Source organism: Platalea leucorodia (genome assembly GCF_965183815.1).
Source record: "Platalea leucorodia genome assembly, chromosome: 4".
NCBI classification, from domain to species: Eukaryota; Metazoa; Chordata; class Aves; order Pelecaniformes; family Threskiornithidae; genus Platalea; species Platalea leucorodia.
The window spans coordinates 22387092-22528075 of NC_138826.1; the positions used below are offsets into that span (position 1 = coordinate 22387092).

Below are 140984 nucleotides of genomic sequence, written 5' to 3' on the forward strand. Positions count from 1 at the left end.
CACTCAAGTCAGTTGAAATCTGCTTACTGCACTGGGAAGCCACACCTTCCTGAGACTTTTTCAGGTCTTTCAGGGTTGAATTCTGTGTGCTCCCTAGGCAAGATTAATTTCTTTTTATTTTGATCTCATACCTTTTCAATATCTTTTAAAATAAGAGACTTTGCATTCCTTCTTGACCTTTTAAATGGCTATTTTGTTTTAAAAAATCTGTCCTTCAGGCACTTTGCATTGACACCAAGAAACTTTTGAGATATCTGTGAGCCAGAGTTGGAATTTTTACCCCCCCTTCTTAACCTCATTTTTCATATCCATCAGTTGCATTGGTACCAGGGTAGAAGGCAGCAAGAGCATTAGAGACTTTATTTTTTACTCTTTCTGTGGTTACTTGTACAAGCTCTTTAAGGACAGTTCAGATCTTCTTTGTACTCTGGAAATTAAACCTAGTCATCTTATATTAATGTTTGGGTTTGTTTTTTTAACAAACTGGAACAAATTACCACAGATGGTGGTAGGTTCTCTATCTCCTGTTGTCCTCAAACCCTGTCTGCCATTCTGGGAGATGAGCAAATAGTCAAATACATATTACAGCACTCAATGCAAAGGTCAGTAGAGATCTGTATTGGCCAGCGGGTCAGATGGGATAATATACCAGTCCTTCTGGCCATAAAATATATTTTAATCCTCTCTGGTCCCATTTTATAAAATTTACAGAGCTTTTGTCAGTAACAATAACAACATTTGAGGAAAATTATAAAACAAGTTTGCATCCCATTTCTTTAGCCGGTACCTCCTAGAGTCTATTAAACAGCCTTTGAGAGTTGTAATTAAATGCTTTGAAACATGTTTGGGATAGTTTTGTTTCAGGCTTTGCCTCCAGCCTCTTTGGCTTGAAAAACATGCTTGTTTCCGGGAAAGTGACTATTACATTTAAGTTAAATTAGAAGTTGACTGGGGAGGCTGCTGGCTCCAAAGTGTGCTGGTGCTGCTGATGCTTCTGTGAGCTTGGAGGAAGGCCTGGCTGCCTCTTGTAACAGCTAATAAAAGAATAAATTCCTCCCCTTTATTTTGGATCCACCTACAATTATTTTTTTCTTCATTTTTGCAATCATCTCCTTACTTAATTTGTCTTGGAGTAAACAGAAATAGCTCACCCCGGGGAACCCAATGGTGTCCTTCCTTTCCAGTTGGTCAAGACCTGTGTGAAGTGTTGCATGATTTCAAAATGCTGTCACTGCTAGACCTGAGGAATGAGAAAACTCCAGTTCAAGAGTCCTGAAACAGACATTTGGAGAGTTACAAGAAACAACTGGAAATTATTCTTCTTCCTGCCATTGGAAATAAATGCCAAGTGCAGGGTGGCAGCATCCCCTGCATGCCACCAGCACTGGCCCGGTGGGGCTGAGCCCTTGCAGGGCAGGCAGCCTCTCAGCAGCCCCTCAGCTGCCCTGGGGCAGCATCAGCCTCTGCAGCTGCTCCCTACACTGGGTCTGGGACAGCCTCTTCTGGCAGGGAGAGCACAGCCACCCCCAGTACTTGAATTAGGCCACCAAAACCGTTAAACTGTGCTAAACATCACAGCATTGAAATTCTATTTCAATATAATAAATAATTATAAAAAAAGGGGCTTATTTCCCTCACCTTTCAGTTTCTTGCGTTTTATCTTCTACTAGATAAATTTTCAAGCTTTTTCTGAGTCTGCATAACACCTTGGTTTTTAAAATGCTCATGGCTCCAGGAGATGGGGCTTTAATTAGTACAAATACCATCAGCCTTGCTGTAATAGGATGCAGCTGGGAGGCACAGCTGGCCCTGGGTTCAGTTGCTGGTGGCTGCATTTTCTCCTTACCTAGGTGCTTGCAAACTGCCCAGCCACCCCCCAGGGGCCCCGCTGGCTGGGTGGGCAGGGCTCGGGGCAAAGGTAGCATTTTGCCAGCAGCGCCCTGTGCCCCACACGCGCCTGGCCGGAGCTCCCTGGCCTGGGCAGAGCCAGGCTTGGCATGGCCAAAGTCTGGCTGAGAGCAAATCTCTGCCCGGCAGGTTTCCCTCCTCAAGACGGCACAACCTAGGAGGGACATTTCGTCTGCCTGAGGTGGCCCTGAGCAAAGTTCAGCCTCCAGCTAGCCCTGCCTGATGGCCCAGCCAGGGGGTCTCTCTCCCCTTCAAATCTTTCCCTGGTCCAGCCCTTCTGCCCAGGAGAAATGAGTTAGACTGGTCTCAGCCCACATTTTAGCTGATTATGTCCACAGCATGAAAATCAGCTGTGCAGTGCTCCTACAGCTCTGGGACAGGGCAGCATGGCTGGTCCTGTTGACTCAGAGTGGCTGTGATGGGCAGCGTGACAGTAACTGGGATGTCCCATGTGGCCAGGAGGCACAGGCTGGATGCACTTGACCTGGGATAAGCCCTCACTGAGAGACCACTGACCCTCCCAAACCGAAGACCCTCTCCTGTGGACTTTATAGGAAACCCCAAAAGCAAAAAATTAAGGGGGAAAGGGAAGGTTTAGTCAGAGGCCTTTCTCCTGGGGTGAGGGTGGTGTGTGGCAAGGAGGAGGTAGGAACAAAGAGCAGGTCACCATGATGAAGGAGGAGCAGATGGAGGTAGGAACTGGCCCTGATTCCTCTTAAATTCCTGGGGGAGTCCAAGGCAGAGATGATGTTCACATATCTGTTTCCCAGTCTTCTCCCTGAAGCACGCTGCATGGCCTCCAAGCAGCGGTCACAGGCAGCCTGAACCCAAGCCCCCCATCCCGGAGCACCCAGCACACCCCGGCCCCAGCGATGTCTCCAAGGCAGGAGGAGGTGAGGGCACGCTGAAAGCAGCCCTTCCAGTTGCCTTTGCGGGGGATGGAGAGGCAGGGCAGTGCTGGTGGAGACTGAATATAGTGATTACTTTAAGGGATTTGCTGTCTCTTTCTTTATCCCTCTCTCTCTCTCTCTTTTTCTTTCTTTTTTTTTGTTTTCCCCTTTTCCCTCCCTCTTATCCCTTTCGTGGTGCATTTGTCTTCGAGGAACCTGGGGTGTTCTTTTCATCAGTTCAGTCTCTCTCTGGCACTTAAGTCCTGATTGGCTGAAGGACTTAGGGAAAAAAAAATCTTTAATTAAGTAGATAATCTCTTCTTAGGAAGTTCTGCGGCTCCATTTCACCAACCCCCTTTAGCTCTTACTTTAGGATTGGTTACCCTTCGCAGAAGTTGGGATTCAGGGGGCATACGCCTCTTCATCACACCAGGAGCGCCGGGTGGAAAATAACTCCATCCCTTCCCTAATTTTGTTGTGTTTCTTTTTTTTTCTTTTCTCTGGTGGTGGTGGTACTCAAGGTTTTTTTTAGGATCTCCTTTCTCCCTCTTTATTTGGATTTTATATTTCACATGGACCCTTATCTGGGCATCTTCTTCCTCACTCCCTTCTTCCAATCCTGCTGTGCCTGGTGAGTATCGAGAGCACCTCAGTCTGTATCACAGGCAGGTGCTCTTCCCGGACACCCTAAGGAAATTCCTCTTCACCTTCCTAAATGTCCCCTGTTTTCCACTTAGCTCAGTTCTGGTCTTTAGTGGGACCAGATATTTAACTAAGTCCCAACACATTCATTGGGGGAGAGGTTAGATCTGAGCAGAGAAAGTTCCCTTCTTCCCCCTCATCTTCCAGCAGTAATGCGATGGGCCAAATACTGACCTGGGGCATAACAGAGTAGAGGAGAGTGGAAGATCTAGCCCTTCACTTTCAACTGGGAAGATAACCCAATGGCAGAGCCAGGGATTTCTGTTTTTCCAAAGGCTCACAGTCTGCTTGTTTCTTGTCTTAATCAAATCAATTGGGGCTTCTCCCACGCTCCCCAAAGAGGACAGTCCCTGATTAAGAGCTCAGAGCCAGCAGGGGTGAGTTAGATCCACAGGAGCATCACTCCGGATGAGCAGCCTGAGACCTGGACTCCTTGGCAGCCACAGGGTCAGGGTTACACATGTCTGAAATTCATGTATTAGGATTTCCTGGGGAGAAGCTTTCGGTATGGCGATTGCTACGGCTTGGTTCCCAACCACCTGGGTCCCATCAGACCAGTCCCCCCATGCACAAACCTGCGGTCATCTCCTGTGGGCCTCTTTCTCTGTCCTAAGGGTGGTTTTATATTTATTTCCAGAAATGTTTTATAAGGGCGAGCAGAAGGAAATTACAAATCTCGTATCATTCCTTGCGGAGTTTATCTATCCTATGCTCAAATGAAGATGGGACTCAAATGACCTGGCTCTGTAGGTATTTTTTCCTATGTGATTTTTACTGAGTACCCAGACTTTATTCTCCATTTCTGTGATGACCTGGGGAATCTGCTCAGTGGGTTACAGACTAATCTCTAACAGCAAAGAAAGTCTGTTCCTGTTTAATTACTAAAATCCCCTGCCTTCCCCACAGCAGATCTCTAGGGTTATTACCATGGATGGAGAAACCAAAATTACAGAAAGATAAACTCAAGAGTAAATAGGAACCCATTCCTGTTAGGCTGGGAGTGAAATTTATGTTCTTTCAGAGATTTTTTACTCCCTTCATTAAAAGAATGTGCAACAATTTTTATATGTCTAAATATTATACAGTAGCAAACTCCAGATAAATGTCCCTTCTGGAACAAGGGGAATATGTATGTTATGAAGTGAAGCTAGGCAAGAACTCATGCTGATTTTATTTTTATTTTTCCACTCTTCCTGTGTATGTCTCTTGCTTTCCTTAATATAAACACACTTAGAATACGTTAAAAGATTAAAAAAAATCAACGTTTTAAATAAACAGTTCAAAGGGGAGAAATTTCGGAGCACAAAGTAGAGTTAAATACAGAAATCCCAGGCATTTTCAATGGAAGTTGGATGTCTAAATTCCCTGTCTGCCTTTCAGAAGTTTTTACCTAAGAGAAAAGTTTATAGATCAAGATAGCCCTGCTTCTCTCCGCGTGTTGCTCATAGGTCATGATTTCCTGAGAGAAAGGAAAATTGCAAACTTTATTCGAAACGATAGCATTACAGACCCTGTCCCTTAACTCTTGAGGAGAAAAAAGCAAGGTTCGTGGGAATCATACAATAATCCTGCTTGCAATTTTTGCTGGTCTTCTTTATCTGATCCAACAGCTTAAAACGCAACAAGATTCTTTATTCCTGTGGTTTAATCACGAGAATTGGGAGCAGGGGGCAATAGATCAACAATAATTTCTTTTATATATATGTGGCCACTTCCCTTCTCTGAGTGTGGATTAGATTCTGCCGTGTCAGCTAGGTTGAATGGTCAGCGTGTTTCTAGATGAGAAAAATGACAAGGCTGCATTAAAGAACTAAAAAACCAAATAAATATAACAAAATAGAAGGAAATGAAGAAAAAAAACCTGTAAAGCTCCAAATGTTAATGAGTTGCCTCCCAGTCTCCTATCCTGTGGGAATAATGTAACAATCTCTAATGCAGCAGCTTGTTTCTAAATGTTTTTTTACACTTCAGCTGTGGGGTTGCCTTTAGCTTCCAGTATCACTGGTTTTCTAAAAACTTGGGAGAGTTTGTAGTTGAGAACAAAACTCATATCCAAAGTGAAATTGTATACATTTTCTGTATTTACAATAATGACAGTAAAGATCTAAATAATACAGCTTTATAATTTTCTAAAGAGCTGAACCAGCAGCACAGTAGCATGAGTGGGTGATAAGGTATCAAACAAATACTTTAATGAAAGATTTGATAAGGCTCTTGGGGCGTATTAAACAGAGGAGGAGGGTGCTGTTACTGGTTAAAGTTATAACTGAGCAGAAATTACCAGAGGTTTATTAGTATTTGATGTATAAAATATAATGGGACAGCTCTTGGCAGGGTTATTTGCTTTCCGGTTCAATAAAACTATGATAGAGAACTATGCTATGGATATTCATTAGCTTTGAGATAATTCCCTAATATCGGATGCAATGAAAATCACTTGCCGTAGATGTGCTTTTTACCTGGATGCATAGGGTTGCAGTGAGGGAAGCAGCATGCCCTGCCCAGGACCCTGGGAAAGGGGATGAAGGACTTGGTGGGCCTCCTCTCTCTACCTTCTGAGGTCTGTCTCTGCTCCGCTTCAGTCCTTGTAATGCTGTCCTGGAGTTTGAAGGTGGCAGGAAAGGGGTTTAGATAGCTAGAAACCCTGTAAGCTTTGTCAGAGGAGAGAAATAACGCCAAGTGTTTCCTTTCATGTGTGTGATTTCAAAACGTTTTAAATCAGTGTGGTGACACCGAAGTCATGGGAATTGGGCTGGTTTACACCCATTGTGGATGCAGCTAGCTAGTTAGTTTAGGATTGCATTCTGCTTTCCTTTACAGTGGTATGGAAAATTAGTAGAAATAAGTAAATGAATAAAAATCACACTACAGAGACAAAAATGAAGTGAGATTCATTTTCATAGTGATTCCTATTTGCAGCACAGAGATGACTCTAGTGGCATTGTCACTACATCTGTGGAACCAGTGGCTGAATTACTCTCTATCCTTGCTGGAGCCTATATGCAGAATAGAGATGCATTTTTTCTTAGCTAGATCATATGGGCAAAGACAAAAAGTGCACAGAGTTTGTCTCAATTATTCTCTTTCCTTCCCTCTCAGCATAAATAAGAAAAACTCCAGCTACCCTCCAGCCATATGGCAGCCCATTCTGCAGCACACAGCACCCTGATATTCAAACTGTCCCATGTCCCCTTCTCCTGAATCCACTTGCAGCTGCAAGAGTTAAATGTGGGGGGTCAAGTGTACCAGTCTAAATGAATCCTTTACTTGTCTAAGTCCTACAAACCCGCCCAGGAGCGTGCCTGCCTGTCGATCAGAGAGCTCAGCGAAAATGCCTTCTGTCTCTCCGACTTAATAAAAATGTTTAGAATATCCTGCTGGGAAATTGCTACTGTACCATTTGCTCAGCTGCAGATGGTGAATTCGCATATCCTGAACTTGGCCTTTTTGTGAACCTTGGGGTTTATCCCGGGAGGAACAGATCCTCTGCTTCAATGCAGTTATGTCAATTCACACCTGCTAACAGGCTGGTTTGCTGTAAACCCTGAAATGGTGGATTACTGTCCTCCTGAGCAAATCCTTCTTGCACACTGTGAGTTTGGCTTTTCCTACCCAGGTGGAAAGCAATGCAGATGGGATGTATCTCTTCTTTTGGCCACAAAAGCAACATAAGAGAGGACTGGCAGTTCTCTACATCTTCCCTGCACAGGGGCATTTTACCAGAGTTTTCTCACAGCTGCTACCAGGGGCTCAGGTTCGCGCTGACACCATCCTGAGTGTGGTCCCCATAGCAAAGCACTTAAGGTCAAGGCAAAGGACAGGAGGGAAACCAGATGGAAAAATGACTTGTTCATGCTGCTACCCAGTTGCGTTAGGATGGGGACCCATGGAGCTTACACAGTCTGAATAGCCCCAGGTTCATGGCCCTGTGTGATTCAGGTCACCCGATGCTCTAATCACCCGGCTGCAGATGCAGTCTCTCCAAGTCCCAGGAAATATTTAATTAGCTGTACAATGCAGAAGCAGCTCCCAAAGGAAAGTTCCTCTGCAAAACAGCCATCGACTTCGTGCTAAAGTGCCCACGGGGGCTGGAGCGCCGCCGGGTCTGAATCCCAGGCCTGGAACAAAGGGAAAGGATCTCCTGCTCTTGCAGGGCCCTGGCAGAGCCCTCTCCCTCCCATTTTGACCCAGGAGAATCTTTCCCAAAGCAAGCTTCATCAATACAGACACATTTTCACAAAAAAAAAAAAAAAAGTTAGGCTTGCCAGAGTGAAACTTTGCAACCTAGTTCTCTCAACTCTTTCTAAACTGTGAGTAATAGCAAAGATCAAGTTTCTTGTGATTTTGACCAAGCTAAAATAACAAGACGTCCTTTTTGTGGTGTACCTCAGAGAGGATCTCCATGAGGGAAGTTCTAGCAGAGGTGAAACAGGCTCGCTGACCACAGGAGCGATTTTCCAGGGTAGGGAAACATCCTCTCTAAATCTCTCATGTGTCTGATGTCTGGGCACCAGTCCTGCCACTCTGTCTGCCCCTGTGTCTACAGCAGGGCTGCAGCACAGCTACGCTTTGTCCCCCGGCTTGGGATGGCAGTGCCTGCCTCCGCCTGCGCTCAAGCCCACCCTGGGATGCCCCCGCACTCTCCATGCTGGATTTGTAGCACAACAGGACAGTGCATTTCTCTCCCTTACCAGGGATACCTGTGGCTCCAGACAGCATCACTTGAAAACATGCAGGGAGGAAAAACCATACCCTAACCCATGCCTTTCTCCCCTGCGTCCAGCCACGGTCTGCCCAGCTACTGGGATTTTCAGGGAATGGAGAGGAGCTAGAAAAGCAGCAAGCATCACTGCAAGCCAGGTAGCCCAACTGCAGTGGAGTATCCTGCTCTGCTGAAGGGACAGTGTGGGTTAAGGCTCTGCGAGGGCTAGCTGAAAAGGAGAGGCACCCTCCACAGCATTTGAAGCAGAACATCATCTCAAGAAGAAGCTGAAGAGCCCAGTTTCTCTGAGTGCATGCTCTAGCTTTTTCCTCACTCACTCACTACAAGGTCTCAGTCCACTCATGCCACCTCTCTGGTCTCAGTGTCCTCCCCAGGGGATAACAGCACTCACTCATCTCTCTGGAGGGCCGAGATGATCCCTTCACAGCTTCAGTGGGAACTCCAGAAAGTTTAATTTTGGCTAGGACCACCCCTCCTCCCCATACCCCCATTCCCCCGCTGTGCTATGCCCACCAGGATGGGGAGGACAAGCATGTTTGTGCTCAGCCATCACCATAACATGACCAAGAGGAGAGTGTGGGCAGCCAGAACTGGCACCACAGGAAGACAAGGGACTGCGATCTGGGGGGATGCTGCCGGGACACACAGTGTGAAGGAGCAGCAGTGTGACCTCCTCCTTCCCTCGGCATGGCCCCACAGGGAGAGAGGTGCTGGCACATGGTCCAGCTCCTGAGGCTGGGGGCAACACTACCCTGAGTTAAGCTCAGCAGCAGTTTGGTAAGGTAAAAAGCAAGGCTGGGGGAACAGGAAAGCACTAAAAAAACCCGGGGGGATTGGTATGAAAGGCAGCTGTGCGGAAGAGAGCGAAAGGAGGGAGCAGCGAGGGGGTTGCAGCCCAGTACAGCCTGGCTGGGGGAGCAGGGTGGGGGGAAGGAGAAGGCACCATCCTGGCATGCAGGGAACAGCAAGGGGGGACAGGGGGAGAGACCAAAGTTGCCTGCAGCCAGGAGACAGGCAGGCTGCAGGGGCGAGAGGAGAACCCTGGGATGCCAGGCATTCCCTAGGCCCCTCTGCCGTCACCCCCTCCCTGCTGACACTGTCTCTGTCTTCCAGGTCAGTGAATAATTTCCTGATGACAGGCCCCAAGGTAAGAGAAATCCCTTTGATCTCTGTCCCTGATTCCACTAAACCCAGGGAGGGAGGGGTTCCTCCTTCCCACTCCTCTCCATCTAGCCCTGGCCAGAGCTCCCCTCACACCAAGGATTCCAGCAACAAGACAGAGGAGGGTCAGGAATAACCTGCTATAAGCTGCAACTCCTTGGGCTATGCCAGCCATAGGCAAAGTTAGCCTGGGTCCTTTTAAGCTGGCTGGGACCAGATTTTTGAGATTTGGCTATTGGCACCAGCTGAGGCTCTCATCTGTTGCTTCCTGATGATCAGGTTAGCATCAGGACCCACACTGATCAAGCTGGAAAGGTACTTTCTGTAGGCTCTGCAAAACATACTTCCCCAAGGAGCACAACTGGAATTGCCAGAACCTTGTTCAGTGTTTTTGACCCCCTGCCTCCTTGCACACCTCTTTCAGAGGCTTTTTTTTCCTAGCCAGATCCAGTTGTAAAATTCACCCGATTTTTGTTCTGGCTATTCCCTGGGAACACTTCCAAGCCCATCTAGCTCCTTCTACAGCTCTCAATGTGATGGTGGAGCGACGTTGCCCCAAAGCACTGGCTGTCCCCCTGGGGCTGCGGTGAAGGAGGAGGCAGGCTGACGAACCTGCTGGCCTGCAGCTCCCTGGTCTCTGAGGAGAAGGCTCTGCCTCCTCTCACACTGGAGAGATGAGGGGTTCCCCATTGCAGGGGCTGGCTGGCACATCTCCTAACATGGCTAACAGCCAACACCTCGGCCTTCTCCCCCTGGGAGGCTCAGGCTCTGACCCAGCACAGCAGAAAATGCATTTGCTGCTGCTGTTGGCAAGCTCCACTCCCCAGGGGAGCCAAGCCTGAGAGACCTCCTCAGCTCTGTACATCTTGTCTCTGTGAGATGGCATGCAAGTTATTTTCAGTTGAATGCGAGCCTGCTGGGGAGCCTGGGGCCATGTTCTTCCTGGTGTTTTGCAGTGTGCTTCTCCATCCGTCTAGACCCCAAAGCAGCAGGACCCACAATATGCAGTGCCGGGTAGGAAAGCTACACCTGCATCAGCCCCACCGCTGTGTGGGAAGCAGCTGGGGCTACACCAGCTTTGCACTGCCTGCAATGGAAACTAGACCTGCTGAGTGGACCCTGGGAGTAGCCTGGGGATGTTCCCAGCCTGTCGCCCATGGGAGTGTCCCTGCATGCTGGCCAACGCATCCTGACTCAGTTTTGCAAGTTAATGCTGGGGGGGCTGAAGTGGGGCACACACCTTCCCTCCTCCTGACCTGCTGCTCTGCTCCTAGGCCTATCTCATCTACTCCAGCAGCGTGGCAGCCGGGGCACAGAGCGGCATTGAGGAGTGCAAGTTCCAGTTCGCCTGGGACCGCTGGAACTGCCCTGAAAGGGCACTGCAGCTCTCCAGCCATGGCGGGCTGCGCAGCGGTAAGAAAAGCATTGGATACCACTACTGGGACCCCCTCGCTACAGGTTAGAGCCCGTAGGCCCCTCCTCTCTTCCCAGGTGCCTCCTTTTCTTCCCCGTCCCCACCTGGGATGTGCATCTCCCAGGAATGCCCCAGAGGGATCTTTCCAGGAGGCTCCTTCACCCATCAGCTCCCAGACACATGCTGGGATCTAGCTTCAAGACAAGGCAGCCTTGCAATGCCAGCATCGCCTCCAGACCCACCAAGTCCCAGCTTGTGCAGGACAGGAGTGTCCCACCAACTCTCACACAACCGGCTCCCCACAAGGATGCACGACCACGACTGCAGCATGGGCTGCTGGACACGCCATGCCTAGGTGGTGTCTCTGGCCAGGGTGTCCCAGGGAGGCTGAGAACCAGCACGGGGTGGTGGGGTGGCAAGCAGAGGGATATGGCTAAAGGGAGCAGGAAAGAGTTCATCAGTGGCTGTGCTCTGGCCAAGAGGCAGGAGAAAAGTCTTCCCACATCTTCCAGATGTCAGAGTCACCTTGGGCAGAAATCCAGCAGGGCACGGGGCTGTGGTCATTGCCACTGTATCCCATTCCTTACCCTTTTGCAGGTGCCAGGAAATGTTTCAGTGTATACCTGGTCCTCTAGACCCAAGTATGATGCTAGGCTGAGCTCATATCTGCCCTGTACAGGCAGGACCTGGGTGTGGAGGAGAGCTTCAGGCCTCTGGTGGGACTGGCAGCAGACAAGGGACCAGGGCCCCAGACAGAGGTGGACAGAGGTTTCAAAGTGGGGCCTTGAGGAGGCAATTGCAGCACAAAGTAACACCCTGGGACGGGGACCGGGTCCCTGAACCATTCCCATCAAGGTTATTTGCTCAGATCCAGAGCTTGCTGGTATTAAATGAAAGCCGAAGGCTCAGTGAAGTCAGCTGATGGTCACCACACCGATCCTGGTGGGTAGGTATGGTCACTGCTCTGAGCCTGGACAGTGTCCAGCAGAAGCTAAGGCTCGAGGGGACTGTGGAGAAGGAGCTCTTTGATCCTTGGAGAGGGCCCCTTCCCCTCTCGGGTGTATTAGTGAAACGTGGGGGACATTTGGCTATCTGTGCTGTATCCCCACTGCTGAGCTCCCCCAAGGACAGCCAAGTGCTAAACTCATCCATACCCTTGGAAATGGCACGAGTCAGTCTGGATGGAATTTGGGAGCTTCTGTCTTTGTGCAGTTCAAGCCAAAACTAAGCTAATCTGACATGTAGGGACTCCTGTCCACCTACAAAGCCCTGCCCATTGCAAATCTGTTCCTACGCAGTCTCCTGCATGGCAGGAGTCCTTTCTAACACTGGTCTCACCATGAAATCTTCAGCATATCTGTTCTCCTTGTATTCCCACTTGACAGCAAACCGAGAAACCGCTTTTGTCCACGCCATCAGCTCTGCAGGTGTCATGTACACGCTGACCCGGAACTGCAGCCTGGGGGATTTTGACAACTGTGGCTGTGACGACTCCCGCAACGGACAGCTGGGTAAGGAGAGACGAGCTGCTGTCCCTCTCCCACGTTCCAAGTGGAGGAGACAGATCTTCTCCTCTCCCCTACTGAGGCCTGCAGAAACAACTCCTCCTCCTGGTCCCCACACCTGGAAATAATGCCCAGAGCAGAGCTTTGCCTGGCTCAAACCAAAGTATCTCTGTGGAAGATAATGGAGCCACCTCCAATTTTCACCAGCTCAGACCAAGCCCTTGATGCTTTCCATTACTTTCTAAATGAGCAGGAAAGAAGAAGGGAGTTGCAGTTTCCCTGGTTCAAATCAAGAACAACTCTGTTTACCCTGCTGGAGGGAATGACTGTATGGTACAGGTAGAGGAGAGGATCTGATGCCGTGCATCTAAATGGCAGGTCTGGTTAGAACAGCGCTGGTCAGGGACCTCGGGGCTCCCAGGGTCTGCAGGACCAGGGTGGCCCCAGAGCAGAATTACCAGGAGGGAAAGCAGGGTGGCATTCATAGACCCCTCCAGTGTTTGTCAGCGTGGCAGGCACGTGAGAGCACAACCAGGACCTGCAGCCGCTGAGCACCCCTGAGTGGAGAACCCCAGGCTGCACCGCTCCAGCTGTCCACTCACCTTTCACAGAAAACATTGACATTTTGGTCTTTTGTTTTGAATGGAAAGAGGTCAAATTCGAACGTATCAAATATCTTTTAAAAGCCATTCCCTGCCCAGCCACACTGGGCAGTCAGTAATGTCAGTTTATGACAAACTCCTCTGCAGTGTCCAGTATTTAGTAATTTGCTTTATTAGCTAATAGTTTTTAAAACAGCCACTGTTTCTTAGGTGTCTGAGGCATGGGATAGTCCATCTCTAGCAGAGCAAGACTTTTGGGCAATGACGCACCAAATTTTATCTTCTCTGGAAGACTGAGTTAGACATGCTACACTTCTTTTCCCCAAAACATATCTGTTTTTCATGAAAATTTTCCATTGTGAACTTAAAACGTTGGAAGGCAAAGGAAACTTTGGGGCTTGTCCAAAGCAGTGAGATTCAATTCTAAATGCCATTGCACTGAATCCAAGTTGGTGAAAGGTTTCCATTCTCCCTTCAGTCCCAGCTCTTGATTTGGACTTCATCATCCGCTGCAATTACCCACCTCCCATAAGACACCCCTGCCTTTCCCTGGGAGAGGGGACCGTGATGCTCTGGGGAAGTCTGGGCAAGGGCTGGGCCTTTCAAAAGAGGTACAAAGGCCATTAAACCACAACTCCCAAGATGTACCACCAAAGCACGTTAGGATCAGAATGTTCCAGATTTCAAATCAAATAATTTGGCATTTTTCTCTAGGAGGAAAAGAAGCAAATCACATGATGTGTTTCCAGTCAGCCGAGCTAAGTTATCAAGTTCCCACGCAGTTAGGAAAAGTACTCTCCACATCTTGCTGTGCCATTTCCCAGTTCTGTGCTGACTCCTTTTTTCTTTATGATAATTGGAAAATCAGACCCTTCTGAGATGCCAAACATCATCCCAGGATTCTGGGTGTACCAAAAAGAGGCCTCCTCAATACATGTGTGCCAGGCTTTGTTTGTTTCCCAGCAGAGGGGAATCTGTTCCCTCTGACCAGGATGCCTCCACCAGTTCGCTAATCCATGTTAGCAAGATGCTATCCCTGCGAGTCAGACTGAAGCGGTTCAAGTCAGGGTTTGAGGAACGGTGATTAAAGACCCAAAGCCTTATCTATGTGGCTGCTAATGCATGATAATTAACAGCTTCTGAATCCTGCTCTATAGAAAGCCTGGAAAGCCCTGGGTTTCTCACACAGGACGTACCCCTTCGCTGCCTGCATGAGCCACTTACTCTCCAGGCCTCACAAGAAATGGCATGAGCCCAACGGGAGGGAATCAGGGAGTATTGCAAGGCGAAAGGCTGGATTTGCCCCACAGCCTCCGTTCCCTCCCATCACTTCTGAGACCCTTTCTTGTCCCCAGAGCCACAAACCAGGCAGGCGAGGGACTGGTTCCCTGACAGCACACATCTCATCTCCTTTCCTAGGGGGGCAAGGCTGGCTGTGGGGAGGCTGCAGCGACAACGTGGGCTTTGGAGAAGCCATTTCCAAGCAGTTTGTGGATGCCTTGGAGACTGGACAAGATGCCAGAGCTGCTATGAACCTGCACAACAACGAGGCGGGTAGAAAGGTGAGTCCCTCTCTCCCTCCAGACCTGACAGCCCATACCAGATTGGCTCTGGCCATTCACCGTGGAGAGTCACAACTTGCTGTGGCTAAAAGCACACGTCCAGAAGAAACAACTACCTTGCTGAGGGGAAGGGGATGGCAGCAGTATTGACGTGATAGGTGGTGTTTGTTCTAAGGTAGCAAACCTTCTGTGATTACACTGTTAATGGCTTCCTGCTGTCCTCTTTCTCCCAGTTCAAGTAGGCGAGTACCGTGGAGAAGCAAGTCTGTGAGCTTTAAGCCAGCCACCCCTGGGCAGGAGTACTGCGCAGGGAGGGTCAATGGCAAACCCCTCCACAGGCCTGGAGCCATGCTTGTCCATGCACTGCAGCACAGAAATGACCCCTCTGGGCTTTTTCCTGAATCCCCTCTCTCTCCTCACCCTGTAGGCCGTGAAAGGGACCATGAAGCGGACTTGCAAATGCCACGGCGTGTCGGGGAGCTGCACCACCCAGACCTGCTGGCTGCAGCTGCCCGAGTTTCGGGAGGTGGGCACTTACCTCAAGGAGAGGTACCACAAAGCCCTGAAGGTGGACTTGCTGCAGGGCGCAGGGAACAGTGCTGCCAGTCGAGGTGCCATTGCCGAGACCTTCAGCTCCATCTCCAAGAAGGAGCTGGTCCATTTAGAAGACTCTCCTGACTACTGCCTGGAGAACAAGACGCTGGGGCTGCTGGGCACGGAGGGCAGGGAATGCCTGAAGAGGGGCAAGGCGCTCAGCAAGTGGGAGAAGCGGAGCTGCCGGCGGCTGTGCGGGGACTGTGGGCTGGCAGTGGAGGAGAGGCGAGCTGAGATGGTGTCCAGCTGCAACTGCAAGTTCCACTGGTGCTGCGCTGTGCGGTGCGAGCAGTGCCGCAAACGGGTCACCAAGTACTTCTGCGTCCGCAAGGAGAAGCGGGAGCGGAGCGGGGGTGGCGGGGCCAGCCGCAAGCTCAAAAGAAAGCTCTAACTTGCTTCTGCTCCTCCATGGTCCTGTCTGCCCTTCTCCTCTCCTGTCCTCCCCATCTCCCCAGCAGCCCCCTGGCACCATTTCCCATTGGCTTAGTTTTGTCTCATTCCGGTACCACCTCACTGGGGGTTGGGCAGGGCAAAAGAGCGCTCATGAGCCCCTGGGCCTTGGCCATACAGGGCATTTCCCATTAGTGCAGTGGCTGATGACTTCTGGGAAGACCCTCAAGTGTTGACAAAACAAGGTGAGATTTGGTCCCTTCAACCCAGAGTCACTCTATCCAGTGACTATGGTTTTATCACTGAAAACACAGGTGGTCTTGGTGGCTCCTGCTCTTTTGAGCTTGTCTGTTCCCCAAACAAGCACCAGCTCTGGGCTTTTGAGCAAGCGAGATCAACACTAAGAAAAGTACAAGGAAGCTGAGATGGCACCACCAGAGTTGGGCAACTCAGAGTGGTAATCCCTAAAACAGAAGAGGCTTCTAGTACACTAAAAAAATAGAGGCACTAAAATAAAATTGTTATTGCCTTTTATTAAGTTCTACACTACAAGGGAGTAGAAAAGGTGTGCAACTCCTCCCTGCAGCAAGCCAGCCTCTAGGAGGCCCAAGCATCACTTCCCACCCTTTGACAGCTTTGCTAAGCTCTCCAGTGCTTTACTTTGCATTTGAGATGGCAGCAGCAAGATTGGAGATGCTGCTTGACCTGCCCATTAAACAGCTGTCCAAAAGAGGAGTCCCATCACTAGCTTTTTACACGCTTTCTCTGTGTCTTCTAAGCCTCCAGGTTTGGTCTCCCTTTTCACACCAGCATCCCTGCCAAAGCCCTTGATTGATGCCATAAAGATGCCCTCACACTGCTCCAGTCCCTCTACCCTCCCAAATCTCTTCCAGAGAGGAGCTGCCAGCTGAGCCCATTCCCCACCTCCTGGTGTACTTGCCAAGCACTCTTACCCTGTCAGCTAACTAACTAAATACTTCCTCCTAGTCTGAGAAAATAATGTCAGTTACTATTTAATGGTGTTGTAAATAGGAAAGTGAAGCACTTTGAAGTTTAATTTATTGCACAGTTACTGTGATGTATACATAACAGTTTTTCCTCTACTGCTTATTGTATATATTCTATAGGCTAAGCAAGCAGCAGGAAGATTTGGTTGATGCATCTCTGTTCCCTTGCCATGGCTGGGGTAGGGAGGGAAGAAGCTGTCATCTGCAGGACCTGGGGAAGCTCACTGCACCATCACAGTGACCCCCCTCGGGCTGTAAGGTTATCGTCTACTTTGCTGTTTGAAGTGTCCTTTAGACAGATGAGAAGCCAGCAGAGCTAAGTTACTGGCCATTAGACCTGTCTTGTAGCCAATATTTGTAAACCAATAGACAATGCAATAAATCAGTAGCCAAGTGCTTGCAAAACACTGTTGTGTCTAAGTTGGGTGGTTTTTTTCATCCAATTGCATGTAGTTACAGTTCTGGAGACTAAAACCCAGCTGCTTACCCATCTGTTGAGCACAAGAGCTGACCAGTTCTCTCCACGCAGCACCACCTCAGCTCCTACCAGGAGGGGAACGAGCCTGCTCTCTCCTTGAGCTTGCTTGAGGTTGCTTCCAGCTGCAATGCAGCTGACAGGGAGAAAGGGGATGGGAGGGGGGCAGACAGGGGCCCAGTTGCCCATTTCAGAGAGGATACGTTAATACAGACTCAGCAGTCTGTGTGTGTCTCTTAGTTATCAAATACCCCCTCAGTCCCAGGGCTACTTCATTGGGGGTGGGAATTTAGACCTACAGCAAGCTTGGGGTCTCACCAGAGCAAGAGCATTCACATCAAGCAAGAATCTAGCCCTTCAAAAATTGCAGGAAACAATCTTGGCCCATTGTCAGGGAAAGCTGAAACACTTCCACTTCACACATGAACTGCCAGCTGTTTGCACAAAGGTGCAAATATTATTAATACAGTGACCCTGCCCTTGGTCTCCCTTGCATCTCTGCCAGCAGTTCCTCCATCTCCCTGCAGCAGGGATGCATCCTTGGGCAGGAGGGCAAAGAGGGGGCAAGAGCCTCTCACCCAGCAGGGAAAGCTCCATGGGCTGGCTTGGGGACCACTGCACGGCAGAGGGGACAGCTTCTACCCCTTTGTCCCTCTGTGTCCCCCATTCCACAGCCAGCTGGAAGCGTAAGAAAAGGAGGGGATGTGGAAGCCGTTTCCCACTTCCTCCCCAGCACATGGCAGGCTGCGCTACCCCGTCCCTCACCTGCTGACAGTATTGCCCCGCACAACTGCCCCATGAAGGCCATGGCACAGCCCAGGACGTGCCCGCTGGGCGCATGACGCTTGCTGGTGAAGGGGACATGCGGGGAGCATTACAAGCGGGAGCCCCACCACCGCAGGCTTCTTTCTCTGGGAGAAAATGGCGAGACCGCAGCTGCAAAATGTGCTGACCTCAGCAGCGGGTCGGGGTCCCCCCTCCCAGGCACAAGGAGCCCTTAGCGGTAAAGGCACTGCTGCCATTGTGCGGCAGGATTGGATGCTTCCATGTATTCATTTCGGTTTAATGAAGGCGCATTCCTCAGAGGAGAAATATTTACATTCAGCTTCCCAGGTGGTCACCTTCGCCCAGATGACACACAAACAGGCAGCCCCCCCGCTCCCTTTTCCAATCCAAACCTCTTTAGAGGGCTCTGGGAGGAGGGGAGCGAGGGGAGGGGGGCTGCTGGGGGAGCAGAATAGAGAAGGGAACAAAATGCTAATGAATCAGCCAGCCAGCCCTTTTCCCCTCCCCTCTGTGGAGTCAATGGAAAGTGTCATTTCACATGCTAATCCCCCTCCGCTCTCTTCACAACACCTTTTCCGAAAAGTGTTTGGGAAAAGTCCTTGTGGCCCGTTTACAGCTCCCTGCCGCTTCGGATTCCTTCTTGTCTAAGGCCGCGGCCCCCGTGTGGGTCTCTCCCTCCAGCAGGGCTCCTTACAAAAAAAATCTCAACAAAGACTTTGGAGTTCATCAGCCTCCCACTGAAATTCACAGCTGCTGAACAAACTAATCCCCTCTCTTGGCCTTTCTTCCTTTCAATGGGTTCTTGGCTTCAAAGACACTTTGGGAAAGGACTTTGTGGGGACTCACACTGCTCCCTCAATAGAAGTTAGTGCAAGCATTATCTTCAGAGCAAGTGGCTTTACAAACAAATACTGCCTAACAATCTCTGCCCCTCCAGCTCCCCCAAACACACACAAGCCTAGCCTGCAGACATGATGTTATCTGCAACAGGATTAGAGCTCTGTTCTCTGTGCCCAGGGATCCTTTCCTACCGCCCCCCAATTCTTTGTGGACCCAAAGGCCTTCTCACCCAACAGAAAACGCTTTCTCTGCCCAGCAGCGCAGGGATGCTGTGGTAGCATGTGCCCACATGGGAGGAGGCAACGCCGAGGAGCTGCTGCCCGTAGGCCAGAAGCTGTTACCAGCCAGCAGAGATAGTGCTCTACATGGAGAAGCGCTTTCCAGTGGGGCTTGTGAGGCCATGTATCACACCAGGGCCACAGAGACGGGGCTTCTGCCACGAGCCTCTCCAAGACCCTCGCGTGGGTCACCTCACTTCCCCCTGCCTGGTTTCCCTACCAAGAGTTTCAGGGATGTTGCTCGCCGGGGTAAACCTGAAGCAAAACTGAGCAACGGTGGGACAAAGGGGCGAGCAGGAAGGACGCGCAGCACAGGCAGGATAAATGGCCAGTCTCTGCATGAGTCCATGGGTAGCGGGAGCTGTGCATGCTGGGGGGAACTAAAGTCAAATGCATCTGAGAAATACATGGAAAACCCATGCTTATTTCTCAGTGGTACAAGCGGCCTGAATTAAAGAAAGAGAGGGGCTGGACTGCACGGGGTACTATAACTGGATCCAGAAAGGCAGAATCTAAGAAATACCAGGCTTGTTAAATGATCTCAGAAAGCTAGGACTTTACTTATATACTCGTTAAACAAATGTATGCCTCCAGGGCTACCTGCTCACTTGTACAGCATCAGAAGGGGTCATAACACAAAAGTGCTGCCTTTGAAAATCAGCTTGCCTCTCCCTGATGGGGGACAGCTGGGAGGCCGGACTGGTTGCTAACTGCTCCCAGACCAGGCTGCAAAAGCTCTGCAAGACTCCCTTGCACTTGGTGTTTGCCTCTGCCAGCAGCAGAACTAACAAAGGCTGTGTCCATAACACCCCAAAACTCTCCTAAACCCTGCTCCCTTCCCAGCAATAGCCCCTCAAATCTTCCCCATCCAAACAATTTGTCTCAACCTTTACTTCCTCCCAAGTCCTTCAACCACAAGCCAGGTAATACAGTCCGGTGTATTTCAGAGTTTCATGTGTGCTGACTGGCTGGCCTGTACATATATACTAGCTAGCCAGCTGACAGCAAAAAGAAAACAAAAATTTTTTGAGATTACATCAGTCTTTCGGCAGAAGCTAGTTTGACTCCCACCGACTTTATCCCAGTACCGATGTTTCACTTCAGCCTTCTTACCTCCTTAAAAGCTAAATGAAATCGGCCAACAGATTCAGAAGTTATTAACTAATGGTACAAACTGACAATTCAATGGTATAAATCTGATTTCCACACAGGTCAGATCCTCATCCTATTTTAAGTGGCATGGCTTCAGTGGTGTAACGCTGATTTCCAACAGGAAAGGATCTCATCAAGGGCTCTCTGTTTACTTACTAACATGCTTCCAACTCCCAATGCCAAGTGTAGAATCCCCAACGCTGCTGTGATTTCCCAAGAGAACCTCAGCCATCCCAGGGACCTTCTTGTGTCTGATGCAGATGAACAGTCACAACTGAGGCGGGTGATCTGGAGAAGATCAGTTCTCTGACCCTGCAGCCTTAGGGAATGGGTAAGGCCTGAGGTCTCACCAGACCAGGACAGTTGCTGCCCACACCAGCAGAGCCCAGAATCTGGTTTGCCCCACATCGTTCTCAATTTCCCGCCTCACCAAAGCCAAGAACTCAGCTCTCAGTGGGTGGCCCTGCAGACTGAGGGAAGTCCCCTGTAGCCAGAGGTGACAAGCCTATGAAAAAAAGCTAGCAGCATCACAAAACACAGCTTTTATTTCACTGTTCTGTAATCTCTCAGTGCATCAAACCGCAGCAATAGAAACAACACAGCAGCAACAAGGAGGCACTTTGACCTGGAAAGGAGAGAATGAGACATGTCCTCTCCCTCCCTTCTCCGATTCTCCTCGCTCCTAAGTCTCATGGTAGAGCAGGCTGATTCGTGTAAGTCACTGAACCACAGGCCCACGATGGCATTATCACTCAAGCAGCAAGCAGAGGAAGCAGGGGCTGGCTGCAGCCAAACGTTGGGAAGAAGCCTTGCTCCCAGCTAGGGCCCAACAATTACACTGCCTGGTTAGCATGAAAGAGGGTAAGAGAGAGGAAAGCAAGGAGGGAGGAAGAAAGGGAAAGACACATATACACAGATGTGCCCTAAAATCCCATCTGCCTTCCCAGACTTCTTCCCCAAGACAGATATGCTTCATTCATTTTACCCCAGAGGAAGTGCCACAGTGATGAAAAGCCTCAGCACAGACATATCCTTGAGACCTGACAGCATCACCTCCTGCAGCATATTCCTACCACCATAGTGCCAAGGGGCCTTCGAGAACCACCTTTGCACGTATCTGTTACTGTAGGCAGAATGAATGTGCCACACTTAGAGCAATGAGCTGTCTCTCCCTGCTCAATCTGGGCTCAAGAGTAGCTTGAGGAGATTCTTTATGGGACCTGAACAACCCCTGCTGCTCTTAAAGGCCCTAGACTGTCTGAAAAGCCCAACGTAGGAAGCCTTTAGATAACACCAGTGGGCAAAAGGTCAACTGTGCTAACATAAAGGAAGTGAAAAAGCCCAGGAGTCAGAGAAGGCAGCTTTTAGCCCAAAACCAGGATGCGACCAGCTCTGGGGAGGAGCGCACAGAGCAGTCTAACCTGCTAGCATTCCTGAATGGGAGAGTCCCAGGAGCTGGAAGGGGGAATCAGCCCTGGGCCTGAAACATAAAGGGCTCAAGCCTGCAGCTTATGGGGGAAAAGATATAATGGAGGGGGGACAGAGAGTAAACAGGAGACTCAACTGTGAAAAGAGAGGTCTGGGTGAAGAAGGGAGAGAGAACCAAAGCTAGCCCAGAGCAGGCTGGTAGTTAGCCCTAGTTGTAGCAGGGTATGGGTGCAGAGGGGTGAGAGGGTGAGTCAAAGATGAAAATGAAGAGAAAGGAAGAACCAGAGGAGAAATCCTCACTGCAGCCCAACAGAGCAGGGACACCCCAGCTTAGGTCCCAAGGGAGCCCAGCTATCACTCAGGCAGTTTACACTGCAGTAGGGAATAGAGCCTGAAGCTCTTCTGTCTGGTGGTGCTGCAGGTGCCAGCCCTGTTTGTCTCCTTAAAAAAAAAAAAAGCAACGTCAGCCTGGGAGGGAAGGAGTTTCCCCTTTGTGTCAGGGATACAGGGAAGAGGGAAGATAACTGTGCAACCTGGACAGCCTGAAATTGAGATCCCTTGGCTGGGAAGCAGCCTCAGACTAGTAAGAAAGAAGAGAGAGAAAGAACAGTCTCCAGGAGCCCCAGGCACCAGTGGGCTGCCTGGAGAGTGGATGGGGCCAGGCGTGCTGGCCCAGCACACTTCCAGGCACTGGCACAGACTTATTTCCCCAGAGTCAGAAGGAGAGTCCACAACCTGCAGCACATCAACAGGTGAGGGAGTCCACCAGCTCTCAGTGTGCACTGTTCCAGCTGCTCCACACTCTACACGTTCAGCTTGCCAGCAACGGTCATGAGAACTTTCAGGATGGGCATGAAACCAGACACCTCACTGAAACTGCTGCTGCTCACCACTTGGGTGTGAACCAGGAGACCCTGTTGGTAGTTCCTAGCCTCAATGCAGCGGGCAATTTCATGGAGACCCATGAGGATGGTTGGAGAGAGCTGTAGGGAGAAAGCAGAAATGAGTCAGCATGCTCAGCACTGTAACACAGGCCCCCCCCTCCCTCCACACCCTTCCCTCCTGTTCTCCACCTCATCCTCACCAAACAGCATCTACACACAGTCAAGCACTGGCAGGAAGGACAGCCTGCTTCCTCCCTCGGTTTCCCAGCCTACAACAAACATTAATCTAATACCCAGGCTGGGTTACAGTGAGTGCAGGTCCTAAGGAATGACATGTCAGCATTAATGGAATATCTGATGTATCTGAGGAGGTCAAAGGTCCATCTAGCACAGAATCCTGTCTCTGTTCAGGCCTAATATGGACACTCAGGGAAAGGGTGTATGTTAAAAGGATTCTTCCCTTGATAGCTATCCCTCCAGCAATTGGCGTCAGCAGCTTCAGAGTTTTCTAAGCCAGAGGTTACACTAGGTTCACACTTAACAACTACCTCCAATTGCCCCTTCCCATCTGGAACCTATCTATATGCCAGTATACTTCCTGGGGATAAAAGCATTCTGCAAATACCTCCCCAGCTTTTTCTTACACTATGTCTGGGCCAAGGTTAAGGAAGAAGAGATAAGGCTGGCTGGATTCAAGGTGCGTTATAAGGTTTGGCACTCCCCTGGCTTTCTCAAGAGGATACGTGCTGGTAACACTGGGACATACACCAAGGCCCGCAACCCAGTGCAAAGGTGGGATCAGGAACTTGGCTGGACCACAGGGAATAGTGGCATCTACTTACCGCCTGCTCGCGGAGCTTCTCATACAAACACTCCAGCCGCTGCAACGCATCCTCCAGCTTCCTTCGGGTTTTCTAAAGTGAAACAGGTATTGCTAGCTCTGTCAGAGCTTCAAAGCCACCTCTCCTAGAACCAAGTTGTTCTCGCTCAGTACCTCCCCTACTCTGTTCTTCCCATAGCACCTTACAATTCAGCTGCATCTCAGCCTCTGCCAGCCACGGACTGTGATACAAGACAGCCAGGCCCTCACTGTGCACATATACACGCACATGTTCTTTCCCCAAGACAGGACACTGTATTTGCCCCTTTTCCCGTCTCCCAGCCTAGGCGTTCCTCCCCTCTGCCAGTGCTTGCAGTCCACAGGACAGAGTGACTACTTCCAAAGTTTGAGAAACATCCACTAGTTGACACATGGGGCATTCAGACAGCCTCACCCTGGCTGACCCAAGCAACAGCTTCTTCCTGGTCTCCTTGAGGAAAAGAGGGAATATCCTTGCCTCTCTAGTGTATTGGGTTTGCATGGCAAGGTTTTGGTAGCAGGGGTCTACAGGGGTGGCTTCTGTGAGAAGCTGCTAGAAGCTTCCCCTATGTCCAATAAAGCCAATGCCAGCCAGCTCCAAGATGGACCTGCCACTGGCCAAGGCCGAGCCCATCAGCAACAGTGGTAGCGCCTCTGGGATAACATATTTAAGGGGGGGGGGATTGCACAACTGCAGCTGGAGAGAGGAGTGAGAATATGTGAGAGGAACAACTCTGCAGACAGCAAGGTCAGTGAAGGACGAGGGGGAGGAGGTGCTCCAGGCGCCGGAGCAGATTCCCTTACAGCCCATGGTGAAGACCATGGTGAGGCAGGCTGTCCTCCCCTGAGGAGGAAGGAGTGGCAGAAACAATGTGTGATGAACTGACTGCAACCCCCATTCCCCATCCGCCTGCACCACCTGGGGGGAGGAGGTAGAGAATTTGGGAGTAAAGTTAAGCCCGGGAAGAAGGGAGGGGTCGGGGGAAGGTGTTTTAAGCTTTAGTTTTTATTTTCTCATTATTCTACTCTGATTTTTGATTGGTAATAAATTAAATTAATTTCCCCAAGTTGAGTCTGTTTTGCCCATGATGATAATTGGTAAATGACCTCTCCCTGTCCTTATCTCGACCTACGAGCCTTTCATTATATTTTCTCTCCCCTGTCCAGCTGAGGAGGAGAGTGACAGAGAAGCTTTGGTAGGCACCTGGCATCCAGCCAGGGTCAACCCACCACATCTAGGTAACCAGCAAGGAAAAGGCCTGAGTACCGAAGCTCTGGTGGGACCAAACCCATTAACCCCACCTTGGATAATCCATTCACAGGTAAATTATACCGTGGATAGAAATGCCTGCCTCTGGGCAACGCTGGGACAGGCCTGGCAGCCTTAGGAGCTCAGGTGCATTGCATTGCTGTACCAACCCAGCTATTCAACCTCCATGTAAGCCAAGTGCTTAAGCCTAAATCAACAGGCCTTTCTGTCCCTAGAGGGAACCTTTAGGTTATCTCCCAGAAATTGCTACACTGCACTCCCAGAAAAGCACAGAGCAAACATGCCAAAGCTGCTGCTACACACAAATTGTCTGACTCTGGGATAGCAGTTTGGGCTCAGTGCTCATCCCGACACGCACTAAGCAGAGGTATTCTGGAAGGCTTCACGGTGCCCCCAAGCTCTGGGAAGACTTAGCAACCTAACACAGTGCTGCAAACACTGTTTTTCTGCTTCCAGACAGTCTGGCCTGATACATTCATGCAGTGTGACATGTATGCCAACAGCCTTCTAGGAACCTGGGTGGAGAAATTACAGTGACTCGGACACAAAGATTGTCTGGCTTTCTCTTCCAGCCAGGATATCTCAGCCTTTCCTTCTAAGCTCTGAGGATAGCTGGTAATACTAGCTCTGCAGGAACTACCTACAGATCAAGCCAGTGAAAAAGGAAGCTGAATTAGCTGGGTTGTTTCTTCTACTTTCCTCAGAGAAAAGAGCCGGGAGGACAGAACCATTGCTCCAGAGAGGCAATGAGCAGCAGTGGATAAATGCTAGACAATTCATCTCAGTTCCCAAGAGATGGACAAGCCTACAGCATGGAGATTAACTTGGTTATAGGGACAAGACTCTTCCTCTTTTTTCCCAACCAAAAGACGGAAGCGCCAGTCAAACATCTAGGAGGGCAAACAAACCAAAGATCAGAGAAGGGAGGACTTACTGGATCAGTGGCGACAGCAGAGCAGCGTTGCACCAACCCTTCAAATGTGGTCTTCAGAGCCTGGTGCTCAGGGGGCACCTCCTTCCTCTCAACCCTCTCCACAGGTAGCTGGTGATACTGACAGAGAAAGAAGCAGCTGAATGAATGCAACAGCAGCATGAGGTAGATTCCCCTCCTGCAACTATGAACAGAAAGAATTTCACCCCTTAGCAAATCCAGAGAATACCTGGAAGCACAGAGTTAGATTATCATCTTCAGACGGTATAGCTTCTGTGGTATAGCTTCAGGCCTCTGCGGATTCCCAATTCCCAGCAGGCTGACAGCCTGCCTGGCCTCTCTCCCAGCCGTACCTGGGTGTCATTTTGCACCCTGGCAATTCCGCTAACATTCAGGCAGATATGTCTTATAAGGGCTAGGGAGCAACATAAGCCCTGCAGCTGCCAAGTAATAAGAATCTCAAAAGCTGAGTTGTTTTTCTACTTGACAAAGAGCTGGTGGCTGGGGAATGCCCCATCTTCCCTGGGTACCTGCAGGCTGCCTTCCTTGGGTGCTCCTGGGGGTGACTGGCCAGATTCTTGCAACCTGGACAGCTGAGGATGGATCCCTTGGGGCTCAGCGGGCAAGCTCATTACTGGAGCTGTGATGGGGGCTGGAGGAGTAAATTTCTCAGGCAACTGTCAGCAAAAGAAAGAAAAGAAAAAAAAAAATCAAGAAAACCAAGTCCAAGGAAGGAGGGTTGGTTACACTTTCTGCAATCAAATTCAACTTCCTTTCTAACTGGCAGAGTGCCCAGTTCTCAAGATGATGTGTAACACATCCCTGTTCTTTCAGCCCCCTCACTCAGAGCGTGGGGCCCTTCCTCTTGCATCCTAGATGAACAGTCAAAGCAACAGCAAGAAAACTCCTCTGGAATTGTTCAATCAAACAGATCCATTGCCCCTGAAAGCACTGGTCCTCAGAAAGCCGCCTTGGCTCTGCGACGGCACGAGTCCTGAATGTAGAGATTAGCAGCAGTAAAGTGTCCAACAGAGCAAGTGTTGGGGAAAATCCCACGACATGGGGGGAGAATCCTCTTGCAAACACTTCATCGTGCCCCTGCTAAGCCAGAGAGTCAGGACAGATTCGCTCCAACGGGGCTAGATCAAAAGGAGATGGCTTTAACAAGAGGCTAATCCTGTTGTAGTGAGCACAGCCTGAAGCAGGTTCCCAGCTATGCTGCCAGAAAAAGGGCGAGAAGTCTGTTCCAAGCTAAAGAAGAGGAGTGGGGGGTGGGAATGGTGCCAAAGAAGCTTCTCATCACACCTGCCAGCAGGCAGCAGTGATAAAAATGGGGTACTGAGAGCATTTGCTGCAAAAGAGCTCAGCTCACAGGTCCTCCAATGCAATCACTACAAGGCAGAGAGCAGCAGGGCCAACACGGCAGGCAGCTCACAGCTACACCTGTCCCAACTTCTTTCAGCAGAAGTGCCTTATCAGTTGGTATCAGCATCTGAGGAAAATCACTGTGGGTCTCACTGTGCTGGGTGAAATGCTGCCCCCAACTGTCAGGTGCGAAGGGAGCATGATCTCCCCAGCCACTATCAAAAAAGGTGTGTGGGCAAGGGGATAAGATTAAATCCATATTTCTAGGAACAAGTGACTGTAGTCAGCCTGGGAAGTACTGACAGAGAATGCAGCATCACAGATGATAATGATATTACAAAACAGCCACCCTGGAGAATGGCATGTGAGTTTGGATGGCAAAGGGTCAAGATGACAGGCTCCAGTCTTAGCTATGCATGTAATGCAGAAGCAGACAGACCAACATGGAATGAGACCTGCTAACTGTAACAGGGAGCATTTATAGGAATGTATCTGTTGCATGGAGCTTCCTGGTGAAAAGACAACCAACACATATTGCAGCTGAAAGCCTACCTTTTTCTTTTGAAGGCCTCCTCTTACAGCAGAGGGATCAGTCCAAGATTCCTGAGCTGCCAGGAGAGAGAACAAGACACAAATGTCAGACTTTGCAAAGGTGGCCACAGCAACAATTCATGGTTGCCTGCAAGGTTTGGAACTTCCCTCAGCATGGTTCCAATTCCCCCATCATTGCACCTTCACACCATTTCAACTGAGGAATTTCAGGCTCAGCTCACGGGCCCAAGAACTGCTCTTGCTTCCCTTTCTCTTTCTTAATTACATTCTTAGCATCTGAGTATGTGCGCAGGCTTCACGAGGTGATATCTGACCAGGCTGAACTGGCATACACCCACTCCCACACAGAAAGCTTTTTCGCAACTACCTGAAGCTTTCCACATTCTGCACAGGCTGCAGAAGTCAGCCTCAGAGTCAGTCCTGAACCTTGGTCGGGACCTGCATGTGTGTGCACGTCAGGGTACAGGGAGTTCCTGGGGTTCCCCAAACAGAGACTCTAGCACTGTGGTACCACAGCAAGGGCTGTGTTATCGGTGAGAGAGGGCTTCTCACCAACACTGGCAGGAGTGCCTCATGGTGGCAGTCCACAGCAATGCAGGTTGCTGTGATAAAGGGGGAAAAAGTTAGGGATGGATTGAAATTTTCCCCTTCCAAAATCATGTTCAGAACTAAAGCTTAGCAAAATTTGCTGGCTTCCCAACTAGAAGGGAATAGACTTGGTGCCTTGGGAGCAGAGGGGTGTCTCAGCAGACACTTCTGTGGTATCCAGCCTCTAACCTCACTCCAGGTAATTAAAAATCCATCAGACAACATAACAGCAAAAGACTTGTGACCACACTTCATTCTGTGAAGGTGAAATTCCAACTACCTTGTCTGCTGCTGCCCTGTAAGGGTACCTGCATCTCTATACAAAACCCCAGTACTACTTTTGTCACCCCAGTATTAATAACCTCAAGCCCATAAGACAGGAATACTCTGTGAGAAAGTGGTATAATTCTAAGGGGCAATATCAGAATTGCTGGAGCTCAGTGCCACACTTAATGAGCCACTGATCCTGAACTGAGCTTTAAAAATATGACAGGGGAAAGATGCAAAAGGTGCTTCATTACTTTAATTACCTTTATTATTAAAATTCTGGCAGCCTCTTTTTGCCTTCCCTTTCCCATGATTTCAAGACTCGCTCTCTGATGAGTTTGGATCAGTAGTTTAATTAAGTTGGCACTTATTTCTAGCTTGGGGATTCTGTGCCCTAGAACTTTGCTGCCCCCTACCGAGCCTGTGGCCTAGCAGTCCTTGGCACTATTCCAACCCAGTGGCACTTTGAATCCTCACAGGAAACAGCTATTTAAATTACAGTCTTTAAGCCAGGCACTTAATCATCAGACATGAGACAACAGGACCCTGCTGCATTTTGCTGGGATGAAACTCTATCTTGCCTATGCTACTTGTGAAATAGGATTTCTCACCAACCCTGAAAAGAGTGCCCCATGGCAGTAGTCTCCAGCAATGCCTGTCCTAGAAAAACAAGACTGTCACAGGCTGGAGTCAGGGATTATCCCAGCCAGAAAGGAGATCAGCCAACATGTTGATGTCCTTCACCCTGTCCCTGACACTCCCTAGGAGCCTGGGATTTCTACAAGTGAAGATCTCTCTTCATTGCAGTAGTGAGAATGTGTTCATGAGCTGTTCAGATCACGTTCAGGAATTTCCAAAGCAAGCAAGTTTGCCCAGTCAGTTTGAGTGATCTTACAGTCCCTTTCCAGGCTAAAGAATAGTACCCATCAAAACCAGAATAATAATAGCGGGCAAGAAAGCACACTCAAGGAAGCCAGTTTGCACTGCTGATCTGGGCATGCCATATGCTGCCATTAAAACTGGAGGTAAACGCTGCCAGGAGAAGGGAACTTCCCAGCAGTGAATTCCTGCAGGGCATCCTCAGCCTGAGAAAGTGCTTGAAATCCTTGCCATGGAATCATCTTTCCTTTAACAGGGAAACATTGGGGTCTTTTGTTTCTCTGCTGAAGGGACAACTCCCTTTCTAGAGTCCCACTCCACACAGCAAGGCTTGCTTGGTGGTGTATGTGGCTACCAAGTGCTCGGATTTCCTAAATAAAGCTGAGACTCCCTAGATAATCTTTTGTGCCTGGCAGATGGTCTTTGGCACAAGCAGCAGTCGCTGTGCAGAGACAGTCCACTAAGACATTAAGCATTATCCCACTGACAACATAAACTGGAAGATACCTACTGTCCACCATCAATGAATCCCAAGGAGAGAAATCAGTTCAAAGCGTCAGTCAGAAAACCTCTACAGTCCAAATTCTCCCCAGCAGACGGGCTGAGATTCAAAGCCAAACCTTGCCCTGTAACTAAAACCAAAAGGGCTTTCCAGTTCCCCTTGGAATAGGGCCCCCAAATTCTGCTTGGGAAGCTCTACTCCACCACTGCTCATGCTAGGACCCACCTCTTCCAAACCACCTGGGGAAAGCACAAGCGCAAGTAAAGCCATGCATAAGGCTGGGGCTGTAACAGGGAGAAAACAAGAGATGAGTTACAACCACTGCCCTGTTCCTTGCCTAAAGAACCAAGAAAGAAAAAGGGGCTGCTTCCCTGTCCTGCTGGCCCAGCAGCTGCCTGAAGGGACACAGAGTGAGAATGCTCTAATTCCTCCAGGACTGGAGCAAGGTAGAGAAGGAAGAAGCTGGAGCCCCTGCTTTCTGTACCCAAACTCATCAGTAAGAGCACAGTGCTTTCGTTTCCCTTCCAACATCCCTAGCTGTCACTTACTAGTCCTCAGGACAAGTATGTCCACTACCCCAGCTGTATAGTTCCCTAGGCATGCAAGGAAACAACATACAGCAATGAGCATGCACACATGCACACACAGTAAAACGTGCGCACACACCCCACATTTCACTGGAAGCAGCAACATTGCCTCCCCCACAGGTCTGAAGGCTTCTCTGGGTACTACCTGCATGATCCGTGTTGGGATCTAGCCAAGGGAAGAAACCTGAAAATCAAGGCAGGGTGGGAGAGTCATCATCACCAACAGCTTTTACTCAGTGAGTAATGTCCCTGGACTACTATCCCTGATGGCTTTTCAGAAGGAATTTGTCCAGCCTTAGCTTAGGGCCTTTGTGTGTAGTCCCCACAGGCTTCACGCAGTGGGATTTGCTATCCTTGGTTAAACACGGCTCAGCAAAGGATTCCAGGTAGAGGCAAACCTCAGAGCCTCAGTTCCTTCACTCTCAGAATATGCATAGCTTGGAGAAGCACCTGCTCAGAAATTTAAGGATTGCCAGCCTTGTTGTTGGGGACCTCCACAGCCTGGTTAAACCTGTCCCCCGGGACAGCAAACAAAGAATTAACAAGCACCAGATACGGTGATGCTGTGGGAAATAGAAAGAGGGAATGCCCATCCACTGGGAACTAGGTCCAACAACACTCTCTTTCTTCATCATGCTAGCAAGGACTTCACACTACTTGCAGGCTGGGCTGGATTCAAACTACAGACCCAGAGAGGAAAGGCTCCAGGTCTAGAGCACTGCACAGACGAATCCAGAAGTGATTCCCAGGCAAGCACTTTATGGCAACAGTAGAAAATGGGGCAAACTAGAGCACAGCAGACAGAGGAATTTTATCCTGAAGCTAAGCAAGGGGTATCCCATAGACAGAGAAGTGGCACCCTGCTCTCCCAACATTTCAAATGCACTTCTTGTGTAAGTTACATAAGCAGGGGTGAGATCAGCAAGCCTTCCACCTGGCATTCCCTGGGAACCACCACCCTTCCAGTCAGAGCAGATGCCTCTAGAGGGGATGACTGCTCAGGGTGCACTGGGGACCTGAAGAGACAGCACCTTGTAACCACAACCTTGGGGACAAAGCAGCTGAGCAGGCTGAATGAAACTGTCATTGTTGCTGTGTTTCACCACCACAGCCAGACTCAGTACAACGTGCCTGTAAGGTTAGCCTCAGGACCACATTCGGCCTTTATGGTGACAAACCAGATCTCAGAAGGTCCATGTCCATTATGTACTGCAAACCCTATTCAGGAGCGTCCTGGACACACAAGTCACATAAGCAGTACTTACCTGTGGGAGGAGGAGGAATGCTGGCTGCTGGCAGGGGCTTAGTAGATGGAGCTCCAGGACCTCCCTGAGGGTAACCCATGTTCATGGGGCAGTTGAAAGGTGCTGAAGAGAAACCTAGAGGAGACTGGTTTGCCACAGGGAGAGGACAAGCTGCAGGAACCTGAGGTGATGGGACTGAGGCTGGAGTGAAGAGGGCAGGTCCAGGTGGTGGAACAGCAGGAGATGTCATGGGCATGGACTGTCCTGGCAGAGAAGGCTGGCTGGGGAAGGGAGCAGGACCAACAGGTCTGACTCCTGCTGGTCCGAATGGCTGAGACTGTGACACAGCTACAAATGAGAGAGAGTGTATCAGCACCACTTGTTTCACGTGCAAACTACTCCTGATGCTCTTCTTCATGCTAGTAAGTCTGCCCTTCTCCAAGCCATACCCTAGAATATCCATGCCAGGCATATCCTACATAACCCAGGCTACATCAGTCAAACTCTGACACAAAGTTAGCTGTGGCTTTTCCACCCCTATATATGCTTAGTATGAGTGGACGTGCAGCAACAGTTGCTAGAACTAGATGTGTCAGAAGCACTGAGAAGCCTCTCAGACAGCTGACTCGTTCTTTGCAAGTACAATAGGCCTGTGAGGAAGAAACTAGAGCAGCCATCCATGTTGAAGGCTTTTGTCTAAGAAAACCTGGAGAATGGACAAGACTATCAGACAATGCTTACCTGGCCCTGAAACGGTTGCTGGACCCAACCCCAAGTTGTACTGTGGGTACGGAGGCCCTCTGGAATAGACACTTGTCTGTGGACCCGTGCTGACCTGAGGAGATGCAACGTGGTGAGGTGTCACAGACATCGCTGGCACTGGCTGAGGTGTGAAGAGGGAAGGCACTGAAGGCTGAGAAGGTGCTGAAGGGGCAAATGATGACTGATAGTTGGGCTGCAATTAAAAAACAAAGAACTTGCAAATGGCCGACACGGTCATGTGCGTACACACACAAGCAGATTCACTTTCTATCCCTGTCACTTCTCAGGCAAGAGAAGATGCTGCTGCTCTCAGTGCCCTGGATGGATTGAATCAAAGGCCTTTGCCACCACATAACTTGCTCAACAAGCTGGGCACCACACTCTTCAGAGTATTCTCCAGCTCTCGAGGATTAGTCCTCAGGAGCCAGCTCCCATATAGTGACTTCCTGAAAGCACAACCAGAGGAAATAATGAAGGAACAATAATGAAGTAATAGAGGCTGGAAGCAAAACTTCCTGGACAGTCTTCTTGTGCAAGAACTGAGATGAAGCCATACTACACTAATTTTACTGAGATATGAGGGTGAGATGGGCATAGGAGAGTGAACCACAGCCCCCTTTTCCCTCAGCATGTGAGATCTCAGTGGATCACTACACTTTTAACAGTCTTCTCCAGTGACTGCACATGAGATAGGGCTTTGTGAAAAGATGCCAGGCAGCCTACTTTTGGATTATCACAGAGCTTGTGTTTGCTCCAGTGAAGGACATCACTGATGAGTTCCTCAATGTCTGCAGTCTGCATCATCTCATGTTACTTCATATGCCTTCCACAACCCAGTAGCCTTCCTCCCTCTCCCCAAGCCATGAACACCTGAGTTTAAGGCCTACCTTCTCTGGATGTCTGGGACCTGTTTTGTGGGCTGCTCCTTCAGGGGCGGAACCACCCTTGGCTGCTGGAGATGTGTGTTTAGTGACACCTACATTGACACGAGTGTAGGGAAAAGGGGGTGGCTGCTGATCACCCACATTCTCTCCTTGAGCATGGAAGAGCCGGTCTCGGAGCTGTTCGATCAGGAGCTGAAACAAACTATGCTTTAGGAGAAGTGCCTTGAAAGTCTCAGATGGAAGGGAGGCATTCAAAGCAGACCTTGATCCAAAGCACTGAGCATCAACCTGCAGAACTAACCATTTCCCCAATAGCCACCAGGAAAAAAAAAACAGAAAACCTGTAAGCGACAATCTGGGACATCACCTGCCATACTCCCAGGCCAATGAAGTCTCACTGATCCTTCCTCCAGTCTTTAGAGTATTCCCTCCCCAACTCCTACCCACATTTGGGCACCAGACAGACTTGTTTCAAACTACAAGGTGACCTCCCCATTCCCTTCCTCTACCAGCTAGTTTCAGGAATCGATGCAGCTTCCCTGGAGAGCTGCTTCCCAGCGTTGTTCTCCATTTTACATTTCTATAGCTCCCTTCCTTTTCCCTGAATCAAAGGCACTACAAAGAAAAAGCAAATGAAGGCAAAAGCTGTGTCCTAGAAAAAAAAACACACCTCTACTCTCGTCACCATAATTAAGGTGAAACCTTAAGTCCTGATGCATGTCAAAACCAAAGCTCTCTCTTGTACAAAGTATCATTTTTCCCCACTCTTTCCCACAACAACCCATTTCTCACTCACCTCTTTAGAGCTGCTGGGTAGGTAATTCATTGCAGCTGCCAAGCATCCTTGTGATGCCAGGAGACTGGCATATTGGGTGATTCGTTCTGCCAAGACAGGACCTGGTGCTGGTCCTGCTGTGCCTCGGAGCATCTCAATGGACCTGCTCAGCACCATCACCTTCTCTATGAGATCCTGAACAAGCCAGGGGGAGGGAAGAAATAGACCACTCAGAATCTGACTTGCTTTACTGGTCCGTCTCATGCTGAGACAATACCAGATGGCTCTCCCCACTTTCAGCTGACATTGGGTCCAATGTGAACAGAAGTTACTCCACTCTGCACCAGATACTATCACTGACAACTGTTTCCTCAGGTGCACTCTGTGGAGGAAAACAGGAACCAGGAAGCAAACCCTGACACTGCTACTTTTATGGTAAGGGAAAAAAGAAAATTGGAAGCCATAAGGACGTTCCAATCAACTATGATCTTTTTACTAGGAAGGTACTACTCTAACTCTAGGAGTTACAAACTATCAGCTTGGATTAAAACCATACCAGGAGAAATTCACTAGGAAAAACTACTACTGCTGACAAACAGACCAGAAGGTTTTTAGTTATTCAAAGCTCCTTCAACTCCTAGAAATCAAAGTAATGTTTATATCTGTAGAATGACACATGCATCACTGGCTCATAACTGGGAGGAGGCAGTTTCAAACATAACCAGGAATGCTGAAGATGCCTTTTTGTTGCTGTTATTCACTAGTGGGGTTGCAAAACCAGGGAACTCTGTAGCAGAAAGCAGATATCTGCAGATATCTGAGTGGAAGGCTTGTCTAGTTCATTCTAGGAACTGGTGGACACAACAGGGGTTAGTGACTTAGCCAGGACCGGTTTAAGTGTAACAGGTAGGTAACAACACTGACTGAGAAGCCCTGATTCATCTGCAAGCTGTGACTTCCCATACATGATCATCCTACTTGCAGTGGGAATAATACAGTCTAGACTTTATTTTATTTTGCCAGGGGCTGTTCTGAAGGTACAGCCCAGTAACTGGAGCATTAGAGTTAGACATGATAAGCACAGCAGCAAATGTACTCCTAGGCAACTACCAGTAAGAAAACAGGTACAGTCTAAACTTCCCTGACTAAAAGGAAGCTCAGAGATGACATCAGTATACAAAGACAGGTGGGTAGCCCATAACTCCTCTCCATGGATGGAATTACGTGCAATGTAATCAGTACTCTCTAAACACAGAATCCCTTAACGTTTAAGAGTGCAATCCTCCTTTAGATGTAAGCCCATAATCCAGGCTAGAAGGAGATACCTTGATGACTACGAACAGGTCTCCACTGTCTGCTGGAAGACAGATACTCTGATGGGATAATGCAAACAGATCAGGGCTACCAGGCTGGCCTAAAGAGGAGTCAAACCAAAATTACAGCACCTGTACCTGCAAGGCAAGGGGTGACGAAGTCTCATGGTTTTTTACCCAGCATTCCACCAACCTCTCCACATTGCCTGATGAGATATAGCAGAGGCAGGCATCATTGGACAGGGCTGCATCTCCCTCTGACTCTAGGCGGGCACCCAGCATGTCTAGAGAGGAAGAAATACAGCCAATATTTAACACACTCTTTTTCTGAAGAGCTCATTAACCCAAATGCTCATCTCTTGGCAATCCTGCTTTGGCTTGGCATGAAAAGGTATTGACAGCTTTGGATCTGCACCTAATTAGAATTATAGAATCATAGAATCATTTAGGTTGGAAAAGACCTTTAAGATCATCAAGTCCAACCACAAAACTAACACTGCCAAGTCCCACTAAACCAAGTTCCTAAGCACCACATCTACATGCCTTTTAAATACCTCCAGGGATGGGGACACAACCACTTCCCTGGGCAGCCTGCTCCAATGTTTGATAACCCTTTCAGTGAAGAAATTTTTCCTAACATCCCATCTAAACCTCCCCTGGCGCAACTTGAGGCCTTTTCCTCTCATCCTATCACTTGCTACTTTGGAAAAGAGACTGACCCCCACCTCGCTACAACCTCCTTTCAGGTAGTTGTAGAGAGCAATAAGGTCTCCCCTCAGCCTCCTTTTCTCCAGGCTAAACAACTCCAGTTCCCTCAGATGCTCCTCATAAGACTTGCTCTCTAGACCCTTCACCAGCTTCATTGTATAATTCCTGGATAACAGAGAAATGGGCATCATTAAGGAATCCCAAAGCCAACTTGGTTGAAAAAAGAAGTAATTTTTTATATATCTGCCAATTTTTATATGTCTGCCCAGACATGTAAGAGAAAGATAACCCCTTAAAAATGACAGATAAATTTAGTGAAAAAATCCAACACTTTTTTTCCCAAAGAGGTGTAGGAATCTCCAGGCAACAGTAGTGTCCAGTACCAGGGACAGCTAGTAATCTGGTAGTTGTCAATGTTTAGCAAATGCTAGGAGATAAAGGTGAGCTGGAGCTATCTCACTATCACTGCGGCCACAGCCACTTTCCATCCCTACAATATGGTCTGTAAAATGTCATGTTTTCTTGCATTTCAAGTTGTGTCATCTTACATATAAAGTGCTGGCATTTCTCCCACAGCACTTAACTGTTCCCGTCAGCCAGGAGCTAGTTCCCAGCTAAGGAGCATGAGTAACTTCATTAGACTCAGTCACTAGATTGCCCCCTAACTCTGACTCTCAGAACAACCAGTTGCTGAGCATGTTGGACTATTAACAGGACTGAGGAAACTACTGAAGTCATCAAACGTTCATGAATCCCTGTTTCTGAGCTTAAAAGGGAGGGGAATGTGCTGGAAGAGTAAACCTCTTTCAGACAGAGTGAAGCCACCTGACCTTTTACTGTCAAGGAAATGCCTTTCTCCCCAGAATAAAATAATAAATATCACCCCCTTAGTGTCTCAGCCTAGTGCCTATCCTGTTTTTTCCATGCTATTGGTAGAGCTGGCAGGAAATATCAGCATACATAATTTTCTACCATGATTCTCAGCTACAGTGTGCATCTATCATTCTCCTAACTCAACAGTCCCCACTTATTTAATAAGTTCCACCTAGCTGTAATGAGTAAGGAGCGCTTTCCTTCCTCAACTGTATCCACTTCTTTCCGTAAGCAGTCCAGAGGTGCCCTCCCCTAAGGAAAATCATATAAAAACATAGTACGCTGCATACCACAGAGCTGGGTATAGTCCTCATGCTTTGAGTATGTTAACAAGATGGCCAGTGCCTCCTTCCAGCTCTGTAGATCACACGTGCAAACAATATCTTGCCAGTTCTGCTGCACAATGGAGGAAAGCAGCTGTAAGGGAAGCAGAAGGCCTGTCAATCGCTGAAGACAAAGATAAGCTGACTGCTTAAGCAAGTGCACCCAAAGCGACAGCTCACTTTCAGGCACACTCCCCACTATGCAGCGACTAATTCACTGTATATTAAGGTCCACCAATCCCAGCATCCCAATGTTAACAGTAATTGGAACCCAATGCCTCTAAAGAAAGTAAAAAAGCCCAACAAAGCACTTAAGAGAATATGGAAACAGCTGCACTAGGCAAGACTAAAGATCTATCTAACACATATCCTGTTTCAGAGCAGCTAGTATCAATGACTGGGAATATAGTGTTAGGATATCCCAACCCCTGTTACCCTTCCCCATTTGTAAATTAATAAGCTAGGACCTCCTAGCTGAGCTGTAAAGGGGCAGTATGCTCCATAGGTTACAAGCATGGGGAACTGAGGCAGAAACCATTAGATTAAAAAACAAATGGAACAGCGAACACAGACATTCTAGGTGGGCAACATGAAGTTGCCATAAAACTACCAAGACATTAGAGTACATGTCGAGTCAAGAGGAGATGCACAGGTTCTGTTGACATTCTACTTCCTGCCAAAGCGTTTCCACATATATTCAGACAAACATCTGCCAAGATATTGCACACCTTCCCCTACTCAGTGGGTACACAAAACTGTCACTTACCAGGGAGAGTTTTGTCTTCCTCTTGGCAAAGTAGCGCTTCTGGGTCTCCTTTAGGAGGTTCTCCCCACCAGCTATAGCTAAGATGATGGCATCAGCAAAGCGCTCTGCTCGCATGCACAGCTCCACTGCACCCTCAAAATTCCCCAACAAAAGGGCTTGGCTGATGAGTCCATCCGTATCTACAGAGGTGAGAAGCAGAGTCAACCCACAGGGGCATCGTCCAGATGCATTGATGATGCTTGTTTTAAAGAGGAGGCAGTAAAAAAACAATAACATATGGAAGCTCAGCTAAAAGAAAATTTGGAAACCCAAATCAAATTTTGCACTTTAAAAAAATCACCGACTTGACTGTAAGTCTTCCATCACCTAGAAAATTCTCCTGTATTTTTAATTGGCCTCTTATCTCGGAAGAGTCTTTCTCTGCACAATGCTGAGATATGCTGCATGACACTGGGAGGGGTCATGTGTTTTAAAAGTATCCATCTGCTGGAGTGGACCAGATTCTTCCTGGTCTCTCTAATTTGCTGGTTTTCCCTCCTCTCCCCTTTTCCTAAAAGGGCAGAAACACACTTCATGTAACATACCTTCTGTGACAGGAATCTCCAATGTGCTCATATTCTGTGGGATGAGGTTGTCAAAAAAGGCTGAAGAGGAGGAAACAGCAGCTACATCGTCACTGGAATTTATCAAAAGCTGTGCAAAGAGTGCAAGAGGTTAATTAATTCATTGAACACACAGATCCTACCCAAAACAGTTTAGTGGATTACAGAGTGGGATGGGGCTGCTCTCTATCTGGTTGAGCATGCTCACATAAATCTAATTTCAACCTGGAAACCCACCATGCTTCCTGTCACTCCTGTATCAACCTGCACAGTTTCACCAGGGCAGCAACAAGAGCAGTGCTGCTATTGACAAAGCTTAGGAAATTGATGGTATAAGACATGCAATGCCAACAGTATGGCTGGCCAGCATTCATCAACTCAACTTCCAGCCCTTGAGCAAGCTGGACAATTTTGGATGGAACAGGGTCAAGCCCAACAAGTGATATCTGTAACTAACAGGTAAGATCACAGCCATGCTTGGTGCTCTGTTGAAATGCAGGACACAATTGCTGCCCCTAGAATATTTCAGCCAGTGTTTAAGGTTTGTGAAGAAGATTACTAATTTGAGGATAGCAGCTTTCGATACCTTAGAGGAGCAAAATTTACAGTGCATGGTGAATCAGGCCTCAGAAGGCATCTGAAGATAGACATTCCAAAATCATGTGAGAATACATTTCAAACGATAGAGGTGAAAAGGAAAGAAATGCAAAAGAAATACCACAGCAGAAGCTTCACAGAGGAAATCCAGAACTGTAGCATGAAGTTAAGCTGGGGTGAAGCTAATTCTACCACTGAAGAAATCAGCACTGGTGAAGCAAGCCTTCTTGCAGTGTTAACAGCCAGGAGTCCGTCTTCATCATTCGCTGATTTGTTTAAAAGCCAGAAGGGACCGCTATGATCATTTAGTCTGACCCTGTGAGGGTCTGACAGGCCTGTGAACTGCCCTCTGCAATGCCTGCATTGAGCCCAACAACTTGTGGTTGGAATTAGACCTTCCTGTTCAGTCTGCCCTCCACTGCTCTCCCAGGCTGGCAAGATGTACAGGACGTACCTGGTCTGGCTGTGCAGCGTTTGGCTCGGCTGCCTCAGGAAGGGGCTGTTTATCTGGGATCCCATTACTCAAACACGAAGCGATCTAGAAAAGTAACAGACATGCACAGAGTGAAGCTCCTATCAAAGTTAAACACCTGGGCAGCAAAGCCACCCAGTGACTGGCAAACCCCAGACACAAGTCCCCTGGCTCTTTCACCTGTTTGAAAAGTTCCACCTCTCCCTATTCCTGGCTGGCTGCCTATCAGAGGTTATTTATCCTTTTCAGATCACTGTCCATGCTGCTGCAAGAGTTTCCTCCCCTGCAGCTCCATCAGTGCTATGCCAGACTCTCTTCATCTGTCACCTTCTTCCTGGCTGAGGAATCCCCTGAGATGCAGAGAGCTGGATGCTAGAAGAAGCTCTCACAACTGCACTGTTGTTGTGTACTTCCCAGAGTACCAACAACTGGAAGGAAGATAACTGGGCTCAAGACCCCTTTGGTTCGATCCAGTACAGCTACAGTTATACCCTTACAAGTGCCCGCATTTGCTATTTAATGGGGGATACTTAAGGTGCCTCTCAGCTGCAGTTTCATACAGTTTGGTCTTTTGTGTGCTGTGAGATCACTCACTCATTTCCAGAAGGGACCCTACAAGTCTCCTGCAGCAGCTTTAATCCTGTAAAGGTTTCTCTCTATTGGAAAGACCCCTTACCTTTTTTTGCAGATCCTCTTTACTGTAGCCAAGCAGCTTGAGGAGTTTAGTCCTGGACTCCTGCTCCAGATTCACCTGAGGCCCAAAGGATATTAAAAAGACAAGAAAATATGTAAAATCCTAGACATCTACATACTGCCAATTGTTGGCTACTTCTGGCAGCAGCAAAATTTAGAGCTCAGTTTATAGATAAGGAACTCAGCTATGACAAGTCCACCTAATGACTACTGTGGGAAAATCTATGGAATTCAAGTTATAATCATGATAAAAGGGTGAAATTCAAGTTTGTCACATAGTTACAACTGAGGTACAACTGCGTATCAGGGCTATGACTGTATGCATAGCTAGTGTACTTGGTCATTAATTCCCTGGATGGTCTAGGAATTGCCAAGCTAATCTCTGTGTGGAGACAATGGACTGATTTGACTCCGGATGAAACTGAGACAAGGTGGTTGCCTGAACTCCTAGTTGGCTTCAAAAAAATTAGTTAACTCATTGTTACAGAAGCTCCCTAGGTGGAGATTTCAGACAGTCCCAGAGATTCCCACAGGCTGCACGCAGCCTAATTGATAGGCACTATTTGTATGCTTTAATATGTGATTAACATTCTGCAAGGAGAATCTGTCTGTCTCAGCAAGTCCCAGGCTGTTCCTACTACAGAACTGATCAAACTGTACATGGATAAGATACTTGTAAACAGTCAGTAGAAACTGTTCTTGCAGATGCAGAAATGGTCATGCAGGACAGTCTTTTGTACAGAAGCTTGGTTTGTAGTTTAAGACAATCAATAGCAATAGATCTTGTATGTGTTGGAGTAGTCTCACAGGACCATGGGCCAGCTGGATTATAAAAATTCACTAGAACGACAGTTTGACTTCTCTCATCCAATGCAGCTGAAGACATTGTTGCAGTGACCCTTGCAACGGAGACTACTGTCACCACCTAGACAACACCTGGCCATCCTATTCAAGAGATATGATTCTCCATGTAAATGTAATACTATGGAAAAAATCCCAATATTTCGCCCCACACACTGTCTGTAAGCCACTACCAAGGCTAAGCCCTGCCTCTCCAGAAGGGCGGCTGCTCCTCATTACCGAACGTACCAATTATGAATATTACTCATTACGAATATTACCAAATTGTCAATGAAACCATCATCCTGTGTAGGGCTACAGTCAGTCCTCATGCCACCACAGCTCTCTGCCTTATTACTGGGGAATCTCATTGCCCATTTGGACTTTGCCGTGAGAAATAATAATGGTAGAGCTCCACAGGTAGCAGGCAGATATAGCTTGGCAGTGGGTTGAGATGAGAAAACCCTGTTTAGCACCTTGACAGGAAGTCCAAATGAGTCCACTGAAAAGAGCATTCCTACTGAAAAATAAGACAACCTCCAAGACCTCGACAGCAAAAACTTTTCTTTAGACAAGTAACTAACTAGCCTATTCAGTTCCATTTTATATCTTAAAGAACAGGAATAGAAAGAAGACCATAATGAACACATTCCACCTCAGGACCGTAAAAGAACAGACCTCTGTGTTTCACCACAGCCATCCTACCTTCAAGAAGTTCCAAAGGTTCTCATCAAACGGCAACTTGGCTGTCTGGATCTTGCCCTGGCAGTAATCAAGGAGGTTCCCTGACTGCAAGGCCATCTGCAGTTCTCTGGATCGGAGCAGGAATTCAGTTTCAGTAGTGACTTGACTGATGAATACCTGGTGTGGGTAAGTCTGCTGCATTTGCTGTCCAGGAGCTTTGGTAAGACCAAAGGTAATCAGTTTTCCTCCAAACTGAGAAAGACAGAGGGAGACACAGTAAGCATTCTTATAAATGAAGGTAAAAGCAACTCACTTAGCTCTTCATTTCGCAAGGCTGACTCAGGCTCCAGCTGTGATCACAAGGAACCCAAACAGTTTAATGTCTATGGATGGTAGGGACATTGAAGGAGTTCACATCACAAGCCCTTCAGCTGAAGACTGATAACCATGACACTTGTGTATGTGCTATCAGGCCTAGCCAATTGCAAATGCCAGAGAGGCAGAGAGGAAAAAGTACCATTTGGAACTGTTTGTTCTTTTCTGACATGGAGAAGCAGGCTGCAATGATAAAAACTATAATGTGAGTGGCAGGCACTAGACAGACAGAGAACAAGTCAAGCCACAAGCTAAAAGAACAATTCAGCCTTTCGATTTAGGAGCAAAGATGTGAAGAAAATTAAACACCTGGATAGGAAGGAGAAAGAGAATAATGGGAATGCATGTCACAGCCTACAAGGATGGCTTTTATGAGTCTTCCTTAGCTTTGTTAAGTCCTACTTATAACCTCCTATTCTCTGCTACAGGACTCTTTCTTGTTGGAAATATACCTGAATGTGGAGCAGAAGACCTTTGCTCCACATGGGACACCACACTGCATCTTAAACAGGCCTTAAAACAACTAGCAACGGGAAGATGAAGGTTACCTTAGCAAAAGAAGACGATTGTGTCACAAGACAACACATCTACTGCATTTTAAGCTAAGGATGCTCCATTCACTTACTGCAAATGAAACCCCCACAGGTCTGCGAATCCACTTGGGTGGCTTTTTTAATGGTGGAATCAAGGTGGTCTGAGCTACTTGCTCTGGCACCTGCAGAGGAGGAAGGACCTGTCCTGTGCCAAAGGGATCCAGGTTGTTGAAGGAGGAAGAGATCTAGAATCAGATGGAGAAAGGAATAAGATATAATTTAATTCCTCTCTGTACGGAGTAAGCACAAAAAACCTATTGCTTAGTAATTAGTTACTTTCCTTGCTGATGAAGAAAGAGGCTATTACAGCACCTCTTCCTGGAATACCACCAAGCCCCTATGTGAGAGAAATGGTATTTCCAAATAGTTCCAGAAATTATTTCTCAAGAAAGCTTCACCTTGACAGATTTTCAAGTAATTTTTCCTTAGCAAGATGCAATTTCCCTAACAAACACTGCTTGGCCTAGCACCCAGCTCATAAACACAGAGGTTACAAAATTACTCGTTTTATGCAAGACAGTGACAACATATGGTCAAAAGTTGTCCAACTTATTTCTTGTTTTGTTCACAAAGGAATGCTGACTCCCTTTCTGTTGCTGGGATCCTTCAAATGGGTTAGTTTTAAGGACTGTCTCAAGCCTTTATAGCTTAGATGAGGCTGGTGAAATAATCTCTCCAGACTTTCTTGCCTAGACAAAAGTGTCAAAAGTGGCCCCTGATCTGGATTTCTAACATTTAGGCAGTCAGTGAGCATACATACGATGCTGTTCATAAGCATTCTTAATTTTTAACATTTGTTGTTTGCTAAAGATAACCCTGTTCAAGTTTGACTGGACCACAGGGCACAGCTCCAAAATACAGCTAACCAGCATACCTGAAAGTAAGCAACATAAGGCTGATCAAGCTAAGGTCGCCAAACAAAGAATCACAGGCAAGACCTACATGTTTTGTCTTTCAAGTCTTTCTTGAGGGGAAACCAATTCCAAAGAAAGACCATTTCCTGGAGGAGCAGCTTATACCTAACAGACTAATCACCCTAAACCTTCAGAAAATAAATACATGCTACCAAGGTACCAGTAACATCAACCACCAGATCTTCAGTAAAGTTTCTGTCCTGATACCATGGAACCCAGAGGAAAGAGACCTCTTGGTCACGAACTCCTCACCTCCATAACTGTCATTATCTCCTCCTATTTGTGTTCTTACTTGTTATTCTATTTATCTAGGAGTTATTCTACCCTACTATTCTGCAATTTTGAGCAGTCGAAGTGTGGCGCATGCACATGAAGAATGCACAGAAAGAAAATTCTCCATGGGTTAAATAAATCCTTAATCTCCTACAGCTGTTGCCTGATAAAGTATTTTCTGTCTCTTGCAAATCCTATGAAACTGAACTCAAGTCAGCTGTAAATGACTATATAAATAACACTTAAGCCAGCTCATACGTATTCTCTTAAAACCTGTATTGTAAGGCATTTGTTGGCTGGGAGAGAGGGAGGGAATTAAAAGACTAGACACCAGATTAAAACTAAAATTTTAGACAGTACTGGCATTTAATCTGTTCAGAGTTTGCCCATCTATCCATTGGCTAAGTAATGCGTTTCAGTATCAAAATATTAACATGTTCCAAGTTATACTCAATTGACTTCAGGAAAATTGCTAATAGTGGCTTATAAGCTACTTTGAAAATTTCTCTTCTGAACTAATAAAGAATAACGTATTGTATTAGTTAGTATCAATGTATTTAATTTTAACCTAATGACAAGACAAGTTTGTTGCTCTAACGGGTGTGCTGCTTTATTTTTATTCTAGTAGTAACAACCATAAAATATACATAACATCAAAACTACACTTGATCGTGGTTCTCTTTACACACTTTAATGAATTTTACAAGAACTACTGAGACATCTTTGTCAAGAAGCAATGTAGACCCTTTGGGACTCGGTGGATATTAAGTCCCCACACAGGTAGCTTCTGGTTCCCACACCATACAGTTATACGTCCTGGTGGGTGGGACAGACCGCGTTGCTTAAAAATCATACTGCTATACATGTGTGCTTCTAATGCTTTCAGAAGTCAGGTGAGTAACTGCCAATCTGTCAAGCCATAACATGTTCATAGGACTTTACCTTGTCAGCCTGTGTCTTCTGCTGAGCTTCTAAGTTCCCACCCATAACAGAATAAATGTTGATCCACCCATCAAAAGTGGCAGCAGAGAAAACTGAAGGATTCCTAGGACACCACTGGACATCAAAGCACCACTGACTCCGAATGGGCAACTCGTAAACCACCTATTACAGAAAGAGAGAAGGCAGAAGCACAACAGGAATAGTCCCCTGCTTTCCCCAGATTACTTGCCCACAGCAAGCATGTCACACTTTATTTACATATCACCATTATATACAAATGTCTCATTTTTGCTTCTTGAAGGATGCATTTGCAACTGAGTTATACCACATCGAGCCCAAATAGCAGAAAGCCACAGAAAGTTGCTATACAATAGGATTCTGATTGTAGAACAAAATCCAAAAGCAACAAGTCACTTTTGCTCTGCTTTCTAAGTATGACTGTATCAAAGTAGTACTGTCACACCTGCTGTTAACCAAGGAAGACACACCAGAAAACAACACAAGAAAAACAGAAGCCAAAAGGCAAGAAGGTGTCATGAGCAAGAACATGTAAACAGAAAGAACAGTCTGGAATACCAGATTTGACAAAGAAAATAAAAGCCTACAGAAAAAAGTAGAGCAACAAGAGAGGACTGCAATAGTTGCAAATGAACTATGAAGGATATTGCAGCCAAAAAGTTTCTGGTCCAGCACTCAAAAATCCAAAGTTCAATTCATGGCCCAGTCACAGACTTCCTGCCTGATGTTGGGCAACTCACTAACACAACCTTGACTTTGAGCCTCCAGTTTGTAAAATGAAGAGATTTCCTTTATGCCTCACAGGCACAAAGCAGAGAGAATCACAGCTTCCTTCTCTGTGGGAACATGATCTGCATTTTCTGTTCCCAGGTATAAAACCTTGCATTTGCTTATACTAAAATCTAGATTGCTAAATTGAAAAATAATATCCCCCCAAAACCCCAAATATCCCCAAAACCCAAAGAAACCAACCCTTTCCCCAAACTTACCAGATCAGGCATTCTGTATAACCGTACGGCCCTTACTACTGAAAACCTTCCCAATTTTTGTATCACCTGAAAATTTTCTGTTCATTGGCACCAAGTCAAGAAGAAACCCCTAACAATAGTTTATGCATAAATGTCTAACTTGAATTTGGACTCTGCAAATCTACAGCAGCACGCATAAAGATGAGCCAGCTGCACTAAAATTGTTTTTTTTTTAAATTCTTCCATTAAAACACAGTGAAAAGACTTTTATAAAAATTAGACATCAGGAACATTTCAGAGTCTGATTCTCTTCTAACCAGTACACATCTATACAAAGTGAGCATCAAATCCTATGAAACCACAACAGCAGCATTTCATGCATTTTGCGAAAATGGATTAATTTTTGCCATGCCTCCAAGGCAAAGGTGGTCAGCTAAGTGAAACTGTCCCATGAAATGAATCCAGCCTGGGGCTCCCAGCTGGACTTTGTTCAGTATTGTTAGAGTACTTTCCCCATGCTATCATCAAGATCAACTGCATGAATTTTGTTCAAAGTTCAAAATTCAGTTTTATCCAGAAATTCAGCATTGAATGAGTAGGTGTGCAGAAAAATTTTTTACACAGTCCTGTTTTAATTCAGGTGATACCTAATATTTCAAAGATGGTAATGTTGAGATACATGACTAGATAAGCACATACATGTGAAACCACTGTACTACAAATAAAGTTTACATACATATTTAATTACATTGTTCTCCTCTCAATGACCCTAACAAATGCTCCTCATTCTCCTTCAAGTTTCCCCCCAAAAAACCTACTACCTTAGGAGAAGGAAGAAGAAGAACCAAATGGACACAGAGAACACTACATGTGTGAACATAGCAAGAGTAATCATAACTAGCTGAAACTAGGTTTTAGTTAAAGCTTTCTTCCCTCTATGATCTCTGGACACAGATATATCAGAGAAAATCTCTGCCTGTCTCTGTTGTTTTCAGTCTGGGTATGGACAACACTCTCATTCACTCCAGACGCGAAGAGTGCAGAAGGCGTACTGGAGGAAATTACATTGGCACTCCACACAGATACAAAGGGGGACACACATAGCATAGCACACAACTCTATAAAGCAGACCATGTGTACTTATAGCTGTGGTTATGTACCTCCCCCATACTTGGGTTCCAGCACAAGATCCGGTTGTCTTTGGCGCTACTCAATAGCAGTTCAGGGTCAGCCTGGCACCAAGAGACAGAGAGAACTCCCCTAAAATAGATCAGAAAGAAATCAGTCATATTTCATACCCAGTCCACTCTCCCACCCTGTCACCAAGAAAGCAGCATGTACCAGCACTTAGGCTTAGAAATGCTAGTTCTCATCTCTGCCTTCAACCAGATTTATCTGTGAAACAAAGCAGGCATAGCAAAACATCATAGTTCCCCTAAGTCCGGTCTCCCAGATGTCTGCCTTTTAAAGATGGAGATCCTTGAAAAGGCAACACAACAAGCAGGCCCTCACCTCGTGTGCCCTTCCAGCTGGCTCAAAGGAGAGGTAGCAAAACGCAAGTCCCATATTTGGATCACTGGCAAGCGGTCATCTTCAGAGGAAAGGACTAACTGGGTTGCAACTTCTGGATGCCAGGCCATTCCTGAGCAATGCATCTAGGGACAAAAATAGCACAGGCTGAAAATTCAGCAAAGCAAGCTGGCAGTAGCACAAACGGCCCAGAGCCACGTCATTTGCACTTAACTTGCCTAGAATGCTTGACATTAAGCAAGTCTAGCAATGTCTTGCTGTGGGAAGCAAGTATTTCCACCTTCTCTACACAGCAAAAAACCCACTAACCATACAGAAGTTGACAGACTAGTTCAAAGTTGACTTAGGAAGACAGCTGGGATTAAAATGCAGGAGGTTTCTCATAAATGAGCTGTGAACATAGAAATTGAATGCAAGGGTGCCTTAATTTCAGGAACAGCTAGAGGTCTTGTTTCTCCATTTCATCAGGGAAAAAAAGAGAGGTGCTTTGATGCTACAGCTCCAAGAGAACCAGTCCCAACAGCTCCCACAATAAAAACACTTGATCCCAAGAGCTTGTGTCACCGCTTTGCAGTCATATGTGGCATGTTGTAAGCTAGTTAGAATCAGAACCTTTCCTCCACTCACTCTGTTGCTGTGGTCACTGACTTTGATGATAGGCTCATTCTTCCTCAGGTCCCAAACCACAGCCTTGCCGCTGGGGTGAGCAGAGGACAGGATATGCTGCACCTGCCGATTCCAGGACACCACACTGATGTCTTCATGAGGCTGCCAAGACAGGAAAGGCCACACGTCCATTATCCCCATGTTGAGGGAACACTAATCACAGGATTCTGTCACTAGCTTAACTACGGAATTTGATGAAATACAGATCCTCTCTTCAATCACTGATCAACTAACTGGAAATATCAGCAGCACTGACCAGACTACTTTACTCAGAGAGTACAGTGGACAGTCAAATTCTATAGGGGAATGTCACCTCGAAAAGCATCTTTGCATTTCGGGAGCAGACACTGGATTCTGCATTGGCCAAATGTGTTATAAATCAGTCCAGACAAAACTGCAGCTGAGAGAACATAGATGCTTCTACCCTGACTCCCGGGGTGAACTTAAATGGAAACATGACCTTGTGCAACATTTCAGGAGTGCAGTGAGATGGAAAGAGATGAAGCATTCAAGGCTAATTGTCATTACTGTATCTATCTCAATGCAAGAGATAGGCAAGGAAACAAATGGGAGGCTTATTGGAGGAAAAATTTGGCCTGCTTTTAGGCAAGTTTACTATGTTTTTTCCACTTTCAGAAGTTGATTGCCCTGAATAACATAATCAGCACCAGAAGATCAGAAGCTTCTTCCTCTTCAAACTCAGGAAACATTATCTGGGAGTAATAGCCAAGATGCATTAAATGGCTCACTGGCTCTGCTAGGGATATTACTTTCATGAGATATGAAAAGCTTCAGCTGAAGCCTGAAATAAATTCATTCCTCAGAGAAGGTCCAATAAACCTTCTTAATCCATCACACATACCCCAGCTGGATCACAAGATAAACTGGTCAGTTACTTGATTCAAATCCACAAAAAGCTTACCCATCCATGCAACGTGCATCCTTCCAGAGCTTGTCAGCCTACCTCCCCTCCCTTTACAACACTCTTTCCACCTCCCCAGAATGAAGCCGATCAGTCACTTCTATTCATCTTTCTCCTGACAGACATCAAGGTCATTCCCCCTTCACAGACTGACTAGACCGGGATGACTCCACACACTCACATCTTTTTGCCTTTTCTACTGAGCTACAAAACTGCAGGGGTGTTGCACAGAGAAAAACTCGTTTACCTGTGATTTAGCCCCTGGAGTCATAGGCACACTGAAGTTATTCAAGTCCCAGATGAAAATTTCAGAATCATTGGCTCCAGAAGCCAAAAGGTTACTCTGTAGAAAAAAGAAAAGCTCAGCTGAGTTTCCTGCTCACAGGGAAAGAGGACAGTTTTCTTAAAAATAAACACAAGAAAAAAAACCCAAAATCTTCCAGAGTCAGGTGACAGCTGCATTTCACAGCCAGTGGTAAGCAGAAAGATACTAACTGGATTATAAACCAAGCACTTCTCTGGCCTCTGTGCCCTCCAGCTGTGCCATGGTACAGACCTGTTTAAAATTTGTCTAGCAAGCTACATGTGCAGGTGGCTGCTGTTACTTTTCATGTAACTCTGCCAAGGACATTTCTTCTGAGAAGATGCAGGCTTCCCACAAGGGTCTGCAGACAACTTTCAATTTGCCTTTGTGCTACCACGAGAACTTGTGTTCTGTTCACTACTTGCTTATGTTGCAGTCCCTTCAAGTGTGATCAGAGCTCCACTGAATTAGACACCAACTGAACAAATAAAAAAAAAGAAGTTCTGATTTCAAATGGGTAATGGTAGACCTGATACATGTAACAGTATTACAAGACACGTTTTTACAGAGAGCTAAGAGACTTGATCAAGGTCACAGGGGAATTCAGTGGCAAAGCTGTGAACAGAACCCAAATCTGAGTCCCAAACCAGCCTTGTGCCACACCTACCATGCCTCTTTCAAGTTAAAAACTGTTCCTTCAGTTTATAAATCTCTGTACACGAGGGAAAAACATATTTTTTTTAACATGGAGGTTAACTTTCCTTTGGTTCTAACTATCTTAATTTTGCATACCTGGAAAGGGTTGAAGTCAAGAGCTCGAACAGGACCAGAATGCTTCTCTGTCTGCCCAATTACAGGCTCGCTCTTTGAAGCCAAGATGCGGTGCACACTGTACATTGTCAGTACACCATTATCCCCTCCACCAATGATCACTCCGGAGGACTCTGGAGACCCATTTCCAAAGTTACCCCAGATCAGCTTATGAAACCTAAAAAGAAGAAAATAAAGCTGGCATAGGCCACAATATTTCGTGGAAGTCAAAACACCCTCTGCATTATCAAAAACCACATCCATGTTCTGACCTATCAAACAGAAGCGTCAGTCTGCACCTTAAATAACCATTTCCCTTTTAACAGGTCTGTGGCTCTTGCATGCAAAAGAAGAAATGAGCTTCCTTCCAAAGACTTTTAAAGGCAACTTACAAAGAAGAGCTTGTCTCTCTTTTTTTTTTTTTCGGGGGACAGGGGGTTTCTTTTGTTTTGTTTGTTTGTTTAAAACATTTAGGACCTCATATGGGATTTGGTGGGTGAAATCCTCTAACCTACACTATATAGAAAATGAGATTAGAGGACTATATGCCTTCCTTTCCAGAGCTGTTACCCGAAAAATGTTTACCCCCGTTAAAATCTGCTAGTTAGAAATCAAGGCTGTGTTTTACACTGGCTGCAAATGTCACCCACATTGATGAGCCTAAGAAATCACCTTGTCTTAAAAAGCTGGAAGATAAGTTTCTCTCTGCCTCTAGTCTCCTTATTGCAAATCATTAGCCCCAGCAAATTCACATGATACAGAATGACTCTACTGACTGACTACCATATAAATCCTTTCAGATTTCTCCACTGGTCCAACTGCTCTACTTTTACACCTAACATAATTTGTGTCAACAAAAATGTTCAATTCTTGAACACAGAGGTCAACTGATCCAAAAGATCACTTTATACCCTGAAAACACGATCTCCTCCTCTCTTTTTTTGTACCAGAAAAGCCCTTTTCAGTTCCGCTGATCGATACATCAGTATGAGCCTCTAGTACCTGTTTGAGGCAGGAAGCGTTCCTTTCTGCTTCATGTCCAGGGAGGGATCCCTGAAGTCAACCTCAAATATTTCCAGGGTGGCATTTGTACTGAAGGATGCATCCAGTTGCTGGGCAGATGTTCCTAGCAGAAGTACAAGGGCAACACAAGTGGGCACTTTTTTCAAGAGCACAAGATACAAAAAGAGCAAGGCACTGGAAACCCATTCTTCATAGTCAACACAACCTTGGTGTTGTGTCCATTCAAAGAGAGGGTATGTCTGAACACATCAGAAAGAGGAACCAACAATTATGATTATGACACAGACTTTGAAAGAAGTGAGAACTTCTTCAAGAAATTCTGGGCACCAGGGTCACTGTTGCACAAATAACTTTCTGTCTTGGGGTAGATATAATTCATATACCCTCTTCCAAGCAGCTACAGCTTCTGATATTAAGTCCTTATCTAAATTACAAATGCAGTCGCATCATGAAACCCAGCTACAATTATGATCCCAAATACTTCTGTATACTGCTCCTTCTAAACCTAGTCTACAGCTAAAGTTCTTCAACCTTAGCCAACTAAGCACACCCCAACGACCCACAGACAGCTAGCAGTCACACAGTGGTGGCTTTCTTCCTTCTCCCTAGCTTACAGAATAAAAGCTAAAAATTTATTTAATATTGCTTAATGGGACACTGCCAGGCAAATAGTCACCCAGTTACCACAGGGATGCTTTGTAACTGCCTATGGCATGGAAAGTTCCCAAGAGGCTATTAAAAAGCAGTACAAATTATGAAACTATGCAGTTTCTGATCTAAAGCAGACTGAAGCCAAGACCTTTGGTCCAACCAAAACTCTGGTCTTATTAGAGGAACACAAAATAGACTATCTACCCCAAAAAGGGTAATGTTGCTTTTAAGGCAACAGTTAAGTTTCATCACTTTCTTTTGACAGTCATCCCTGTAAAAAAGTCAAAACAATGTGGCAGCGCTGCACAGGCCAGGCAGGAGACAGAGCTGACTAGTTCTCATGTTGGGCAGACAACTGTCGTGGGTTGACCCTGGCTGGACACCAGGTGCCCACCAAAACTGCTCTATCACTCCCCTCCTCAGCTGGACAGGGGAAAGAAAAATATAACAAAAGGCTCATGGGTCAAGATAAGGACAGGGAGATCGCTCAGCAATTATCATCATGGGCAAAACAGACTCAACTTGGGGAAATTAATTTAATTTATTACCAATCAAAAATCAGAGTAGAATAATAAGAAAATAAAAACTAAAGCTTAAAACACCTTCACCCCACCCCTCCCTTCTTCCTGGGCTTAACTTCACTCCCAATTTCTCTACCTCCTTCCTCCCAGTGGCGCAGGGGGACGGGGAATGGGGGTTGCGGTCAGTTCATCACATGTTGTTTCTGCCACTCCTTCCTCCTCAGGGGGAGGACTCCTCACACTCTTCCCCTGCTGCAGCGTGGGGTCCCTCCCATGGGAGACAGTCCTCCATGAACTTCTCCAATGTGAGTCCTTCCCACGAGCTGCAGTTCTTCAGGAACTGCTCCAGCACAGGCCCCTTCCATGGGCTGCAGTCCCCCAGGAACAGACTGCTCCAGTGTGGGTCCCCTGTGGGGTCACAAGTCCTGCCAGGAGCCTGCTCCAACACAGGCTCCCCACGGAGTCAAAGCCTCCTTTGGGCATTCACCTGCTCCAGCATAGGGTCCTCCATGGGCTGCAGGTGGATATCTGCTCCACCGTTAACCTCCATGGGCTGCAGGGGGACAGCCTGCCTCACCATGCTCTTCATCACAGACTGCAGGGGAATCTCTGCTCCGGCACCTGGAGCACCTCCTCCTCCCCCTCCTTCTTCACTGACCTTGCTGCCCGCAGAGCTGTTCCTCTCACATATTCTCACTCCTCTCTCTGGCTGCAGTTGCTGTCATGCAGGTTTTTTTTTCTTCCCCTTTCTTAGCTATGTTATCACAGAGGCGCTACCACCGTCGCTGATGGGCTCGGCCTTGGCCAGCGGCGGGTCCGTTTTGGAGCCGGCTGGCATTGGCTTTATCGGACACAGGGGAAGCTTCTAGCAGCTTTTCAGAGAAGCCACCTGTGTAGGTCTCTCACTACCAAAACCTTGCCACGCAAAGCCAATACAACAACCCAAGCTGTCAGTTCTACACAGACACTAAACTCACCTACTGCCAACTCAGTGAACACGCTGACTTTGTGCTTCAGGAAATAAAATTACTATAACAATAGTGAATAATGAATAATATCAACAAAATGCAAATTCAGGGTTTTGCAGAAGTATTGAAAATTGAATGTTAACCAAAACAGGCAACATTAGGGAGAAGAGGTTTCTATTATTTGATTGTCAAGCCACGTGGTAATGGCTGAAGACCAACAAAAGTAGAAGTGAGCTTAAATGAACATGACTAGAACGTACTTTTTTCCCACAGACATACCAACTATGTAACCTCATTTCGTTTTATTTTTCATAGCAAGCAGGTGTTGGAGTTCATACAGACTTAATTAGAAGTTAGATCAAAAAAGCCATGTATTCACCCTTTGAAAAATCATTGGCCTTTAAGGTGTCAAAGTTGGACATAAAAGTAATCCTCTACCGGTCACTTTAAAAAAAATAAAGGCTGTAATATTTTTGGTATATTGCTTGTAAGTTTTCCAGATTATGAAGGTGGGAATTGTTGAAAGTTAAAACTAATACAACTCTACATAAAATCTCTCTGTGACTCATACTTCAATATTCATGAATTGTGAAGAACTTTACCTGTTGCTAGATAAATGGGGTGGTTGTTTGCTGGACTCCATGCCTGGACAGCTGTTCGCTCAATTTCCTTTAGCTTCATTTTCTAGGCTCTAGAAGAAATTTCACACAGTGATTAGAATAGCCAGATAAAGTCAACAGGAAAATAATCACATCAGTAACAAAATATCCCCCTTACCAAGATACCATGAGAACAAATTGCTCTCAATAGAGAGAAGCTACTTGCTACTTCCTGAGGTAGTGAATACAGTTTTACTGAAATGAATTAGGGTATCTTAGAATTCATTAAAAAAAAAACCACAATCACAGCTGTCTGACCCTAGATTTTCTTTCAAATATAGCTCTCTCTTTCATATACTCCAATTACAGGAGAGTTTCAGAAAAAGGAAAGGGATCTAAGTTAAACAACATACTCAAGTCTTCAGTCCAGGCTGGTTTAAATCAGCTGCAGAAATTAATTTAAACAAATGTATTTGCAAAGCACAAGTCGCTCTCCCTGAACAAGCTGATGTCAGTACATACATAGGCAAAAAGGAAGCAGAAGGAATCTCAGGGCAGGCTAAATTCCAAGCAGAAAAGTGACGTGGCAACTGAAAACAAAGTGCAATGCTATCATGTGCCAATTCAGTTAATGTACTTTGTTCTCACTCCTCTGAGAAGCAAAAGGAAAAAATCCTTTGACTTTCTGCTTGAGTTTGTAAATGGTAGGAGAAGGTGAGAAGCAGCGATCCAGAAGTAATTACCGGGTTTCAATCCCAGCTCTGACAACAATTCTTTTTATTTACTCTAGGTAGATCAACTGACACCTGTAAAATGGGAACACAACTTCCCCATGTCACTGGAGAGAGATTAGTTGGGCAATAATGTAGCAGGATAATTGAAAGTCAAACATCAACAGCAGGCAGCCAGGAGGCTGCAAAACTGAACATAAATACAAATTATTGGTCCACGTAGGTTCCCATTCTTGCTGAGGAGAAAGCACCCAGCACCTCTCCATCCCAGACTATGCCCAGGCCTTCTAGGCATGTCAGCAACATAAATGATGTGTGGACATATCATTCACAGGCTAGCAGGGGCACTCTCATGAACAGTTCCTAAACCTTTCAAGCTTGGCTGCAGTGCAGTCTTTTAACTCTAGCTGAACAGAGCTGCTAACTATGCACTCAGATGACATCATGCTGAATTAAGTAAAACTGTCAGCACGCAGCACAGCAAAACACTCTGCATCTTGCCAGCTCGCTCCGATTCACCTCTCCTGGTTACTTGACACTGTTTGTGTTAGCTGGGCTGATGGTTAAATCACGGGCTGCATCACACGGCCCTCTGTTCAGATGCAGGACTACAAGTGTCAGTGCTTCGGGGTTTAGCCTTACTCAGGCCAGAGTATGGATGTTTATTTGTAACCAGGTTCATAAAAGTAGCTTGCTGTGGCCAGCCCACAGCCTGGCCAAACCATCCAAAAAAAAAGCCACCCAGTTTTGAAAAGCCTTCTGTCATCTTGTGGCTTATATGAAGCTATGGCCTCCTGAGGCGCACACAAGGGGAAATCTGGTCAGCATTACTTCTTGGGCTTGGACCTCCTGGCTAATAACTCCACACCCTTTTTAGGGTTTCTTCTCCACCACCAGTCAGAAGATAAGGACATCCTCTCTCTCCCCCATGCACTATCAGGATATGCTGTTTGATTAAAATTTATTTAGTGCTTTTTAGCATTAGTCTGCAGCAGTATCTCCCAAAGCTCAAACTGCCTATTGCCATTCTCACATTAACCTTATCCCAACTTAGCTGAGGCCCAGAGGAATCTGAAAAGAACTCTTGTATAATAAAATAAGTGCAACTATTTCCTCATGCAGCCTAGGAACAGAGGTGGAAACGTCATCTCCCTCTCATCACCATAACAGACCTCGAAAGCTTACTTTCCAATCTTCCGGTACATATTTTGCGGGGTACTCATTAAGGCTCCATCACATTCTCTCTGCCAAGAAGTTCCAGCGCCTACTCATCTGCCTCCCATACTAGTGCAGGAACACTGTCCAGGTCTCCTCCCTTCATCGTCAGTGGGGAATGAAAATATCCCCAGGAGGAGTCAGGTGAACCTGCTAGCAGCAGCCCACTGCACAAGGCACCACCTGATCCCACTGACGGCAGGGAGCAGGACAGCTGGTATGTTCCTCACCAGTCCCTTTCTTGCCTCTTCCTCCTCCAGTTACAATCCATCAGTTGTAGGAGCCGGCTGTACATACAGGCCTCACTGCTTCTTGGCTTTTAAGAGGGCAACTACCCTGGGAACTTTATTAGACAATGGCCAAGGGACCTCTTCCCTCTCGTAAATTAACCGGTAAGGAAACAATGAAGAGCGCAACCATCACAAACTTAGCCAGGTGAATGGTACAAGGTCCCACTCCTTACCCTCTGCGCTGGACTGACTGCACAATTTACATTTAACAAGCAAAGATAAGCTACAAAAAATGTGCAGAATGGTATTGATCAATTGTCCAGCTTTTCTTGTCAACAGAGCATTTTGCCTAAGAAAGTCAATGTTACTCTTCTCTTTTCACAAATGTAAGCCAGGACAGAACGTGAAGGTAAAGTGTCTTACCCGTGGTAACTCACCTAGACATAGGAAAGCAAAAAGGGCACCATTTAGAGTGGCTCAATATCAACAGAACAACTGCAGAAGTGCTGGATTGAACAGGTATTGAACACGTATGCTGTGTCCCTAGTCCTCAAGGCAAAGCAGTAGTAGCGCCAACAGACTTGAGAAGGCCCACAGGAGATGCATAAGAAGCCAAAAGATCACAGTATCACACCATCTCTTAAGCACCTCCTAACAGTTCAGCTCCATTGCAGCTGAGGTTCTGCAGGGATGCAGCAGCATCTCCTCCTTAAGTCAATGGGCTCTGAGTTTGGAAGGGGGAAAAAAAAAAAAAGCCTGATTTGATTCTTACTCCTAGAGAAGTGAGCCTTGCATACACTGTGCATGTCTATATCCAGGACAGGACTCACGATCCTTAAAGCAGGAAAAAAGTCCTTCTTTAGCAACCTCTTGTGGCTGCCTGAGAAAAAAAATCACAACTCTTCCACAGGAGAATTTTTCGGGAGAGGTTGCCACCTGCTGTCACCTCCCAAAATAGCATCTAAGACTTCTGAGAAAGCTCATGCTTTTCTCAGGACCTCTAATTAATTAATCATGGCAATTCCTCTTGCACCTCCTTCTACAGACATCCGATCACAGATCTAACATATTAACAAAACTCAGCCCCAAAGGGAGCCACAGGACAGAAGCAGCATTTCCCCGCAGCCTCCCCCAGCCACGGTTTCCTGCACAGTGTCCTTAAAAGGTAACAGTGTCTGCAAAGCAAAACCCAGCAGGTCTGAGCACTCCCCACCACTGGGAAATGGAGAGCACACAGCTAAACAGTGAAAAGTAAAAGCACATGTTCTCAAATCACGATGGACCATGCAAACAATACTGACAGAGGCAAAAATTCCTCACCTATGTTAACTTGGAATACTTGTGGTTTTAGAGTTCATTGTAAAAGACCGTGGTGGTTGTTGTATCAGCTAATTGACCCTCAAAGCTGCCATGACAATCATCCCTGGTATCACTCTACTGAGGCCTTCCCTCGCTCGCACCACCCAAATACTGTCAATCAGAAGTCCCTCCTACTGACTTTCCCAATCCTCCTCCTGCCACTGGGCACCCAACCATTCCTCTTTGAACAGTCCCTGCCGATACTGGACTTCCAGCACAGCACAAAAGGGAGCTGATAGCCTGACCGCCCCTTAGCTAAAGGCGAAACTTGGGCAGAACAGAAAAGACTTGTCCAAGGTCACCCAGGTGACAAGCAGCCACCCTAAGAACTGAAAAAGGCCTCTCAGCCATGACACAATGGTTAAGAAACAAACTGTCCTACAGTCTCCACACCCCAGCATCAGTTTAAAGTCTTTGTACTGCCCTTCCCTTTGCATTGCTCTGACGCTCTCCTTTTGCAGCTCCCCAACACCCTATAGCCAGGCTGTTCTCCTAAGTGCTTATTTTAAACCCCGATTACAGAAGGCACAGAGACACTAATCTCAGCTAATCGTTGGTGTTTGCAAGGTGGGGTTGTTGCAAGGCAGGGCTCAGCACATTCCTCCATGACAGCTTCCGTGGTACATGAAGAAACTTCTTGTGCTCTGAGCACTTTCAAAAGCTGTTGCTAAGTGCCAGCACTGTAGAGATGGGAGTGCGCACACAGGTATCTAGTCAGCTCGCTCCGCACAACAGCATTACACTGCATGAGCGAGAAAGAGGGGAGGTCTAGGAAGAAAGCATTGACCTCGGACACCGGGTGTCACAGACAGGCTCTCGGCTACGCCAGAGGCCTCTCCGCGGCCCAGGTCGAACAGCTTAGCTCCCCCCAGGCGCTCCCCGCCTGCCGCAGCCCAGAACCCGGCCCGCCGGCGGAGGGGAAACAAGCCGCGGGGCTCCCGGGGCGGAGGGGCGAGGAGGGAGCCGGCACAGCGACACCGGGGCGGGCAGGGTAGCAAAGCAGGCCTGGGACTGGGGGGACGGGGGCGAGGGGCCCGGCCCCGGGGCGCGGCAGGGCAGGGGAGCCGCAGGCGGGGCGGGGCCGGGCCGGGGGCGGCGCCCGGGCCCCTTCCCCCGGTGGCGGGGCTGAGGGGCGCGAGGGCCGGGGCAGGAGCAGCGGAGGCGGCAGGGGGAGGGAGGGGAGGCGGGCGGCGGCCCTTACCGGCTCGCTGGCCGTCCCCGCCGCGCCGCCGCCCCAAGCCCGAACGGCTCCCGCAGCGGAGCCCTCGCGACGGTGGCCGCCGGGAGCCGAAAAGCCCCCGCCCGCGCAGCGCCGCCCGTGGCCCCGCCCCCGCGGCGGCGGGGGAGCGCGCCCCGCCCGCCCCGCCGCGCCTGCGCAGTGGCCAGCCGGAGGCGGCGGCGGGAGCTCTCGCCGCTGCGGTACCGCTGATGGCCCCGGGGCCGCCGCGCTGGGAGGGAGCTGCCACCGCCGCCGAGGCTGCGGGAGCCGGTCCCCTTGGGGGTTCGGCCGCCACCGCCCCTCGGGTGTGTCCCGAAAGGGGGGGGGGGGGGGCTGCTTTCCCTCTCCAGGCCGGGTTCGGGGCGTCTCTTCCTCAGCCGCGGCGCCACGAGCGGGGGCCTCAGCACGGGGCTCCCGAGCACCTTTTCTGTCTTTAAGATACTTGAATTTGCTCCGTCCGCTCGCCCGAAATGGCTCATGCTGTAGGCCAGGGAACAGCATAGCTGCAGCCGGGGTCCTCTGCCTCTGAGGCCACCCCCCTCAGAAGAACTTGGCCCCAGCTACAGACCTAAGCCTTCCTGAGAGGGCATGCAGAAGGGAAAGGCGCACGGCTTAGGAATATATTTTCCCAAAAGCATTTTAGTTGCCAGGAAAAAAAAAAAAATGCATACGGGCCCAAAACCTTCTTCCCTCCCCTCTCTCCTGTTTTGAGAAAATTTGCCAACACTACAAACCCCACTCTTCGGGATTTCTCAGCCATATTCTCTACCCCACCCATTATGCCTTCCCCATGAAGAAAAGCATCCTTAAATTACTGGTTAGACACAGACTGGGTGTGAAACTCCCCAAAGGAGGAGGCAGCAAACACGGCTGGGGCAGGGCAGCTGCAGGGCATGCTGTACAACGCGCCGGATGGGCCCCAACCTGCCGCTGCGCAACCACTGCGTTATCATTTTACATACACCCAGGTAAGGTCCTATTACTGCTCTGATCATTTGCGTTTTACTTGAAGACTCTCATGTAAAACTCTCAGAACATTCTATACAGTGCTGTCACATAACTGCTGTGGAATGGTAATTCTTACTCAAATAACACTAAGGAGTGTTTTCCCCTGCATAACACTTTGTAACAGAATTCAGTTCCAAGGTCCCCACAGCTCAAAAAATAACTCTTAAAAACCCTTCTGGGGTAAAACATCGTTGTCTGTAATTTAAAAGTAAGCATTTCTGTAACTAGAAGAGAAGGTGACAGCTTACAAAAGCCAGCAGGAATGGTGACTGTTCAGCAACTCCAAAGAGGTTAGGGTTTTTTTACACATACATATTTGTATGTCCTAGCATGCAATCATGTAATTCCCTTGAACGTACACTCTTATAGAAACCCCTACACAGGGATCAAACTAACTGCCCTTTAGAATCTGGGGTTAAAAATCTTTATAGATTGAAAAATCGTGAATCACTGTCTTCAAATACCTGGTTCTCTTAAAGCACAAAATTATGAGTCATGATGGGGTGTTGAGAGCAGGGTACAGCATCCAGTTTATAGAAAGCACCCCGAAGAGCCCAAGCCCTTGGCCTTCTGTGATCACCCACTCTTGCAGCCAAACAGCAGGGTTGAAGACATAGCACAGGGGAGTTGAGAGAACTTTCACTGTAAATCAGTACTGAAGGTACGGTATCCTCTAGTAACAAGAGGAAAAACCTACGTTAAGGGAAGAGTGGAGCTGGAAAAATCTAGGAGCTTAATAAAACTGTAGATATAACTTTCCCAAGCAAACTGCTGATGAAGGCATAGGAGGCCCTAGACCAGTGGTTTGCAGTAAGACAGACAGATTTCACGGGTCAGATATAACTCCAACCCTGGTGGATGAGCTCAGGCCGTACGGGAACAACTTGGGCATCTGTGCTCTTGGACCGAAGCCCAGGCGCAGCAGAACAGGTCTGGCCAGAGCTGGATTTGCTCATTAGCCTTTTCGTACCACTGCTGTCCACAGCTCTGCGGTCAGCGTCAAGCTATTCACTGCTCTGGGCCTCACTAGTGCTCCCTACCGGTCATGCAAGCTCCAGTTAAGAGGGCATCTAGACCAGGAAGAGATGAAAGCCAAATCCCAGTATGGACGGACAGTTACTCACATGGTATGAGACTCCCAAGCACTGGTACTTGCCAGTCTGGTTCTGCCTGTCATTTCACATTACACAATGACACTCTAGTTCAACTCCAAGCGGCACCTGCAGTAAGCCACTTGGTAACAGGCAATATCTCTTACATAAACAGGCTTAGCTAAGGAACATTTGTGCACAAGGTACATAAACTAAGAGCAGTCCTAGAACTGCACTCAGAACTTTGTCCCACAGATTGTTCCCCCATTAGAAAAATGGCGAAGGTCATTCAATTTCATTGGCCATTGTTCAGCCTTCTCAAACCAACAGAAGACAACTAGCACAGTAGGTATCATTGACGTATTTCACTGCAGTTAGTGATTGAATGTTGAAGAACAAGCGTTAACATATGCCACAGTGAACACTAGAGAAGATGCCATCCCCAGCGGAGCTGACACAGGAGAAACTTCAACGACTTTCAGATTTCATAGTGCGTCACCACCGGTGGCTCTTTATTGGGGTCTCCTCCTTTCTCCAGATACAGGTCATTGAAGGGATATTGCTTCGGTCCCTACAAGGAGAGACAAAGAGTGGCAAATTCACCACATTCACCAAGCAAATGAAGGGGTAAGGGGAAAATGCCTCATCCCATCCCACCCCCGCCCAAATCAAGGCTTGTCACAACTTAAATTTCTATTACTTAAGTGCTTCAGCAGGAATATTAGAGTACAGGGAAAGTAAATTCAGAGATAGAGTTCTTTGTATAAACCCATGTCCTTTAACAGAAACATCAAGGTAGTCTTGCATTTAATCTTAACCAACAGTTGATCTCACAGCATGAGAATAATATATTGCAAAAGCTGTTTGTGTATCCAGATGTATTTTTCAGAAGTACATTCCAAATGATCCACATCATGAGATATAACTAAAAACACAGGGCAAGAGAAGAGAGAAAGCATCTCCCTCGAACAGATGCACACAGGGAAGGAGAATACCTAGACCAAAGAAGGGATACTATAAGAAGCATAGCTTAAAATTAGTTCCCGGTGAACAGGAACTGCTCATTATGAAACAGAACCTGTGAGCTAAGACAAGCCAATCAACAGAACAACTCAAGCTGGATGAGGCCACAGGACATCCTTTGGCCCACGCCCTGCCAGCAGCAAGGTTTTACATTCACACACATCACTCAGCTTCAGCAAAACCACTCTTCTGGGCATCAACAGTGACAAGAAACAGAGCTACTTTCCCTCCCTTCACCCAAGGGCATCACTCACCACAGGCCTGTAAGATGGATAGATCTCTCCAAGACCAAACATGATCAGCATGGTACTCAAAAAGACAAGGAAGTGTTTGCGCATGGTGTGCCAGGGAACTGGAGTGGGGGATGTATCCACACGGTTCCGAATGTACATGTCAAAGTCCCAGTGCATCTAAAGAACAAAGGAAAATGGCTGCACATTTACGAACAGTGCTCAAGCTGCTTTTACCAATGGAATAAGTGCTTTACAGCATTCACAAAACTGCCAGCAGCTGTTTCATCTCCACCTCGCAAGTGGAGATAAAGCCACAGAGGAGATAAGTGATTTACCTACAGTCACAGCAAGTTGTCACTTACAGTAAAACTCAGGACTCCATATTCCATCCTATGCTTATATCAGGCAATATGCTTAATAATAGGATAGCAGCAGCTTTTATTTATATGCATAATCACTCCACCTTAGATTTGTTCCCCAGCACTGTTGAAAAGGCATGATATAAATCAGTACCCTCATTTATGGAAGTTCAGTCACATACCCAAACAGAAGCAGCAGTGTTATTTCAAACAAAGCATCAACTACCTGCCACTTGGAGGCTGGTTCCTCAAAACAGGTAGAGCACCTGCCGCTGTTACTCCATGACAAGAGCAGGGCTGGTAGCAAGCTAATGCCCTTCCTGATTGAAGCAGAAGGGCATTTAAGCTTCTGCCTTGAAGTATACATAGGGAAGTCCCAAGCATGTTCTGTCTATAGTCTCCTTTCACATTAACGAAAGCAGAGAACTCATTAATTTACAGCTCAAGTACTGCCTCTAGCTCCCCAGCGTTCCCCTTTGCACACAGAGCCATTTGCTATCAAACCCAGAAAGCCAGACTGAGCAGAATTCAGTTGCCTAAACAGAGGCGTCTGCTGACAGCTGGAACACACCAGTATATTCCAGTTGGTCCCCCACTGCCAACCCTATGTGCAAGAGTACCTATACAAGCCTTCCTGTACACAGCACCACAAGAACACAGAACCACCATGGGTTTTTTTGTGTGCTTCTACAGTCATCACAACATGCACTTTACTGTGGTACACATGCTATGCTGCTCTGGCATGTTTATACTATGATATATTACATACACATGCTTACATAATCTCTACTTTCAGTAAGGAGAGCTCAAGTCAATTACCAAGTTCAGTAATCACAGTTAGATTGCGGTCATTCACAGAACAACCATGCACTAACTGAAAAGTTACTCCTGACAAGGAGTTTGAGGAACTTAGATTCTGAAAGTTAACATAGGTGCTCTATTCATCCATTTCTCTTAAGGATATCTTGCAAACTTTCTTCAGACAAAACCTCCTTATTTGTATTCCCAAACAACCCTGGAGTAATAAAGCAGCAATAGCTACTTCCACTGTACTGAAAGGACTTTACTCAAACAATGGCTTCTTTGCTAAGTGATTCCGAACTAAGCTCTCATACTGAGTCAGATCAGGCAAAGAAAATGGATGAGACTTTCCTATTCCTACAGAGAAACTGAAGTTTGTAAAGTCTCTCTCTCATATGTAATAAGATGTTAACACTCCTCAGCACTTTCAAAATATTTACCCTGATGGCCATAGCCTAAGTTTCCCTCCAACTGACTGTCCCTGCTGGCATGGGCAACACACACTTGCACTTGGGGATGCAATTACACAAAGAATTAAACGGAGAGCACTAGCAAGGTGTGCATGTTAGTATTTAGTAATAGTAATATTGTAATCATGATGAAAAGTGCTACTAGCGCTCCTACCGGCTCTCCCCAGTTATGCCTCATGTCCGGCTGGTCCCACTGGTACCAGGGGTCTCTCTCATGAAGAGACTTATTAGGGAGCTTGGGATAGTCACCATACCTGTGAGAAACAGACAAAAAAACAAACATACAAGAAATCTGTGTTAATGTAGATACATTTTGTAGGAGACACTATAGGACAGGCCTATGGAAATGGAAGACTTAAACGTTACTTTCTTTTTATAGCTCCTATGTCTATACATTTTTAAATGCATACATGCAACTAGCACAACAATCGTCAGGGTGATACCAGTCATAACAAATAGTGTTCCTCAAAGGGTTCTCTTTGGGCTATACTAGCTGGAAGAAAATGCAAGCTTAACTGAAACACAGAACCCTAGTTGTCTAGCATTTGGCACATGTCAAAGTACTCCCCAACATGTAAACACCTCCTGAAATCTTTATCCCAGAGGTGGCTTTCTGTTCATCCCTCTTAGCCTGGCACCACAACAGCATACGAAGTCTCTCATACAGCGTTTTATTCACACAGGCCTCCAACTCATTCCATTTGTTTCTGTTTTAAAACACTGACGTGAGCTCTAAGCTCACAGCACCTCCAGGCGTTCAACGGAGACTACCAGCCTGCAGCCGCCCCCACCAAGCCGGGAGGTGCCGGCCTCGGCCTGCTCCCCGGCTGCAGGGGCACCGGACCCCCCAGCTCACCCAAAGCCGTCGTCGGGGTAGGGCTCGTAGTCTTCCACCCGCATGTTGTACTTCTTTGCGGCAGCTGCCCGCTCCTCCGCTGTGCGGGGGTACGGCCCGGGCATCAGGTCCTTGGACATCTCCGAGGCTGGCGGCAGAGCAACACGGCAGAGTGGGCGCGGGCCCCGCCGGCGGCCGCGGCCAGGCCGGGGAGGTCGCGCCGCCCTCACGCCCCGGCCTCGCAGTCACCGGCCCACCGCCCCAACGACACCCGCCCCGCCGCCGGCCGAACCCCCCCGCTCACCCGCCCGCGCCCCCGGGGGCACCGCCGCGGCGGCCCGCGCCGCCCACAGCCGGGCGGCCGCCCGCTGCCAGAGGACACCGCGGAGACCGGCCGCCGCCATCGCCTCCACCGCGCAGGCGCGGCCGACGGTGGCCGGTAGGGACACAAGGGGCGGGGCGGGGGCGGGGGCGGGGCGGGGGCGGGGGCGGGGCTGGGGGGGCGGGGCGACCCGGCCCCCGCCTGCGCTGCAGGGTACAACCCCCCCCGCCCCGTCCGGGGCATTAATTAATCAGCCGCTGTTATTATAATATTGACATAAGAGCTAATGGACGGAAAGGGCATCAGCGCAATATTTCGCTCTGGCTGTCATCGTCTGAAGCGGGGTAATGGGAATTTATGGCAGGTATTACCTGCCAGACGCAGGGCAGCCTCCTGCGGAGCAGCCGGGTCGATGCTCAATCGGATCGATGCCGTGGCTGGCGGCGTTATGCAAATTGCCTTCTTTGTATCAGTATCAATATTATTAACGTTAATACCCGAATGTAATCATCTTATCTCCGTGGAGCCAGAGAAACGCGAACAGCTGAAACGGCATGTTAATTTAGTGATGCTATTCTTCAAACATAAGCGATATATTATTGTAGATAAAATCGATATGAGCATTAAAGGATTTTGCAGTTTACTTCATTATGTAAACTCTGTGGTAGTTGAACTCATTTTCCTTCAGTTATTCACATCAGCCGTAATGGGCAATGTCTCTATAACGATCTACATTATAAACCTTTGCAGATCAAAAACTATCATGGACAATTTGTCATTAAAGCCATTCCTTCTAATAACAACATTAATTGTAAACCTACTAATTGAATGAAGATAGTGATGAACCACAAAAATACATCTGAAATACAGCGTGCCTGAGGTAGGGGCACTGTCGCGGGCTAGGAGAAGATCCTTTCACTTATCCGAAAGAAAGGCCTCGTTGTGTCATTTTAGGGACGATGTCTTAATTCAGCCAGCTCCCTTACAACCCAGTGTGCAGTGAAGTTAGTATGTCAATTAGTTATTTAATAATGTTACTAACTCAGAGCCCAGCCCTCCAGTGCAGGGGCTGCTGGTGTTTTCCATGGAGCAGCACTGAGTGCCCGTCCCACCTCTGCAGCGTGCAGCACTCTGGGGACAGCAGCGTCGCGTCGGAGACCTGCGGTTCCCAGCCGCGCCGTCGGTCTGGGGTCAGACCTCGCTGCAGGCTTGGCTCGTGGTCAGCTGCTCCTTACATTGGCTCTTCACCACTGGGTATTTACCTTCTGGCTTGACGCTTGAATCTTCCACAGATGTGGCTCAAGCTTCCTAAGCACCCAAATAGTTTGCAAATACGTTGTAAAAATTTTTCTTAACCTGTACAGGAGTACTGCTGTTGATTTAAAGGGCGAGGGGGCACCCATTTTCCTAGAAACTAAGCATGTTAATAAGTTTTGGAAGGACAGATGAAAATAGGTTTCATTATTCTCATGAAGGCAAAGCCCTACGCAGCCAGAACAGCAAATCCATCTGCTGTTAAGATGGAAACCACTGAATGCCAGAGACCAACACGTTCTCAAGAGCTGATGCCTCATGTGGCACTCATTCTTGGGAAAGAGCAATCGTCGTGCTTGCTGCTTCCAGATTAAAAGCAAAATGTAGACTTTGTCTCACGTATCAAACATACACTATGAAAAAAACTCAATAGCTCTGGCCCTAGGCACGCAGCTCATGAAATCTCGCTAAAACGATGCAGTCACGCGATGTCTGCTCACGATCGAAAGGCAGAGGTTGGTCACCCTGAGCACCGCTACCTATTTTTTCCTGTAGCAAGTGTTAATTAAACTCCACGTTTTCAGGCACGAAGCACGGCTGCACGTTTCCCGCAGAGGGCCGGGGGCCGGCGGGCAGTTTGCCGTTCTCAGCCACCGGCCACCCCGGGGGACGGGGCCGGCAGCGGAGCGCAGGCAGCGCGTGCTGCCCCGCCTGCGCTCCCAGCTCCAGAATCCTTGGAAAAGGGCCAAACCGCGGAGGGCAGCAGAGGCCGACCTCAACCTCCCCCCGCGCGGGGGCGCTGCTCGCCGCCTCTCCCTCCCGCCCTCTCTATGGTGCCCCGCTGCCCCCCGCCTTCTCCCTTCGCTTCCGGCGTTGCCATGGGCGTGAAACTTCCGCTTCCGACCTTCTAGTTCCGGGTTCTGTGGTGGAGGCGGCGATGGCGGCGGCCTCCTCCTCGGCGGCGGCCGCGGGCTGCCGGGAGGGCCCGGCAGTAGCGGCAGGACCCGGCTGGAGCGACTCTCAGTTCCGTCATTACTCTTTCGAGACGCGGCCCATCCCTCGGCTCAGCCACAGCGACCCCCGCGCCGAGGAGCTCATCGAGAACGAGGTGCGGTGGGCAGCGGCGGCCTGACCCCGCTCGGCCCGGCCCGGCCCGCCCCGGGGGCTGCGGCGGGGTCGGGGGGCTTGTGCTTCGCGGCGTGGGGGCTGCCAGCCCTGCCGCCAGGCCGGGCAGAGCAGGGCCTGCAGAGCGGCTCGCAGGGCGCGGGGCTCTCCCGGCTCCTGGTGCTGTCCCGGGTGCGCTCACCTCCCCGCCCGGCTCTGTCCCTCCGGGCTTGGTGGTTGTCGCTGTCCCGTTCCTCTTAGTTGTAGTGGACATTTTTTCCCGGTGCCACAGTGTTGAGTTGTGAAATTTGCGGGAAACGTTTGCTTTAAGTGCTTTGTTGTCCGGATGGAAATCGTGGAAATGTTGTGTGAAACCACGGACATGCGTTCGTTATTTTGTAACTGAGAACGGCCACAGATGTGAAGGTTGCCTTGTAATAGTGGCTGTTGTATTGGTTCTGGACAAGCTCAATCTAGTTTTGGTAGGATTGCTAGTTGCTTGTTTGTTTTGTTTTGTTTTTTAAAGCAAGCCTGCAAGAAGGGAAGTTGTGCATGCACAGCTTGGAAACACAGCCGCTGTCATTCTTGTTTAAGTTGCTTACTCTTTATAGGTAAGGAGATGAGTGATGTCCTTTGTCTTCCTTTTGTAGTGGTTCTTTTTTTGGTGTAGAAGAGATGAGGTAATCTCAGTTTTTCGACGGCTGAACATTATCTGCAGTCCTCTGAGAAAAGGGATGAGTGCTATCTCTGTTTCTGGATTCAGAGGTATTTTTCTGCCAGTACTTACCCCTTCATAGCTGAGGCTGGAAGTGACCAGACAGAATCTACTGTGTCTTCTTGCTACGTGGCAGGACCAAGTAGGCCTAAAACTGTTCCCAGCCAGTGTTTGTCTAACCCCACGTGTTAGAGATTAGCTAAGTAGATAGCGGAATCTGTCCCATTGCTACCAGGAGCTTGCTGTAGGAACAGGCCACCACTTTCTTAAAACTTTCTGTAATGTTTTGCTTGTTTTTCTCCCTAGACCAAGGTATGCGATTACTCTAAATGCCTTTTCTAATTCCCTTTTTTGAAAGAGGGTTTTTGTGATTGCAATAACGAATGTGATCGTTCTCAAGTTCAACAGGTAGTTGAATCAATAAACTTCCTGTTTCTCTCCAGGAGCCGGTGGTGCTGACAGATACGAACCTGGTTTATCCTGCTCTGAAATGGGACCTGGACTACCTCCAGGAAAACATTGGCAATGGGGACTTCTCAGTGTATAGTGCCAGCACACACAAGTTTCTGTACTACGATGAGAAGAAGATGGCCAATTTTAAGAACTTCAAACCCAAGTCGAGCAGGGAAGAGATGAAGTTTGCTGAGTTTGTGGACAGACTCAAAGAAATACAACAAAAAGGGAGTGCTGAGAGGTAGGTGATATGTGGAAGTTTCTCCATTACTGCAGGTCTAAGTAGGGGGTAAGTTTCTCTTCAGTGAGTGTTGATGATTAAAAGCTCTCAAACTTTTCACGTTTTTTTATAGCCCTGCTTTTCCTGCAGGGCTGCTACTTCACAGCAGCCTTGTTACCTGATTAAAAAAAGTCGTACCATTAGTTAATCAAACTGTTCACAGTGGCTGCAGAGGCTGTTGTGTTTTTTTTTTTTTCTGCTCTGTCCGAGGCAGGGTTTGGATAGAGAAAGCTTTAAGCTTCACTTTCTTTTGGCAGACTATGGTATTGGTAGAGGAGCTTAGTTATCTGATTACAAGGTACAGACTATAGCACTCAGCCTTTTTTACAGAATACCAAGGTAGCTGGTGCTAACCCTCTTTCAGAAAGATGAGAAAAGGTTGCATACATGCAGTGTGTTTGTTGGTGGTGATCGCCTACACCACTAACAGAGCTGTAAGTTACTGAGAGGAGCTTCACGTTTATATAGAATATAACTATTAGCAACTGTACTTCAACCCTCAGTTAATTTTATCAGTCACCAGCCCTCTAAAAGGACTTATGAATGCTTAATTGTGCCTTAACTGGAAGCAATTCTGTGTATGCGTCCACTTGTTGTCCATGCCTTTCTCTTCTTTCTCAGCTTTGGGTGTGCTTTTTCCAAGAGAGAAGGCAGTCTTTGAGCTTAAAAATGCATTTTTCTTCCAGCATTGCAGACAGTAGTCTGTAATACTGCAATTGTTAATACAGATGTTTGATTGCTCTGATCCTCTATGTACAAATGTAAGCGTGGCTTTAAAGTAACTTAATAGTGAAATGTGCTGGGTTTCCTCAGCCCTTTTTTGCTCTCACGCGCTTCTAGTAGAAGAGGTAACTCTTATCGCAGGTGAGTTAGAGTGGTGGCATTTATCTGGGGATTATTCATGAGTGTTTTTGTTATTTGATAGTGGCCAGTCTGTTTACAGTTTCCTCCTCCTGCACCGTGAAAGGGTTGTTCTTGCTCTAAAATTCTCTTTTTCCCTTGTGATTGTTCAAGCAGAACTGAGTTCTGTTCCTTTTGTACCAGGAAATCTTTCAGCAAAGTTTGTGGACTTTTTGAAACTGTTTCCTTCCACAGGTGTTTATTGTGTGTGGTGACAGAAGAGGATCTCTAGGAATTATGTCTCTTTGTTTTGAAATCTTTCTGAATAGATGCAGAGATATGTCTTTATATTCATGACAAAGCTTAATACTTGATTTCTGCTTGTCTCCTGGGAAAATACAGGCTATATCTGCAGCAAACCCTGAATGACACAGTTGGAAGGAAGATTGTGGTGGATTTCCTTGGCTTCAACTGGAACTGGATTAACAAGCAGCAAGGGAAACGTGGCTGGGGTCAACTGACTTCTAACTTGCTTCTTATTGGCATGGAAGGTAAGCAGTGTTCTCTGACTGGGGGAGAAGGGGAGAAGATTCCGTCAGCAGTTCTGTATTTCAGTTCCAGAACATCTTTCAAATGGATTTTCCACTAGGTTCTAAGTGTCCCTTCAGAGCAGGCAGTTTAAAGCTCTGTGTTGGGAGGGGACTCTTCTCACAACTTAACTTGGGTCATAGAGAAGAAACAACCAAGGAATAGCCTGTGTTTCCTCAGGGACGTACTGTGAATGCCTGGGTGTAATCTGCTCGTGGAAGGGCTCTGTGTGATGCTGGTAGGGCTGTGTTTTCAGTAATTGCTAATCATATTCTGAGACATGTTTATTGTTTGAACGCTTCAGATGCTATAGATTTAAAATGCTCAGAGTCTGCAGATTTACAGTGCAAAAGGGTTTGCAAGTTGAGCACCATTAGTCTTCTGGGCTTTCCTTAGCATGTCCAATGTCTACCCAGGAGGAAATGTTGATTATTCTGTAAAGCATTTGTTCTTATTTGAGCTGGTACGCTGTGGGGAGGAATTATCTTTCAATTAAGAGCTGAATTTCTTCTTGGAAGGTTAGAGGGCACTGGAGAACTTGAAGATGGATAAATCCTAAAAATACTTGGATAGAGTGGAATTCCAAATCCATGTGGAGACTGACTCATAGGCAGGTGCCTTAGGAGATAGAGGTACTACTATGCTGTTGAAGAGGAGAGCATTCTAGTAGAAAGTAATCTCAATGACTGGGCAAGGAACATACACAGTTTTGTGAGTGGGATGGCCTATAATCAACGTGGCTGTCACATCCAATTATAATTGTCCAATTATCATTACTTGGCAATTCATGGCTGTTCAGTTCTGACAGCAGATGTTTTTACCCCTTTGCAACAAGTCATACTCAACTTACAGTAGTTTGCCACTTGTTTTACTAGCTGAGAGAAGAGAACTTCCTGTAAAAGCGCAGCACCAACACTTCCCTACAGGTCATAATATGATCACTAAAATCCTGTTATCAACAGGTTATGCACAAGAACCAAGGAATTGTCTTGAACCAGTGTGTGCTAGAAAAAGCAGTGTCTTCACAGGAGCATGTGATTGTATGATCTGTTTAATGAAGTTATGGGGTTAACTGTTATCTTAATTCTCTTTAGTGAAAATATATATAAAGCAAGCTAAAAGAGTAATATCTGAGTTGGCAAACAGCCTGAAAAACTTAGTTGTGAGGGGTACAAAAAGACCCACTGTATTTAAATATTTGATTAAATTTAAGATCTAGTGGTGACAGTCAAGCTTCGTAACTGTTAATCAGACTGAAGAGGTGCTATTGGGAGCCCCAGTGACAGATTTGTTTACTTGTTTTCTTGCAAAACTACTAGGACTTTCTTCAAAATCAGACTATTGGACTCCTTTTCTCTAGACTAATAATTTTTGAAAGTCCATTCCACAACTTGTCATCTAAACAGTTTTATGAAAAAGCTTCCTGTCAACATTCACCATCTGCTGTTCATGGAAACGAGCTGGAAATCCTAATCCTGTAGAGCATAAGTTGCTGAATAAGGATTTAGAAAGGAAATTAAGTGGGATAGCAACTGCTCAATAAAGGCTGACTGATACAGTGATTAGTTTGTAACATTCCTACGGTCATTTTCCTTGGTTAGTTTTCTGAATATGTGGGAGTGTATTTACTGTCTTCAGCAAGGAATATAACTTGCTTCTGTCTTTCATACCTGTACGTGAGAGTGTCCTTATTATCGTCTTTTCTCTCTGTGTAGGGAATGTGACACCAGCTCATTATGATGAGCAGCAGAACTTCTTTGCTCAGATTAAGGGTTACAAGAGGTGTATCCTGTTCCCTCCTGATCAGTTTGAATGCCTCTACCCTTATCCTGTGCACCATCCGTGCGACAGACAGAGCCAGGTGAGAGTAGCAGATCTGTTCTCTGCTCCATGCCAAAAAAGGGTGTGTGTGAAGATGCAAGGTGGGAGGAAGCTGCACTGGAATCAAAGGTGCATACCAGTTGCTGAGCTTCTGCAAAACCTGTGTTCAGATCTGTTAACTGTTGAATACATTGAGAGTAGATGAAAGGACTGGTGGTGTTTCTGTTCATGTCTGGTCCTGACCTGCAAGTGCTAGGGCTATAAACATCTCCTTACTGATAGCACAACTGGGCTGCAGTTGCTGCCTTCTCTGTTCTGTTTCATTGATCACTTGGTCAAACATGGATTTGCTCAGACACAAATTGCAGGACTCCTGTCTAAGTTGGTGGTACTTTGAGGGTACTGCCGGACCTTGCAATGGAGTTAAGACACAAATGGGAATGTAAAAGCCATGTAGGGAAGATCAGGAGGATTTGATACTGAGAGCCAGTACTGAGGACTGTCGTTGCAGGACGTTCTTCTGAGTTTCTTAATGTTTTCTTCTGTTAGGTGGACTTTGACAATCCTGACTATGAGAAGTTTCCGAACTTCCGGAGCGTGGTTGGCTATGAGACGGTGGTGGGTCCAGGGGATGTGCTATACATACCTATGTACTGGTAAGAAGGATGGTGGCACTGCACAGTGACCAGCAAACAGAGGGTTAAAAGGTCATCTACTTCAAGTGTTGGATTGGCTTTTAAGAGAATTTTGTTTTGACTTCTCCAGGAAGTATGATATTTTCTGTGATATCTTGGGCCAATCTGCTGCTACTTCCTATCTGTTGGATGGGAGTGGTAATTCTTGCTGACACTACGTTATTGTGCGAGTACTCCACTAATGTGTGCAAGAAAAGGATCTGCATTTAAATAAGGAGAGCTTTCCAGAAGTTCTGAGGTCTTGATGATGGAAGTATAGGGCAAGGCTTGTCTAGTGCAGTCTGAACTCGTCCATCCAAGGTATTTCACTATAAGCTACAGCAATAGTTTCTCTTCTTTTTTGTGCGGTTTCCATGCAGGTGGCACCACATTGAGTCTCTCCTGAACGGGGGGATTACCATCACTGTGAACTTCTGGTACAAGGTGAGTACAAGTTCCTGCCTGCGCAGCTTGGATAGCTCTATCCCAGAGGATTTTTTCAGGTAGATGTGTATTAGCATGTGTTGTCAATATGAGAACTTCATTGCACTGAATCCTTTGCTTTAAAGCTGAAAGCTACTTTCCCCCTTTCGAGTGCTGTGTGAAGAACTGGGTGGTTGGGAGAAGGTGGAATAATCTGCCAATTCAGGAAGCATATGATGAGGTATTTTTGATATTTCAGGGTGCCCCAACCCCAAAGAGAATTGAATATCCATTAAAGGCTCATCAGAAAGTGGCGATAATGAGGAACATTGAGAAGATGTTGGGAGAAGCCTTAGGAAATCCACAAGAGGTACAAAAAAGAACCATATAGTTGCTGCTGTTGAAATCATTATGGCTTAATGCAAAACTCGAGATGCCAACTATTTGGCTCTGCAGGTGTCACAGTGAGGGTAGGAGAAAGCAGGGTTGCTCTGTTGCTGTGAATGGTTCTTCCTGCTGTCTTCAGAAGGTCCTTGGCTACAAAAAGGCAAGCTCTTTAAATTATAATTCTGGAGAGGAGCACTACAAACGATGGAGTAATTGTTCTTGTACGTGGGGGAAGGTGTACTTTGGCTTTGGGCACTCCCAGGAAAGTGTTGCTCCCAAACTCTCCTTAGCCTTCTGTGCAGCAACAATACCCAGTATTTGCCAAAAAAATGAAGCTGTTTTACCTGTTGAATCCAAATCTCTTAAATAAGGGAAATCTTTTCTATTAAGTCACGTGCTTTGCCCTTAACGCACATCTTGGTCATCTCTGAATTCTTTGCAATTTTAACCAACTGGTATTTCAAATAAAACAGATTGAAGTACTAAGAGTATGCTTTTGAAGATCTCCTGCTAATCTGAAAGTGGAAATAGTGGATGTGAATCGAACCATTTTCATGGTCTGTAACCCTTACCACTGTGCAAGAACTCCTCTTTAACACTCATGTGAGATCATGCCTCTCCCCTGAGACTATCTTACTGCCATAGCATGCTGAACTTCCCTCAGTGATCAGGCAATGCTGAGAACTGGGAGCGGTCTCGACTGAAAACAAAACCATAGCAAAATTGTCAGTCCTAGCCTTCCTTCCAGGTGACCCTAAGGACCAGAGAGGATTCGATGAGTAAGGATGTTCCTTCTCTGCCCTGCAAAAAGCAACTTCTGATGACTATTGGCTCCTTTTAAGAGCATCTACTGAGAAATCACAAATCTAGGGTGGGAAGTGAAAAAGTTTTAAACAAATACCGTGGATGCAGTGTTTTGGTGACAACTAAAGTTGGGTGTTGGCAGAGAACCCTGCAATTTTGGTAGGGTAATGAGAATGTACTCGAGGGTGCCCCGGTGTTTTATCTAGAAAATACTTTGAAACTGATTCGGTGTACCTTAAGCTCAGTTTGTGCACTGAGATCCTCTGCCCTGGGCCGCTCAGCTCATAAGGTGTTGTGATGCAGGGGGAGCAGGCTCTGCAGCTGCCATTTCTGTGTAACTGTCCCAGCTAATGATCTGTTTTTGCTTTGAACAGGTGGGTCCCTTGTTGAATATGATGATTAAGGGACGGTATGACTAATGCCTGGCTGCCCGGGTGACTGATGTTGGAGCTGCTTTGTTCACAAGCAATGGAAGATACTGAGCGCTAGTATTGCACGCAGCACTTAATAGACTGATGGGTTTCCTGGCCCATCCCTGCCCCGCTACAATAAAGGGGGCTACTGGAACTGCAAAACCGTTAGTACCCCATTCATCCTCCACTCTCATCTAACCGAACCTCCCAAGAAAGAGTCTGCACTTATTGGAAGCTGGATTCATGCTCACTAACTTGTTTTTTCTCCCTCTGCCCTGTTTGTCACAACAAGGAGCATGGCTTCTGGCACTCGGATGTGTTGCTTCAGGATTTTCAGGCATTTGAAGCAGAGCTTGGAGGAGAACCAGGAGTGATCTTGTTTCCTCAGCCTCATGGGGCTTGGGCCTCCTGGCTGGTTTTATGTGTTGGTGCCTGCAGTGGATATAAGATGGGAAGTGATAGGTTTAATAGTCCTCTGTTGTTAGAGGACCTGTCCATGCTCAACTCTGGCACCTTTTTGTATAATGAACATGTGAGATGGCCTGTGTGTGACGAGCAACTGGACAAATGTTTCAATTTCTTCAACTTAAGACATCTATGCTTTGGATTTAGTACAGGGTAGAGATCAGAGTGAATTCATCTAGTGTGTGAGCGCCAAATCCTATGCTCTCCAAATAACATCTGTGTTGTAGGAGTCTAGATAAACCTCCTTTCTGACAGCTTTCTCTGGGGAGTGAAGGCTTCTCTCCCGCCTTTCTGAAGCTGCAGTGTGGTTAAAAGGGGATGTAGCGTTATGAAGGGAGATGCATAAATGCCAGGGCACTCTCCAAGTCTTGAATGATTAAGCCACATTTTTAAATTAAATTCCCCAGGGGTGCCGAGCTAGACTGTCAAAACGTGGTGTCAGATAGGTACAGAGCCTCCCTTCTCCCCACCAGGGGTGCTGGCTCCTTGGACTAACATGGGAAAGTGCCCTTTTTACTGAAACTGCAAGAACTCAAGTGTGTGTGGCTGCGCACAGGTGCGCATGTTTGTGTGATGTTGTGTGGCTCCTGTCCATCAGTTAAATCCATGCCAGTGTGTGGTTCCCTTCCTTGTACAGTCACGTGAAAGAGGTTGGGGCTTTCTGTTTAAATGTGATTAAGTTTATCTTGATCCTTTTTGTGTTCCGGGACTTGACATGACAAGCCAGGAAGTGACAAGACCAGGGCATAGGAACCAGACAAGCCTCTGTTTAAGAGTCCTCAGCAATCACTCTGAAAAATCATTTTGCTTTCCTCCTCCTCCTCTTCCATGCAAAAGCCTTAGGCTCGTATGGAGGCTGGCTTTTTATTCCCTGAGGTGTGCCGCACTGCTGTCCCTGGTTTGGGGAGTGGTGCAAAGGTGTTGTATATTTGATGTGGTTGTAAAGGGTCCCAAGAGCTAGAGGTGGGATAAGCTGTTTCATAGCCCATGTATCTCATCCCAGAGAATAGTGGAGAATTTGTTCTGTTGAGACTTCCCATTGTTTTCCCCCTTGTTCTTCGGGGCTTGTTCTGACATGGGATTCTGATAAATGTGTTGAGAACATGCCGCTCAAGGAGCGCTCCGTCTTTGGCCTCGGGCCTCATCTTTTGCTGACACAGCTCATGCACCACCTGCTGTGAGCTTGTCTTGCACAAAGGTGAAAGGCTTCTCGAACAGGAGGTTCCAGGGGCTAGTTTTCTAGCTGCTTTACAGGTCAGAACAAATGAAGTGTAATTGGCAGCTGCAGGGTCCTTGTTTAAGAAATATGTCCATGTCACTGAGTAGTCTGACTGCCATGTTACTTGTTGCAGACTCTGCAGAGCTGTGGTTAGATCCAGACAAAGGCCACTCAGCTGGATGCTTATCAATGCTCAGCCTTTGGGCAGGTGGGGAAGAAGGCTAAGCTGCTGACTTAGGCCTTCCCAGGAATCCTGGGCACATGCCCTTGGTTGAAAGATGCTCAAATGAAATCCCATTTCTGTGCTATTTACTCAGCACATGGTAGTCTCTAGTACTACTCGTTAGGCACCACCAACTCTTGAAGCTCAGGGTGGGAGTTCGTATCCCATGTGGAGAGAGAATGGTACTTACAGAACTTTAGGATCCTTTTTTTTTTTCTTTATTTGCCAAAGGTCTAACTTTTAAAGTGTCTGAACAGGTTTTGCTGCACTTGACTTTTGTGAAAGCTCATTTACAATGCACTGATGGACTGACTCCCCCCCCTTCCCTTTTCACCTTGTGCTTTCAATGCCCCTTGCCATGGTATTGGGAAGCTGTGTGTGTTCTCTGCTAGGGGTGTGTGTGCAGGGGGTGGGGTGTGACAAACACACGGTACCTTCTGGAGTGTAGTTCTTAAATACAACCAATGTTGAACAACAGAACTGTGTGGCTTTTATTTTGTGAGTGGCTGTACAGGAGAGCTGCATAAGGAGATGTGCATATAAAGGTACCTTTCAGTCTTTCTAATAACTCTGCTTGTGTTCTTCACTGGTGAAAGCTGCTGGTCTCCAGAACTGCCTTCAAAAGAGCAATACCACCTGCATTATCATGTGTCTTCAAGACTTTCTCCATACTACTACTGTAAGCCTGAAAGGAAAGCTGGGAATAAAATGGTATCCTTGAACCCTCTCAGCAGCAAGTGTTGGTGGGGAGTGAACAAATTCCCCTCCCTGCTGAGCTGAATGGTGAAACTACACTAGCAGGTCTAATGAGTTCTATCAGTTGCTTATCCTTTGGGATATCTTGTCCTCCATTTGGTCCTTTATCCGATCCATATTTAGGTCAAGGAGATTTTTGGGGGGAGGCTTCCCCTGTGTACCTCTGCTGTACGTTAGCAGCCTTGGGTGGTGGACTTCTCTCTACCTAATAAAGACATGGGTTATTTTATGATAATACCTCTACAGCAATCTTGTCATCTAACCATCAGTGAAATGTTGGCTAAATCCAAACAAATTTCTAATGTATAATAAAATGGGAAAGAGCTGAACAGAGATTAGGGATGGTGGGGTGGGGTGGGGGAAAGACAGCTGTCTGAGCCTGGGGTAGCACAATGGCATTTTTTCCTCATGCTCTTGGGGTCAGGGTGAATGTGGAGGGAGTAGGAAAGACAAGTGGATAAAGCCTAGTGTGACCATGGGTGCTTACCCTTCCCTGCTGTGCCTGCTGGGATCATCATCTCTGAACATGCACTTGCTTCTGTTCCACTGAACTTAGTGGTCTTAGTGTTGTGTCTGATCCTGTAGTCTTTCTGTTGTGCACATGCCTCGGGTAACATGCGCAGCTGCACCACAAAGCTCAGAAATGTCTCAGGTTGTGCAGAGAAGCAGAGGAAACGGGTATGAGAACTGTGTCATTTGAAAACCAGATCAGACTCCCAAGATTTTTCACTTGTACTTTTAGTCTTTTTCTTGTTTGCTTTTATTACCTTAGGTTCTATAATACCTTTCTTCTCTTTTGTTTCCCCCATTTCCCTGCTCCTTGAAAAGTGAGATTTTCTAAGGAGAAGTGACCTTTCTCTTAATCCTTGTAGATCATGGCTGCAGGATCTTTCCCGTAGAAAGAGAAAGGCATGGATGCACACTGTTGGAGTGCATCATTAGGCTGATGCATTGTTTTACCCCCTTGGTGATCAGGGTCGGGCTCAGCTCAGTGATCACCCAGAAAATTTGGAGTGATAAAGTAGGTCCAAGGTAAAGCCAGCAGGTCAGGATCGGGGCTGGGGTTGAGGAGGTATGAGACATAGCTGCGATGCAGGGGGTGGTGAAGGGGGAGACCCTCAGCATCAAAGCAGCTCTTGAGGGAAACAGGGACAGGCCTGGGCCAACACTACTGCTTCTTTACAGCAGTTCTTACCAATGAGCAAGCTGACCTTGAACACAGCCAACTGCTCTTTAAAGTCCTGGAATAGGGACAGTGCACTCAGGGTCTTGACAATCTCTTGGCAGGCCTGTGTTGATGCATGGTCAACCCATGCTGCTGTCCCAGCCCTGGAAGCAGAGCAGCAACTGCAACTGCCTTTGCACATGTATTTTTTCAAAGAGCTTTTCTCTAAGCCTCCCTTCTGCCACATGTGTGGGGAGACCTTCCTTGCACTCTGGTTCATGCTCTTCACCTATCGTTCCTGTTTTGGAGACGGCGCCTCTCCCATCAATGTCCTGAGAAGTCCTGAAGTCACCATCTTCTGTGGGCACTTTTCTGCATTGGTGCTGCCTAGAAGGAAAGGGAAAGAGATGCTGTTACTGTGACAAACACATGCAAAGTAAGTTCTAATTACTGCCTCGCAAAGTCAAATATTTGTTGCAAGCAGAGGACTAATTGTGGGGGGAGGGAGCGGAAGTCGAGGCTCTTGGAGTGTAAGTGGAACAGATGCCCGGACGCCTTGGGGAAACGCAGCTTTCCTCTACAAATCAGAGCTTTAAATTACAAGGCTTTTACCAACGAGAACAGTTGTGGGAAGTCGTCTGCTCTCATTTGCGTAATGGCTTCTGTCACTGGTGATTAGACACAGGATGAAGGAAAAGAAATTTGACAATTAGGAATGAGCGATCATTAATCAGAATCTTTGTTAGAAGGGGGGAAGGGGGGGAGAATATCCCGCAAACAATGGAGGCAGCCACTAGAGCCACAGTGAAGTCCATGAGATGCACAACTCTGAGTGCTACTCTTGCTCTACAGAGCCCCCTCCGCCTAGGTGTGGAGCAGCAGCGAGGGTCTTGGCTTGGCTAGAAAGCTTGCAGGGGAAGGCAGCTAGGCAAAATCCTTCTCATGCTGTTCAGTAATTCTCGACTATCTGCTTAGTAAGGGAGAGAACACATCTTGGAGCCTTCTTGCCCCATCCACACCTCACGCTTCCTTCGTAGCGCCTGGCCACAAACTGCCAGCAAAAAGCACAGAAGCAACTTCTTAAATTTTTGTGGTCTCCTTACCCGACACCTTGCATGCAGCCTTGCAGTTTCTGGTGTGGAGGAGAGCAGGCACAGACTTTGACTGGCATGCAGAAAGATTAGGAGGAGCAACGTGAAAGCAGTTCCAGGCTCTTTTCCTGATAATGTCATTTCCTACAAGAGCACAGAGGAGGGTGATGGGCTGCATGACACGTAAATAAAAGAAGGCAGTTGTGACTTCTCTGTGTCTGTCATTTGCTGGCTTAGCTCCTCATCCAGCCATGCACAATCCAGTATATGCATTTGTTTGGGTTTTGTGGGTTTTGATCAAATTATCGGTACACATGAAATCTGCTACCTATTTTTCCTACAGCTGTCATTCAAAGTCCTGTCAGGTTAAACATTTTGGTGTAGTTTACACTGCCTCTGATTAGATCAACAGTTATAACTTGGGAGGGGGGATGACAGACCATTTGTGGGGTGTATAAGGTTGGTTGGTGCATCTCAAGACTTAAGCTTACTGGATTCATTGATTTCAGTGACAGCTCCTGTCTTTGCAAGGCTGGGTCATTCACTTGAGGCAGGGGTCTCCGTCAGGGTGATTATTCTTTCTGTGACTGGAAATCAAAGCAGATACCTTCAAAGGGGAGAGCTGAAGCCATGTTGCCTCATTCCCAGCTGGCTCTGAGCTCAGACAAATGAAAACATCTTGGATTTTCAGCCTCTTCCTGTGGCTAGTGGTGTTCACCACAGGAACTCAAAATGAAAGAGAGAACAGTGGAACTCAGGACAGGATCTAACAGGGCTTTTCATCCAGTGCTCATCAGGAGAGAAGTTAGGACAATCATTGGTCACCTTGCTTGGGGTGGGGAGATGTGTCAGGTAGTGACTTTTATCCCCTCTTAAACATGTGAGGGGAGGGCTGCTTCTCATTCACAGCAACGTTTTAAATGTATGTTTACATTCGGAGGAGTGCACCTCATGCTTTTTGTGGATGGTAAGGCAGCTTGTGGTGATCTAGGGTTGCTGTCAGAATTCACCTCACAAAATTGCTGTAAACCCTGAGAAAGCCAGTATTTGACACAGCAGGGTATTGCCCTTGCTGTAGGAAATGTCACTGTTTTGAATGGCAGGAGCCACACATATGACTTTCATCTCGGAGTTTCAATTGTGTTTTTTCCTGGATAGTCAGGGTTCGCCATTGAATGCCTTGACAGGGAAGACCTTTGGATGTGACTTGAAACCCCTTGGGAAGCCAGGAAGGGCAGAGAGTGTATGCTATCCTGTACACAGGTAATCTGTGTTACGAGATTGTATCAGGAATAGTGTGGCCAGCAGGACCAGGGAGGTGATAGTGCCCCTGTACTTGGCACTGGTGAGGCAACAGTACTGTGTTCAGTTTTGGGCCCGTCACTACAAGAAGGACATCGAGGTGCTGGAGCGTGTCCAGAGAAGGGCAACGAAGTTGGTGAAGGGTCTAGAGCACAAGTCTTATGAGGAGCGGCTGAGGGAACTGGGGTTGTTTAGTCTGGAGAAGAGGAGGCTGAGGGGAGACCTTATCACTCTCTACAACTATCTGAAAGGAGGTTGTAGCGAGGTGGGTGTTGGTCTCTTCTCCCTAGTAACAAGGGATAGGACAAGAGGAAATGGCCTCAAGCTGCACCAGGGGAAGTTTAGGTTGGATATTAGGAGAAACTTCTTCACCGAAAGGGTGGTCAGGCACAGGAACAGGCTGCCCAGGGAAGTGGTTGAGTCTCCATCCCTGGAGGTATTTAAAAGACGGGTAGACATGGTGCTTAAGGACATGGTTTAGTCGTGGACTTGGCAGTGATAGGTTAACAGTTGGACTCGATGATCTTAAGGGTCTTTTCCAACCTTAACGATTCTATGATTCCATGAGATCTGCTGCATGCTCTGTGCTCCCTCAGCTGCTTAAGCACCACTGGCCTCGTGCAGTGAGCTGTGTGAGGACTCTAGCTGAGCTGAAAGCAGCTAAAGGAGTGAGGTCAAATCATTGCTTCTACAAAAGGACAGTCCCTGTGCCTACGGAGAGGGCACAAGGGGTTATAACAGCATCCAAGGGGGTAGTTTCTGTGGGAGAGTTTAGTACCACAGGCGATGAACTGATTCTGCCCAAGCTCGGCTGCTCCAGGTTCCTCTGCCAGGACCCTTGACAGTCTCTCAGAAGCTGCTCCTATCCATCTGTGTTTCACTGGGGTAAAATGCTTCTGGCAGCAAAGAATTACTGGTGCTGGCAGGTATTTAGGTCAAATGCCAGCCACTATAGGCTATGGAGCTGGAGGGTATGGAGTGGTAAGGCCTTGCTTGGCATTTGAGGTAATAAGCTTCTGATCTGTCAGCTCATGTGAACTGCAGAGATTTGTAGAGCTGGGGAGTCGCAGGGCTGTGTTACTTGGGCTGTCAGGTCTGACACCACTCTGGCAGGGCAGACCTTAGTGCTCTTTGAGCCTGTGTTCAGGGCTGGTGCAAACCTGGGGGGTGCGCAGGGGTGGGCATCTCCGAGTGGAGTTCGGGGCTCTGAAGGACCCGTTCATCTGCCATCAGTTCACTCCAAGCACAGCCTAGGGCCCCTTGCTTCCACCTCCTCCCCAGCACAGAGGCAATCCTGTGTGTCCTGCTTTTGCTGTTTGTTTATAGCTCTCCCCATCCCATCTGTCTTTCTCTCCTCCTTCCTCCCCTTCCTTTTCCCTCCCTCTCCCTCCTCCCCCTCATTCCCTGTAAGCGATTAATCATTTTGACAGGCTTGGCGATGGCCTTTATTTCCTTGAGGCGGCCAAGAAATGTCTGTGAGCACCTTCTCTGACACCCCTCGTGTTCTCTCGCCAATCAGATCAGCCACTTCGCTTGGAGTGACACCACCAGAAACACGGGGAGGGGAGCAGCGGGGGAAACTCCAGCAGAGCCAGCTGGGAAATGGGCAGTGGGGCAGCATCCAGTTGGGGTGCCATGTGGGCCCCCATTAGCTGTGATGAATATGTCATTTCACTATAGTTTGAATGTGTCATACTTTGCTCCCTCCCTCTCCCCAGGCTCCCCTTCAAATCTTGGTTTTGGTGCAAAGGCAGTCGGGAAGAAATCAGGCTGCTCAGAAAAATATCAGCCTCCAACAGAGTGGCTGGAGGGAAAAGCTGTCGGAGAAGAAAGAAGAGCAGGCTGGGATCGTCAAGGGAAAAAGAATGGGGATGATTTTACAGACGGATGTGGAAGCCTTCCTGGGAAACTCCCCTTTGTCTTGTGCAGGAAGTTGCCTCTGAGTCTCTGTCGTGGTTCACCTGGACTTGTCATGTTGTCATGAGGATGCCTTCCATTCACCTGCAGCCAGGGGAGCTCTCGGGCCATGATACATGCAATTGCAAATGCTCTGCCACCAAACTAGAATGAAAATGGGGTGGATCAGGGTGCATGATGTTCCCACGAGGATTTTTTTATCTATCTGCTCTAATCAAGCTTTACAGCATCCTCCGTCCTCTCAGCATGGAACCAAGGTATGCTGTACTTCTAGAATTATTCTTTTTCCTCTTAGCATGAAAGCAGATATCCTCCACAGTGGAAAGGAGAGGCCCAGGAATAACCATTCTGCCAAGGGCCTCTGGGGATGTCTAGAGACCCTTTGTGCAGAGCGATGGATTGTAACTAACATTTACAGAAGTGGAGGAGATTAGTGAAGGAGAAAAAGAAGTTGAAGATGATGCACTAGAAGTCAGATGGAATGTGATGTAAAGATCTTGCATAAGGTGGTCAGGTATCGTAAGGCAGGAGACTGGATATAGTGACCTAAGGGATCCTCTCTAGTCTCATGTTCCTATTAAACAAGTAAATAAGCCCTGAGCTGAGCCTAGAAGACAGTGAATAGGCTCATCCTGGGTGGAAGGCCCTAGAGTAAGGCTGCCCCAATTCTTCAAGAAGGCCAAAGAGCAGGGCAGATGGAATGAGGTGTCTGTGCTTTGAAGTCGCCGCCTCTTGAGATGGGACAAGGCAGCAACACAAGGCCAAACCCCACAGCTCAATGTAGCTATGCCTCTGGGAGGAGCAGCCAGGCAGGTGATAGCTCCCAGTTGACTCTGGGAAGCTCACATCCTCTTATGAAACATCACTGTTCTCTGTTCACCACATGAGCTTGAGTTCTTGCCCTACATGAAAGGCATGAGAGTCAGTTTTAGCAGGAGGCTGGATGGGTTCATTAAAGATGCTAAGGAGAAACCACAACCTCACTCCTACACCTCCCTGTTGTTTGTCTTCTTCTTGTGAAAAGGTTGCCCTTCAGTTACAGACCTAAAAGTGGATACAGCCTAAGTCCAAAGGGAGGGCAATGAACTCATCTGGAATAAATGTCTTTGCCCCTTGTGAGCTGACTGCATCAGATCTCTGGAAGGTAGGAAGACTCAAACTAAAGAGGAGTTAACAGGCCCTTTCCAGCAGACGAAAAGGCAGTGTGCGCTCCCTCTGACAGACATGCTGTCCTGTGTCTTGGGAGTGACGTCTGCCAAGGTCACTGCTGAGTTTCTCTAAACTAGCATTTCTCTCAAGGAAATATTGATTTTGTGCTGGTGGTGCTAAGCACTGTGGTTGAACGAGAGGCTATAAATGCTTGGCAGAACAGTGGTGGCCCTTCTTGGCAGCTGGACTCACTGATCTGGCTTGCTCTCTGCAGGCTTGTGCTCATGTGTCCAGGGTGAGGGACACTGGCTTTGTGCTTCCAGGCTCCTGACCACTAATGGCTTCAGTGCCTCTTCTCCAGTGTGAAGTAGTTATTTTTGCTCCCTTGCGTTCGATCATGTATGGGAGACATTCATTAGCAGCAGAAAATGGCCTGTTCCTGCACAGTTTACATCCAGTAATAGGTTTCTTTCTTGAGTATAACGTAAGAAGGGAACATGGCAGAGGTCTTAAACAGTTTATCTCAGTGCTGGGAGTTTTCACAGAGAATGTATGAGATCTTCAGAAATTATGTCAAACCAATGCAGTTAATGCTGGCTATCCTAGAAAGCCTGTTTTAAATCATGAACAGCCCTAGTGAGATCTAGATTTTAAGGGGTCCTGCCTGTTTCGTGTACTCAAGGCTTTGAATCACATAGCACTGCAATGACAAAATTTGTGTCTTTGCCACCCCCAGCCATGAGCAGCAAGCAGAACACAATGCTCTCTGTCTTCCCTTCTCTCTTTACAAGGCCAAACCATGGAAAGGGGAGCCTGAGAGTTTGCAGCAGTGGGTTCTCACTGTTGCTTTCATCTGTTAAATTCAACTTTGCTTGCTGAGAGAGGTTGTTTTGTCTCCATCCTTAGAAATATTGACTGGCCAAGGCCCTGAGCAACGTGATCTAATGGTACCTGCTTTAAGCAAGAGGCTGAACTAGGTGATCTCTTGAGGCCTCTTTCAACCCAGATTATTCTATGATCCTATGGGTGTGCCCAGGAGAAGTCATCACCTGATGTGCTGTATGTCATCCTACCCCTTAAAACGATTATAGAGCCCAGATAACCCAGAATGTAAGGGAAGTATCAGATTATTTTATTTCTCTACATAGAAGCCTTTGTGGCAGGATGGAAGGCTACTTTCTTTGGTCTCCAGGGTTATGAAGAGTTTCCTCACTGAACTTGCACTGTGTCTGCCAGCAGAGCCAGTCAGTAGGGCAAGCTCAGGTAGATGGTAATGGACTGAGAGCTCTTGATCATTTTGTGGCAGATGCTTGTCACTTCCCCCCAGTGAGTGTCCGTACCACGCATCAGAGAGGGTGGTACGTTGCAGGGTGAGGGCAGAGCTGTTTGGCTGCAGAACCGAAGCAGTGTTGCCACATCAGCATAGTGTTGAGGCTTGGCTCACTACTGCAGAGGTCTTTCCTCTCCTGGAAGGCTGTGGCCCCGAGCCAGCTGGAGTTAAGGAGACCCCTGTCCTCAGGCAGGGGCTGACCTTCCTGCTAGGTGCTACATGCTGTGATGAGGTGATGAGGTGACTTGCCTAGTTCCAAATGGGAAGGTGTTGCAATCAGGAGCTGTGATCCCCACTATGGACAAGCTGTACTATGCCCAGTTAGCTGGAGGCTGAACAAGAACTCACCTCCACTTTCAGGGATGCGGGACCCAATTTCAGAACAGGTCTGTGCTGCATGCTGTGCTGTTGCTGTCCCTATGGATTTCTGCATCTTCAGGTTCAGGTGCTAAGCATCCTTGTAGTGGCCCGAGTCATCCCCTGTCTCCTGGAGAATCTGAGATATCCTTGGTTATTGGCAAGCACCTCCATGTTGTGCAGCTGTTCCAGACTTTGGAGCAGCACCCAGTGCTTAGTGGGAAAGCTGGAGCATGAGGCTAACTTTGCATGTTCCCTTAAGTGACAGAGGTGCTTGTGCCCTTGGGGACTTCAGAATTGGAGGTTGGGTCGGTTGGATTTAGGAATCTCACATTTTGAGGTGCCCTGGCCAGTGGAGACATTTGTGTCTGGGCTCTGTCTGTCTGGGCTGCTCTGAACGTTATGGATGTGTTGCTGCTGTCTTTGCGGAGTGGATGAAAGTGTTTGTGGTAAAATGTAATCAAGTGGAAAATTGCAGTGCATATAAACACATATGGCACTCAATGACTGGGCATTAGGCACAGTGACTGCAGGCAAAAAAAAATTATCTGTAAACGTTTCGCAGCAAGTTTCGAAATCTTAAAGAACAATAAGATATTAGCAATTTAATGGGGTGATTCAGCGAGGCAGCGATCCTTGGGTTGGGAGAACGAGGATGCATGCAGCTGCAGTGACGGGAGCGGCTGGGATTACTCAGCCAAGCTCAACAAGCCCTGTCTCCCAGCACAAGACAGCTGCCAAAGGTTTCCTTCACATGGCAAGGTGGCTGTGCTTGGAGAGGAGAGAGCCAGGAGGTGGCCCGTGAACCTTACCAGTGCCACCTTCCAGCCTTCTCCAAGAGCCTGCTGTTTAGAGCAGCATTTGGAAGAGGTTGCGTGCGGTCGATGAGGCAGAACTGATGGGCTAGGTAGATCAGGCCTGGCTCAGGTTGGGAGCCGCAGAGACACTGCGGGTTAATGGCTAGCTTGGCCTCCCAGAAAGGGAGCGTTGGGTCCCGTTCACCTCCTGTGCCTCCAGGCTCCATCTGCTTATGCTGCCTGGGATAGCACCTTCCCAGCTATTGCAGAGCCTGCAGCAGTCCAAATCCTTCCTGGGTGCAACTGTTTTGCACCCTGCCAAGGATCTGTGTCATCTACTGGAGCTGCACTTGGGTCTTTCGCATCTAACACTATGGGACTTCACTGCTTGAGCCGGCTGCCCGTCTCCAGACCTCTCGCTTTGATCCCACTGCTTGCAGGAAACAAGGGCATGTCAGGCCAGTGTATGAAAGTGATTTTTTGCTGAGTAACAGAATTACCAGAAAGGTGTTTTTCTCCTCTTGCCATATGCTGCTGACTTCCCTTTTTCTGACATGAAGAAGGTTACCTGTGAGTGGGAGGAGAAATGCACCTTGCCAGTGTCACCTGGCTGTACCTTTCCCAGGGGACACAGGAAAGCAGCTTGGATAGTAGGAGGAATGTAGCCTTGGTGGCTCTACTGACTGCCCTGAGGTCCTGGATCTGGTGGCCAAACTTGCTCAGCAGTTGATTAGGGAACAGCTTCTGAAGAAGGAGTGAAGAAGGCACCAAATGGGAAATCCTAAGGGTGTTGGCAGCTTGGTCCAGCAAAGCCTGGCTGATTCCAGTCCTGTCTGAGGAGAAATCTTCTCAAACTAACCAGTGACAGTAAGAACTGCCCAAATGAAATGAAAATAGACAAAATCAGTGTTTATGGGCTGTAAGTGACTGCTTCCCAGGAATGTAAGGAACATAGTGGGGCCCTAATCTGATGTCAGTAAAGCAGTAGGTTCTCTTCATCTTTCTGCATAAGAACGATGAGAACATGCTTTTTCTTGGATCTGGTCCTGGAAACGGGGACCCAAGTGCCTGGATCATTAGCAAAGTGTAACTTCAATGAGATTACAGTCAGGCCTGTATTGATGTCTTTGGCTTCACCTGGCAAACTGCCTAAAGTTGGACTTTGGTAATACAATATACCTGCCACACTTGTGTATTCAACTCTGGATAGAATTGGCGAGAACAATGGTGGGAGAAGCTTTAATGAATTGCTTTTAAATAATGTTTATTTTCATTAATGTTTTTATCCATTTAAGAAATTCCTGCTTTTAATCTTGTCTCCTTAAACGTGGTATATTAGAAAGAAAGATTATATTTCTTCCCTTATGTCACCTGCTGGTTTAGTGTTTACATCTATAAGCATGCTTGCTCTTGCTGATACATAAGTACCATAGGAAAGTCATTGTCCTACTAGCAATTTGATCTGAGGCATGCCTACCTCTATTAAGTACAGATACATTTGCCTACAGAATTTCTCTTTCTTTATAACCTTCAGATGAAGCCAGCACTCAGAGGACTGCCCAGAAAACCCACAAAATATTCTGCTGTGGTCAAATTCAAATTTGAAGTTCTCCTCAAGACTTGTCCCTTTTAAAGTGCTCTGCATTTGCTTGAACTAGCTCCCTGCCTGTTCCGTTCGCTTCTTTCTTTGCTACCTATAGACTGTGCCTTGTTGCCAGCTTGATCTCTTCTCTGCATGTTTCTGTGCTGCTGGAGCACCAAACCCAGGGGGGCTGAGCCTCCCTTCTGCACATGAAAAAAGGGGTTAATAATCCCTGCCCTTTGCCTGCTTGATCTCATCAGTCTGAACATAGATCTGGAGACAGGGGTCTCCTAGACCATGTACCTAGGGTGCCCAGAGCAGAAGAGTCTTTATTTACCTACCTCAGCTCTCTGCTGAGAACACCAGCTCTTACCTCCTGCTAGCTGAGAGAAAGGATCACGTCTGCTGGGATTTGGGTGGAGATACAGTGCCCAATTTCCACAAGCAAGTGTGGGACTGTAGAACAATTAGGCTTTCTGTTTCTGGGTACATTGGTATCGTCAGTCCCAGCTAATATTTGCCCCCTTCTCTGTCCATCATATAAAAGTCCTCTTGTGAGCCTTGCATGCATGATGCTACATGGAAATTCATCCTCAGGACCTATGGACCACTCAACGCTTTCCACTGTGATCTATGTCTGGTTCCAGTTCCCTGGATTTCAAATACGTCAGAGGTGAGTAACTTTATCCGTCCTGCTGTAGAGCTGGAGTCAGATCACTGCTAGGCAGGAAGCCTCCGGGTGAAGGGAGCAGAGCCGTGGTCTGGGGTTGAGGGGATTCAAGTGCAAATGGAAGTAAGTGTGTGAGGGCTGGATTTTCTTGGGGGTGTTTATTACGGCGTGTTTGCCTGAGGTGTGAATTGGCCTCGCTAGAGGTCTGAAGTGTCTGGTGTCCTTGGGGGCTTCTACATGAGCTCTCAGTCATGGCATTGCTCTTCAGCATGAGTGAATGAAAAACGGGCTGAAGCAAGGCCCTGCACTCGTGAACTTATGCATACAAGTTTCCTCAGGGAGTTGTTGGGAAGGTGTGGGCTTAGTTGGGAGAGCATTTGCTGAGCTGCTCACAAGGGTGAGGTACTTCTGAGGAGGACTAATGGAGGGGGGACTTTATGGCTTCCTATGGACAACTGGTATCTGCCCCTGGGCCTGAAGTGCAAATAGGTCCTGCTTGCATTGGCAGCTGCTTCTATGCTCAAGGGTTACAGTGCAGTTGCTGTGACTCTGGTGAAGGTCCACTGGAGGATGAGACATGGATCTTCCTTCTGGCTTATGACCAGAGGAGGGGAGAAAGTCCATGAGCAACTGTGCGAGAGACTTTGTAGACAGCTGGTGAGCCAGAAGACTGCTCCCTTTGAGTAGGTACAGTCACCGCCACTGCTCCCGTGGCTCAACTGCTCTTCTGAGCCAGGCAACTGGTGGTGCTCTTTACGCAAGTCAAGAACAGGAACACATTCCTCTTGCTGTAGCAGGTGGTTTGACGCTCAGATAGGCAAACTGGAAATGGTAGGGCTGATAGACTGCAAGTGCTGGCTGTTCCTGTGACAGATTATGAAGCCACTTGAGTCACTGTCCCATTGTCCCCCCCCACGGAGGCTATGGTACTCGAGGCAGGTCTGCCTGTCACACCTGAAAGAGCTGTACAGCTCAAGCACAGCCAGGGAGAGCTTTTAAGTCAAGAAGCAGCTGTTCAGTCACTCGGTGTAAGCTTGTGGGTAACTGAGGAAATTCTTCTGGTTTCTTTTGTCTAAACCCCTCCTTCCCAAAGGGCCTCCTGTCAGGGTTTGAAGGCAGTGGGACAGAAAATCTGCTGCTGCTCTGAAGAATTTGCTCCAGAGGTGAAAGGCCTCCATTGCTTCATATAAAACCCATCACTGGATCTCATTTTTGACTGGTTTTACTGCAGGTTCTTCTCTTTCTCTGTCAGTATCAGGAACCTGTGTAGAAATGAGGATGCTCCCCTGGCCCCCAATACTCAAGTTGCCTTTGACCTCTGGGTGCTGTTCCACCCACTGGGCTGATTTTTGGTTTGTTTGGCCTGCAGCTGCCCTTGAACAGCAGCCGGACCTTGCAGGCCAGCCTGGCCCAGTGCGAGGGAGGATTTGCCCTCAGGCTGGCTGATGCCTCTATGCCTGCCTGCAGCCTCTGGTGCTGTGATGATGACCTGCCTTTTGCAAAGTGGGTCTCCAGCTCTGCGAGGGTCACTCCGCTCCTCAGGAGCAGCTGTGATGAGCTGTCTCCCCTGGTGCAGCCAGCCAAGGCATTGCTGTCACCTCTGGCAGTTGCTGTACAGCTGTCAGACCCTCTCACTCCTACCTGAGCAGGGCAGAGCTGCTGCTAGTGCCTGCTGATGTTGGTATTGCCTCCTGCATCCAAGAGGCTGCACAATTGTTGCTGGTTTATTAGATATTGCCCTGGGAAGGCACCATCAAACATTAGCCTTGCACCCTGGGCACAACCAGTCACTGCCCAATAGTTTCCAGACACTGGGGCAAAAATATCTGCCTGATGCTGGATGTGTCTGCAAGTGCCCACGCGCCACTGGGACAGCAAAAGAGCAGGGGTGGGTGGGCAAATTCCCACGGTAATCCCTGGCCTCAGGGTATGGCCCTGCATGAGGGTTACGATGAAAGGTGGTGGCTGTGGTGGGGCATGAAAGCCCCAGGATCTGACAGGTCAGGGCATGGCATTGCTTTTCAAATGCTTAAAGGCAGCTGAATAATCGGAGAGTGAGTGAGCAAGAGGGGAGCTGTCCTGTGGGTCCAAGAGAGGAGAGCTCAGACCCAAAGGGGCTGAGTTTTGAAGTGTCTGGGCTGTGATCAGGTTTGGGGACACCAATGCTGATGAAGATCGAGGTGTCTGAGGTAAGCAGAGCAACGAAAAAACCCTCCTAAGAGGAAGGCACAGATGGACGAAACCACCGCCTGCCCTCGTAACAAAGACGGCAAGAGAAGGGGTGAGGACCTGCACCTACAGGGGCGTGTGGCACTGACACAGGGGCGGTGTATGCGTGGGCACAGCCACGGGTGACCCGCAGCGGCGGGGCTGGCAGTCCCCGTCCCGGAGCTGCCGTGTGCTGCTGCGCTCTGGCCACAGCGTGGAGCCCGCGGTCCGTGCGGAGCTCGGCGGGGCTGCCCACGGGGGACGGGGCTGCCCACGGGGGACGGGGCTGCCCACGGGGGACGGGGCTGCCCACGGGCGGCGGGGGCTGCTGGGAGCCCTGGAGGGGGGATGCTCTCGGCCTGCAGCTGGGGACACCCAACTCAGATCCCCGGTGGCTGAGAGCCTTGGGGATGGCCCACGGGTGGTGGGTTGGCACAGCCCGGAGCACCCAGCTCCTGCCGCGGGTTGAGCTGGGGGAAATGGGCAGTGCTGTGGCAAGGTGCTCCTCACAGCAGAGCGAGAAACACGGCTGTGCAGACAGGGAAAGGTGAAGCAACAGCCCCATCCCCTGGGCTTTGGAGGGTTCCTGGGGGTCATGGGAAGACTTCGGGACCCCAGGGGCCAGAACTGCTGCAGGGGTTTCAAGCTGAGCTCTCAGGAGGGTCAAAAAACTCATTCTGAACTAAGGTCTCACAGGAGCAGCTTTCCCATGAAACTCCTCTCCCTTGGCACAGCATTCTGATGTGTCAGAGGCACCAGGTATGAACTTGAATCCAGTTTCAGTCTCAGCTTTGGAACCCAGATGCTAGACCTAGATTAGGCTTGTCTCTTCTATACCATACCTACAGGTGCTGGGGATGTACATGAGAACAGGTACCTACACTTGAACACTGGTGTTGCAGGATGGATGCTGACTGCTGTGCTAGGTGCTGTGCACTTACAAGCATATGACGCAAGTCATATTTTCATTGTGCCACATATGTTGTCCTAAACCAACACCATCCTGCTGAGGTCTGTGCGTACTCTAGTCACACTGCTGGGAGGAGATTTTGTGTATGTGAGAGCTAATGTTGGCTACTCGCATTTCCCTTAGTGTGTTTTTTTTTTCCCCCCACTACTATAAAACAAAAGAAAACTTCTCCCCTGTTTAATCTGCTTCTCTAGCAGGTAAATCAAGTCCAGGCCTGTTTTCCATGGCTCACATTGCTTTGTTTTTTTGCACCACTGGATGCTTTTCCATCTTTCCCAGCACTAGTAATAACACTGGGGTGCACTTTAGGCTTGGAAGAAGCTTTCAGGACCTCGCTGTACTCACAGCTGTTCATCAAACACCCCCAGCAGCCTCTGGACACATTGGGCTCAGCTGTGATGTCTGCCTGTCCAAAGGAAAGGAGAAAGGACAGATGACCCATGATGCCCCTTCCAGAGCGGAGGTGATGCTCTAGCTGCTGTGATCTCTGGCGCAGGGGGTTCTTGTTCTTCACCCTCTTCCACCACCAGTGGGGCTGGGACTGGGACTGCCCGATGTCTTCCCTGGGGCCCCTCCGAGTGGTCCCTGCCCGTTTTCCCCTGGTCCACACCCAAAGCAGCGAGCTGCCTGCCTTTTCCCCTTGCCCTTCCTCCCGGCAGGAGCGGGATCAACCCGTGCCTCGGCTCTCCGCCGGGAAGGGCGCGGGCGCTGCGGGGCCGGTGCGGGTGCGGGGGCTGCAATGTGCGCGCTGGACCCGCGAGGGCAGCACAACACCGCGGGAGAGGCGGGCTCTCCGCCGAGGTGGCCGCGGGCTGGTGACAAAAGGGACCCCGACTCTGGGCTCTTCACAGGCTGGGGGTTTTTCCAGGGCTGCTGCCTGGGAGGCTCAGAAGATGCTGCGGGAGAGGTCAGGCACGCTGCCTGCCTCGGGAAGGACCCGTCCCCATCCCCGCTTGGGACCGGGGCTCACCCCCGGCTTGCCCAGGGTCTATCCTGTACATCTGAGACTTAGGGTGATAGGAATGGGGCTGTGCCACAGGCCCAGATGCCAAGGGGATGGAACTGACAAACTAGCATCACACTGGTGTGCCCTCGCCCTGGGGCCTGTTGGAGCACTTCTGGGTCTGCCTTATGCTCGGCATCCCCCTCGCAGAGCAGGTCTGCCCCAGGAAACACATTGGAAGGGGGTCTGTTTTGGTGGTTTTCTCTGCGTCTGCATGCCAGGGCTCTGTACATGGCTCTCACAACCCTCACCAAGCATCACCTATGTTTCTCATGGCTCAAAGAAGCTTGAATGCCCTTTCCAGTGCACCTAAGATGGAGAGCATCCTGCCTCTGGCCAGGTGGTGCGGTCAGTGGCCGAGCTCATGCCTTCCTCCTCTCCCAGCAGAGGCAAAGCCCCTTGGAGAGAAACAAGACAGAGTCAAGGATCTGTTGAACTCCCCTGTGGAGCCATGCAGCTCTGGTTCCCCAGAGCTCCTGAGGCTTGGGGATACCAGAGGCTGCGGTGAGCTCTGACCTAGACTGCAAATACAAAGCCCCAAAATAAAGCAAGGTGGTGCTGTGAAGAGCTCATCCCCTTTTCCCTGCCAGTTATGTACTTTACCACCGCACCCAGGCCATGGGCCTGGGCCCAGCAGGTGCTCCCCAGCACCCATCGGGGCGAGCAGCGGAGGGCAGGGAGGGCCACTCTCCCTTCCTTCACGGGGGAGATGTGGAGGGAAGGTGCCACAGCACAGAATGCGCAGAAGAGGCCTTTGCTTCCACGAAGCACGGTATGGCAGCTGCAGTGAGTGACTCAGAGACCCAGACAGCACAGCCAGCCACCGCCATCCCAGACCTCTGGTCGCCAGGGCTGTGCTCCCAGCCCCTCTCTGCAGCCCCCTCCTTTTCCCTCCTTTCCAATCCTCTTGTACTGTTTTCTTGGCAAGGGTGATGGCTTTCAGCCCCTGCACCTCATGTGCCCTATTGATAGCTGGTAATTTATGTAAATCTCCTAATATATGGATTCTGGGATCAGGACGGAGGGTTTGTGTGTGAGATGAGATTAATATGTTTGCAGATTCCCTCTGCAAAGAGAGGGAGAGAGGCAGGCAGGGCCAGGACGTTCACCCTAGGTCTCTATTAGCACCTCTGCGTGCACCAGCCGTGCCCGGTCTCTGCCTCCCTGTGGCCAGCGGTGCAGGGAACTCTCCCTGCTTTGGCCACCCTAGTCACCCACAGCCAGCCTTGCTGGCCAGCCGCCCCAGAGAGAGCCCATTTCTGGGAGGCCGCAAAACGCCTGGTAGCGGCTTCCGTCTCTGTCTGCTCCCCCGAAGTTTCAGCATCTCCGGAAGGTGGCCGGGATGAGCTGTGACAGAGGCTGCTGCCGTTGCAGGATCGTGTGGCCCCCTGGAAGTGCTGGAAAACTGCGGCTCAGCTTTATTCTCGCTGTGACAGTTCAGGGCAGCAGAGGCTGCTTGTAGCCGCTGGCCTCTTGGGGCAGCTGGGGCTCGGGCTCTCCTGGTCCAGGTCAAAATCAGGGACGGTGTGGTGTAAGGAGCAGGGCACAGGCTGGGGGGACCAGCGTGCCAGTGGGGTGGCAGGGCACGGGGCCCTGGGCAGGGGGAAGACGGTGACCCCAGTGCCTGGCTTGGTGTTCACTCACTGGGCTGACGTGACAGGCCGAGGCTGAAGGATGGGCAGGGGTATGCCACGTGCCCCTGTCCTGTCTGGGGACTGCAGTCCCCGAGGCGAGAGGCGCTACATCTACACCCAGCCCTGTCCTGGGGCTGCGTGCCTTATCTGTGCACATCTCCCAGCCCAGCACCTGCGCTTGGGTGCCTGGGCTCAGCGTGGTGCTGTGCCGGTGGGTCGGATGGGGAGGCAGAGCCCACTGAGGCACGCTGGGGTGGGTCTGAGCGGAGCTGGGGAGCAGGCGGTGGGGAAGGGAGCCTCCCTCTGATTCAGATGTTCCCAAGGAGTGTCTGTTCCACACCTGACATTTAGAAACCAGGAATCCTGCTGATGGATAGTATTTGATGTGGTGGAGTATATTTCACACTGTGTCATTTATCCTGGTGCTGCCTCATGTGAAATGTCAGCTGTCCAAGAGCTTTTCTGATCGCTCTTTGAAGTACTGGTTTCTGATAAACTCGTAAGAAGGATGCTTTTTCCCCCCCAGGTCAGGGACCAGGAGCGGCAACAACTTTTCTCCTCTCTGCGCAGGCTCCCTCGGTAGGACCTGCCAGCTCAGCCCCATGTACTGAGGGGTGCAGTGGGGGTCCTGCTGCCCTCCTTTCCCCTGGTGCACCCCTGCTCCTTTTTGGGACCGTACAAACCCCTTTCTCCCACCAGACCTCTCTCTGACAGCACCCTGTCTCATGCTCCCTCTCCCTGCCTGCATCTGGATTTGTTCCCAACACCCTTTTTAGCCTTTGGAAGAATATTTCTAACTCTCCTGGGGTTTCTGCTTTTGACAATGGAAATCTATTGTGTTTTATGTGCCTGGAAAATGAATTTCCATGTCAGAAGAGGAGAGCAATTATCACAAGCAAGAGAGATCAAATTGGGTCTTTAAAAAGAAAATAAAGTTCAGATCTTATCTGATTAATGAGATTTCTTCCAAACCTTAACAAATCTTAATTACAGTGACTCTGCTGGAAGGGATGAGGTAAAGCTAGGATTGGGGGCTATCTAAACAGAACCGCTCTCTTCCGAGGTAGAGTACATCCCTGCATGAAAGCAGCAGGGACAGCCATTGAGTGCGGAAAGCTGCTCAGCTGGAAACCAGCGAGGCAGGATTCTCCATGGAGCCTGAGCAGCTCCTTCCCCAAAGGCCCGCGGCGCTGGGGGAGAGCCCCGCCGGCCCCGACCGGCAGCAAGCCCGCTGCCTCGCTCTGTCCCAGATCCTGGTATCGATTTTCTTCAGACCCCTCATTGCTGCTACAAATTTTTCACCCTTTTTTTTTTTCTTTCTGTAATAAGAATGATTGTTCAGTTGTAGAGAATTTTTATTCTCACTTTCCTGATTTTTTTAAAATAAGCTGGGGGTCGCAAAATTGTTTATTCATTTTATGCTCACAAAACACTTTCAGATGATTTTATTGGATTGCCTGTGTAACACAGGCCAGAGATTGTCCCCCTGTTACTCCTTTATTGAATACAATAACTTTCTTCCAGAAAGAATACGAGTCGTGAGCCGAAGATGTTGAGAAAGGGAGACTCCAGTGCTTCCCGTAACAGCCTGCTCTAATGGTTAATCACCCTGACTTCCTCAGACAAAGTAAAACAAAATAGAAAAGGTCCAGTACTTTATTTTTAATTGGGACTTGTCTGGCTTCAGCATTTATCCATTGGCTCTTGTTATAGCTTTCTCTGGCAGATTAAAGAGTTTTTTAGTACCTGATGTTTCTTCCCTAGGAAGAAATTTATACGTGGGAAGCAAGTCACCTCTTGATCTTTTTAATAAACTAAACAAATGGCTCCCTTCAAATCCTTGGTGTAGTATGTTTTTCCCCCAGTTTTGGGTAATGTTTGGGGCTCTTCAGTCCTGTCACCAGAAAAAAAAGCTGAGAAGAAAAGAGCAGGAAGCAGAAATAAGTCCAAACCCCTGGAAAATCAGACAGCCAAACCCTCCCTCCCCTTTGTCTGTATGAATACATTGTTTCCCTTCCCATTGTCTTTGGAAAAATTTGGGAAAATATCACTCGCCTGAAAGATATTTTCTCAATCTCTATGATTTCAGATTAATTATTAACAGCTATTGCCAGAGATGGAACCGACTGTCAGCATTTGAGTGAGGGGTAAAAATGACAACAGATCGGTGTATTTAAGCACACGAAGATTTTCAGGGTATCAGTGGGAATTACAGGACGGGTTGCGGAGTGCTCGAGCATCTCCTCTCGTTCTGTTGTGCTGCTCCGGCGCAGAGCCCGGCTGAGGCGGCGAGCGAATGGGCCCCGATGGGAGTTTGTTCTCCGGTCGGCTCTGGGAATGAGGCAGCCCGAGAAGCTGAAGTCGTGCGAGAGAACCAGTCGCAGCAGGATCGAAGAGGAAAATAAAGCAGGTACCAACAATGCACACGCATCCTCTAAAAACTTTCTGCTGTTGGACTGCTAGGATCTGTACTTAGTGTTTCCAGCTTAAACTGCTAGGCACAAATTTTGCTTGTGTCCCTGATTTATTCACCAAGATTTCACCTTCTCTTCCCAGTCCCACAAAGTTTCAAAATGTGTGAATAATTTAAATTATTTTTGCCTCATTTCCACTGTCAGATATGATTCTCATCTGCCTGTCTTGTTTGCCTGATTTATGAAGGTTTGGGGTTTTTAGGCATCGCCTCCATTTTTACTAAGGGAGAGAATTTTTTTATCATGATAAATTTTGTTATTTTACTGCCAGCTTTCTCCTCAAGGCCCTGATTTGGTGAAGCCCTTCTGCAGTTATTCCACTTTAGGCATATGCTTAAATCTTCTCAGAAGAAATGGTCTTGAGCACAGAATTAAAATTAAATATTTTCCTAAATCGAGAGTCAAATCTTCAGCAAATATCCCAACTTGCCCTGCTCCTAGCTGTGATTACATTTCCAACCTTTCATTTCTTTCAGGACACTGGGAGAGGAAAAAACACAAATACATTTAGAGAGAACTGTTGTTTTCCTTCCATTTCTTTACACTTTGCAACGAAAGCTGCTTTTTGCATTTAAAAAAGGACACCTCTTCCCTAGTATTAACAAAGTTAACTGTTCAAAAATCAAAGAGCAAGCCCTCAAACCAGCGAGATTATAAAAATAACATAGTTGGGATTCTTGTACTGGCTTTCTGTTTTAAGAGGATGCGTGTGTCACATTTTCAAGCCATTCTCTGCATTGTCCAAGTTTAGAAAGTTGCTTTTTAATTGAAGGCTGAATTCCTGATCCTAACATGTGCCCTTTTTCTTCCTGTGCCTCCTTATTCTCCAAACTCCACGTACTGTTTTAGCTGGAAGGATCTCATTTCTGCCTGTGATACTGCTCTCTCAAGGCAATGCCATTGGGTTAGAAGCAGGCAACCAGGCACCGAAGCTCACCAAGCCAGTGGGAATCTACAAGCAGAGCCTGGCTTGACCGTGCTGACTCTTCAAAAATCATGGGCTTGATCCCCATTCACCTTTCACAGTTGCAAAACTGGCTTAAAAATCACCATGTTAAAAAAAAAAAAAAAGGAATTAGCAAGTGGCTTCTTTTCTGATGCCATTGTGTTGTGGAACAGCAGGCCAGCTTTCAAGCTTTTTGCTGCATCCACAACAAATAGTTATTTCTTAAGAAAAAGGATTAAAAAAGTCTGCTCAGAGCTTTGCATATAATCCTATGACTCCAGGACCCAAGGCTTTGAGTAATATCAAAATCGAAATAAATTCTCCCTGTGAGAATCATAAGAATCTGCCAAATTAGTTCACAGGGGTAAACAAACAGCCAAATATTAGTATTCCACACTAAGAGCTAAATCCTATAAGTGGGGCCAGGGTTGCACATGGATTATCCTTTTATAGTTCAGGCATGGATTTACCAAGGGGATTATAGGCCTTCCCCTCCCCACCCTCCCCTCCACCCCTGGTGTTGCCCGGTGCTGCACACTCCCACCACACCGCACAGTTCCTTCCGCCACCCCAACACCCTTCCCCGGGCACGGGGCTGAATCTGCCCCCTCGCTCCTCCGCCCCGAGCACCCTGGGAGTAGGGGCAAATGGTCACCCCCGTGTTCAGGATGACAAAAGCAGGACCGTGAGTGATGGAGAGGTCGGTGGGTTCCAGGTCCTGAACGGGTGCAGCATCCCTGGGGGATGGGGGATTAGTCCCCAGATGTCCTGACCTCCTTTCTTCCTGCCACTACTTTTGTATTGCCCAACACCGTTTCCTGAACAGGGATAACGACAATTCAAGCTGACACCCTGCTTCAGTTTTCCTTCCCTACTGGTCTGATATTGCACTCCTGATGGCTTGTCACTCTTAATATCCTGCACACTTCCACCGAGTCCCTCAGAGCATCAGAAGGCTTTCATTGCGCCCAGGGTACTTTGCATGATGCAGAGGTGCCACATACTTATAGAGTTGATAGACTTATTCCCTCCTTGACTCTCTTTCCCTACTGTATGCGCATATATATACCTATCTATCTGTCTGCATGTGCATGTATAATCACACACACACATTTTATTATCAAAGTAAACATAGCTATTTTTAACTGGATTTTTGCTGCTCTTTTCAGGCAGAAACAATTCTGCAACATCACTTGGTTGCTCTGATCCTTTTATTTGTGTATTTTACAGATTATTACTATTATATAAAAGTGCCCAGTGCTTTACAAGACACAAGATACAGATAATCTCTGTCGTGAAGAGTGCGCAATCTAAACAAAACAGACAACGTAGACAGGGCTCCTTGAGAAGCACAGAGGAGTGAAGATTAGTCTTGTTTCATTTTTATAAATGTATTGCTAACATTATTGGAGAAGAAATAGACATGTTTTCTTCTTCTTCCCCTTCTATCCTCCCATTTAATAATATTTCCCTCTCATTCGCGCAATAGAGTTATGATGTAACATGAAATAAAGCCTGGTTTAGGCTGCTGGCCCCGATTCAATAGCCCTGAATCCCATTCTTGCTCCTGAGCGCTCACGTGCTTACGATTTCTCTGGATTGGTGCCTTAGATCATGCAGTCTATTGACAGCTGCCCTTTCGCTTACAAATGAAACCACCCCTAAATCAATAAGAAAAAAACCTTATTCTCCTCACCTGTTTAATGCCATGGCTGTGGGTTGCTGTAAGATTTGCGAACAAGTTGATGTCTACAGAGAAAGCCATAAGAAAAAGAACACCTTCCCTACCAAAGGGAGCGGGTGTTCTGCGTTTACATACAAATCACCTTCTGGGGCTTTTGTTGGTTGGCTCTAGAAATTTGCTGGGTGGATTGACAAGCAGGGGCTATTGTCTGGTGTACTTCTGCCTGATGCAGAGCCCCATCATTTTAAATGGACGCTCACAGCTTGACCACAGTTTTCAGCAAGATATATTTTGGAAAGAATCTGCATTTGGATAATGAGCATTTCTCAAATCACTTTTATGATTCCTTTTTTTTTTAAAAAAAACCAAAAGGTCGTTTCTTGTCTCCTTCCTCCATACCATACTTACCTCCCATCCTAATGGTTTTAAGGATTTGGGGGTTGTAAGGGCAATAGAATTCTGTGATACAGAGGAAACCATTTACATGGTCCTGTACAAAGGCAGTAGAATAGGGGTTAAAGTCAATGCCTAACCAAATCAAGTGCAAGTCCCCTGGACTGGCAGAATTGTCTGGCTGCAGGGGGCTCACCTGGCACTTGGCTGACAGATTTAATGGCGTTTCCTTGCTACGTGACCCAGGTCCAAGTCACTAAATGAGTCCTATGGCTCAGACTCCTAGCTGGAAGACAGAGATTCCTTGTGAAGTTAGGGAAGTTCATGTACACAGAAGAAAAGCAACTAGCAGTTGAGATGCTTGGCACATGTTTCTCATCTCGGCAGACTTAACTGCTCAGACTTCACTGCCTTCATCTTCCTGGATACAGTGTGTGTAGGGACCTCTCCCATGGGCATCAGTCACAGAGGTTTGGAGAAGAGGGCTGGCTGGGAAAAGTGCTAGGGGAGCCACCACAGGTATCCCTAGGTGAGAGCAGGACACTTCAGGAAGGTACACTGGAAAATGCAGAGATGAAGCTGGGATGTTCCCATTTGATCTCCCCTTCCTGTTTTCTCTGGAGGTGATACAGCCTGGAAAGATGCAAGTGTGGCGACATGGGAGATCTCAGCCAGAGCATGATATGGGAAAGGTGAGCCTTCATTCATAGGTGGGCACCCATCAATTCACATATGCAGGCATCGTCAAGACAAGTGTGCCCCAAACCCGCTTTCACATGACTTGTGATGCCCAACGGAAGCCTTCATGCCAGTGCCCCAGCCTTGCCATGCAGAACCACTGGCTTGCCCACACCTTGCGCAGCTGCTTGTCTCGTGGCAGGCCTGGGATGAACTATTTCTGCTGATGGTGTCCCTGGTGGAGTGGGATAACGTGGGATTCCCTTCCAAGTCAGGATCTGGGTTTTGTCTCATGACCCTTCCCCAGCACGACATGAGGAGGCTCCCAGCGCTGGCTGGGGGAGGCGTGAATGCTGGCCATAACTGTGGCTCTGCAGCTGACTTGCAGGGTGGCCTTGGTCCGGCCACTTACCCCTCTCTGTGCCCTCTGCTCTTTCACTTTTGTTGTCTGCCCTGTTGGTCAGCATTTTGGGGCAGGCAAGTCCTCTTCTTTGGCCATCCACAGTGCTTGGTTGCTACTGAAACAACTAGCAGCACATCTGCGGCACAAGTTCCCCTCCCTCCTCCTCCAACCGGAGCGGCAACAGGTCACATTGCTGGCATGCCATGGCCATGATTCAAACCCTACTGATGACCCACATTTGCTTCTGCACCCAAGTTGTGTGTCCTGCATCAGACCAGCCACTTCGACAGGAGGTTTTGGCTACTGCCCCGGCAAATTAGATCTCAGACTCTGTAGGTCTGATGCTGAAATCGGGACCTTCTCCCTGGAGGGTGTCTAAGCTGTCATGGCTAACCCAGCCGCCTGTTGTTTTTGCCCATGCACAGTTTCATTACCAGCACATTCTTCTTCTGAAACTGATACATCAGTTTTAATTAGTTAGGTTTTCTCTTTCTATCTAGAGGAGCCTCCTGCCTTCAAAGACAAACTTTCAAACATTAACTCTTCTAAATGTTTCCCCCTACATGTGAACCTCTCCCCATCCTGCCTTGTAAATTATGTGCAGTCCTTTACTTCTAGCAGGCAGGTACTTAATGTGATAAATTCAGGTTAGTGTCTCCTTAAGTGTATGTATGTGTGTGTGTATCTGTGTGTGTACAGAAGGAGCAAAATAAAGTTGTATCAAGACATAAATTACTGCTCCAGCATCATAAATTACCAAGGGAAAGCTCCATTTTTGGACTTTTCTTTCAACTAAATGAGATAATTAATGTTAGAGGAAAAAAAATGGGGGAGACTTTCCCCCTCCCTGGAACCCTTTGCCTTGATGTTTGGCTATGAAACTTCAAGGTTGCAGTGGGGGGGAGATCTCAGTTCTGGAGCAGGGGGAAACAGCAAAGGAGCCAGGGATCTGGGAGGGTGGGGGTCAGGGGGACGGGTGAGTGTTTTCATTTTGCCAGGGCTGTGGGAGCGACTCTAATGCGGGCTGTGACCCTATTTAATAAAACGCCTAGGAAAGCAAGGGGCCAGGAGGGGGGGCGAGAGGGAGACGCAGTGGCTGGGGCTGGCAGGAGACTGTCATGAGATGAAAGTGGCCCTTCGTCCATTCCTTTCCTCCCTCTCCACTGTCAGCACTTTTTAATGTCAAACAGTGCGAGTGGTCAGTGGGGCTAGTTTCTGTCTCCACACACGAATTTTTTGCACTTTCCCCAGAACCGCAGCCAGATGAATTCACTGCCTGGGAGTGACTAGGAACAGTGCGGGTGGCCCTGCAGGCATCCTTTTCACCAGGACCTTGAGTGGAACTTTTTCTCAGGACTTTCTCTGACGCAAAAGCTTGTCAGGGAATGTCTCTTTCCTGCCCTGCCATCCTCAAAGCTGGTCTAAAGCTGGTCTTTCTTACACAAGCTGCCACTGAGACCAGCGTGGGCATCACACCATGAATACTGTCCACACGATAATCTGGTCCCTGCACATTGGATTGAAACTTAGGGAACTTGAGTGTCTCTGTGGTCCCTGCCACCAATCTGTTGGGGCACACTGGTTCATCCATCACACAGTGCCTCAGTTTCCCTGCCTTTAAAATGGGGGTAATGATGATTACTTCATTTGTGATGAACTTTATGATGTATGAAAAATGAAAGGTAAGAAACTGTTGCCTTTATCAGTTGTGGTAATCTGTAGGCGAGCTAGTACCATACAGCCCAAAAATGCCCCTTAGCAAGGTGGCTGGCCATGCTGGGACCATGGCCATAGGGGTAGGTGACCCTGGAGCAGCAAGTAGTGGTAAGTGTTGCCACGGGGTCACTGCACATGTGGCAACAAGTTCTGCACATCTCTGCTGTGGCTGTGGACCTCGCTTGGCATGGGCATGCTGCACCGGCTGCGCACAGCTGCAGCGTGCTCTGTGCAGGCACCCACGTGTGGGTCTAACTTGCACGTGTGGGTAGCACCAGGTCCTACTGTCAGTGTGTCTTCTGTGCAGCACCATGTACCCCTCGTGCTGTATGTGAACTACCTTAGGGGGGTCCTGGGTGTGTGTGTCTGTGGGTGTTATGTACTGGCTGGTGGCAGCCACTCTCAGCTGAAGAACGGCTGAAGTTTTGATATCAGCATCCCTTGTAAAAGCAGCATCAGGCACCCGCTTTCCTATGCTCCAGACGAGCACAGCCATGTACCCCTCAGCACAAGAGCCAGCACAAGAGCCAGCACAAGAGCCAGTGTGTCACACACGTGCTCTGGTGCGTGCAGGCAGTCTTAGGATCACTCCAGAAGATAAGGAGACCCAGGTTTGGGCTTCACTCCTCTTTTCTGATGCAGACTTCCTACATGGCCTTAGGACCTAGCCCAGCCCTGGTTCCTCTCCTTTTCCCAAACCTGGCCTGGAGGGCATAGTACCAGACTATCACAGCAGTGTTGAGAGAGTAAATATTTCCTACACCGGGAGATGCTACAGGTAAGCATCTATATGGTACCAGAAATGGTGACAGTGGTTCCATGTGTTTGGGATGGGTTGGTAGGGCGTGGAAACTGGCAGGAGGTATGCGGACACTGCTGTTTTCCACATAGCCTGTGTGGCCTCACCTGGTAAACCTGTGTGCTGAGCCATGGTGAGGGACTCTGGGTTTGGGTTCGTTTTTGATTGCCCCATGGTATTTCAGAAGGCCCAGAGGGGCTTAGTCCTCACGGGTGAAGACAATTCATCTTTGCAGTGGAGCTGGGCCACAAGACCCCCAAGAAAAGTGATTTCTGCAGCTTAGCTGTTGGGAGCTACCTGATTAAACTGTGGTAAGCTGATTGCTTATGGTCATGAGCCTGAGCTGTGCTGTGTCCTGCAGTTGCAGATGAGGATATGTTTTGACACTGATGAAACTGAAAACGTCACCTTTTTGTAAGTTTAAGCTCAGGTACCCCAGCCTAAGCCATTGCACTGTCTGTCATTTGTCCTTTTCCTCACCACAATAGTGTTTAACCTACCTGTCAATGTCAACTGTACTTGACACAAGGACAGAGCCCACCGAACTATTCTGAGCCTATGAAATGTGTCAAAATTAATGATGGGGTAAAGAAGAGAGGTTCACATTAGTGCCAACAATGGACTACTCTGCTTGTCTTCTCTGCTGGCCAGCCAGCACCTCCATGCCCAGTGGCTAAACAGCACATGGCTTGGAGCCAGTGACAGCACGTAAGCTGAGGGTCCTTCTGGGGCAACAGGAGGCACTGGAGCAGAGGTTGTCCACTGTGGTTATTGCAGTGGGAGGGTAAAGGAATCAGGACACAAAGCCATCAGAAACCAGGTTTCACTAGTTCTGCTGATCCCAAGACTTCTTTGTCTTCCCTTTTTTAGGTCTATGGAAAATCCTGCGTCTGCTCTCTGGCCTAGCCATGGGGTTTGCTTCAACGAGACAACATAAAGCTGCAAATCATTTTCTACCTGGAAAGGTGCAGCTGGGAGGAAGGAGATGGGAGGGAGGGGAAGGGTCTGAGCTGGGCACCTCTTTGTCCCTGGTGTGGGGTGCCTGTGGGGGGGGCACACCTGCACATACCAGGGGTGGTTTGGGGTGGTCAGAGGTCCATGTGTGTGTGCGCCTGGGTGGGAGCATTGCCACCTTGGCCGTGCTGTGCTGGTGCGGGGCACGGGCCAAGAGGATGCTGCTTGTTTCCCGGGGGTGTGGTGTGCGTGGGGCGGGGGGAGCTGGGCTGCCTCTCTGCAGCCGGTGGGTGCGCGTTGTGCTGTTTCACAGCAGTGTGTGTTTGGTGAGGAGCTTTGGCTGTCTTAAGCACCTTTCGAATACATTGGGCACAGCTCATTGAATCCTTTAACAATCCGGCTCCTGTCTCCTCTCCCCCCTCTTCCCTACAGCCAGCGCCTTTTTTCAAGAAACAGCAACGATGCAGGATCCCTCCCGCCTGCACCCCACACTCCTGGGGGCTCTGACCCCATCCCTCCGGCCCAGGGACTGTCCCCCCTTGCCACCTCATTTCACAGAGCCACCTCTGAAAAGAGGATTTTGTTGCTGGCAAAAGGTTCCTTGCTGGTGAGGATTTTCCAGAACTCAGCAATTCCCAGGCCCTACCCCTGCATGGAGAGAGCGAGTTAATGGGCCATTAACCAGAGGAAGGGGAACTCTCCAGTGGCTGCAAGCAACAATAACAACAAAACAACCCAAAAACAACAAAGCATACCCAAGAAAAATGCACCAAACATCAGGAGGAGTTTCAGGGAGAGGAGGGAAAAAAAAAAGCGCAAATCCAGAGAGATGTGATTGTAAAACCTTGGTTAAAAAACAAAGCCTTGGTAAAGTAATTGCCTTCTCTGGTGAAGAGGAAAGGGGTTTAGACTTGACTCACACAGCCGCAACAGCTCCTCTTCCCCCTGCCCTCGCCAGCCCTGTCCCAAAACACTCGCTCCCGAACTGGGGACACAGCAGGAGGACAGTGAGGGATGGCGCCTTGGGACCCCAGCATCTGTGCCCAGGGTAGTGGCCCAGCTCTGGGAAAGGTAAGAGGGTATGTAGGAAGGTGAGGGAAGGAGCGGATACAGGCTCAGGAAGGAAGGTAGTCGGGGAGAGGGTCCTCTGGGGAATGCATGGGTATATTAGGGCTTGGGGCATGTGATACTGGGTGAGCAGGGGTGCTGAGTGTGTGCAGACAGCAGCTATCCAGGGAGGCAATGAAGTGCAGGGGTTTGAAAATGAAGCAATGCAGGAGCAGGCTAGCTAGTGTCAATGGCTTGTAAATCTTTAATGGCCTACCCATTTAGTTGAGCTGTGCACCCAATATAATAAAGCTCTTTGGGCAGGGAATGAGCACCCACTTGGGAATTAGATCTGTGCTGAAGCACTTGCCTCAATAGTGGGTGCTGAAGCACTTGCCTCAATAGCGGGTGCGGGGAGCAGCTCTTTTGCAGTACAACTGACTGGAGAGTGCCTTGCACAGGAGAGCCCCACAGTGTCTGCAACCTCCCAGCGCTGCTGCAATACAAACAATGCAAATCATTCTTTCCAGAACTGCATCCACACTTCCACTGTTCTCATTGCAAATTCACTTGCTTTGCTCTCCAGCTAAATACTTTGCACCTGGAAACATGCACTTGAATGTCATTTTGGTGGGGCTGCTGGTTGGAAATCAATATTAATTTACTTGTGCGTGTAAATACAGAAACGTATTTATAAGTTTCAGATCAGTTGCAAACACATGCAAATTCTGTACATAAATTCTCACTCATTTATGTAATCTGTTCAGTAATATCATTAAAGAGAGCACATCTACTGCCTGACTAGAGTTACATTTGCAATGCGCTGAGATCAGCTGTGACTATTCACTTATCACACTCCCTTGCCCATGCAGCTCCCAGCAGCGGGTGATGCTCTGGCTCCAGGTATCTTCTGCTCTTTTCCTGTGACGCACTGTTCCTTTTTTTAAGGTTTGTTTGGGCTTTTTTCGTCTTTTGAGCACAAGTAGGTTTGGCTCAGGATTTGGGGAAATCTGTGGTTTGTGGCATAGGGAGGGATACTGTGGTTTCTTTTGTACTAAACACCTGCTGCAAAGTCACCTGTGACTGCAAATGCTTGATATCATAGTTGGTCTCCTTCAGTCTTGTGTCCCTCCAGCTACAGATCACAAGAAGAGTAGGAAATATTTACAATTTTACAAAAAAGAAACATGGTCAAGCAAGACATCATTAAAATACACTCTTAACAAGACGTGGTGTGTGTATTTCTCAGAGTTGTCATTTGAGAACTGCCTACTAAATTACTGCTCAGAGAAGTAACTCTGAGTGAAAGGAAAAATCGTCTGGTTAAACATATTGTATGTCAGTGCTGAGAAAATCATTAACATATATATGCTGTAGAGAAGAGATTTCATCAGCTAAAGTCTATCAATAAAGATATACCACATTTTTATGGTGCTGGAATTAAAGAGACCTGATAGAAAAATACCACACTCATTTTATTAAAAAATATGATCTTGTCAAAGCTGTTTCCTTTCCAGGACAAATGAAACTCAGCCATATCAATATTACTGATTTTAAATTGTCATTTTTAAGTTCAATGCTTTATTATTTGTAATTATTTAATAATTCCAGCAGATGTGAATTGGTCAAACCCTTGATTTCTTGGTAAGCCATTTTGACTATTGACAATACTACGAAAGCAATCCTGAAAAAAGGCACTGAATTTTGTAGGCACAATAAAATATTCCTTAGTAGTGCCACTTTTCACACCAAAATGTTTCTGAAGAAGGCTTTCAGTTCAATGAATAGGCCTGCGTTTAACGTTGTAAAATGAAGCACACAGGAATGAAGATTCTTCCTTGTATGTACCTAAGGTGGAAGAAAGTATCGACTGTGTTGGTAATATATGGTTATAACAGCTGACAGTTTTACCCCAAGGCAGAATTAAGGCTAAATATTCACTTTTGGCATTTTTATTTCCTGTTGCATAGGAGTCCACATTGCATGAACATGAATTTTTGCATTTGTTTCCTATACCATTTTAAAAAAGGAAAAATGAAACAAAGACGAACAGAACAAATAAAACTCAAGAGAAAATGTGTGTTGACGGTGGCTGATTGCAAAAAAAGGGACTAACAGCTTCAACCAGCCTATAATAGGTCCAGATAGTCAAGGATGTACGTACGTTAAAATATTGTGGGTAATTACTTAGCCCAAGGAGAGGTACCGACCCACCATGCTTACAGAAAGCTGGAGTTCCCTCTGCTAAACGTGGTAGCTTCAAGATTGAGTTCATGATAATGTGTCTCTATATAGGGCATACTGGTATTAAAATAACTGTCTTGCAGATATGTTTTATTGTGTGGCGGATACACGAGATCTTTGTTGCGTACATGCTGGCTCAGTTTTTCTGAGCTGAGGACATGAATCGTACTCCAAACTACCATTAGTTTTGATGAGAACTGGGTGGCTATTTGACTTAGATGTCTCAGCCGACAGGAGCAGATCACACTAGAAAATGTTGCTGCAGAAGCACACACGCACCGCAGCCAGGTTTTGCATGCTCTCCTGTGGCTTTGGTCTGGAACCAGAGGGAAACCCATCCTGGACAGGACGGTGGAGAGGTGCGGGGTGATCTTTGTTTGCCCGCACGTCACATTGAGGCTGCAGAGCTCCTGCACGTAGAAGGGATGTGTGTCGGTTACACTCCGTACGCACGTGCTTGTTAGTGGGTAATCTGATGGTGCACATTCGCTGTGGCTTGTGCAACTGAATGACTGCACACAGGGGGCTGGGTATTAATTACACGCTTGAGAGACATGTGTCTGTATGTGTAGCTGTGGTCCCGGGGAAGACCCTGAGTTTGTCGCGTACTGCTCGTGTTTCTGCAGCTGCAGCATGCGGTGTAGAGCCATGATCTGCACCCTGGATGGGTTTCACGGACCTCGCCAGGCAGCTTCTGTGTGGGTGGTGCTACAGCGTGTGCAGGTAGGGTAGGTTTGCTGCCCACTGGGTGGGTTTTATAGACTCTGCGTGTGCCTTCCTGAGCACAGCTCTGAGACTACAGCCAGCCGCTGAACTCCGGTGGTAACAAACAGCCCCATTAATGCAGTGTCACAGATTTCATTAGGGCGTCAGTCCCAACCAACATGACCATAAATCAGGGAGATGGTACAAGGGCTTGCAGGCCCTGGTTTCAAGGGCCACATAGCCAGAGACTCATAACGCTCAAGAGGAAATGATCATGAATATTATTTAAAAAAATCAGAAATGTATATTAGAAAATCTCTGAGCTTATCAGATGGAGTGAGGTTGGGTAATAGCTGTTATTTATACTGCTTGTGCAGAGTGATAAAGTGGTGCTTTATGACCTGTGGTTTATCACTTAGAATAAGAGTCATGTGACTCCATTAAGGTTCCTTCTGTAGAAATGAAAAAGGGTAAATTAATGTGGTTTTTTTATTGTTAAATATTTGCACTCTCCTAAACCCAGTTTTTATTTTCTCTACTTAAGAAGTAGCGTATAAGCACAAATAAGTTTAAGTTTTGATTGATGGAGAGGTGGGGTGAAAACTCCCTTTATGTCAAAGGCTCTCTGGAGTGAGCTGGCCTCCCACCCGCTAATGTCTATCAGCGGGGCTGGGTTCAGAGAGGAGGGAAAGGCAACACAGTCAGCACGGTTACACCCGAAACGCCACTCCCCTCGGCCTCTCCGACCCATCGTCTGCTCAGGAAACATACTGTAGTCCTACTGCCACCTCAGACCTCGTTGCTGCTCTGGGAAGGGAGAGGGGGATCTGCGGAGACCAGGGGTGGAAGCAACCCTGAGCGGCCTGAGCAATGAGAAGGCAGAGCTGATGGCTGTGAGTGGACGCTCCCAGGAGAGCACAGGCTCTACCTGAGCGAAGAGAAGTTGAATTCCTCAGTGATGTCTTGAAGCATGCACTAGAAACTGTCCTTGCAGACATCCATATGGGCCCTGCCATGGCAGTGAGTTCCATGGAGAGCCATGGACAATCTGCCAGGACAATGCAGTTGCTGGAACCTGAATGGGAGAGCAAAATCACAGCAGTGTTATTCAAGAGGCTATACCAATGCTGTGGGCATATGACCCACAAGACCTGTGAGCTGCAGCTGCCAGGAAGGCAGTGGGCACACACACAGCTGGCGGGCAGTGACCAGGTGCCCTGGGGTGCAGCAAAACACCAGGAGGCCAGCAAACTCCAAGGAGTTGCTGGGCTGCTACAGGAGTCACACACAGACTTTCCTTAGGGCTTCTAGTTTAGCCTGAGATGCTCACAGATGAGGTTTCAGGATAGAAGCAAGACCAAGCTGCTCAGGAGGAAAATGTGATAGCAGGCAGATGCAGCCAAGGACTTTGCTGAGTGACAGCAATGGACACACTCCTCTGTCATCTCTGGTGATGCCTGTTTTCACAGCTCGTCACCACCTCCATGGTGCTTCAGGGCAACTGAAGGGTCTTTCAGCTTCCTATGGGCCTCGTTTAGCAAGTTGATGAGTGTGGGTCAGCAGAGGGGAAGCAGAGTTAGGTTATTAACAGCAACTTTACAACCCCAGCTTTACAAGGAGATCAGAGCACAGTGCAGAGCGAATTATGGGACTCTGCAGTGAAAAAGAAGATGCCCCAGAGTGGCAGGAGCCGAATGCTTGGATTCATCTGTATGTGACTCCATTTTCCTGCCTGTAAAGTGGGGTTTACCATGGTCACCTTAATCAGAACATATCTGGCAAGGATAATTTAAAAAATACCTGTGAGATACTGCAAGTTTGTTAAAATTTTTGATAAAATTTTCCCAAATTTTCTCTCTCAAAATCTGAATCTTTTTCTGTTTTGAAGAACAAAAGTATTTTTGACTTCTCAGAACTGGAGAAAAAATTTCAGTAAGCAAAAAAAGAAACCAGGTGGAAATGTGAGAAAATTGTCAGCACATTTTTGCCATCTCTCTTCTCTTAGATTTTGAAAGAGCGAGTTTGAATACTTGGTATTTGTTTTAAAATCCAAGTCTTTAAGAGTGCTTGCAGGGAGGGAGCTGCCTGGAAGCGTGAGAGGGATGGTGGACCAAGTATCACAGGCACACAGAGTAACCTCTGCCATTCCTCGGAAGCGTGCTGAAGCGAGGTTTTGATTTGGTGGCCTTCAGAAAGCCCCTTCACCCCTCCTCTTCCCTGTACATACCGCCACGTTCAGGGATTTACTCCTCCATACTGTGTGCTTGGTTTGTCCATCTGCAGCGTTTGTATGCTGGCAGGACCTACAATCCCCAGTGGCAATGTGGTGCCCGTGGCATTGTATGAGCCAACAACAAAGAGGCAGTCCTTCCCCGGCCAGACCCCAAGGCCCAGTTCATGCTAGGCATTGGCTGGTACTGCAGAAGCCACTGCCACAAAACAAAAGAAGGGAAGGGCAAAACAGTGATGGCTTGGGTAAAGAAAACAACAGACAAACCCGAAATAAAAAGAGGAAGATGATAACCAGATTTTTTTTTTTCAACCTCTTATTGGTTATGTTTCATCTCTAAAGGTAAAGCCTTCTGAAGCTGGCAGTCAAGTCTGTAGCCCTAAGGACAGTTGCTACAACTCTTTCTCGGACTGAGTTACACCTTGGGGTCCTGTTGTGTTAAGAGCAGAGCGTCTAAGAGTTACAGAACGGTTCAGGGTGGAAGAGACCCTGGGAGGCGTCTAGCCTAGCCTCCACCTAAAGCAGGGTCAGCCCCAAAATCAGACACAGTAAGAAGCCATTCTTCTCTCCAAGAGCAGGAGCAGTCTAAGCAAGGAGAAGGGGTTTTGAGGGCACACACAAAATCAATGGCATAACTGGTAGGAGGCTGGGGTTTCTATCTCTTTCTGGCCAGTAGATGCCAGCTCCCCAGAGGACTCTGCATTCAAACTGCACCCTGCAGCCAGATGTGCCCGTAAAGCTGTTCAGTCCATTTTGTTGTGTGTTCTGCCCAGTGATGGGGGTGGCTTTTCTCTCCAGGTGAGGATTTGAGCTCAGGTGGTGGCTTTCAAGTGACCTTGTCTGTAGGCAGAATTCAGCCTGATGTCTAGCTCTCTCAGCATATTGCCTGCGTGTTCCTCATAGTCATTTCCCATCATGGCTACGTGCTAATTGTCTCTAGGGGAAGTGAGGAGAAGGCTTATTAATCTGTGCACTCAGGAAAGGTTGTAAATCACCGTGTGTTTCCAGCGATAAAATTGGCTAAATAAATTAAAACAAGCACTAATGACCCAAACAGAGCTCTGATGTAGTGGGAGTGGGCTGGGGCATATAGCTGTGTTTGGGTATAGGGTACACCTCAATCATATACTTTCTTTCTTCTGACAGCATCCTTGAATATCTCCAGCCATAGTCCCTTCACCCCAGGCAGTGTGCCCCAGTGCATCACCAGTATTGCACACTGTTCTCTCCCCTCTGCTGCAGCAATGGCCTTAGGTTTTTAGCTCAGTATTTCTATTCTCTTTGCTTTTCAGCCCAGCAGGGCTTGGAGTTAATTCATGCTCGTTCTATGGCACTTCTCAACAAACCCAGTGAACTTTTCTTTAATGCAGATACACTAAACAGCATTGAAGCCACCAGAGATGTATATCCATTAACAACAGCACAGCTGTCCTTTTAGATATTAGTGTAAAAAGTCTATTCAGAAAGATTTCACGCAGTAAATAAAAAGGCAGGTTTGCAAACAGCCTGTCTGGTGATGAACAGCCAGGGTGGAAAAGTCACCCCATAGTCCTGTTTTCCAACAACCTCTTTCATCTGGGAGGCCTGCGAAATCCTTCACTGACTATTCATCAAGTGCCACTGAAATGTCTGATCTAGCTCTCTAGAGAAGATGTTGGTATCAGACAGTTCTATGTCTTCTATGCAGTTAAGTGTCCCTGCAAGAAACCTTCTGAGGATATCCTCCAACATTTTCTGGGATGATTAAATACTACTCTGTTTTGCCTCAGCATCCAGCTTCAGCCTCTTGATATTAAGCAGAAACGACTAATTTTATACCCACCAATATAAGAGGTGCTTCTCAAACCAGCAGCAGTCTGCTGGTCCTTAGGATAGCTCACCTGCTTGTCGATGTACCTTGCTGCCTTCCTTGGAGACAATATCTCTCAAAAGAGATCACAAGGAAAGGAATTTCTTTGGTATGATCTCCACAGAGGCTGCGCTGAATAAGTGTATCCCTCAGTCCCTGTATGCTCTCCAGCTTTCTGCTTTTTTCCCAGAAGATGTGGGTCTCTGGGCTTTCCCTTGCCGGCAGAGGCTGAAGGAATGCTTCTGCTGCAGACGACCACCACTGCTGGGATGTGCACAAATGTCAACAGCAGAACTGTGCAAAGGTGAGGAAGGTGAGGTGCTGCCACGTGAACTCAAGAGTTGTGAGCACAGGTTCCTGCTCCACAGTGCACTCTCCAGGTTTGTCTGTTCCCAGGATCAATTCAAGGAAAATCCTTCTTGTGTTTCCTCCTGGGTGGATTTGGTGCTTCTAGACATCACAGACAGAGAGTCAAGACACTGGATCCAAGGGTGGCGCTGCCTGTGCTCCCTTGTTTGCCTGGCCAGAACCACGAATTTCTCCAGGAGCTGAATCCAGCAGCATAGCTAGGCATCGATTCAAACTGCCTGCAAGGAGCATACTAAACCATGGGTGCCTCCGTTGACCACGCAGGAGGAGAGCACCAGCTGTCCACCAGCCTCAAGCTGGACTCGGGCAGCACCTCAAAAATAACATAATTTATCTTTTATCAGTTGCCTGAGTCCTGTGTGCCCAAAGTCTATGGTTTGTATTTGTATCTTATAAACATAAGAACTTCTAAGAAAAGTGTTTCCAATGTGGTTGAAACAATCAATTATGTCTTTCTTTTACTTATGCTTTCTGTGAAAAGCATACAAATGGATGCCACCAGCCCAACTGAGCTCATAAGTCTGAAGAGCTTTTATTCCATTTGGTATCAGCACTGCACCAGTCCATGGCAGACACCAGCTCAGTCTCTCCGGCCTTACTAGAGCTCTTTTCTGTGTTTCCATATAGCAAGTTGGCTCACAATTTGTTCTTGAAAACACAAAACTTTTGGTAAACAGTTGTCCCCTTTGGAATTTTTTCCATATCCTTTACTCAAAATATTATCTCTTTTCATTCACTGTATTTGATTTTTAATTTTCACCTATTGTCATTCCTGCCCCTTTTCCTAATTCCAATCATTTTCAAAATCAGCAGTGCTGAAGGACAGTAAATAGAAACAGAAAAGATTATCCCCCTAAAAATAAAAAAAAAAATCCATTCAGAAACCCAGGAAAAAAAATCAACAAGGAGAGCTTTGAGCTTTCTGTTTTGCTCAGAAAGCTGACGATTCCTTTTGCACCAAGTGCTGGGCCTGATTCTTCTCCGGCAGAGTGCAGCCAAGAATTACAAAGCGAGTCAACAGACAGTGGAACTGAGTTCATCTGAAAAGTAGCCAGAAAAAACCTCGGGCTATGTTCGAGGTGTCCATTTTCAGAAGGAAATTTGCTTAGGCAGAGGAATACCAGCATACTCAGGGTGAGTGACTCTCTGTGTGTGCGTGTGTGTTTTGGATCTCAGCACAAGGAAGGGGTGTCTTGCCACCCCCAGGGGTCGGGAATAGTGCATGCATGGGGAGGACCTATTATATTATTTTTCTTCCACCTTAATGAACTCCTCTCATGTCCACCTCTGATCAGTGGAGTATGACAGAGGGTGATTGAAGGCCAGTCTCCCAGGAAATGAAGTCTGTTCACACAGCCCAAGTATGCTGGCCCTACTGCTGCCTGCCTCTGATTTATAGGACCAAAAATTCCTTCCTCCGGTAACAATAACGCTCTTAAACTCCAGACCCCTCTCCCTCACAGAACCTCCAGACAGGGCAGCCTGAGCCCAGGAGAGACGGGAGGCACCCAGCAAATATATCCATCAACACAACTCGGGTTTCAAAGGAATACAAGACCCCACAGGGTTAGGCTCACAACGGCGGGGAGCGGAGGAGTCCGGCCACCACCCTGCAGCACCTCCTCCTGGGAAGGGGCAGCAACAGGAGTGACTATGCCCCAGAGAGGGACAGGAGCCACAGCATCTCCTATGAGCCAGATGGCACAGAGAGCCCAGGGTGGTGTTTTCAGGGCAAATTTGGGCCCTCTGGCTGACCCTTGATTCTGGGGCTGGGAATGAGTCTGCTCTGAGGTCTCCTAACGTCAGAGGTTTCTTCCTGCAATGTCTCCTCTGGGATGGGGCTCCTGGCTAGGGAGCAGTCCAAATGCTTTGTCTCTCTTTTGTGTTGTTTTTGGTTTTGAAAGGAGATTTCCTGTGAGCTCAGTGTGTTTTGTAGCACTTAAAGGCAGCAGCAGATGGCTGTGACTGCTGGTTCTGCAGCACCATGGCTCCCGCGTGGCACCGGGCTCGTGCTGAGAGAGGCCATCATGGGAGAGTGCCACACCTCCCCACTACATCTCAGGAAACATCCTCTCCAGATCATGATGGAGCTCTTAGGTGCAGCATGCAATGGTGTCCAAGTGTGCAAGGCATGCTGGCACAGCGCTGGAGGTTTTGCCCATACCATCTAGTGGGGCTGGTTGGTGGCACTTGCCATGGCCAGGCACCACCTGAGAGACCGAACCATTTCCCAGCCAGGGAGTCTGTAGTTAATTAACCAGTACGGATGATCTGGGGGCACATTGTTTCCAGATTTTGTTTTATTTAGTAACGTAGACATGGACATGCAGTGTGGCTATCGGGGCAGCCTCTGAGCTGGCAAGAGCCACACACATACACACGCATGCACACTCTTTGGAGTTGAGGCCCCATGTTTGAGCTTAATATTACTGTCAGAGTTTTGGGTCAAGGGGAGAAAAAGAGCTTGAGTCCTTTTGCAACAGGACAGTTGTGTTTGCCAAATTGCAAGGCAAGTCCTGGCAAGAAACAAGTTCATTCTGTAACTCTTTTTTTTATCATTTACTTATTAACAGCTCTCTCTGGCTCTCACCTGAAGCTGCTGACCTGTTCCTCCTAGACAGGGCAATTAGCAGGGAGACAATGATCTGCAGAGGGCAAGGAGCAGCCTGTGCTGGGGTGGGGGTGGAGGTGGGGAAGGGCTGTGGGAGGCCGAGGGTCACAGAGGAAAGAGCTATTTATGGCCCCAAGAGGGAGGATTCAGTAAAAGGGCATCTAGCTTGACTTGACTTCCACTTGACCTATCCCTTCTGGGAGATATTGGTATACCTCGCTTCCCTCATGGGTTTCCAGTGTCCCCAGTGGCTGGGTACAGGGATAGACTGGTGAAGGTGGCAGTGGGCAGAGGAGAACATAGTGGGCCATGTGCCAGCTCCATTAAACTTGTGAGGTGGTATTTTAAGCGGGAAGGAAGAGATCTTGCCAATGTCTTGTAGTCTTCTCCACCGCTAGCCCCACTAACTGCTTGTGACAGGAAAGCTCTTCACTCTGCCTGTTGGAAAGGCTCAGTTTCCCCTCCCAGTCTCTGCTGTGGTTATTTCAACAGAAGGTCTGTGGGATAGTAACTCTGCGTTCATGCTGGTAGCTAGCACAGAGGGCTCTGATCTGTATCTCACAGCCTCCTGTGCTAACCGCAGTGCAAGTAATTGCTTGACAAAGAGAAAGTCTGGCTTATAAATGTGTATCTGACCTCCACATCTGGGCCAGCCCCTTGAGGTCTTGCTACAAACGCTGTTTTGGAACATACCCCTTGTAAATTATGAGTCTTTTGCATATTTGTGTCCTTCAGACCACCTTCCCTTCTCTGTTGGAACCTGCTGAGACTGGTCACAACCACGGGGGGCTTCCCAGGCTGACAAACTCAGCAAGAAATGAGCTTCATGGTGTAACTGAGTGACAACGTATAAGAAGAACTCTTCCTCTAAATAACTGCCTGCAGAGAGAAGGGTTAAAGGCATGATATTAAGTTAGATAACCATGTTAAATTGCATCTGAAAAGGAAGTTGGTAATTCTTAATATATTTTTTGATGAAAAATTGACCTTTTTTAAAATGAAAAGCATTTTTATAGAGCAATCCTGTGAGATGCCAAATGTTTTGGCCCTGATGTAGCTAGATATTTAATCACGCACTTCATTTCTTAAGCTGCTCATGTGCTTAAATATTTTGCTGGATCAAGTCCAGAGCTCTCAGCATTCTGTGTGGTGTCAAAGGACCAGGTCTGCATTTGCAGCAGCATTGCTGAACTCAGCCTGTAATGATTTCCATCATCACACAGAAAGCATTTTTTGCTAATGTACTATCCAACAAAAAACTTAAACATATTTCCTTGGGATTTCTCTCTTAGATGTGTGGGTTTTGATGATGTTCTAGCAGACAGGTTTACTAGTCAGACTATTTGTGAAAAAAAGGCACTTGTAAGTAAAATTTAGTGGAAGCTAATGGAAAATTATTTTGCTCCAAAAATTCCAGGATTGTCACTGAAGACCTGACTTTAAAAGTGACTGAAGACCCACAGGGAAAGAAATGGAGTTCATGACCATTCCGTCCAGTCAAAGCTGACCAAGATAGTTTGGATCATTCACAGAAATTATTTAGAAAATAATTTCAAACAACAGATGGGGAGGAATTATCAGCTGATGACAGACAACCGGTGAGCAGAGAAAGAGACCAAGTTCTTGAGCAAAGTAGTTCTCTGCAGATGGCTGGGTTCAATAAGAAAGGATAAAAAATGAACGTGACCATTAACAAAAAGTGAAGCGGGCTAGCTGAGTTTCACTGGTCCTACTGAAGGGAGTACAAAGAACAAGAAACAAACAGCACTAGATGGGAAAAGGTGAGTCTGATTTCTAATCTTGTGTGTTGTAATTATGGTGTTAAATGTGCAAGTGCAAAGTGAACGGATGAGATGGCATAACTAGAAAGAATTTGTGGAAGAGAGCTGAGCAGAAACAGGCTCTGTCAAAGCCAAAAAGGATGCGTGCCAACGTTGTTTCTCTTGGCATAGGTCAAAAAGCAGACTGTGTGACAAGAGAGAAATTGGAGAAGACTGAGATAATGCCCAATTAGATCATGCAGTTCACCTCCCTGGGGCCCGTGACAGACTGATAAGGAATTTTTCTGCTGGGGAGAGAACAAGAAGTTGTCAGAAATTCTAAAAACTTTTTTTTTTTCCTTGCCCCCAAAAACTTAACTCAAAACAAAACCCCACTGAAAAATGTTGTTTCCAGTTTAATATGTTCACTCCCCGATGACTATCTTACAAGAAAAAAATTCAGATACCGACTGTGAAAATGCTCAGTAAGTCAATGCTCCAATTTCCTGCTACAACAAAATTTTGGGAAGACTTAATCATGCCTCTTGTTATCGCTGAAATCCTTCTCAGTCACGTGTAATCCTGAGCCCCATTGCATCAGAGCGTCACAGGTGTGTTGTTAGAGATGTTCCTGATAGTGCACGGCCAAAGCAGTGCCTGACTCACTGGTGCCTCAGTTAGCCCAAGCTGCGACAAGCCATTCACCCCACAAAAATTAGTTGCTTTGTTCTTGTGGCTCCTTTTCATACATGGTGTTACGACTGCCAGGAACTCTTGCAGCTCCGGAGGGAGGCTGACCACCTCTGAAGTTGCTTTCAAGTGAATTGTGAGCCTGCCTCAAATCTGAGAAGACTTTGGGGAATTATTATAATTCTCCTGGGCCCAGAAGTCATGAGGCTTAGGTTACCTCTAACTGAGAGCCTGACTGGCTGGGCTAAATTTGTCAAGGGACTTCTGTATCTAGACAGTAGGAGGGATGGAAGCAGGATCTGAGCGTGTGCTGAATTTAGTCTGCAGTGAGGCTGTACTGTGAGCTGGTATCAGGGCCAAGATCAAAACTGTGATTCCCCAAGCCCTGTGCTACCTATTGTACCACAACATCTGCTCAGACTCTTCTGGCACCAAAATATTCCCTGTAGCCTTTTTCCTCAGTGCAATCTTCAAAAGCTTTAAATAGTGAGGATTCCTAGTGGATTTCACTGCCAGGAAGTTTCTCCTTTAATTTTATTCTGCTTCATTTTTACCTCCTTATCTTTAGAGAGAAGTCCTTGCTGTTGTCCTACCATCCTACCTAACCCTGCTTTTGTTATTATTTTCTACCTAAACTTCCCAGGTTTGTCTCCATCTTTAGCAATGTTTTTAACACTCCTGGGACCTGGGACTGAAATTCTGCTCTGTGCTGTGCTGGTGGGGATGTAAATCCAGCTTATCAGACAATGACAATCAGAATAATCATTTATTTTGGAAAATGCTGACTATGAAGTATTTTCTTGCCATTACCATATTTCCTTATTGCCCTGTGTAACAGGGCGAGTTGAAGACACCTGCTGCAGGGAGGGACTGGCTTGTACACTCGTGGATCTTCCCCCAGAAGAGAAGCGGTCCTGCTCTTCGTTACATTCTATTGGTGGGCTGATGAGTACCAGGACCAGTAGCAGTAGCTACAGTAGGAATGGTGGATTTGAACCTGAGCTGGTCAGACTTTAGATAGCATGTGCAACTGGAGGGAAAACGCTGGGGTTTGTGACTGCATCTTCAAGACAGAAGGAAGCAGAAGAGAGAGGAGCAAAATCACCCCAAGGGAGGCAGCATTGCACGTTTGTTGGGAGGCGGTTGCAGCTGACTGATCTCTGGCTCATCCCTCCAGCTAAGTGTTGAGGAGAGCTCCCCGGGTGTGCGAACGGCCACTTCTCTGGGCTGGAGACCTCGGTCCCTCCTGCATGTGTGGGACCAGAGGGGTGGATGGCAGAGGGGGCTGCTCTGACATTTCCTCTCCCAGTGAGGAGGGACCCTGTCCTTGCGAGGCTGTCGAAGGCCAGCTCAGCCCTGCGTGACCAACTACAACTGCCGCTCCTGTGTCCTTTCCCCCCGGGTGCTGCGTTCATTAGCTGTGAGGCCTTAGTTTTATGGGAACCCTCCCACCCAGCTTCCTCCTGGCTTAATGACAGGCCCATTAAAGAGAAGCCAATAAAGCCACAGTGCAAGAACAGCGCGAGGGCCGGCTGCCTGCCCATCGTCTTCATGCACAAGCCAGGTCTGGGGGCAGAAGGAGGCAGAGACACCCCCAAGTTATGCAGAGGTGACCCCTGAGAGTGGGGAGAGCCTGCAGCTTGCGGGCCAGCTTTTGTGGTCCACTTCGGGGCTCTCTTGCATAAACTTTCCCCAGTGTGAGGTTGGGTTTTTTTGTAGTTTGGTTTTTTTTTTTTCCCGTCTCTGAGGAGGGAGGAACAAGGTCTTTTAATGAGGGGAGGATTAACAGGCCATAAGACTCAGCCCTGAAAGAGCCGTCGGTCTGTGGGGCCGCTCAGCAGGACGCAGGGTAATTGGATTGGATCCCGAAGAGCACCTTGAATCGGTTCTGAGGCGGCCGTGGCGGGTTGGTCTGGAGGGGGCCAGGGGCCGGGGAGGAGGGGAGCGTGTGTCTCTTTAGAGAAGCCAGAGCCAAAATGGGGGATCAGCCGGCTCATTAAGGGATTAGAGTGTTTGTTCTTCTCAAGACTTTTGTTGCTAAAACACTTTGCGCAGCATTTTCTGGAGCCTGGGGAGCTTAAAGAGCTTGTCAGAGCCCTGCTCTTGTCCCCACACAGGAGCAGAGACGCTCTTTCCTCTGGCCTTCCTGCCGATGCCAACAGCAGCTATTGCTAGCGACAGCTCCACTCTCCCAACCCTTCCCGTCTTTGGTCATAGCACTTCTGTCTCCTGTGGGTTTTGAGGTAAAGGGGGAGGATGACAAAGAGGATGAAGCAAAAGCAGCACATCAGGAGGGAGTCCTTTGACAGTGAGGGACAGTCTAACTTGGGCTTTTTCCTTAGTATTTGTTGCATGGACAATGAAAGACTTCGCGTGTTCTGTGGCGTTCTCTGCAGCCTTTTACCTCCCCATGGGCTCTGTGCTTGGTCTCCAGCACTTGTGGTAGCAAGTTTGGGGCACAAAAACAGACACACACTTTGTGTATCTGGCCTTCATATGAATGTTGTGGTTAGAAATTATTGCATAGACTAATTTGCCTACCAGCATCATCTGAAATGGGCTGGCTGTTGAGATGCAGTGCCAGAAGAGGCTGGACAGGGAAGAAATGGTGCAGTGAGACCTTGTCTGAGAGCACAGCTGGCCAAGAAGCATGGTGCTCCTCTGGACCGCGGGGAGAAGCTAAAAGCTCTAAAGTCCAAATCAAGAAGTACTCAGATAGCAGTGTGGGCTATTAGGAGAAGATGTCAATGGCATATGTGGATAAAGCTCTGTTGCCATCAGTCATCAGCTCACACATACACTTCTCACCTGACTATCCTTTACCTGAGCTGCCCTGAGGCACGTGGCTCTGGGCATGGACAAACCCTGCCCTGGCTGGCCAGGGGTGAAAATCTGGAGCCACTGGCAGAGCAAAGGCCAGGGGAGGCGGTAGAGGAGCTATGCAGTACTGGGGATTATCCCATTTTAGGGCCCCTCTTTCCCTCCCATCACTGTGGGATTGGTGAGTTAGCACCAATGATTTCTCACAGGGGTAGCAACACTTGTGGCGCAAGGGCAACGCCATGGGAGCTCTCCCTCCTGTCCGTGGGGTGGGTACATTGGTGTGACCTGAGAGGGAGGGAGTTCTGCTGTGACTTCCTTACAAGGACACTTGGAGGCTGAGCCCACCGGGTTTGGAGGTTCACCTCTGTGTCCTGCCGGCAGGGCTTTGGCTGGTGAGCACACAGTTCACACCTGGAGCCTCAGCCCCAAGCCGGGCGGTTGCGTGCCGGCTCACCACCTTTCCATGCAGACCGGGATGCAGCCCCCTTCCTCGCAGGGCAGCTGGCTGCAGGCACAGGGTGTTAGCTTCGGGATGAATTTGGCTTATACCTTTAGAGAAGTCTGGGGGCTGGGCAAGGGGGGTTTAATTGATTGTGTGGAGCAGCAAATGGAAGGGAGTTCAGCAGGTCCTCTCCAGGTTGCACTCCCACCTCCTGTCTCTGCTGAGCAGGAGTTTCAGCTGGGAAGCGTGTAGATGGAGGGGGAGAAGGGGACAGACACGCAAGCAGGGGAGGGGTGGGGGGGGAGAGGGTTACAGGGAAAATAAATGAGACTCCCCTGAAATTAATTGTTTGAAGGGAGTGCCCCACTCGGCTGTGAATTCTGAAATGATTATTGGATTTGCAGGCAGACGGGGAACAGAACGGGTCGGGTGCACGATTAATATCTTATTGATAGCGGATTAAGAGAGCGAGATCAAATCTTTAACTGAGTGGAGATGCAGTTTATCAATTTGTCACAAAAAATGTAGCAATCAGAAGTGGAGAACATCAGGGGCGGCTTGTGGATCGATCTGTGTCAGTGCTCACAGCGCGGCTCTGCAAGGAGGCCGGCTTCCCCCCAGGTGCCCAGAGAGCTGGAGGAGACCGGCTTGGTGCTGGCCATGCAGGGAAGGATGGGGCCAGCCAGACCTCCAGGTGCAGGGGCACCATCAGTAGAGCTGCAGGCAGGTGATGTCATGCTCCCGTGGATGCTGCCTGGCAGTGCTCCGGTGCGGGGTGCAAGCAAAACAGTGGTGCCTGTGGAGCACTGGTTTGCCCAAGACAGTGGCAGTGGGAGATGTGAAGACTCAACCCTTAGTATGGCAGTAGATGGGCTTGCAACCAGCCAGCTTCCCAGGCTTCAGTGCAGGGTGGGGAACCTGCTAAATAAACTTTTCAAACGACTTCAGGTGCAGCTGAATGGTATTTAGTCAGGAAAAAAAGCTCATGTACTATTGGGCTATATAATGCAAAGCTGTGGGTACTGCCTAACTTGCTGGCTGTGGGCTTCCTGCTCCTGTTGGAGATCTGATGTGTTGTTGATATCTGGATGTTAGTACTTCTGAATTCTGTTCACAGTACTGCTGTCTTGTTCCTGCTGATGAGAGCTTTCGTCCGAGCAGCCTGGCATCGATGTGTGTTCTGTGTTTTGGGAGTCCAGTTTGTTGACCAACTCTTTAGCCTTGATCTGTCAGTATTCATGGCTCATGCATGGAAGGTATTTGCAGCTATTGAAAGCATCTCAATAGCTGGGCAAAAAGGCAGGAACTCCACCAAAAATATCCAGCTTAGAAAACAGTCCTTTCTGCATCTTGAGGTAGTTCTGTGACATGAAACCCCCTTTGCCAGCTCTAAAGAGTGTATTGGCAATTGGACTCTTCTCAAAAAGCCTGACCTTTTAGTTGAAAATCTCAGATTTCTCAATTAGAAAATAAAAATCACTTCTAGTCTACATGGCTGTGAGCTTTTCAAAGTAATCCCTTGTCCTGGTTTCAGCTGGGATAGAGTTAATTTTCTTCTTAGTAGCTATGTTTTGGACTTAATATGAAATAATGTTGATAACACTCTGATGTTTTAGTTGTCATTAAGTAGTGCTTACACTAGTCAAGAACTTTTCATCTTCCCATGCTCTGCCATGTGCACAAGAAGCTGGGAGGGAGCACAGCCAGGACAGCTGACCCCAACTGGCCAAAGGGCCATGCCACACCCTGTGATGTCATGCTCTGCGTATAAAGCTGGGGGAAGAAGGAGGAAGGGGGGGATGTTTGGAGTGATGGTGTTTGTCTTCCCAAGTGACCATTATGCGTGATGGAGCCCTGCTTTCCTGGAGATGGCTGAAGACCTGCCTGCCGATGGGAAGTAGTGAATTAATTCTATGTTTTGCTTTGCTTCCGTGCGCGGCTTTTGCTTTACCTATTAAACTGTCTTTATCTCAACCCATGAGTTTTCTCACTTTTCCTCTTCTGATTCTCTCCCCCATCCCACTGGGGGGGAGTGAGTGAGCGGCTGTGTGGTGCTTAGTTGCCAGCTGGGGTTAAACCACGACACCCCTAAAGGCTAAAAACAAAGGGCAAAGGAAGAAGAGCCCAGAGTCAGATGGCTGGTAGTATTTGTTTTTATGAAATCCAACTTCTGATTTGCAGCCCTCTCTTACAGATTTTTGTTGTGAATGTTTGGTTTTAGCAAACAGGGAAAATAAACCCAAGGCAAATGTTTAATAAGCACCTCTTTCAGAGCAGGCACTGTAAGCAGCTGTGATGTCTCTGCAGCGGAGCCTGGCACCAGACTTCAGTCACCAGTTGGACTCCAGCATTTTTTATTTTTTATTGCTAACGTAAAACTTCCTGCTATTCCAACAGATGGGGGATGGCCTGTAGAAGCCAGCAGTCTCCTCGGTGGGCTGTGGAGTCAACAGGAGTCCCTGATAGCAATTTCCCTTTTCTTAAGGCCTTGCAGAGCTGTTTCAGTCCCTTGGGCCTTTGCAAAAGATGTTGTGCACCTGGGTGAGGCATGTGATGGCGGAAAGGCTGTTCATACTGAAGGCATTCTCTCACACCGGCACTACTAACTTTGAAGGCAATTACATTCTTGCTAGGGTTGTTGGGTTTCTGCGTGAGGCCTCCTGGCTGTTTGCAGTCGTTCTCAGGGTCCTGGAGTGCGATGGGGAACTCTGGGGCTCGGGGGTATACAGGTGAGAAAGGGGCCCCAGCTGGAAGCCCTTGAAAGCTGGATAGAGAAGACAGGGGGGAAAGAAAATCAAAGATGTGTTGGTTAATCCATGGCCTTGGTTTACTGCCTGCTGTTTACTCCTCTACACCATGCTGCTTTTTCCCCACCAGCGTGTCAGAGCCTGCAAGGGGCTTTGACTCCTGCCATGTTTTTGGAGTGCTCTGAGAGCTAGTGAGAGGCACCACACTACTGTGAGGGCTGCAAGCACCGTGACAGAGGGTCTGGGAGCTGATGAATCCTTGAGCTTGATAACACAGCCAGCTAAATCAGGTGATGTGGTTTGTTTTGCATTGGCACCGGGACAAAAGGCTGTTTGTCAGCCTGGTTTAACTGGTATGTGTTAGCTGAGTGAGACTGGTGCATGCTCATTGCAAGGATGTGAGGTCTTGGGGTCTGCTAGGGTGCAGACCCCAAGGAGAAGGGAAAGCGAAGGTATCACACAGAGGTGCAGGTGTGCACTGAGATGCCCTCTGCCCGGGCTGGTTCGCGATGAAGACCATGAGGTGGAGGAAGCTGTTGGCCATCACCTTCGTGTTTGCAGGAGGAACCAAGTGGGATAGGTCTGGGGAGGAATTCATGACCCAACCACCTGCCCTGGTCTTCATGTGTGACCTTCCTCTCCCCCTGGCTCTTTTACTGATCCCACCAGTGTCCCTGAGGTCTCATAGCTCCCTGTACCTCTCTCTGTCCCTTTGCTAGGCAAGTCAAGGCTGGTGCATCTCTTGAGCTGCCTTGCTCTTTAGATGGAGAAGACCATGTGGCCCTGGTGCAGCCACTGATTTAACCTGGGGATTCCTATTGGACTTGAAGCATATGGTCTTCTTCTCCCCTCTTTTTAGAGAACCCACTTTGGGACATGTAATAGGGTGGCCTCTGCTAAGGGTTGAGTATGATGTTGTTCAAGTCCAGGTGAAAGAGCCCAGAGCTAGGGCAGACTCTTCCCTTTGTCAGCAGTAGTTTCCTAACGTGTGGCCGCTGCGCTAGGACTCCCGTAGTCATGAGCTTCCCTGTGCTGAGTGTCCCCAGTGGGAGTGTGCGGGGTGTCACAGCCGTGGGTGCCTCACAGTAATGCCTTGGGAAGTCCCTAGAAAGCAAAGCATGTGTGGCAGGGGAGAAAAATATGAATTTGTAGCAAGAAAGGGTCTGAAGAGAAAGAGACAGTGCTGAAGATGTGCTGAATGTGTGGGGAGGGAAGGCAAAGAGGCAGGAGATAGGGAGGGGGCCCTTGAGATGACACTTCACTACTCTTTCTGTGCACTATTGTGCAAACATGTTGAAAGCCATAGAGAGCCTTTGTTTTGGAAGGAGCCCGAAATTAATTGTGATGTACAGGCTGCCCTTCAACAAGCTCTGGGCCTCTTGTTCATTTCTCCTCCCAGCCTTTCATAGCATCAGCCCTCGGAAAGAGTGGGGCTGGGCAGCCACCCTCCACCCCGCCCCTGCTGAACCTCCGGGGCCGGCAGTGGAACGCAGTGGGGAGCCTTCCTGAGCCCCCCGCACCACGGGGTGCCCTCACAGAGAGGGGTGCTGCAGGGCTGGCACCCCCCACCCAGCCCAGGCTTCCCTCCACCACGTCCCACCCGGGGCCGTGGGGAGGACCGGGGTGCGTTGACGCTCCCTTGAGAGCCAGGCCACTCGTTGCTGTCATATGACCGGTGTGGCCTTTCCCGGCACTGGGCTTGGGGGGCTAATTAGTGCATTCAGGGGCACCGCTGGAGTGGAAAGGCGCTTGTCTGGCGGCGGGGAGCCAGGAGGTGACCTGGGGGGCTGGTGCTCCCCACTTTCCTCCTCCTCCTCCTCCTCCTCTTCCTCCTCCTCCCATGCTACCGGCCAAGCCTCCTCCACGCCGGCCAGAGTGAAGGGAGGCAGCTGCTGGGGAGGACGGGGAGCGAGAACGGCAAAGGCCGCTGTGGCCTCCCTTCGCAGGCGGTGGCTCAGCTGATTCGCAGGGGATGGCGTCCAGCGGTGGCAGGAGCGCGGGCGGCCGGCGAGGCCGGGTCAGCCAGGCACTGCTGGCCAGGCGCTGTGCTGTGCCGGCGGGCGAGGGGCGCCGCGGGGCCCTCTCCTTTCACTGCCTCCCGGTTCTGCTCCACAGACCCTCCCTTTGTCAGCCCTTTGAATGGGAGCCATGCCTGCCTGCGGTCCTGCTTTTAATTAGGGCTTCCGCTGCCGCCTGGCCCCCCCTCAGCGTCTTCCCCCCCCACTTTTAAATTCTTTGACACAATTTAGTGCTCACTCTCGCTTGCCCTGGCTGCCGGCCGGGATGGGAGAAAGGCGAAGAGAAGCCAGCCAGAGCGCCAGCAGCCTGGCACGTCCGGATCTCAGCTGGAGGAGCAGGCACGGGGCCGTCCCACCGCTGCCAGCCCGGGACAAAGCGAACACATCTCGCCTTGCACACCACCATCCCCCAGGCTGCAGGCCTGGGGGGAGCCACCACCTTTGTAAGGGTTCATCCAGGGAGGATGCACACACCTTAAAACCCCCAAGCCACCTCTCCACCCCACGGGCTCTGGGGTGGTTGGATCTGGGTTTAGCCCATGAAATGTGGCCAAGACGTGATTTTTCTTTTTCTTTTTTGTAAAAATCTGAATCATACCTCTCGTGGCATGTTGGTGGGTCTTGCAAAACAGCTCCTGGAATTAGAAGTTCTTGGGAAGACCTTGCTGAAAAACATGGTTTCACATTTGGGAGGCAAATGAAAGGAAGCCCATGTTTTGTTACAGTTTCTGTCTTTGCTTTGGACTTCATGGTGGTAGTTGATGGGCAGTTCAGGAATTGATGGTCAGCCAGGAGTTTCAGAGTCCCATCCTCCAGACTTCTCCAGACTCTAGGTGTGTCTGTAACCAAGGCAAAGTTTTGCATCTTTTTCTATGCAAAACGCCTTTTGGTGTCCCACACAGACGCATCTTCAAGAGACTTGAGTGACAGCATATGACCAGTCTCTTACGGAGAAGTGAGATGCTATGTTTATGCAGATAAACACAAGGAAGGAAAGCAGCTCAAGCCAGGATTTACAGATCCTTCCCAGACTAAATCTCATCTTGTTGGCTCTTTCTTTGGATGCTTGATCCAGAAGCCTCTCCTTAGCATTAGCTTGTCCCTTTTGATGTCACGGCTCTTATTTCCTTCTGAGATGACCTTTCATTCAGGTGAAATGCAGTTGTCCCCCCAGAAACAACAGCTTGTGCCTCAGCGACAGGCAGCTCTGTTGCTCTTTGTCACCTTGCTGTCTCAGTGCGACAGGCCCCTGAGAGTCGGGGCTCTGGGGTGTGATGCCCTGCATGGACCCTTCAGTCTGCATCCCCTGCCACAGGTGGGCAGAGAGGAGATTGAATGTGATGGGGTCCTTACACCAACTGCTGCCCCATCTGCTGCTGGATGGGTTTGTGGGTGACCGTGGAGGGTCTGTGGGGGAGAAACCTCTCCAGAGCGGGAGAGGGTTAGGGGATGGACAGAAGTTCCTCTTTGTGTTGTAATTCCCCTTCTCTTTCCCTCTATCAGCAACTGTTGCCAGGTGGGAGTCTCAGCTCAGCCATCCACCGTGAGCATGGGGCTGGAGCTCCAGCCACTGGAGCCCCCTGGCCAACTCCCTCCTAGCAAGAGGCATCCCAGGACCAGCACGGTGCCAGCAGCACTTGGTCGGAAAAGCGTGGCTGCTTCCCAGGCTGCTAATACCTGTGCAGCCCCAGCCCTGCTGCGGCCAGCCTGACGCCAGCTGGGTTTGCGCCATGGTGGTAAGACCCGGCAAGCGTGAGCTGAGTGGATGCTGAGGTGCGGGCCAGGGTGGGTGGTGCGGTTTGGATGTTTCTACCTCATCTGATACAATCAGCATTGCTGTGCACATGAGAGGAAAGTTGTTCGATAGGAATGACCCATGATGCTGGGTTAATTCTGTTTACAAAAGAATAAATATTATAGCGGTGTCTTATAAAAGAGAATCAATAGCTTCCCTTTGCTGGGTGATCCCTTCATGTCTTCGAAAATCGATTCCCCCCCATTCCCCTCCTCCTCGCTGCACAGCTATCTGTTTTTCGGGGTGACGGGGGGGTCAGGCGATTATTGAAGTATATGTGAATTTACAATATTAACGACTCACGACGGTGTGTCCGCAGGTTCACGGTGAATTAATTATCTGTTTAAGAAGCCATGAAGAAATCAATCAATGAAAATTTCTCACTCTTTTGAGAGTGAGGGAGCTTGTCAATTTTTTTTTTAACATGGACCACATTTAAAGGAGCAGTACGGTTTTTTTTCAGCAGAGGAGGGGTGGGAGGGAAGCTGGTTTGGAGCTGAGGGAGACCTGTTTGGTTTGGTGTAGCACTGGCAGGAACAGCAGCCCCATTTGCTGGCCTCCTCAGAGGGAAGAAGGCACTAAGGATGCATCCTGAGGTGGTTTTGTCCTGGAGTTAAGCCAACAGTGTCCTTCTCTAGAGGGAAAGGCCCGGTGTTACATAGCATGTGTTAGCAGACACCATTCTGGTGGAGCTGCAGTGGGCTGTGGGCAATGAGGTCTGTCACAGACGTGATCTCCTCCCAGCTTGCTGGCCCTGCTGCCCCTCTCCTGGAGACCCATCTGCTGTTGCTGAGCTGGCAGAGGGCAACACGTGGCTGCGCCTCAGCTGCTCCAGCCTGAGGGGAACAGGACGTGCTCCCATGATGGAGACAGGGAGTAGCAAACAAAGAAAAGCAGCTGAAAGCAGTAATAAATATCTCAAATCACCTGAAGATGTGCTGGAAGAAGTCTGGCAGAGTGCTTCTTGGCTCAGCCTGAATTCAGCATTGACTGCCATGTCTAAATTGGGGACAGGCACTGGTGAGGGTGCAGCCATGAGGCATAGGCTTAGCACACCTGAACAGAGCCCCTCCGGGCCTCCTCTGCCAACACAAGGTCAGGCAGCTCTGGACAGCAAATGGCCCAAGACTGCTCATCTCTTCTCCTGGTGCTAAGGCTGCAGCCAGGGGAGGGACCCTTGTATTCATACAGACCTGATCAATAGTTGCCCCACATCCCCAGGGGCCTTGGAGTCATCCAAGGCATTCAGAAGGACAACGGTGTGTGCTGGGTGATGGCAAGGTGTACTGTTAACAGCATCTGGCTGAGGTCCTTACATCGACTTGATGATGTTTCTCTGTTTGGATGGGGTTTGATGACATTTGAATACTGGATCGGAGCATTTTCCCTACTTTTCAGGCTTTGGCTGGCAAAAACATACAGACTTTGACGCTGGCAAAAACATACAGACTTTGATGCTGGTCAAAAAACTGGCAGGGGAAGATGGATCCCAGAACCGCTAAAAGGGTGAAGGAGTTTGTCTGTAATTCCTTATGCCTGTCCTGATCCTCTTAAAAACTGCCCTATCTCACCTCTCTTGTGTCTGCAGACGATGTAATGTATTGGCACTTGGGCAATGACTGATATGCCAGTTAAAAGGGGAACAATTGGGGCAGGGGGAGAGGAGAGAAAGCTGAAGGGAGAAGGGGGATGAGGGATGAAGAGCCTTTGGCAGGAGAAGTATGTTGGATGCCGCCCCTTTCCCTCATCCCTAGCCACCAAACAGGCAGCAAGGCACGGATGCTGCAGAGAGAAAGCCACAGTGTTTGGGTAGCAGGGGATAGCGGGAAATGTGTGGGGGTGGCAGGCAGCTGGAGACCCTGACAAGCAGGCTAGAGGAGGGGCGGGAGCAGGGACAACCTCTGAGGCTGCTTCTGCCCTCGCAAGCCCAGGCAGACATGGCCCCTTCCCAACCCCATAATCCTACTGGCCTGTGCCGAGAGGAGTCCCCGCCAGGCACACCCATTGCTGTAACCAGAACAGAGAGAAGAGCCCATATTGACACAGGAGCATCTGTGTCAGTAATTGTCACACAGCCTGGCAAATTGCTTCAATGTGCCATCCCCTTGCAGCCGCACAGCTCAGTGGCGGCAGCACGCCTGGGGGGGGCTGTGCTGCTGTCAGAGGGATGGTAAGAGCCCTGGACCCAGTGGAAAGGGTCAGGACCCCACAGGGACCTGCTGGGTCCTAGGCCAGGTCCCCTTGTCTTGACAAAGTCTTGCCTGATGGCCTCTTGGCAGCTGCTCTGTCTGCAGTGCTCTGTTTTACTCAGCTCCATCATCCTCAGTGCAATATTCCTGATTCAGACCACAATGAGAGAGAGGGGGAAAATTCCCGTCATCCTTTAGGCTGCCATTTACACCAGCCAAAGGAGGTTTGAGAGAGGGTCGTGATGTCCCTCCCTCCCAACCCTTACTTGGCTGCTGGGAACAGGGGTCCTCACCACTTTACTCCAGATGAGCGCCCAGCTTTTCTCTCATCCATACATGCAGCTGCTTTCTGAGTCTAGACAAAGCTAAAACAGAAACAAAGGGTGAGGTTTCCAAAAAGGATTAGGTACCCAGTTTGAGGCTACATGAACCACAGCTTTTGAGATGTCACAGTTTTGATCCATTCAGTGCCCTTTGAAGTCACCAGGTTGACCAGAGGTGACTGTTTTCATTTCCCTCTGTTCTTTTTCAATAATCTCTTGTTCTGTATTCCCTGTGCTTTTTAATGGCAGTGCAGTTCCAGCAGAGATTACTAAATTTGCCTCCATGGTTCCAGGCATATAACTTTGACAAAAGACTCCAGGCCTAATCATGACATTCTGAGATAAGCACGGCCTCCAGAATTTGGCTTAGTGTAGGAAATGCTTTAAAAGATGCAGTTATTTGTAAAAGGTCGTGGTTAAAGCCAGTCTCCTGATCTGCTGCCACCCCTCCACCTAGCAGGGGTCCAGTCCCTCTTGTGCCCTACCTTCTTCGGTGATGAGAGAATCAGCCAACAATATAAAAACCAAAATCAACCACAAAACACCCTCAAGCCCAAGCACGGGAATTCAATTTAATAGTAATTACTTTACTAGCATTCCTTTAATGGCTATGGATTTTGCCTATCTATTGGAAAATGTCTCTGACATGAAGAGCCCATAGTGTCTTCCAGAGGAGAAGGTGTCATTGGTCAGAGTTGTTCCCAAGACATGATATAATGTGGGACTGCAAGGTCTCCTGGACTTTCCCAATACAGTCTAGTTTGGGTGCAGTTAGTGTTGTGATAGAGGAATTGGGTACAGCCATCCATCATGGAGCTTGTGGAGGGGTAAGAAGTAGAGTACTAATGCCTTGCTCTCCCCTTTGGGTCAGCATTGGTCCAGTGCTTTCATTTGCTGCAAGTGGGTCTCTAGCCCTGGCACAATCAGCATGGTGATTTCGTGTGCCTGGGTCTCTCTGCTGCTCACAGTTAAATATTATGATCCAGATGCCAAATGGATGCAAGTGAAGGAATCCATGGATTTCAACTCAGTTGACTGCTGAGACCAATATACTTCATTTCTCTCCAGACCTCCCAAGGAACCATATCATAGCCTGTTAATGGGGTGGTTGTGTCCCACATTAGAGGTGGCTGCATTAGAGAGGCAGATGAAATGACTTCCTAAATACAGGAAACTCCAGGTGTTTGCCAGCATCTACACAAGCAAATCAACTGTGTAAGATATCCCTGTTACACTCTTGGAGGATGACTGGTTCTGACGGAGCTGTGCCAAATGGATATCACGTGCGCAAGGGGTGGCATCCCCGTGAGTGGTAGGCAATGTTTCAGATGAACCACACTTTGCCCTAGGTTCACTAGGAAGGAAAGCTCCAGCTGCCCTTTGGCCACATTCCTAGCGGGTCAGAAATGCCACAGGAGCAGTCAATGGAAAAGCCAAGCACCATGGCTAAAGCATTGATTCAGAAGACCTGAATCAAAGGAGGAACATCATGGTTCAAAATAGATCTTCTGTGTTTGATATTACTGGACAATAATATTATGCAAAAGGGATGAAGAAGCTAAGAGGATTAGATGCTAATACACTGCTAGGAAATATAAGCAGCTGCTCTCATGGAATATATTTATGGCCCTCACATTGCAACTACTGCCAGAGTGAGGACCTACCAGGATAGCTGGGGAGTTCATAAACTTGTCCAGTGTGTGAGTATCCAATACACAGCAGGTACACATTTTGAGGCCTAGCAATGGGCTTGTGTTACAAGAAAGAGATGTTTCTACAAATCCTTCAGAGACCAAAGACTTTCCAAATGGAGTGTCTCTGTTCTTGAGATCTGATTTCTGCCACTTCCTTTCCTGCTAGAGCAAACACAAACTTCCACGTGACCGACCCACAGAGTCCCGGTAATAGCTGGGAGGCTCCAATGAAAATAACATCCATTGTTTACAAAATAACATCCATTCAGATACAAGCCTATATGGGGGCATGTCTGCCCTGCAAAATAGCCCAACCAAAGGTCCTCAAGCTCCTATGCCTAGGCACGTTCCTTTAGGGCTACGCATGAACAATTAAGCCATGCCTCTTGCACCCAGCCAACTCCAACCGCTCCTGCATACTGCCATGCTTCAGAGCTCAGCTCTGACTGTACCTGCCAGCACGGGCACACCCAGTGAGAGACAGTGCCTGCTGTCAACTGTTGATGCTGAGTGGAGAGGCTTGGACAAGGACACAGAGGAAAGGAGTGGAAGAGTCGGGGCTTGAACCTGGATCCCAACCAAGTACACTCTCCACTTGTGATTGAATGTTTGAAGAACAGCAACAACAAAAAGGTTATTTTTCCCCAGGCAAAGCTCTGTCATTGCAGACTTGCCATGGCCTTTCTGGCCCGTTGGAAGAGGATGTTCTGCCAAGGAGCCAGCCTGACTCCTTCAGTTCTGCGTGAGGCAGGGAAGGAAAGTTCCCCTTAGCCCCCAAGCTGGTGCTTCGTGGCAGGCGCAGTCACAGCTATACTGGCTGCCCTTCTTTCCTGGGAGACCTTCCAGACCCAAACCTAGAGGATGAGTTCCCAGAACAGAACTTCCAGCTGTTCAGCTGGTGGTGCCAGATTGGCCTCTGCTATGAACCAGGCATTGGGGAGGGGGGTACATGCTCCCCAGTGGATTACTTCTTACTTACACTCTGTGTGTTTTGGTCTCCAATTGCTCCTACACCAGCTGTCATTGCTACTACCAAGAATCTGTTTCTGTCTTTTCTGGTCCTTTTTAATGCTTAAATCCCAAGGGCTGGGTTCTTCTCTGGGCTATGCCAGTCAGAGTGAAAATCACTTGCAAGGAAGATCTACCAGAATCCCATCAGAGTGATGAAGATCAGGATCTTTAAGCCAGAGGGGGTTAATTTACAGCTTACAAGTTAGTTAATATGGCTTAAGGAAACCCACTGAAGCCCCAAGCTTCATCCTTGATAATCTGCGTAATTCAAGTCCAGTGTGTCCACCACCAAGTGTCACCAGGCAGATGCTGGCTGCATGTCCCCTTCCCCACACATCACTCTGTAAGTACAACAGGAAATCTTAAAGGTATCTACAGTACAGACCTTACCACTGCTCAGCTTCTCAGATGTTTTCTTCTGGGTGCACGAGGCAATGCTGTGATGGTGACAGAAGAGGCATCACCCGTTGGGTCTTGTGATGGGGAAGGGCTGTGGTGCTGAAAAGGATGTTTTTTTGAGATCTGCATGGAGCATAGATCCCTCTGCATGCTTTTTGCCCTGCTACAGAGAGCCCCAGCCTCCTTCTCTTCACCACTTGTGAATCCATGGGCAGCCCTGCAGCTCCACTCCTTAGAGCCGTGTCTGACCATATGCATGAGGGCCAAGTGGAAGGATAACCAGGTGTGCAAAATTCAGGCCCAGGTGTTGTGAAATGCAAGAAAGGAGGCAACTGCAGGGGTGGCCAGCTCAGTGTGTAAGATGCTGTAAGCCTGTTGTGTCTTTGCAAAGAGAGGTTGCGCCTTTGTATTAAACCAAGTGCTATTACTGATCACTGGGGAAAAATTGAACAGGTTTGTCTTCCTCAGGGCAGCTGCAGGAGCAGCCTCAATGGGAGACCAGATGTGGCTATGACCAGGGAAAGGGTTGACCTTCTTCTCTCCCCCCACCCACCTCAGGCTGCCCATCATCTTGCCCCCTCAGTCCACGAGCAGTTCTTGGCAGAGAAGGCCTTGCAACCTCCCACTGCCTGGGTGTCCAGAGCTGGAGAACCAGGGGGTGACAATCCCACCCTGTCACTCCCCGTGGGGCTTTGAGAAACCTGCGTGAGTGTGCAAGTGAGGCACACGTGTCGCAGGGAGGGGCGTTGTGTACACACTTCCCCATTCACAGTGGCTTAGCTCAAGTGCCCCCCTCCCTCTCCAAAGCATCCCTGACACTCTAGGTGAATATTTGAAAGACAGGATCGGGGCTTTGGTTCGAGAGCCTCTTTGTACAGCGCTAACTGGTTTCAGGGCTGTAATTATCTCTCCAAGAGAAGCTGTAAATTGGATTAAGGCACTGAGTTGCAGCTGAGTGAGCTCCCTCCATTGCCCCACCTGGTGGGCTGCTGAGCGATAACAAAAAATGCCGAGAAATCGGATTTGGATTCTGCTTCACACTCATGGCTTCCTTCTGGAAAAAATGAAATTTTTCCGGCAGAAAGGGCTGGCATGGGTTTGCTGGCAGTATCAGTCCTGGGCTCGTATCATCTGCTGGCACTCTTCCGGAAACGCGATCCCCTCCGTTATCAGAGAGAAATAAATAAATAAACAGCAGGAGATGTTTTGGCAAGGAAGGAGGAATCGCACCAAGAGGCATGCACATACACACACACTCACGCGCGCACACACTCTCTCTCACCTCGGCACCATGTCTTCACAGCCCGAGCTGTCTGTAGCAAGCAGAGGAGAAAGAGGGAGGTGGCAGCACAGGCACAGGGAGATGATTTTTTCTTTTTTTTAATTCCTGTCCTCTGGGCTGAAAGAAGAGCCCATTTTTAGCAGCTTATGTTGAAGGCATAGAGGGCCTGGGCCTTGTACTGCTCTTGAAACAAATCACTGTCTCCCCTATGCTCCTACAGCATCTCTCCCCATGCCCTTGAATAAGGTACTATTCCTTTCCCATGGGTGCTTTCAGCCCAATATAAGAGGATCCAAAACTTATATTGAGAGGCAATACAAGTTCCCTGGCTGATTTCAGCATCTTGACCAGGACAGACTAACATCAGGCTTATGGGACTTGATCCTTCCCTTTTGACATAGGAGAGGCTTCATATCTGGGCTCCTTCTTATACATAGAGGTGTGTATTTGCCTTCAGAGGTGCAGGAGCGCTGCACTGCAGGTATCTTTGGGGCAGGGGTCCGTAGGAAACCTAGCAGGGATGGGCAGTACCGATCAAGGCCCCTGAGCAAAACCATGAGGTTACACTCTGAACTTGTGGGACCCATGCAGAATAACACGGCTGATGGCTTCATTTCGAGACAAAGTTTATGATGGAGCATTTCTGTCCACAGAAGAACCAGATTATCCTGGGGTTGGAGGCAGTCTAAAACACTGCCTTCTGTTCACAAGTAAAGATCCCAGGACCAGCTTTTCAGGTGAGGCCAATCAGTAATTTATCCATAATCTGATTTATTTTGGCTCTTAGAGCTATCAAATGGGGCTTGTGTCTGCCTGCAGTCTTCTACGGTCTGTCATCTGCAAGGTTTTCTCCTGCTGCTGGGCAGCTCCAACCAACAGGGCAGCAGCTTCCCACCCCTCCTGGCCACAGGGGACACTGGGAAAGGTGTCCCTTGGTGTCTGCAATGGTGACGCCTGCCACTCATTGCACCTCAGGAGGGAGGTGGCCGCCTCTGCCCATCGGGTGCCCCTGCCAGCTGGCAAGGAAGCGCCACTGGCAGGGACTGCGAGGGCTGCCCCAGGCTGCATGACTGCTGAGGGAGGAGGGGTGCCTCCGAAGGGAGACATGCTCCAAAAAACCAAAGGGGCAGTGACAAGCCTAGGGAAGCGAGCCCCCAGTCAGCCGGCACCTCGCATGCACTGTGAGGCCAGCAAGCCCCAATACAGTGCCGGTGTGTCAGCTAAACTGTTCAAATGCTGTGAGGGTGTTCTCCAAGCTACCTCCTAATGTAGCTTCTTCCCCCTTGCATCCCCAGATGTCCGGGTCTCGGTTAAGTCCCTGTAATTCCTCTTGTCCTGCCATCTGAGGGCAGCCACTGCACCATGTCCACGTGGCCTGACGCAGCCCTGGGAGGGCAGCCCTGGCCCCGAGGCTGAGGGATGCTCCGCCAAATGAAGCCACACTGGACCTGCACAGAGGAGGCCTTCTGCAGCCTCACTGCTCCTCACAGTTGGTTCTTGCTTTACGCTTCTTTCCTCTGGTCCTGATCTCATGCTACAATGTGGCACCACAGCACGGCACCTAGAACAGCCTGTCGGCCTCTCTTCTCTCTCCTGCTCTCCTCAAACCACCTAGAAACCCATTTTCTCCTCTGCTGAGTTCTTAGAAAGCAAAAGAAATGTCCAAGGGCTCAGCACTCGCAACTGAGTTCAGCTCGGATGTGTGCCCTGAAAATAAAAAGGCCACATCCCTCATCAGGACCCAGATCCCTCCAGGGTATATATAGCCACACTTTCAAAATATCCCAGTGATTCTCATGTATCCTACAAATTTCCCCCAAAACACGGTGGGGTAGTGAGCAATTTCCTGCTAGAAATTCTGCCTTCCTTTGGGTGCCATCTAATGCTGATCTTTATGTTTCTGTCAGCTTAACTTATTATTTGGTATTCAATTTGGCAATAAAATTTTTATATACCAGGTACTGTGTATTACAGATACAAAGATAGATACGTGTTTATGTGTGTGTGTTCCTGTAAATTATAATAAGAATTTTGTTATTTTGTTCATCAGGTTCAGCTCTGTTTTTCACACCTATAAAGCTGTTGCAAATCCTAACATGGAGAGAACAGGTTTACCGATTCTTATCGCTGTTAAAACCTCTTCAGTGATAATGTTTTGGTTTCTTTTGCATTTAAATATTGAAAGACACTAGTAGGAGAGCTGCATATTTAACTCCAATCTTCCAAAGAAGGACTGAATATTCATAAACTATCTTTTTTGTTTCATTAGTCATGGACTCAACCATTCCTGAACAGAGAAGGATTTAAGCATGTGCTAGGAGTTCAGCACATGCTTAAGTGCCGGGGACTTAAAGAGGAACTTTAATTGCTGAGTGCCACTAGTAAGTAAGATGCTGAATTCCTCCCCAGGAGTGACTGTATTTCCATGATGATTTAGGTGGTCCTTTACTGCATTTTGCCAACCTCTAGTAGAGTCCCTGAGCTCATGAAGTTTGCATGGCTGTACTGATGATCCCTTCTCGATGACTCTCCTTAGGAGACTGTTACATGCCCTCTGTATAGTTTTGGTAATTATTTTATACCTAGAACATTGTCTTTGCAAACATTTTCCCTCACCGTATGTGTCTATGTGTCTTTCGTACCTCTTACTGTGTGTTTTATTGTCCTTGCCATTTTACAAGCAGGAACATGATTTATAGACGAAATTAATGAGGAAATCACCTGATGCTGAACTGATCCTGAATGTCACAGTACTTCAGACCTGATGCTGGTGCAAACAGAACACAGACATCTGGGCTGCTCCAGATTCCCAGTCCTCCAAAAAATATGGCCTTGGCTAAGCTAAAGCTCTTGCTCCTGCACGTTTTTATTCCTGCAGGATAGAGGAGTGCATGGTTCTGATAACATCTTATTTTCTGCTCATCAGGCTGCAGTTGGGTTTGTGACTACAATTAAAAGCAGCAGGCCAAATCCCTCTGCGGTTTAACAGCCCTGAAGTCAGTGGAGTTGCTCCAGTGATGAATTTGGCCTGAAAGCTTCTGGTCTGGTGTTAGTCGGCTGCCCACAAGCCCAGATCTAAGGCATGTCTTGGGTGGATTTATATTTATGTTTGAGAATCAGGAGACAGTCAAAGAGTTAGATGCCTTTCACATCCAATGTAGTCATTAAAGGCTGCAGAGTCTTCTGCATTGAAACAGGTTCCTTTACTTTTGTCATTCTAGCAAGTTATTTTTTGTCTCTCCATGACTCGCTTACTTCACATACAGGACATATAGGATGTGGCAGGTAGGATGCTTCAGTTGTGCTAGTGCCTAACGGGATGACTTTGGCAGAGCCTTTTAATCTCTCTTTTCTTGAGTCCAGCTGCTACGTCTCTGACCTGTGTTGTGTGTTGTTAAAGCACAGTTTCCTTTTTATGCCAGAGTCAGCTGTAAAGAGCCAAGTGAAAACCTCCCAGGATTTGTGTTAGAGCTGTACAGATAGACTCTGCCCCCAAAAGCTTGTAAGTTAAATAGCCAGGAGGGACAAGTGCAGGAAGGGAATAAGCCAGGGGTCCAGCTTTTAGATGGAGGATTACACGCTCCCCAGAGTGGATTCTCTCTTCCTGCAGTTTCAGCCTCCCTGGTTCTTCTTACCCATGTAGTAAATATCTCACAAACACCCATTCTTCTCTTTCTTTGCTAAAATTTAATGTCTTTTCTTCCTCCCCCACAAAATCTAGGCTTATTCCTGATCTTAAAGCAGGCAAGCGGGAAAAGCTGAATTTTTCATCTAGGAGGAAAATGAGCCCTATTGCTGCTCACAGGTGTGCACCATTCTCCCCTCGCCCCTGCTTGGCACTGCAGGGCTGGAGGTCGGGCTCAGGGGTCACCCATCCTCACTGAGCTCTGCAAGGAGACGGGACTGTCCCTTGGTGAGGGACGTGGATGTGGACTGCCAGATGAGGTCGTCCCGCAAACGTGAGTGAGTGAGTGGGATTTCTAGAAAGGAGGAAAGGCTGACACAAACACGGGGACAGAAGGGATGCAGAAGGGAAGGGAGAGAAACGGTGGATGGGCAGGATTCCCATTTTGACTTTATCTGTACAAGAAGTTTTAACTGTAGCAGCAGGGTAAACACAGTACATTTCCCTCCAGCATTCACACTGATATAAATAGGCTTTTTACCAGTTTAACTTTATTCTCTTGTAGGCATGAAATTAAGCTACACAGGTATTAGGTACACATATACCAGTATAACTGTGCTCACAGTCTGAGGGGGGTTATACTGATTTAGCCACAGGGGTTTTTAAGCAGATTAAAGAAGTTAAAAGATGGTATTTAAACCATCACTAGTAATGTACATCGACTCCTACCTGCAATCTTTCTTTTATCCACATACGCATTTTCTGAACTGATGTACATACATGCACATGAGCTTTTTGCATCCAAAGCATACTAATTTTCCTCTTTCTTTCCCCATTTTTCTCTTTTAACCACCAGGTGAAAAGTGTGTGCAGTCTCCAGTTTAATTTTGTTCTTCTTGCCTTCTTTCTTTATAATTTGAAGATGCTTTCATAGCTTCAGAGAAGTATAGGAATGACAGGAGGAAGGAAAATAAAGAGTTCCTATTGCTCTGCTTTTTCAAAGAAGTCCCTCATGTTCAGGCTATTTGCAGTGTGACTAAAAGAAATAAGAAAAGTTGAAAAGTAAGCAAGCAATTGAAGAGAGGCGGCATTTACTGCAACAGAGTCAGCACTGAGAGTGAGTCAGGGAAAATGACATCTCTTGCCTTCTCATTAGCCCCACTTCGGGAATTAAATATTTTTTCAATATTTCTAATGGCAGATTTTTTATATATATATATATATATAAAAAAGAAAGGAAAACTGAGGAGGAGAACAAGGAAGGGAGGACAGGTAGAGAAAAGCACTGCTGGAGAGTAAGAGAGAAAAAGAAGACAGGAACAAAGTAAACACGGAACAAGTGAGTCAGGAGTGGGAAAGTGAGGTTTTGTGTGAAAATACAGCTGAGGTAGAAGGGAGAAGCCTGTGTAGCCTGTTTCCACCTGCACCCCAAACGCAGTGTTTTAAAAAATATTCAGTGCAGCTCGTGACAATTTGTGCTTCTGTGCATGCAGAAGGCAATAGCTTAGACTGACTGCTGGCTTAAACCCTCTCCTTCAGCCAATTGTTTAACTCTGAGTGAGGCTGAAGCATCATGTAGACACCATTGCTTGTAGCCAGTGAAGTCTGATTAGCCATATTGACTAGCAAATCTAGCCATGAGAACTATGATAAAACCCATACTTTCTTGTGACAGTGCTGTTGAACTTATTGTCTCCCTGTTAAAAACCCTCTGCCATCCCCACCCAACTTCTTCCTCAGGGAAAAAAAAAAACAAACAAAAAAACAACACATAAAAGAAAAACAATAAATTTTTGAGGAATTAGTAATTCACAGAAGAAAAACCTACTTTTATGAAAGACCCCAATAAAAATTTAAAGAAAACTGTGGGGTTTCCTGTGCAAATCTCATTAAGTGCAGAATGGATGGGGCCATGTGGAAAGGCATAGGGTTGGATGTTCAAGGGGCTGTGGGAAGCGCATGGGCAGACTTGGGTAGAACACAGGTGTGTGGGGCAGATAGATAGAATCATAGAATCATTTAGGTTGGAAAAGACCTTTAAGGTCATCAAGTCCAACCGTTGTTAACCTAGCACTGCCAAGTCCACCGCTAAACCATGTCCCTAAGCAGCACATCTACAAGTCTTTTAAATACCTCCAGGGATGGGGACTTAACCACTTCCCTGGGCAGCCTGTTCCAGTGCCTGACTGCCCTTTCAGTGAAGAAATTTTTCCTAAGATTGAATCTAAACTTCCCCTGGCGCAACTTGAGGCCTTTTCCTCTTGTCCTATCACTTTTTACTTGGGAGAAGAGACCGACGCCCACCTCGCTACAACCTCCTTTCAGGCAGTTGTAGAGAGCAGTAAGATCTCCCCTCAGCCTCCTTTTCTCCAGGCTAAACAACCCCAGCTCCCTCAGCCGCTCCTCATAAGACTCGTGCTCTAGACCCTGATGGATAGATCAATAGGTGTGAGATACGTGTGTGGAGGAGTGGCTGAACACAGAGGTGACAGAAATATACATTTGTGTGACTGGGCTGACAGGCAGGAAGGATGCTGAACCTCTGGTTCAGCTCTTTGTTCTGTCATCACCTTTCAGGTCGCCCTGGATAAATCACTCTTTCATACACTGGAGATAAGAGGAGCGCCATGTCGCACTGGAAACTATGGGGAGTAATCCTTCAGAGACTGAGAGATGCTCTTCTGCAGTAATAGAGCTCAGACAAGCACCTCAGAGAGGCCACAGACATGGCCTGTAGCCAGGACACTCTGCTGAAATTCTTTGCAGTAACATTCATTCCCCTCCAAGTCTGCTACCTCATACCTCGTCCTGGTGATCCTTCACCGAGCCAAGTCCCAAACCAGCTCTCCCAGTGTGCTGGTGTGTCTTCATGCTTTGCAA

At 48.1% G+C, this 140984-nt stretch overlaps 4 protein-coding genes across 19 annotated transcripts; 2 read left to right on the forward strand and 2 right to left on the reverse strand.

Moving 5' to 3' along the window:
• Nucleotides 1-2576: 2576 nt before the first annotated feature.
• Nucleotides 2577-15960, forward strand: WNT8B (Wnt family member 8B; the record flags this gene model as incomplete). Its single annotated transcript, XM_082308759.1, has 5 exons — nt 2577-2600; nt 10659-10797; nt 12112-12309; nt 14325-14467; nt 14895-15960. The coding sequence occupies 5 exons, from the start codon at nt 2577-2579 to the stop codon at nt 15450-15452; spliced, it is 1062 nt and encodes a 353-aa protein (XP_082164885.1). The 3' UTR covers nt 15453-15960.
• A 4-nt stretch (nt 15961-15964) lies between these two features.
• On the reverse strand, nt 15965-58541 carry SEC31B (SEC31 homolog B, COPII coat complex component). Of its 4 annotated transcripts, XM_082308250.1 has the most exons (26): nt 58451-58541; nt 53718-53806; nt 50955-51078; nt 49935-50130; nt 49086-49181; nt 47878-48018; nt 47233-47375; nt 46881-46980; nt 44735-44896; nt 42638-42790; nt 41659-41889; nt 40097-40171; nt 39403-39486; nt 38334-38442; nt 37750-37928; nt 36951-37077; nt 35218-35363; nt 33788-33961; nt 32995-33183; nt 32087-32300; nt 31367-31693; nt 27279-27334; nt 25892-26038; nt 25365-25481; nt 23144-23215; nt 15965-22400 (listed from the first exon to the last, which is right to left on the reverse strand). In XM_082308250.1, the coding sequence occupies exons 2-26, from the start codon at nt 53794-53796 to the stop codon at nt 22221-22223; spliced, it is 3621 nt and encodes a 1206-aa protein (XP_082164376.1). In that variant the 5' UTR covers nt 53797-53806; nt 58451-58541; the 3' UTR covers nt 15965-22220. The 4 variants fall into 4 exon arrangements, with proteins under 4 accessions (XP_082164376.1, XP_082164378.1, XP_082164377.1 ...); XM_082308252.1 differs by lacking the exons at nt 50955-51078; nt 53718-53806; nt 58451-58541 and adding an exon at nt 49395-49620 and having other exon boundaries at nt 49935-50019; XM_082308251.1 differs by lacking the exons at nt 15965-22400; nt 23144-23215 and having other exon boundaries at nt 25376-25545.
• A 2372-nt stretch (nt 58542-60913) lies between these two features.
• On the reverse strand, nt 60914-64714 carry NDUFB8 (NADH:ubiquinone oxidoreductase subunit B8). Its single transcript, XM_082308946.1, has 5 exons — nt 64593-64714; nt 64310-64436; nt 63608-63707; nt 61845-62000; nt 60914-61138 (listed from the first exon to the last, which is right to left on the reverse strand). The coding sequence occupies exons 1-5, from the start codon at nt 64690-64692 to the stop codon at nt 61046-61048; spliced, it is 576 nt and encodes a 191-aa protein (XP_082165072.1). The 5' UTR covers nt 64693-64714; the 3' UTR covers nt 60914-61045.
• Nucleotides 64715-66785: 2071 nt separating this feature from the next.
• HIF1AN (hypoxia inducible factor 1 subunit alpha inhibitor) lies at nt 66786-105060 on the forward strand. Of its 13 annotated transcripts, none has more exons than XR_014228039.1 (11): nt 66786-66972; nt 68127-68377; nt 69659-69807; nt 71560-71705; nt 72215-72321; nt 72720-72783; nt 73022-73132; nt 88267-88392; nt 96478-96614; nt 104168-104262; nt 104684-105060. XR_014228039.1 is itself a non-coding variant. In XM_082310501.1 (10 exons), the coding sequence occupies exons 1-9, from the start codon at nt 66802-66804 to the stop codon at nt 96607-96609; spliced, it is 1257 nt and encodes a 418-aa protein (XP_082166627.1). In that variant the 5' UTR covers nt 66786-66801; the 3' UTR covers nt 96610-96614; nt 100325-100670. The 13 variants fall into 13 exon arrangements, 8 of the variants coding, with proteins under 8 accessions (XP_082166627.1, XP_082166628.1, XP_082166629.1 ...); XR_014228043.1 differs by lacking the exons at nt 96478-96614; nt 104168-104262; nt 104684-105060 and adding exons at nt 67619-67733; nt 78317-78630; nt 82306-82761 and having other exon boundaries at nt 66884-66972; nt 88267-88354; XR_014228040.1 differs by lacking the exons at nt 96478-96614; nt 104168-104262; nt 104684-105060 and adding exons at nt 78317-78630; nt 82306-82761 and having other exon boundaries at nt 88267-88354.
• The last annotated feature ends 35924 nt before the right edge of the window (nt 105061-140984 follow it).

Bases quoted from the DNA above. Each gene is read 5' to 3' on its own strand.
- SEC31B (XM_082308250.1), bottom strand. From the start codon at position 53,796: ATGAAGCTAAAGGAAATTGAGCGAACAGCTGTCCAGGCATGGAGTCCA. The intron at 44,897-46,880 runs GTACATAACCAC...TTTCTGTAATAG, and splicing joins GGAACCCAAGTATGGGGGAG to GTGGTTTACGAGTTGCCCAT. The intron at 23,216-25,364 runs GTAAGTCCTCCC...GTTTCACTTTAG, and splicing joins CTGCTGTCGCCACTGATCCA to AAAACCCGAAGGAAGCTGGA.
- HIF1AN (XM_082310500.1), top strand. From the start codon at position 66,802: ATGGCGGCGGCCTCCTCCTCGGCGGCGGCCGCGGGCTGCCGGGAGGGC. The intron at 71,706-72,214 runs GTGAGAGTAGCA...TTCTTCTGTTAG, and splicing joins CGTGCGACAGACAGAGCCAG to GTGGACTTTGACAATCCTGA. The intron at 73,133-78,316 runs GTACAAAAAAGA...ATCTCTTGGCAG, and splicing joins CCTTAGGAAATCCACAAGAG to GCCTGTGTTGATGCATGGTC.
- NDUFB8 (XM_082308946.1), bottom strand. From the start codon at position 64,692: ATGGCGGCGGCCGGTCTCCGCGGTGTCCTCTGGCAGCGGGCGGCCGCC. The intron at 62,001-63,607 runs GTAGGAGCGCTA...TTTGTTCTTTAG, and splicing joins GGCATAACTGGGGAGAGCCG to ATGCACTGGGACTTTGACAT. The intron at 61,139-61,844 runs GTGAGTGATGCC...CTCTCCTTGTAG, and splicing joins ATCCATCTTACAGGCCTGTG to GGACCGAAGCAATATCCCTT.